The 125,186-nt window shown below is 48.1% G+C and overlaps 4 protein-coding genes and 1 long non-coding RNA gene across 9 annotated transcripts; 1 reads left to right on the top strand and 4 right to left on the bottom strand.

Moving 5' to 3' along the window:
• Positions 1 to 5,220: 5,220 nt before the first annotated feature.
• LOC123953967 lies at positions 5,221 to 16,082 on the bottom strand. Of its 2 annotated transcripts, XR_006821002.1 has the most exons (7): positions 15,150 to 16,082; positions 10,891 to 11,059; positions 9,023 to 9,258; positions 8,606 to 8,756; positions 7,672 to 7,809; positions 6,570 to 6,656; positions 5,221 to 5,839 (listed from the first exon to the last, which is right to left on the bottom strand). It is a non-coding gene; the product is annotated as an uncharacterized LOC123953967 (long non-coding RNA). The 2 variants fall into 2 exon arrangements; XR_006821001.1 differs by lacking the exon at positions 10,891 to 11,059 and having other exon boundaries at positions 15,150 to 16,078.
• On the top strand, positions 12,839 to 33,264 carry HNF1A (HNF1 homeobox A). Of its 2 annotated transcripts, none has more exons than XM_046024446.1 (10): positions 12,839 to 14,622; positions 21,510 to 21,709; positions 25,547 to 25,733; positions 26,186 to 26,427; positions 27,275 to 27,426; positions 27,567 to 27,768; positions 28,492 to 28,683; positions 29,875 to 29,996; positions 30,083 to 30,227; positions 31,936 to 33,264. In XM_046024446.1, exons 1-10 carry the CDS (start codon positions 14,297 to 14,299, stop codon positions 32,061 to 32,063), a joined length of 1,896 nt encoding a protein of 631 aa, XP_045880402.1. In that variant the 5' UTR covers positions 12,839 to 14,296; the 3' UTR covers positions 32,064 to 33,264. The 2 variants fall into 2 exon arrangements, with proteins under 2 accessions (XP_045880402.1, XP_045880401.1); XM_046024445.1 differs by having other exon boundaries at positions 30,083 to 30,266.
• A 374-nt stretch (positions 33,265 to 33,638) lies between these two features.
• Positions 33,639 to 44,168, bottom strand: C12H12orf43 (chromosome 12 C12orf43 homolog). Of its 2 annotated transcripts, none has more exons than XM_046024447.1 (6): positions 44,015 to 44,168; positions 38,677 to 38,719; positions 38,387 to 38,485; positions 35,772 to 35,845; positions 35,092 to 35,182; positions 33,639 to 34,606 (listed from the first exon to the last, which is right to left on the bottom strand). In XM_046024447.1, exons 1-6 carry the CDS (start codon positions 44,166 to 44,168, stop codon positions 34,252 to 34,254), a joined length of 816 nt encoding a protein of 271 aa, XP_045880403.1. In that variant the 3' UTR covers positions 33,639 to 34,251. The 2 variants fall into 2 exon arrangements, with proteins under 2 accessions (XP_045880403.1, XP_045880404.1); XM_046024448.1 differs by having other exon boundaries at positions 33,639 to 34,603.
• A 1,041-nt stretch (positions 44,169 to 45,209) lies between these two features.
• Positions 45,210 to 58,717, bottom strand: LOC123953779 (2'-5'-oligoadenylate synthase-like protein). Of its 2 annotated transcripts, XM_046024136.1 has the most exons (6): positions 58,274 to 58,717; positions 54,727 to 55,009; positions 53,462 to 53,637; positions 50,837 to 51,078; positions 48,248 to 48,395; positions 45,210 to 46,448 (listed from the first exon to the last, which is right to left on the bottom strand). In XM_046024136.1, the coding sequence occupies exons 1-6, from the start codon at positions 58,469 to 58,471 to the stop codon at positions 45,948 to 45,950; spliced, it is 1,548 nt and encodes a 515-aa protein (XP_045880092.1). In that variant the 5' UTR covers positions 58,472 to 58,717; the 3' UTR covers positions 45,210 to 45,947. The 2 variants fall into 2 exon arrangements, with proteins under 2 accessions (XP_045880092.1, XP_045880093.1); XM_046024137.1 differs by lacking the exons at positions 45,210 to 46,448; positions 50,837 to 51,078 and having other exon boundaries at positions 48,285 to 48,395.
• A 4,751-nt stretch (positions 58,718 to 63,468) lies between these two features.
• Positions 63,469 to 79,663, bottom strand: LOC123954483 (2'-5'-oligoadenylate synthase-like protein 2). The gene is made up of 6 exons (XM_046025697.1): positions 79,255 to 79,663; positions 71,306 to 71,594; positions 69,620 to 69,795; positions 66,900 to 67,141; positions 66,275 to 66,416; positions 63,469 to 64,371 (listed from the first exon to the last, which is right to left on the bottom strand). Exons 1-6 carry the CDS (start codon positions 79,450 to 79,452, stop codon positions 63,898 to 63,900), a joined length of 1,521 nt encoding a protein of 506 aa, XP_045881653.1. The 5' UTR covers positions 79,453 to 79,663; the 3' UTR covers positions 63,469 to 63,897.
• Positions 79,664 to 125,186: the final 45,523 nt, after the last annotated feature.

Below are 125,186 nucleotides of genomic sequence, written 5' to 3'. Positions count from 1 at the left end.
GCTGTGTATAACTGTGTAGCCTTGACTTTTCTGAGCCTCAATTTCATCATGGCTACAATGGAAATTTTATAACATCTCGTAAAGGACCATTGTGAGATCCAATGACGATGGATGTGTAGATGCTTGTTCTGTCCAGTGGGTTGATCCCGTTCCTTTGGGGGTCGTAGCAGAAGAGACCTCAGTCTTATTGTCTCTTTGCTGCAGATGGGGACTCCTGGGCCCACATCGTCCCTGTCATCTCATTATCCACAGCCGGATTTGCAGTGCCCATTGGGGAGGGTGTTCTTTCCCTCACGGCCCTCCTGCCAACTCACCTACCTTTCCTCAACGTCACCCTCACACCTGGACCTTGAAGGTGGTTTACGAAGACGTTTACTTAAGGCAGTGGTTCTCCAATCAGAGCAGGAATCAGAATCCCCCGCAGGGCTTAGCAAACACTGGCTCCCTGGGTCTGATGAAGATTTGTATTTTTTTTTTTCCCAGAGAGAGAGAGCACAAGCAGGGGAGAAGGAGAAGCAGACTCCCCGCTGAGCAGGGGCCCCCCCGACGTGGGGGTCCATCCCAGGATCCTGGGATCATGACCTAAGCCTAAGGCAGATGCTTAACCGACTGAGCCACAAGGTGCCCTCGGGTTTTCCTTTCTAACATGTTCTCAGGGGAGGCAGATGTTGCTGGTCCTGGGACTGCACTTCTGAGAGAATCACCACCAGACTAAATCAAGTGTGGTAATTCCTTCTTCTTTTGCCCCTGGTTGATTCATATCTGGCTAGACTACTGCATGTAAGAAGCTCTCCCCTCTGCTTCTTCCCCTAGGAAGCCAAGATGCCTCAGTGAGCGGTGGCAGCCACTTTTTGACCACAAGGGGAGTCACAACTCAGTCAAGCTGATGTTGTGGACTGCTGAGAAGGAAGATGAAAAGAACCCGGACTCCTAATGATGCCACGGAGTTGTCCTTAACTGACTAGGGGAAGGCTGTGGGTGCATAAGGTTTCTGGGGAGAAGATGGGAGAATTTTAATCAAGGCTTAATAGCTTTCATTTTGTTTCTCTTGTTTCAAGGACTACACTTTTGATCAGTCTTGACCCTTTCTTTTTTTTCCATTCCCCAACTCATTCCCAAAATATAAAAAGGGAAAAGTGAGGGTGGCCTGGGGACCCCCCAATCTTGCAGTTGGTGTCTGAGGTGAGGTGAGGGCGGTCTTGTGGAAGCTCATGTCCTTCTCCTCCAGTTTTGCCGACTCATTGCAGAAGGGTCTGGCCATCTGCGTAAAATAACACCATTTCCTTGCAGGTTGCAGCAGGGCGGGGTGGGGGGATATGAATTTCCACCACAGATACTAGGGAACAGTACTTTATGTATCTGAAATCCAACTACTCCTGACCCAAGGCTTCCGCGTGTTCAGGGAGGGTGGCTGGCATTCATGTTCGGTCATAACTCAGCTTCTTATTTTTAGTCTTGTACAAAGGTCATGGGACTCCTCTCCAGGAAAACATGTTTGAGGGGGGCCTTCTGGCCTTTCATCTACGCCCTCGGTCCAAGCGTGTGGAACCGCCCCCAAGGCTGGCAAGACCACCATTTCTGTGCCAGGCTTCAGTGCGGGTGTCTTGGTTCAGACTGGCAGTTCCACACCCAGGATCCAGCCTCTCTGGGTTTTGCCCGCATCACTGATCCTCAGGAACCCCAAGCCATGTCTCCAGTCTTGGGACAGCTTCATTTCCCAGGGCATGGGCACTGCAGCCACGTCCCCTTCTCGAGCTTCTTCCTCCACCAACCCTCCCAGAAGGTCGAATGTCGTCTCCTTCCTACAGGCCCTTTAGAAACAGTGCTGGCCTCTCTTCTCTGTGGGTGGGTGTGACCCTCGTGCAAAATGGCAGCCCTGTGATGTTCCCTTCCTCTCTGCACCACCTACTTCTCTCTCCTACCTTTGCATGCCTCATGCCCTCCCTTCCTTCTGCCACTCCAGCCATCACCCATCTCTGTAAAAAGGTCAGAGTCCCCACCGAAGCCCCTTTTTGTAAATTGCTAAGTACACAGTTCCCAGAGTCTGCTGACTAGCAAAAGCCTTTCTTCTCCGGAGTTTCTGCTGACTCACAGAGGGGAACAGAGGGACTTTGGTCTCACCATTTGTTGACTCTTCTGGGGGCAGGAGCGGGAGGCTGGGGTTGGCTGGAACAGTGGGGGGTTTCCATGCCAGACAGCGGCTGGTCTCCTATCAGTGTATATAAAATCAAACGTTATCTCCAGCCACCAAGATTAATTTCCTTCTGAAAACATTCCCCCCTATCTGCATGGGAAATTAATATTTCTCCAAGTCACAGCGTTTTGACTGAATTTCATGAGAACCAGTAACCCTGACCTTATTATGCTAAGGGAACATTAAGGGAACATGACCCCTCCCTGCTTGGGATCACATTACAAAGACTTCTCACATGGGCGGCTCACACATGGGCGGCTCACAGTGAAGGGGCAAATGGCGTTTGTGTGTGTGTGTGTGTGTGTGTGTGTGTCCCTGGCTACGGAAGGGGCAGCGGTCAACCTGTTTGGCCACAGATACACTGTACCGGCGCATAGTAAGGGCCTAACGACCGAGATGCTACGATTATTTGTAGCTAATTACACATCTAACAGACATTCTTCCCAGTTTTCCTTAGAACAGAATCTTGATCTTGTCTAGAATAAAGATATTTCCTCATTTCTCTTGCAACTAGGGGTGGCCATGTGACTGCAGTTTGTTCCATGAACGGTAGGTAGAAATACTGTACAGGCCTCTAGGAGCCTAGGAAGCCTGCATCAGGTAAGCATCCCACTCTTGATTTCCGCTCATGTCCTGGTCTCAGGGCCCTGGGATGGAGCCCTGCAGTGGGGAGCGTGCTCATCTCTTACTCACGCTCTCTTGCTCTAATACGTAAATAAATCTTTAAAAAAAGAAAAAAAAAAAGACTCAGCTTTTAGCTCAGTTCTGACACTAACTACCCGGGCTTATTGCAGACCCCGTAGGTTAAGGGCTTAGTCCCTCAAGACGGCCCCCATCTCAGATGCCACTCACAGGTATTGGGGCCCCAGGGTACCCACACTTCTGTCCGACTTGGCTTCACATTGGAAGCTCCCATGCATGACCCCATCCTCAGTTTCGATAATCTGTCATGATAGCTCCCAGGATTCAGGGACACAATTTATTATTACTGTTTTATTAGAAATTATATGATAAACGATGCAAATGACCAGTCAGAGGAAGAGATACCTAGGGTGGGATTCGAAAGGGTCCCTACCACAGGAGGGCACCTGGGTGGCTCAGTGGTTAAAGCCTCTGTCTTCGACTCAGGTCATGATCCCAGAGTCCGGAATTGAGCCTCGAATCAGGCTCTCTGCTCGGCAGGAAGCCTGCTTCCTCCTCTTTCTCTTGCCTGCTTCTCTGCCTACTTACTTGTGATCTCTGTCTATCAAATAAATAAATAAATAAAATCTTATTAAAAAAAATAAGAAAGGTCCCTACCACAGGAGCTTCTGTCCCCGTGGAGCAGGGGGGCCCCACTCTCCCAGTACAAGCATGTGTTCACCAACCTGCAAGCTCTCCCAACTCTCTCATTTAGGATCTTAAGGGAGGTTTTGTGATGTAGGCGGAGTTGATTAAAATCACGGCCATTGATTAACTCTGTCGGCAGCCCCTCCCCCGTCCTTAGAGGTCAGGGGTGGGTGGGAGGGCCTGAAATTTCTTTCTTTCTTTCTTTTTTTTTAAGATTTTATTTACTTATTTGCTGAGCAGGGACCCTGATGCAAGGATGGATCCCAGAACCCTGGAGTCATGACCTGAGTTGAAGGAAGACACTTAAACCCCAGGCCTGAAATTTCTAATCCTCTAATCTGGTTCTGGTCTTATGGGTGGTGAGCCCCCACGGTGCCCCCCCCCACCAGCCATCAGCCATCTCATTAACATACAAAAAGACAATTTCATCCCTGGAAGATTCCCAAGATCTTGGAAGGTCTTAAATCTAGAACAGGGACTAAGTTCAAATACTGGAGCAAAAGATGCTCCTATCACCCCGTCATCCATTTTACAAGGGTTCAGGTGCTCTGTGCCAAGGTCCAGGGACGAAGTCCAAATATACACCCCTTAGCTCATCAGTATCATGGAAACCTCCACAGTGTGGTGGTCAGGTCTGCCCTGCAGGGGTGCTCTTCTGTCTGTACCATGCCCCGTGCCCCGGGAGTCTGCCTGGTAGTTGCCTTCGGTAAGCGGAGAGACCAGCCAGAGATAGGAGAGTGGTGGGGGTGGAGCATTTACTACCTCCGGCCTCCTGATTGGAGTCACGTGGTTCTGGCCCCTCAGGACAGCCCTCTCCAAAGCACTGGAGGCGGTTCCCACCGCTCACCAGTCCGAGTCTGCTGACCAGCCCCAGCCTCTGCCCCAGTACTCCATCCCTTGCGTTTTCCTACATCTGCTCCCACTTAGGTAAAGAGCCCCTTTATGGAAAGCCTCCCCCACATCATGTCACCCAAGAATGCCTGCTGTATCCTGCCAGGACCCTGTACAATGAAGTAGCACAAAAGAGAAGCCTTCATCCCGCTCTGTCCTCCGGTCTCCGGATTGCCCTCCTCCCCCCAGAAACCATCAGTGCTCCCAGGCTCATTTGTATCTATCCATCCAGAAACATGATCACATGGTTCCTGCTTGCCGATCTGTTCTGGACTGTCAATGATCCAAGAATCTCGAGGCCCACGGACGCCTGTGAATGGACGTGACCCCAATGCTAGGTCCCGAGGACCCCCAGTTCAGCTTGATTTCCCTCTTGTCCCTTCGTTTCCTCGAAAAGGCCCTGTCTCAGGGCCAGGGGTGGGGGGGCAGACACGACACTCAGGAAGCCATGCTTTCTGGAGTGGTTAATGTCTTAGACAGAGGCTGTCACTGCTAGGCATTTGTCCCTCAGTGTGACAGCTCCCTGGCCTCTGACTCCAGTTCTGACACTCCCTAGCTGGGACACCTGGGGCAAGCTGCTTAACCTCTCTTTGCCTGTTTCCTCATCTGTGAAACGGGGATAATACCACCACCTACCTCTTAGGATTATTGTGAGGGTTTTAGGAGCCAAGAGAGTTAATGTGGAGCTCGGCACATAGTATGTGTTCAAAAAACCAGGTATTTTTATTTTTTTTTAAAAAGATTTTATTTGTTTATTTGACAGACACAGATCACAAGTAGGCAGAGAGGCAGGTGGGGGTGGGGGTGGGTACAAGCTCCCCAGCGAGCAGACAGCCTGATGTGGGACTCGATCCCAGGACCCTGGGATCATGACCTGAGCTGAAGGCAGAAGCTTTAACCCACTGAGCCACCCAGGCGCCCCCAAACACCAGGTATTTTTATATTAGGCTGAAAACTAACATTCCATTGATGTCTGCTTGTTGCAGAGACACAACAGCGGTGTATCTCATGAAGGATCACAACCACCCGGTGAGGACAGCAAATGCTTCTGGGACTTGCCAGGTGCGCGGCTCGTGCATAACAGAGCTGGCAAGTTCGGTCTGTGGGCAGCAGCACAGCCTCGCTCTGGGACTGACCCATTAAGTCCAGGCTAACATATTTATCTGTTCTCTTTGATTCCTGGTCCTTGTATTATAAGAAGTCTCCCCGGGCTCTGGCTTTTGCTTCTTAACGCACGGAAGCCACATCGAACACATCCAAGGAGCTGTGTGAGATCCTTTCTGCAATTTGCTTGATCCTGAGAAAACTGCCCAAGGTCTTGTTCAAAGAAGAGATTCTCTGTCAATTTCTGCCCTTCTGATTCCGGAACAATGAGGGCGGGGCCTTGGAATCCTAAAGTTTTTCAGCGCTGTGACCCGGGAGTTCCTACGATGAAGCAAAGGTAGAAAAAATTTTTTTGCATGGAAACAGAGCGCCCTCTGCTGTCCAGGAAGAGGATGACATCAAAGCACAGGAACGCGCGGGGTCTGGTCCCTCTCTCTTCCATCGGTACTTTTCTGCCTCTTGTCCTTGTTCATTGGGTCACTATGCGCCCGTAACAGAACTGGGCAGGGGTAAGGAGAATGAAAAGAAGGCAGGGTCCTCCTGCTCTCACGGAGTTTACAATCTAGTTTTACTGACAACAAGAAAATCGTTAAGAAACAGGTTCAGAAAGCATGGATTGGGCTCCATCCTACAAGTATTTCCTGGGCATGTGCTGTGTACAGACTCCAGGAGCATAGGATCAGCATTTACAAACTCCATGTGCCCAGGAATAGACATACCGTGGGTTCCGCCACCAGGTGGGGGTCCAGAGATGAACACTTGAGATGGGGAGCAGACGGTAGGGGCTAGCATAGCCTGGGGAGCCTGGCTCTTGGGGAGGGGGGCAGGGAGCAGTTACCACTCAAAAATAATTTTATCTTAGAGGGTCTGGCCGGCTTAGTCAGTAGAGCATGCGGCTTTTGATCTGGGGTGTCCTGAGTTCGAGCCCCACGTTGGACGTAGAGATTACTTTAAAAAAAAAACAACAACCTCATTTTGACATAAAAATTAAGTATTCAAGTTAAACTATTCCAATCATATAGAAAAGAATAAGCACGAAAGTAAAAATTACCTGAAATCCCACTATTTCAAGGTAACTGCGGATATCTCTTTTGAGACCATCTCTCCATCTGGCTCACTGTGGTTTATCCCGACATACCTACAGACACCAAGTCACTTCATTATACACGCAGTGTCTTTCAGAGACTCCTTTTCTTTTTAATTTTTTAAAAAAGGTTTTATTTATTGGGGCACCTGGGTGGCTCAGGTCATGATCCCGAAGTCCCTGGATCCAGTCCTGCGTGGGGGCTCTCTGCTCAGCAGGGAGTCTGCTTCTCCCTCTGACACTCTCCCCTCTGATGCCCTCTCCTCTCATGCTCTCTCAAATAAAAAAATATTTAATAGTAACAATTTTATTAATTTGAGAGAGAGAAAGAGAGCAGAAGTGAGAGACCACAAGTAGGGGGAATGGCAGACGGAGAGGGAGGAGGCGGCTCCCCGCTGAGCAAGGAGACCCACAGGACCAGATCCCAGGACCCTGACATCATGACCTGAGCCAAAGGCAGACACTTAACCGAGACTGAGCCAGTCAGGAGTCTCCCTCCTCCTTTTGACCCCCTCCTCCCTCCCTCCCTCCTTCTTCTTTTTTTTTTTTTATTAAAAGCTTTCCTGAAATATTTTCACATACCATACCATATAATATTTTCATACACTCATCCATTTAAAGTATCAATTTAATAGTTTTAAGATACTGCAACAAAGTTGTGCAACCGTCCCTACAATTTACTTCCCACCCCCAGTTCTGTAGAGCTGTAACTGAAATGAAACATTGTACTCGTTTAAGGCATACAACATAATGATTTAGCACAGGCATGTATTGCAGAATGATCACCACAGTCATTTTAGCTAACATCCATCACCTCACATAGTTATGATTTCTTTTTTGAGTTTTCTTTTCTTTCCCTAACTCTACTGTCGGTTTGTTTGTGGACACCTTTCCAGCCCAGGTAACTGGGGCCGACAGCTTAGGGCGTGTCCTTCCACATCTTTCTCAAACACTCTTATGCAGAGAATACCAGAGTTCTGTGCCCTTTGATGGAAAAGAGCTCGCATATTTGGAAAGATCCTCACTCGGGATCTACGAAATCAAACCCTCTGAGTGTGGAGACACGAACCTGTGTTTCTAACCCTCAGTCTGGGGCTTCCTGCTGCTGCTGGTCCTGCTCCGGGGAGGCAGGTGAAGGCTCCCATGGCTGCAGACAGTAGACAAGGTCAGGAGGAGACCATGGAGGAACTTCGGCACAGGCGAACAGCTGGAAGTGTTCAGGCAGAGAAAAGAACTTGTGCAAAAGCATGGGTGTGGGGGAGTTCCAGGTGTGCTCTCTGGAGATGGCTCACAGCGGGGCTGGGAAGGGGGTGGGCCTGAGGTCCTGATGGCCTTGAATGCCAGAATCAGGGCCTATGAGTCAAATGGGATGGGTGGCAGGGACTTTTATGGGAGGAACTTTTGCAGAAGGAGAGAACTCAGCCTGGCCAAGGGGAGTGGGACGCTCATGTTAATAACCACGTAATGACAATCATTCAGTGCTGGGCTGTGCTTACAGTATGCCAGACACAGTGTGTGTGTGTGGTTACCTCATCAGTCCCCCTAACAACTCATGGGGCAGATAGTATTTTCAGGCCCATTCCAGCAAAGAGGAAACCGAGGCACAGAGATGTTAAGTAAGTTGCCCAAGGTCACACAGCTGGTGAGTGGTTGAGCCAGGTGCAAACTCAGGCAGTCACCGCTAAAGTCTATGCTCCTGACCTTTTTTGTTGTTGTCCCTGGGCATCGTAGTCTCTTAAATCTACAAAGCCAGCTCAAAAGTGACAAGACTGATGCAGAATTACCCAGAAGAACCACCATCAAAGTGATAGTAACAAGTATTTAGAGAGCGCGAACTGCCTCAAAAAAAAGAGGAAGCATGGAATAGTGCTCAGGGCTTTGATTCTGCCATCAGAGGAATTTGGGTTCAAATCCTGGCTTTGCTATGCACTAGCTGGGCTGCTTATATATATCCTCTTAGAGCCTCAGTTTTCTCAGCTGTAAAATGGAATAAAAGTACCTACCTCAGGGTGCCTGGGTGGCTCTGTCCATTATGCCTCTACCCTCGGCCCAGGTCGTAGTCATCAGAGTCCCGGGAACGAGTTCCGCATGGGTTCCCGGCTCAGCGGGGAGCCTGCTTCTGTCCCTCCACCATTCCCTCCACTCGGGCTCTCTCTGCCGAATAAATAACATCTTTAAAAAAGTACCTGGGTGCTCAACGTGAGGCTGCTGAGGAGTTAAATGAGAAAACGGATGAACAACGCATATACCAGCCACGTAAGTGAAAGGGGAGTGGGACTGGGAGGAAGAACGGTCCGAGTTTGAAATAGACTTGGGACTGGGGTAGCAGCTGAATTCCGAGCGCGCGAACGCTGAGACTGGCTCTAAAGGCATCCCTCCTGTGCTGTCTCCGATGGCCAACGGGGAAGCCTATGTCTTACCTGAACTCTGCCTTTGCAAATCGCTGCTCGCCCAGGGGAGAATAGCAATGACGCTCACAGCCACCACGTACGGAATTATCTACAGTCCCCGTTGCGCGAGGATTCGGGCTGCAGAGCATTTTTTGAGCGGTCCACAGCGACACCTGCCGGACACAGAGCGAAACTGCTGGCTCAAGGGAGTTCGCAGTTTGAACGTTGGAGCTTCGTTCCTTTGGAGGATGTGGTTTATGGCAGTTCTGATAAAAAGTCAAGTATCATACGAAAATTATTGTGGAACAGGAAATGAGGTTGATAATGCCCAATCTAACCCCAAGGGTTAGAGTCCAGCAGAGTCCAGCAAGCTCTCATTCCATTATTATGTAGTTATGATTATTCAAGAACAAACTAAAATACTTCTTTCTTTCCATTTATGTGTAGTTTTTCAAGGGGCCTCTAAGCTGTTAGGACGTAAATATTTAGGAGTTGTTCTTATCTAAATACCTACTAAACCTGTTGGGTTTTATTGGGGGGACTGTTGTTTATTGCGCAGGTGGGAGCACGAGGCGCTTTGGAGACACTGGGTGCCTTGGACCAAGTAAGTTTGGGATCTGCATCATGCTTGTTACAGAAAGTTGTCTTCAGCAACCCTACCTCTGTTTTATAGATGAGTCAAGAAAAACTAGCTCACGTGCCTGAGGCCCCCCAGGGGTGGGGCTGGGGGTGGCGTATGGGGACCGTGACATTCAAACTAGGTCTGGGTCATTCTCTAGAAGGCAAACGGCTCCTGTTTAGATTTGTCTCCTGACTGGGGAAAGCGCAGCCTCTTCTGTTTGCGGAGAAGCAGGGTCACGTTCTTGATGTGTCCCTTCTTACTCATATCCTAGGGAAGCCCCCTACTCAGGGGACCCAGGACAGCAGCCTCTGAGCGTAGTGGGAGCAGAAGCTTCCGGTGGGCTCTGCCCCTAACCCCGAGGCAAATGCACCTTCAGTCTGGGGTGCCAGGTCAGCCACGGGGCTGCGGGAGGGCTCAGCAGTTAGATTTCAAACGCAGGCAGCAGAAGAATCCAGGCCCCTCCCTTTTCCCCTCCCTCGGGTTCCCTTTCCTAGGTGAAAAGTCACCGCGGAGAGCTCAGGGCAGCAGGCAGCCTCCTAGCAGCGGATAGCAGGTAATAGACCAGTGAGACCGTGAAGGGACCGCCAGTGAGCTGCCTGCTCCTCAGAGCAACTTGCATCGGAGGAAAAGCACTGGGGGAGAGAGGCAGACTATTGGCTCTCGGGGACTCTGGGGAAGTCATTTAACCTCTTGGAGCCTCTGTTCCCACCTACCCACTCCCGACAGATGGGCACAGCAGTACCTACTAGGTGGAGTTGTTCTGAGAACTTAATACATCACTAACGCTTATACTTAGTGAATGGCGAAGTATGCATGGTCTGTTTGCCGTGAAATTTAGCTGTTCATTTTCAACAAGTAATTATTGGCCACCCCCTATGTCTATAGGAGGCAATATTCTAACCCCTGGGAATACAGCAGTGAACAGGACAGAGGAAAAACCCCTGCCCGTCAGGGGGCTTATACACTGTAGCAGAGGGAGACTGACCCTAGGTAACACACAGAACACAGAAGTCAATTACAGAGCAGCGGTCAGACAGAAATAGGAGCCGTCACACGTGTAATTTACAATTTCCCAGCAGTACTGGTACAAAGGTAAAAAGAAACTGGGGAGATGATTTTTCTAATTTTTCATTTAGAAAATTTTAGATTGTGTTTTTAAAAAGTTTGCTCTCTCCCAATACACCCAAAATATGGTTTCACCCAGAGGCATTAGCCACATTTTAAGTACTCAGTAGCCACATACTGTGGACTGTTAGAAGGTAGAAGGAAGGGGCACCTGGGTGCCTCAGCCGGTTGAACGGACTCTCAGAGTCTCAATTTTCGCTCAGATCAGGATCTCTGGGTCGTGAGATCGAGCCCCATGTGCCGCTCTGCGCTCAGTGGGAAATCGGCTTCAGTTTCTCTCCCTCTGCACCCTCACCTCTAAAATCAATCAATCAATCAATCTAAAAAAAAAAAAAAGGGCAAAAAGGGGAGTAGAACGATAAAGGCATAATCCAGGGAAAGGGGAGGGGGGACAGCAGACAACAGACAGGGGAAGCAGTTACGGCAGTTAAGCAGCGCCCCTTGGTCTGTGCTGGCCTGGCCTGGCTCCGCAGCGAGCGTTTTCTGGCCAAGGGCACGTTTTCCTCTTCTGCTGCCAAGTCATGACCCGAGTTCTGCAGAGCCCTGAGGTGCACCCCCCCACGACCCCCCTGCTTACTCCCGGAAATGGTGGCACTCCTCCTTCTGGGCACTGAGGGCCGTCCCAGGGGACAAATTTCAGGAATTTTGTCAAGGATCTGACTGGAACAGGGAATAGGTGTGTGTGTGTGTGTGTGTGTGTGTGTGTGTGTGTGTGTGTGTGTGTGAGGGTGTCTGTGGGAGGAGTTCTTGAACAGGGCTGGATTAGGGGCGAGGCGAGTGAGGGTCGCAGCCTGTCCTTATTTTAAAATTGTGGTATTTTGTGAAATCCTGCCATTTGCAATGGGTGTGCGTGAAGTCAGTAAGAGAAAGACAATTGTCATATGATCTCACTCATATGTGGAATCTTAAAGACAAGAGGATCATGGGGAAGGGAGGGAAAAACGGAACAAGAGGACAAGAGAGGGAGACAAACCATAAGAGACTCTTAAATCTCAGTAAACAGACTGAGGGTTGCTGGGGAGTTGGGGGGAGGGATGGGGTGGCTGGGTGATGGGCATTGGGGAGGGTATGTGCTATGCTGAGTGCTGTGAATTGTGCAAGACTGATGAATCACAGCCCTGTACCCCTGAAACAATTACTACATTATATGTTAATGAAAAAAAAAGTCAATTGCCCCTAAAATTACTCGGACTGTATGCATATATCAAATGATCACATTGTACACTTCAAATATATTGCAGTTTTATCTATCAGTTATACCTCAATAAAGCCAAAGCTATGTCAAAAAAAAATTGTGGTATTTTAGGGGCACTTGGCTGGCTCAGTTGATGGAGCGTGGAACTCTGGGTCGTACGGAGTCAGGGGTTCAAGCCCCATGTTAGGCATAGAGCATTAAAAAAATAAAATTGTAGTATTTTGTTCATCAGAGACTTTTTAAAGATTTTATTTATTTATTTGACAGAGATCACAAGTAGGCAGAGAGACAGGCAGAGAGAAAGGAAGGGAAGCAGGCTCCCTGCTGAGCACAGAGCCCAACGAAGCAGGCTCCCTGCTGAGCACAGAGCCCAATGCGGGGCTTGATTCCAGGACCCTGGGATCATGACCTGAGCCGAAGGCAGAGGCTTTAACCCACTGAGCCACCTAGGCGCCCCATCAGAGGCTTTAACCCACTGAGCCACCTAGGCGCCCCATCAGAGACTTTAAAAAAAAAAAATTATATATTTATTTGCCAGAGAGATGGAGGGAGGGCACAAGCAGGGAGAGCGGCAAGCAGAGGGAGAAGCAGGCTCCCTGCTGAACAAGGAGCTGGATAAGGGACTCGATCCCAGGACCCGGGAACCAAAAGCTGCAAAAGGCAGCTGCTCAACTGACTGGGCCACCCAGGCGTCCCTGTAAGATATTTTTGCCTGATTTTAAAAATCATATTCTACTGACTCTTGTATTATAAAATCCACCCTTGTAAAGTGCTGAATTCATTGGTTTTTAGTTATTTTCACATCACCTAGTCAATTCTAGAATGTTTTCATCATCCCAACAGAAATCCCGATCCCCATGAAGCAGTCCCTCCCCCTCCCCAACAATGCCCCACCCCACCTCCAACCAGTCACTGACTTTGTCATAGATTTGCCGCTTCTGGACATTTCCTAGAAATGGAATCATATGCGGCCTTTTGCAACAGGCTTCTTTCACTGCACACAATACTTTCAGGGACCACTTATGCTGTAGCGAGTATCTGCCTTTCCTTCCTTTTTATGGCCAAATAACAGACCATAACATACGACGGATACACTGTATCTTACTCATGCAATTGTCCATTGATAGATATTTATGTTTTCTCCCCATTCTGGTTATTGTGAGTAATGCCACTATGAACATTCACATACAGGCTCTTATGTGGGTATGTTTTTAATTCTTTTTTGAGGTTTGCATTAATTTTGGTTTTTACTATATTGTATAAAAATAGTTTTTCTCAATTACTGAGCTTTTTTTTTTTTTTTTTAAAGATTTTATTTGACAGAGAGAGTGATCACAAGTAGGCAGAGAGAGAGAGGCGGAAGCAGGCTTCCCGGTGGGCAGAGAGCCCAGTGTGGGGCTCGATCCCAGGATCGTGGGATCATGACCTGAGCCGAAGGCAGAGGCTTTAACCCACTGAAGCCACCCAGGCACTCCATTAATTACTGAGTTTTTTGATGACCCCTTAAAATTTACACGAGTCAAGTGCCTGCCCAGCCTCGCCTTGTTCCCACCTTCCAAGTTTGGTCCCTTGCTAGCTCTGAGGCTTTCACCTCTCAGAGCCTTTGGTTTTCTGGTCTGTAAAATGGGGATAATCCCTGTACCTACTCACAGCTCTTAGGGGGATACAATGAGGCAATGTCGTATTTTATAGATGAGCACAGACTTAGGTCAACATGTCTTTCTTACGGGGAGGCCTGGAGGTGAATCCCACACCCAAAATGGATGTGACCTAGCCCTGACCTTGAGGAGAGCTGGCCCATCTGCCTAGAACCCTTTCAGGCTTTAGTTCCCAAGGGAAACCTGCTCTTTTCGCTGTCCTGTCTCAGCCTGAGCACCCTACAAAGTCCTCAGGGGCAGGACCCAAAGCTGTTCACCTAAAGGCCTCTGTGCCCCCCCCAGCTTCTTCCATTCTGGCTGCCCTCTCCCCCACCTCCTGCCTCCCCCACCCTCCCCTCTGCCCACTCCCGTTGAAGGCCTCGGCTCCCCTGTCCCTCTGCACTGCCATGAGGCCCGCACTTTGCAGGGCTGAAGTCCAAAGTTCAGTCCCTTCGCTAAGCACACGGATAAATATGAACCTTGGAGAATTTCCCCAGCTCCAATGTAAACAGAGCGGGCAGGGGCCCTGATTCACTGGCCGCTGGGGCCAGGGTTGGGGGTTGGGGGTGCCCACAGGGCTTGGTTTGTGGGGTTTGGGGGGGCAGTAGGTGCAAGGAGCCTGGTTTGTGCCTATCTGCTGGTCGGCCAGCAAGGAGACGGCCCACTCGGTGGGAAGGCTGCTGGCTTGGTGGCCCTAGGCCTCGTGGCCCAGTGGTGGCGGAGCCATGGTTTCTAAACTGAGCCAGCTGCAGACGGAGCTCCTGGTGGCCCTGCTTGAGTCCGGCCTGAGCAAGGAGGCCCTGATCCAGGCGTTGGGTGAGCCGGGGCCCTGCCTGCTGGCTGGAGATGGCTCCCTGGACAAGGGGGAGTCCTGCAGCGGCAGTCGGGGGGAACTGGCTGAGCTGCCCAATGGGCTGGGGGAAGCGAGGGGCTCCGAGGACGAGACGGACGACGATGGGGAAGACTTCACGCCGCCCATCCTCAAAGAGCTGGAGAACCTCAGCCCTGAGGAAGCAGCCCACCAGAAAGCCGTGGTGGAGACCTTGCTGCAGTAAGGACCCCTCCCCTGTCCCCAGCATCCAAGGAGCCCAGGGAGGACTCCCACCCCCGCCCCAGCTCCTGACTAGCCTTTCTTCCGAGTCCAGAGTTCCCCAAGCTGCAGGTTTGAGCCTGGCTGTTGGGGATGGGGCCCACGAGAGCTCAGGGGAATCCCTGCTCCCAGCCTGGAGCCTCTCAGCCCCCCAGCCTGGCCCTCTGCGAAGTCCCAAGACCCCAGGAGCCAAGGCTTTCAGCCCGGGGCTGGGGAAGTAAGGGCATTCCCCAGGGGAGCTCTGAGATGGGGGAAAAGCAGGCATGCCTAGAATTTATGTGCCTGGAGAACTGGAGGGTGGGTGGGAATTGTTAGCCACCATGGCCCTTTCCATTCCCCAAACCCTAACCTCCCCGCTAAGCACTCAGATTGCAGGCTCCGGGGCCAGGAAGCATGGTTAGTGAGGAGGAGGGCCGAGGCTGGGGTTTTAGGGGCTCCCTCTGCCACCCAGGGACCCAAGCATTAAGCCAGGAAAGCCCAGATCTTACCTGAGGGAGATGGAGCCTTGGGGCAGGACCTGTTCCCCTTTCCTACACAGCCTCAGGCCCCCCCAACCTCACTGGCACACACCATGAGAGGTCTCCCCACTGTGCACCCCCATCCACTGACTGGCTCCCTAACTCCCCTCCCGGAGAACTGGGTGGGTCTGAGCCCGCTGCCTCCCCTCTCCTCAGCAAAGCTGACCTGGTTACTAATTACCCACGAGCTTTATTATTTCTCTTTTGTTTTATAAATTTATAAACGGTAAAAGGCTCTGATAAGGCCTGTGATCATTAACTTGTTAAGATGGTGACCTGGGGAGGCCTGGGCCAACCAACCTCTTACCCAGCAGGGGTGGGAGGGGTAGGGGTCTAGGGGCTGCAGGGACCGCCCTCCCCAAAGGCTCCTAAGCTGGAATTCTAACAGTCTGACCCCTGTGCTGGGGTTTCACATGCAAATGGTCTGAGAATGTCAAGATGAATGCTGGAAAGAAGCTGGTGATAACTGCCTCAGATGAGGAAACTGAGGCCCAGAGAGGGGAGGTAGCTTGACTAAGGCCACCCAGCTGGGATCCAAAGCCATGCTGTTTGGTCTCTCAATTGCCGTGACTGGGCAGTGGGAGGAAGAGCCCCAAAGAGGCTCTCTACAGGACCATCTCTTTTCTGTCCAAGGTCCTGATCCCAGCTTGGGGTCGGGGGAGGCCTCAGGGTCTGCCTGGACTTGTGAGGGCCAGGGCAGGGGAGCAGCCAGGGCCCCCTGACTTGGCAGGAAGAAGAGGGCAAAGGGCCCTACTGGGCTGCAGGGGAGGGGCAGAGAGTCAGGTCTTGCCAGACCCAGAGCCAGGACGACCAGGACAGGGTGGGGCTGGGCCAGACCTGCTCTGGGCCCCAGATGGGACTGGGGGCTTTCTGGTGGGAGTGGGGGCAGGGGGTACCAAGGGCCTTTCTTACCTGGCTGGGTGGGGCCTCTGGATCAGCAGCCCCTTTGGTGGAACGGTGGGTTGGGGGTGAGGCTTCATCCACAGCACCTGAGGGGGGAGCAGAGGTCAAAGTGCTCCCTGGGGACCAGCAGAGACCTGGAAGCTGAGGGAGAGCAAGGAGCCACGGAGGGAGAGAGAGAGAGAGGGGCATGGGGGGAGATGGAGAGCCTGGAGGGCAGAGGGGCTCCCTCCCAGCTGGGAGAAGGGGCAGGGGAGAGAGTGAGGCACCCCAAGCTGCAGTAAGGCTAGAGTGCTTCCCGCCTGCCCCGATTGGGTTTTCTTTAATGCTAACAGCATGCTATTTACTTTCCATTTAAATTTGAGATGTTGCTATAAATTATCAACCAGCTCCTTGTTCCTGCGGAGTTTATAACTAACTACCTGGGTTACTTATTGTTCAGGTAACAAAAGGGATCTGAAAACGCCCCTAGGGGAAAAAAAAACGGGGCTCTCCCTCGGGGCACAGGAGGGAGTCAGGGGTGGGCACCCCTGATGAAGGCCTGGACAGCCCTGGGTTGGAGAGGTTAAGGCTGGAAAGGATGGTGCAGGGGCAGGGTTTCCCGCAGACGCCATTTCTTTGGAGAAGACAGTGGGAAGAAGCTGGTGGGTCCTGCGGGCCTCCCCAGTGGGGTGCTTCATGCCTGAGGTCACAGCGGGAACCGAGCTCTTCCCTCAGACCTCCACTCTTCGTTCAGTGTGTGACCTTGGGCAAGTCTCTTCTCCTGCCTTAGTTTCCCTAGCTGGCCAATGACTAAAACTCAAATTCCCTGCCCTGGCTCCCTGATCTCTTCCTGCAGGCCCTCTGCCCCTTACTCACTTTCCTCTAGTTACATGGAATTTGCTGATTCCCACCACAGGGCCTTTGCGTGTGCTACTCCATCTGCCTGGACACTTCTTTCTAGATCTTCCCATGACCGATTCCCTCTCCTCCTTTTGTTCAAATATTACCTCCTCAGGGAGGCCCTCCCTCACTCCCGGCATGTAAATATAGTTCCCACTACACTCCCTCTTCCACTATCTTCTGTTACTTTCTTTTGTTCCTTAACGGTACTTAAGATTACCTGTTTTCGCCTGTTTTCTATCTCCTGCCAAGACATCAGTTTTTCAAAGGGAAGGCCAGTGTGTCCTTGTTCACCAATCTTACCCCTGATATCCAGCCCAGTGGCTAAAACACAGCATGAATTAATCAGTGGCTAGGATTCCCTGAAGCCCTAGGGACATCTGCTCTTATGGCCGAGGGAGCATCCTGTACCCAGGGCTCCTTCCTTGGTGTCCTCCTGGGTCCTCCCTTCCTCCCGAGCAGCTCTAACCTCAACTTGAGGGACTCTGATCCTCTCTAACAGGCAGCACCAGGGCATCGAGACCCAGGAAGACAGTGGACAAGGTGGGACAGTCTAACATCCGTGACTGAGGCCAACCTCCCTGGGTTCAAATCCCAACTCAGCCCCACCCTAATTTCACATCTTTGAGCCCTTGTTTCATCTGCAAGGCAGAGATGATATAACACCCACAGGGTTAAATAGCATGTAAGTGCGGTAAACGGTTGCTATGAGCAATAGTCCCATTTTGCAGATAAGCAAACTAAGGCTTAGAGAGGCAAAGTGACTTGCCCAAGGTAATTTACAAAGTGGTAAGGCGGGAACTTGGATCCAGGTCCTCCTAGTCCCATACTCTGCAGCATCCTTGAGGCTGTCTGCCATCCTTGATAGATTTATTTCCCTTTTTATCCTCTGGAGTCATTCTCCCTGTTAATCTCACAGCCACTTCCTTCCATGTGGTGCTCTAGAGCTCATGGGACTGCTTAAAAATGCACTAAACTTGTTTTCTCTCCCTGGCAACCTATGAAATTTTTTTAGCCCTGTATCACAGTTGGGGAAACTGAGGCACACAGAGGTGAAGCAATTTGCCAAGGCCCTATCCGCATGGATAGTGAGTGGCGGAGCTCCAATTCAACCCGAGATGGGAAGCTTTTCTGCACCATGCCCCCTCCCAGCACTGAGAACTCCACTGTCTCTCCAGATGTGTGGCCCTTCTGGCTGGTCTTCGAGCTCCATAGCCTTGGACCCTCTGAAACCCCAGGGGCCAGCAAGCCAAAGGCCCAAAGTCTTGAAGCTCTGCCTGACCCCTCCCAGAACCCGTAGGAGGTGGGAAGAGGAGATGTGGGCCGATCTTCACCTCTTCTGGGCCCTCTTCCCTCTGCGGCAGGGCTGGGGGGGTCCCATGGCCACATCATCCGTGATGGTGATGGTGGTGACAAATTGTTGTATTTACTGAGCACTTACTATGTCCCGGGCCCTGCTCTATGTGGTTCACTCCTAACTGAAACTCAGTCGGTCCTCCCACGGCCCCATGAGGCAGGCGTGGGCTTACCGCCGTTAGGGAGGGCGCGGGGCACACACTCAGGATATGCTAGGGCGCCATGCTGGGATGGGAAGCCAGGTTGGCTAGACTCTTAGACCCATTAGAGGGAAAGCAGGAGCTACCTGGAGACGTGGCCTGTTAGTTCTGGGTTGGGGAAACTGTCCTGGAAAGGCAGGTCCCTGGAGACTGAGGGTGACTGAGTGAGTGAGTGTGTCTGGTGGGGAGTGGGTGGGAGGAAGGGACAGAGAGCGAACAGCAGAGATATACACACAGACAGGAGAGACAGAGCGGGAGAGAGCCAGGCAGAGAAAAAGTCGGACAGAGAGACACACACACGGTGTCAAACGGACAGTGACGAGACAGTAAGTCTTCAGTTTGAGCCAGGGAGGCCTGGCTGAGAGGGAGACTGAGCTCATTCTCTCTCTAGGGGGACGGGGGGGGGGGGGGGGGGGGGGAGGGGAGGGAGGGAGGGTTGCTCAGGAGGGTGATGCCTGCGGCTGGGGGGAGGAGGGAGGCCATCGGGCAGTCAGTCGGGCTCCAGAATCAGATAAACATGTTTGCCTGGAAGCACAAGGCTGGACTTTGTACTGCCCTTCCCTCCAGGCTCTGACTGGCACCCGGGGAGCAGGGGAGGGGTGGAGAAAGAGGATCCTAGGAGCCCCTGAATGCAGGGAGGAAGAAGAGCTCAGGGAGAGCTGGGGCGGGGGGGGGGGGGGTGGGGGGGGTGGGCGAGGATCTGGGCAAAGCAAAAGATTCTGGAGTCCCAGCTAGGTCCCTTTGGACAAGTGATCGCCTTTCTGAGGCTCAGTTTTCCCATCTATGAAACAGGCAGGCACACAAGTAGTACCTACTTCCCAGGTTATGGTGAGATTTACAGGACCAGCCCTTAGCACAATGCCTGGTTCGTGGGAAATACTCAAGAAACACGGATTCTCACATCTATCGTTTCTACACAATTGGGATTTTGCCATACCTATCGCTGACCAATTCAGATCCACCCTCCCCGCCTCCCTTTCCTACCCACGTGTACGGGAAATGCTGATAAAAAAGAGGGAGTCACGGGGCAGAGCTGCTGAAAGGCGCTGGGCTCTCCCACCTGTGAAGGGCAGTGTCAAGGGGGCCAGGCCAGGCTGGCGGCTTGGGATGGAGAGAAGGGGAGAAGGCGGTACAGGGTGGGCTTCAGAGTGCTGGGGGTTTGTTTGCGTTCTGTTTTTTTCGCAGTTGAGTTTTAAATGTTCTATATGCATGGATCGCCTATTGTCTAACATTATATCACATTATTTGAAAAGCACAGAAAAGCAGCAGAGGACATGGTCCCTCTGCCCCTGTCCCCAGCACCTCATTTCTGTCTGGAGTCAGTCGATGCCGCTAGTCTCTTCTGTGTTCTGGGATCTCACGCAGACCCAAGCAAACACGCCGGGCTCTTTTGTGCCATTTCAGATTGTACAGCAACTGCATAGCAGAGCCAGGCTCTGTCCCATCTGGGGGGGCCGGCAGGGCTTCCTCAGGGCGTGTTTGTGGGCGCATCCACTTGAAGCACGGCCGGCAGTACCCTTTCTGCTGGACATTCAGCTCATTTCCGCTATTTTGCTGTGGCAACGAGCGAGCGGCCCCCTATGTGGGCCACTTGTCACACGTGCAGGTGTTGGAAAGCTCAAATTCTTAGAGGCGAAGTGCTCAGAGGGGAGAGGACCTCAGGCTTTGGAGCCACACAGAGCTGGGGTCAAACCCCAGCTCTGCCCGTTTCCAGCACTGCGGCACCCGGCTGCTTTTCTTTGTAACACGAGCTCCGGAGAGGAGGCTCAGACACCCCACCCCCATTTCCCACAGGGGCAGGGACGGGAACATGAATCATGGATGGTCGCAGGCCCCTTGAGTCTCTTGAGTCTCTTGGTGAGAGAGTCTTAGCCCACAGACTGAGATTCAGGGCAAACACACACAATATTATGTATTTTTTGCAGGGAGGCTCTGAATACCAACCCGTAACTCCTTCATCAGGAACTCCACCCCCCGCCCCCCCCCATGCTGTAGGGAAACTAGCCAGGGCACAGTCTACAAAAACCACCCTTATCAGAAGGTGGTTTTTGTTTGTTTTGTTTTTTAAAGATTTTATTTATTTATTTGACACACAGAGAGAGATCACAAGTAGGCAGAGAGGCAGGCAGAGAGAAGGGGGGAAGCAGGCTCCCTGCTGAGCAGAGAGCCCGATGTGGGGCTCCATCCCAGGACCCTGGGATCATGACCTGAGCTGAAGGCAGAGGCTCAGCCCACGGAGCCACCCAGACGCCCCTCAGAAGGTGTTTTGACTTTCTGTGATTTTTACCTGACAGGCTGACTTAGAACGGAATCCCTTCAGGCGGGAGGGGACTCTGCCGGGCTGGCTCTGTGACCTTGGGCAAAAGATACAACACAACGCAAGCACTCTCAGCCTCAGTGGCCCTAGCTGTAAAGTGAGAGAATCATGTTTCTCTCCTTGTTTTCAGACCCATTTTTTTCCCCAGGAGGTCTCCTTCAACCATCTGTATGTCCACCCGCCTAATAACCTACCTATCTACCTTCCCGTTCACTCGCCCCCGCCATCCCATTTACCCGACCGCCACCCACGCACCCGCATTCACTCCTGCATTCACCACGGCGCACATTCTGCCAGGCCTGGTTTTGGGGGCTGAGAACCGGATGGCTCCTGCCCTCACAGCGTGCACAGCTCTCTCACAGTGGACAAGACATAACCACAAGTAACATTTCCAGGTAGGATGGGGGGAGGATCTTTAAAGGAGGCACAAAGGTGAGGGCCTTCCCTCTCTGGCTTGTACAGCTTCCGGTGGGAGTCTGTTCGCATCTCTGCCTCTGTCCCTATGACCGGGCACGAGTGCCCTTACCTTGCTGTCCTGGAGTCTGAGTGTAGGTCTGGGGCTCCACACCTGCTTCCATCCACAATCCCCACTGTCAGGGCTGACAGAACCCCCAGCCCTGCCTGCACCCCCTGCACCCCCATACTGAGCAGGCTCTGTCCTTGCCCTCCTCCTAGGGAGGACCCATGGCGCGTGGCCAAGATGGTCAAGTCCTACCTGCAGCAGCACAACATCCCACAGAGGGAGGTGGTCGACACCACCGGCCTCAACCAGTCGCACCTGTCCCAGCACCTGAACAAGGGCACCCCCATGAAGACGCAGAAGCGAGCCGCCTTGTACACCTGGTACGTCCGCAAGCAGCGAGAGGTGGCCCAGCGTAAGTAATGAGCACAGCCCCGTCCTCCCTGGCAGGGCCCGGGGCTCTTTACCCCTCGGGGGTGGGGGCCGGGAGCTTCTCCCCCGTGTTACCGGGACTGGGCAGCTGAGAGGAAGTCAGCAGGATTCAATGGGCACATATGACTTATTCTGCACAAGGTGCTCTGGGGGGAGGGGGTAGACTGGTCCCGGGCATCTGAGGACGGATGAATTGGGTCCCTGCCTTCTAGGAGCTCTGTGTAGGAGACTAGATCGTTACGATGCAACGAGACATGTTTTACAATACGATAAAAACAACGTAACACTGAGGGTTTATGGAGCGATCACCATACGCCAGGCCCAGGGGGCATAGTACTACATCAAGTTTTTCAGGATATTAAGCTGACAGAGGACGAGAGAGTAATCTGTTCTTCCACAGGGAGGCAAGGGCATCAGAAGGACCACACCAGGAGAACTTTCAGACTAAGTCTTGAAGTCTGAGTGGGATGTTGGCCCGCAGAGACACAGGGAAAGGTGTTTTGGGCAGAAGGAGTGGCCCGAGTAAAGGCTCAGAGACAAGGTGTATGCTCGGGGAATCTTTCCCTGCAATCCCTGGGAGATCGGCCACACTGTTGTTCAGGGAATGCTGCATTTCCTTACTCAGACATCACACCCCACAAAAGCCCCAGTGCACTCACACTTTTGAGCCTATGTGTAAAAAATTTTTTTTTAAGATTTTACTTATTTATTTGTCAGAGAGAGAGAGCGAGAGCACACAAGCAAGGGGAGTGGCAGGCAGAGGGAGAGGGAGAAGCAGGCTCCCCAAGGAGCAGAGAGCCCGATGTGGGACTCGATCCCAAGACCCTGGGATCATGACCTGAGCTGAAGGCAGACGTTTAACCAACTGAGCCACCCAGGTGTCCCTAAAAAAAAATTTTTTTTAAATTTCTTTTATTAATTACCCACATTAAAAAAAAAAGGTACTACATATTAGTTTAAAAAAATAGGGGAAAATAAAGAGTTTACAATTAAAATTAGGTGTCCTCCTAATGGACATTCTTGGTCTCATTCATCCTTCCAGAGATATTTTACGTATATACTACACAATATATAATATATAATAATATATAATACATACATACATATATATATGTTTCTTCTTTTTCCCCCGTGCTCTTTGAAGAGCTACTGGCTATTGTTATTTGGAGGCACTGTTGTTTGTTTAACTGGCTCCCTACCAAAGACTTTTGGACTTTTAGGGTTTTTCCAATGTGCTGCTATAACCAACTGCTTCAAAGAAGACGTGCTCACACAAGACTCTGTCTGTAAAGTAATTCCTAGGAGTGGGATTCTGGGTCAGGGAGTATGTACTTGAAAATCTTTGATAGATATTCCCGTAGCTCGTTATGAAGACATGGTGACAATTTGCGTGTCTGGTAATTAAAAAAATAAACTATTTGCTCCCGTGCTTCCTAAACATTTATTAAAATGTTAAAGTCCTCACATTCACGTATTGATTTGCTCACTCATTTAATATTCGCTTATTTATTTGCTTATTTATCTATTTTTCACAAGGTGAAAAGTTGTTTTTTCAAGCTGGAAAGTTTATTAAAGTGAAAAGTACACTCCCAAGATAGGAGAGCAGGTGAGCTCAAGAGAGAGAGAGCAAGCTATACCTCATTTAATATTTATTTATTTGTTTGTTTATTTATCCTTTACAAATTTTTTTAAAAAAGATTTTATTTATGTATGTATTTATTTATTATTGATCACAAGTAGGCAGAGAGGCAGGCAGAGAGAGAGGAGGAAGCAGGCCCCCCGCTGAGCAGAGAGCCCGATGTGGGACTCGATCCTAGGACTCTGGGATCACGACCTGAGCCAAAGGCAGAGGCTTTAACCCACTGAGCCACCCAGGTGCCCCTTATTTGTCCTTTTTAAAAGATTTTATTTTTAAGTCCTCTCCATACCCAACGTGGGGCTCGAACTCACAATCCTGAGATCAAGAGTTGCACATTCTACTGACCGAGCCAGCCAGGTGTCCCACCTCAGTTTATATTTATTGAGTATCTACTATTTACTATTTTTGTTGAACAAAAAACCCTACAACTTTTTAAAGCTGTGATGATCATTTATATAACTTATTTTTTAAAACGATGATATTGGTAGGGGCACCTGGGTGGTTCAGGCAGTTAAGCATCTGACTCTTGACTTTGGCTCAGGTCATGATCTAGAGGTCATGAGATTGAGCCCCTTGTCGGGCTCCGCACTGGGCGTGGGACTTACTTAACATCCTTTTTTTCTCCCTATGCCCAACCCCCCCACCAAACTATGATATTGGTTTTATCAAGGGGCTGATTAAAACATTAAGTTAATTGGGGTGCCAGGGTGGCTCAGTCGGTTAAGTGTCCGAGTCATGTTTTCAGCTCAGGTCCTGATCTCAGGGTCCTGGGATCCAGCCCCAGTGAGAAGTCTGCTTGGGATTTCCCCGAGCCCCTCCCCCTGCTTGCACACGTTCTCTCCCTCTCTCTCTAAAATAAATAAATGAATAAAATCTTAAACTGAAAATACCAAAAAGTTAGTTAATTAGGTTAAGTAACATTAGGTTACTTTACATTAGGTTATTGAACATTTACTGAGCAACCACTATGGTAAAATTTTAATATTTCCTTACAAAGATGATCACTGATTGCTTATTCGTGCAGGAATAGCAACACATACCGATGCCCTAGGACCCAGTGTTCTTGCCACCTGTACCCGACAGGGGCATCCTTTGGGTCTCAGGTGGCTGGAATTGTATATGACGTACTTTGAAGGCACTATCACTAAGTGTTTTTAGAAAACTAGCATGGCTTTAATCTACCCTTCCTAGCAGGTAAAAGCAGGCTTCCCACCGAGCAGGGAGCCTGATGCAGGGCTCGAACCCAGGACCCTGGGATCATGACCTGAGCCGAAGGCAGACAGATGCTTAACGACTGAGCCCCAGGCCCCCACACATAACAAACTCTTAATTTTATGACAGGTGTCGACCTTCTGGGCAGGTAGTACGGAGGAATCTAGTTTACCCCAGACCCAGTTTTCCCCATTATTAACACGAGTAGGGGACATTTGGGACGATTAACAAACCAGCACTGTCACACTCTCGTTAAGTCCGTGCTTACCGTATTGTTCAGAGTGCCTCAGCTCTCCCCTAATGTCCTTCTCCCGGTCCAGGGTCCCATCCACTCGGATGGTGAAGGCACAGCGTCTGCCCTCCCTGACTCACTCTCCCTGCATCCCCTCCCGCAAAGATGGTTTTGCATTTATCCGTTCTAGTCTCTCGGTTCCTTGCTCAGGGAGAATCTAAGAGTTTCCATTAAGGTGGAACCAGCTGACGAGGGCTGGCTGGGTCTCCCCTCTCCTGGCTAACACTTGCATGTTAAGTGTGATTTCCAGATCTGAGGAGTTTAAAATAGCTCTGAATCTACTCAAGAGATGTGGTTCAAGTTTCTATTCTACTGTGCAGCCCTGGAAAGACATTCAGCCTCTCTGAGCTCAGCTTCCTCGTCTGTAAAATAGGAGAGCAAATGTGTTAAATCTGAACAAATACCAATGCTTTCCTGGCCTTGTATTGAGAAGGATCACGAGCTTCCATCTGGGCCCAGTGGAAAACTGTGCAGGGGTTGATTAGCGATGTCTGCGTGGGGCACGGGTTGAGACAGGTGGCACACTGCTGTGTGTTTGTTATCACTGGATTAGATTTCTGCGTTCCGTGGGCTCAATACCTTGGGAATGAGAAAGAATCAGAAGCGTGGTGGGAGGCACTGAGATGGCCAGGTGGGAGTGGCCAGCGCCCTGCTTACGGCTGTGTGTGTGCCTACAGAGTTCACCCACGCAGGGCAGGGTGGGCTGATCGAAGAGCCCACAGGTGATGAGCTGCCAACCAAGAAGGGGCGGAGGAACCGTTTCAAGTGGGGCCCGGCCTCCCAGCAGATCCTGTTCCAGGCCTACGAGAGGCAGAAGAACCCTAGCAAGGAGGAGAGGGAGGCCTTGGTGGAGGAGTGCAACAGGTAGGATGTCTGCTGGGTCGGCAGGGCTAGCTGGGTTTGGGCTGGGGCAGGGCGGGGGAGAAGCTGGGGGAGGGTGGCTCTGGGTTCTGAGGCTCCCCAGTCCTTGAGCGCTCTTGCTGTTGGCCCAGGAGCACTCAGATCCCGCTCAGTGTCTGGAACCTAGCTCCATTCCTGGCACCCACTCCCCACCCAACCCAGCAGTCCTTGAGGGGCCGCTCATTTCATTCACCCTCATTATGACCCTATGGCTATTTTGCTCACTTATGAATGGAGATACTAAGAGAGGTTAAGACCCTTGCTCAGGGTCACAGAGCAGCACTGGGTTTAGAACCCAGATCTGCCAGCTCTCAATACTAAGGGAGAAGCCTACCTCTTGGGACTCTTTACCTCCAGCCCCAGGAGAGGGTTCCTCTGAGCCTGGCCTGGAGGCTCATGAGTGGCCATTTCTGCAGGGCGGAGTGCATCCAGAGGGGCGTGTCCCCATCGCAGGCCCAGGGACTGGGCTCCAACCTCGTCACGGAGGTGCGCGTCTACAACTGGTTTGCCAATCGGCGCAAGGAAGAAGCTTTCCGTCACAAGCTGGCCATGGACACATACAGCGGGCCACCACCAGGGCCAGGCCCGGGCCCCACACTGCCTGCCCACAGCTCCCCGGGCTTGCCCCCACCTGCCCTCTCCCCCAGTAAGGTCCACGGTGAGTGCTTTGTGTGTGGGGGGATGAAATAGTGGGTAGAGGGGACAGATGGCAGGCTGGTGGGCTAGGGAGCACCGCGCCAGCGGCCATAACCACCCAAACCCCTTCGCACTTCAACTTGGTTCCTTATCACCCCCCTCTACTCGTTACCCTCCTCCATTCTCTATCTGTCCCCTCCTCTCCACCCCAGTGACCATGCCATGCCATTCGATCTGGCTGAACTTGACTTGGGTCACGTTCATTCAGGTCATTCATTTAAGATCAACTCAACTCAATGCCCTTCAGTTCAGTTCAATCCAATTCAATTCCGTTCTATTCAACTCACTATAATCCAGCTGAGTTCCGTTCCGTTCCGCCCCGTCCAGCTAAATATAATCCAAGGAAATTAAGTTAATTTTGTACAACTCAGTTCAGTTCAATCCAATTTGATTTGATCTGATTCCGTGCAACTCCAACATGCTCAATCTACTTCAGTTCATTTTGGGTTCAATTCAACCAGATTCCAGTTCATTGAACTAATTCCAGTTCCTTCATTTCAACTCCATTCACTGCAGTTTCAGTTCATCAGTTCCCGTTCATTTTGACCCAAATGTCTTTCATTGCACATCTCCCGCCTATCACGCATAGCTCCGGCCAGCGGGGGCCATAGAGCTAGTGAGATGCAGGTCTTGCCTTCGGGGAGTTGGAAGCAGCCAGCCCAGGACCTGGCAGGGGGACATTCAAGTGAGGTTTGTTGGCCATACACAGAAAGATGGGGCGAGTGAGCTAACTAGGGCAGTTTGGAGCGATGAGGGCCACGGAGGGCAGGGAGGTGGGGTGTTGAGGTTGGCCGCGGCTCCCGTTCCAGGTGTGCGTTATGGACAGCCAGCAACCAGCGAGGGGGCAGAAGTGCCCTCGAGCAGCGGTGGTCCCTTGGTGACAGTGTCTGCTTCCCTGCACCAAGTGTCCCCCACGGGCCTGGAGCCCAGCCACAGCCTGCTGAGCACCGATGCCAAGCTGGTGAGTGTCCCCACACCCCACAGGGGAGGAAGACCCGTCCAGCCCCATCTTCCACCTTCCCTTGGCTGAGAGATTCTGGAGTGGTCCCCAGGGAGACAGTGTGGGGCCTCGCCCGGGCTCAGCTTGGTTTCCCCTCTAAGGTCTCAGCAGCTGGGGGCCCCCTGCCCCCTGTCAGCACACTGACAGCCCTGCACAGCTTGGAGCAGACCTCCCCAGGCCTCAACCAACAGCCCCAGAATCTCATCATGGCGTCACTTCCTGGGGTCATGGCCATTGGGCCTGGTGAGCCCGCCTCCCTGGCCCCCACGTTCACCAACACAGGTGCCTCCACCCTGGTTATTGGTAAGTCGGTGGGCGTGGGGGGACACCCGGGGGGGAGGGCTCCCAGGGACCCCACAGGATCCGGAAGCCGGAGGAGCCACTGGGACTCGGTCATTCATTCATAGACTTCCTGAGTGCGTGCACTGTGCCAGGCACCATGCCGCCTCAGTGACACACAAGGGAGGCAAACAGACCCAAATCTCAATGAGTCCGTGGGGGGAGGCAGACAGCACACACATTACAGACACTATATCGTGTCTCAGAAGCAAAACGTCTACGGGAAGACCGGGCGCGGAAAAGGAGATCAAAATCTTGTAGGTTTTTGGGTGGTTTTTGTTTGTTTAGTTTTCTTAAGCCCAGAAAGACTTTCTTTGCAAGAACCATTATGCAGAGGCTAAATATATTTGACAGATAGGGAGCTACCAGGAGAGGGGGACAGAGTTAAGCCCCGTGGCCTATGCACGGCTGTGGAAGCCCAGGTCTCCAGGGAACCTAACTGGACACACCCCCTGCCCATAAAATGAATTAGAGGCTCAGAGAGGGGGAGTGGCTTGCCAAGACCATGTAAGTTAGCGCCAGGTCCTAGTGCAAAGGAGTCTCCTGGTCGCCCTTCCCCTTCCTCCCCCGCCCCACCGGCTCTGAGAGGGAGGGACAGTGTCCGGGGGTCAGTGCTGGGCCAGTGAAGGCAGTGAAGACAATGGAGGCGGAAGGAGGCCAGGCTGACTCGTGTTCCTCCCGCTGCAGGACTGGCCTCCACTCAGGCACAGAGCGTACCAGTCATCAACAGCATGGGCAGCAGCCTCACCACCCTGCAGCCCGTCCAGTTCTCCCAGCCGCTGCACCCATCGTACCAGCAGCCACTCATGCCCCCCATGCAGAGCCATGTGGCCCAGAGCCCCTTCATGGCCACCATGGCCCAGCTGCAGAGCCCCCACGGTAAGCACCCCGAGCCCCACGCGGGGAAGGGGTGGGAGAGGCCGGGTGTCTATGAGCAGATGAGGCGACTGGGCGGCTTAGTGTGTGTGTGTGTGTGTGTGTGTGTGTGTGTTGGGGGGCACATGTTTCGGTGTGTGCGTTTTGGTGACGAGGCGGTCTGCAGGGGCTCAGATGCGTGTCTGGGGGCCTGAATATGTGTCGGGGTGTGAATGTGCGTGGTCATGTGTGCACACGAGTTTCTGTGAGTGGGTGTGCATGTGGGTGTCCACCGGTGTTTGTGGGTGCACACGTGAGGGAGGAAGGTCCGAGTCCTCTCTCTGAAATGCGCAGGGCCACGTGTATCTCAGAACTCAGTACTTCTCCGACTTTAGAAGGGAGACACGGGGCGTCCACCATACATACCACCACACTCCCGGGAGGCCTTGCCGCAGTGTCCTGTCATCTAAGCCCTGTGACTTCTGCAGAAGGGAGAAAGCCACGAGTGGGTTCACAAAGACTTATAGAACCTCCCGTTGGGTTCAGGTCAGAGTTTGCCACCAGATGAGCTCAACTGATGGCTTTACAAAAACCCGTTGGTTTTCATTTCTGGAATTTGGAACTGGGCATAAGGGCCCGTGGGCCTGTGTCTCTGTGTGGGTTTCGTTGAGGGCCCATACTCGGGTGCGTTTGGTTTCGTCTGAGTCAATGTGAGAATATGCACTGCACGTGCTTTTCTGCTGGTGTCTTGCACGTTGTCATGGGGACCTGCTGTTGGTGGAACTCTGGGTTACATTTTGGAGAGGTGTCCTGGAGGTGGAGTGATGCTGCCCCCCGCTCTGCTGACCCCCTCAGGGGGCTGCCAGCCTTCCCCGCCATGGCCTGTACTTAGTACAGCTGCACCGTGCCTCCCACTGCCCTTCACACTTGTCCCTGGGTGGTGGGGGTGGGTTGAGGGTTCTGGGCCTCCCCAGCCTTCCACCAAGCCAGTCTCGCAGGGACTTGTAGTTGGGGAAAGGGTCTAACCCCTCGATCTGGAGCTCCCAGTTTTGGAAATCTGTCCTGAGTCCTTAACCACTGCTCCATCGGGCTGTTTACCAGGTCCCATGCCCCACTTCCCCCAGAGCTCCCAGCTCTGAGGCCCCCTTCAGAGGGGTCCAGCGTGGCCCAGGGTGCCGTGTCTTTATCCTCCTCTCTCTCCTCCCTCCTGGCCAGCACTCTACAGCCACAAGCCTGAGGTGGCCCAGTACACCCACACAGGCCTGCTTCCGCAGACCATGCTCATCACCGACACCACCAACCTGAGCGCCCTGGCCAGCCTCACACCCACCAAGCAGGTAAGGCCCAGGCCCCCTAGCCCCTTGCTCAGGCCCCTCCCAGAGGGCACCTCTGTGGGGCTCAGGAGGCTGCTGTGTTCCCCCAGGTCTTCGCCTCGGACACCGAGGCCTCCAGTGAGTCCGGGCTGCATACGCCAGCGTCTCAGACCACCACCATCCACATCCCCAGCCAGGACCCTGCTGGCATCCAGCACCTGCAGCCAGCCCACCGGCTCAGTGCCAGCCCCACCGGTGAGCAGCCTTTTCCTGCTCCCTCAGCTGGGGAGGAAGGTGTGTGCAGCAAAGGGGAGGGCACCCTGTGCTCCCCCGAAGTGAGCCAAGAGGGGTACGAAACCACAGGAAAATGGGCGTATCTTACGTGACTATCATACTGACTCAGTTGAGGAAAGAGATTAATTGCAAGAGACAGTAGAGGGTACTAAGGAGCAGAATGCTGGGCGTGCCGTGGACCAGAAGCAGCTCATGGGCGTGCTGCTTGGGCTCAGGGCTTGGCAATGTTTGAGTATGTTGCCCACTTTTTAAAAATTAGCTTTCACAAAGAAATCGTGGTTTCTGGCTTTTCTTGGAAAATTGGGAGACTCATGTTCCCACGGAGCAACAGAGCCGACAGAGTATGGGCTCTCCAGGTCCCCCTTGACCCACTCATTTCTATCCCCGCTGCCCAACGTCTGCAATAATGAACAGTGGGAGTCAGGCTGCTGGGCTCTGGGGCCATGGGTCATCACTTGCTAAGTGCGTGACTGTGGGCGGCTGCTCCCCCTCTGGGGGCCTCAGGTTCCCCCATCCAGCCCTCGTGGCTCCACTGACAGGTACTCAGGGCTCCATGCTTTATCCACCGGGCATGAGTCGTCATCCTCATTTTGCAAACGAGAAGCAGACGCTCAGGAGGTGAAGCACTGGGCCTTGCCTCTGACACTGCCTAGGTGGCAGGGCCAGGATTTGCATCCGGGTCCAGAATCAAAGCCCATTCTCTTAGCCACCGGAGCAGTCAGGGTTCTGGTGAGACACAGAACCAACAGGAATACAGCTGGGCCCTGAACGACCCGGGGTTTGAACGGCACGGGTCCACTTATACGCCAGTTTTTTCCAATATAGCACAGGACGGTAAATGTCCTTTCTCTTCCTTACAATGTTCTCGATAACTTTTTCTTTTCTCTGGTTTACTTTGTTGTAAGAATACGGTATATAATATCAAGATATGTGCTGATGGTTCAGGTTATTGGTACAGCTCTGGGTCAACAGTAGGCTGTCAGTAATTCAGTTTCGGGGGAGCCAAAAGTTAGATGCACATCTGTGACTCTGCAGGCGGTCAGCAGCCCTAGCTCCCCCCACACTATTCGAGGGTCAACGACATATGTACACGTATATTTAAGGAACTGGTTCCCATGCCTGTGGGGCTGGCAGTCAGAAAGCTGTAGGGTGGGCCAGCGGGCTGGCAAGAAAGACAGGAGTCTGCGCTGCAGTCTTGAGGCAGGATTCCTTTTTCCTCTAGGAAACCTCAGCTTTGCCTCCTAAAGCTTTCAACTGATTAGATGAGACCCACTCATGTCATCAAGAGAAATCTCCGTTACTTCCACGCAATGGATTATAGGTGTTAGCCACAGTTACAAAACATCACCGCTGCAACACTTCAATGCTTGGCTCGGTGACTATACTGTAGCCTAGCAACTAACCACACCATCTCACCAGGGCTTCTCAAATGTTTCCACTAAAATGTCCTGAGGTGGCCACTCCCTGGGGGGCCCCAGAGCCTGGCTGGGGGGTTGATGAGACCCAAGCACAGAGGTTTGGTTTTGGGGTCTGGTTATCTGCAGCAGTTCGGGAGGTGGTGAGGCCCCGTGTCCTCTGTGCCAAGTGTCCCTTGGGATGGGGAATGGGTGGGCGAGGTGGGTTCAGGAAGGGCTTGGCCGGCAGCCAGCTGTCTCACTTGCCCCTGCAGTGTCCTCCAGCAGCCTGGTGCTGTACCAGAGCTCCGACTCCAACAATGGCCACAGCCACCTGCTGCCATCCAACCACAGTGTCATCGAGACCTTCATTTCCACGCAGATGGCTTCATCCTCCCAGTAACCATGGCGACCGCCTCCCAGGGGCTGGGCCCTGCCTGGAGCCTGCATGGCCTGCTTGGGGGGTGACTGGGACCTCTGCGCCTGTGAAACTTTCACTGCCACAGGACAGCAGTCTGCTCTGGAAAACTGTGCCTTGGTCCCTACTCTGCTCTTTCAGCGTCAGAAGGGGGTTCCAGGGTTCCCTGACCTCAGGAGGGCTGATTCCATGCACAAGAGGGGACTGTGGAGAGCTGGGAAGCAGAGCAAGACACAGGAGGGGCTGTTCCTGATGCTCAGGGTCAAATCTGTCACTTGGAACAGAAGGGGGCAGCCTTTGGACTCCGGTGCCCCTAGCCTGTACCTGTGGAGAGCCCCGGAACTCCCAAGGGAACCACACTTCTCAGGACATGAGGCTGTGTAGCTGTGACTCACTGAGCTCCGAGAAGCCCAGGGTCGATGTGGCCCCACTCTGTCCTCTGTGTCCCGATCAGTCCCCTCACCCTGCTCCCCTTCCAGCTGTAGGCTCCCATGCCCATTTGTACCAACCGCAGCCCCCAATCACGTGAGCTTTCCCCAAGTGGCTGCTCTGATGCCCACCGCCGGGAGAGCTCAAGCTAGCAGTGAAAGCAAGCACAGCTCTCCAGCTTCTCCTGTCCTGGACCTTCCCTCTCCCCGGCCTCCAAGATGGCCAGTTTTCTTGGCTGTTCTTTCTCTTGGGGATCACACCTTCTAATGCCAGCCTGGCATCTTGCCTCTATGGGAAAGTCCCCCTCAGGGTTAGGAAGTCATCCCTGCCCCATGGGAGCCTTGGGATTGCGCCTGGTGCTGTCAGGATTCTGGGCAACAGTGCTTCTGGCCTGTGGGGCCCTGCAGCACCTCCCTGGTTTGGGGCAGAAGCCGCTAAGCTCAGAAGGCACCAAGGCCTGAGCACGTGGCAGAGCTGAGGTGCCCAGAGGGAGGAGGGGAAGGTCTAGGCAGTTCACAGCCACACCCAGGAGCCTGAGGTCCCGAGTGCCAGCAGGAGAGGCAGGGCAGCTGTATAAACCCAGGGCCCCATGACCTCCTCTCCCTGGGGCTGCCGAGATCACCTGGCCTTGCAGACGCTCCCACCCTGGGACTGAGGACAGGGCCGGGGAAGAACCAGCGCCCCCCTGCAGCTGGCAGCTAGCTAAGGGCGAACCTGTACATTTATTTAACTTTTAGTAAAGGAAATGAGGAACGGAGTAGAGGAAAGGAGTACTGGAAACTTCTTGCTTGTCCACACATTGCCCAGATGGGGTTGGGCGGGCAGAGGGAGGTAGAGGTGGGCCAGGGGCCTGAGGGGAGACGGTCAGCGCACACACTCTCATGTCCCACCTCTGTCTTTCTGGCTCTGCGGAACCTTGAAGGCAAGGCCAGGAAGCCAGAATTTCACCTTAATCCTGAGCTTCTCCTCCTCCCGTGGAACACTCCTGGTGTGTGAAATCCCGCTCGCGAGCGCTGTGATACTTCCCCAAATCTGGAGGCTGGGGTGCGCGGACACACCTGGGTGTAGGCAGGAGGCTTCCACCTGAGTGATGTTTACTGAAACTGTCTCATCGAGATTCAGCACGGATACAGAGGCAGAACCCCGATTATTTTGTTAAGTTTGGGGTCTCTCAACAATTTATTTTCAATAATCTGGTTGGCTCAGACATATGATCATGCATGGTATATTCACAAACGGGGAGGAAAACAAATTCTGGAAACCTAGTGGGGGGATAATCTCTCAGACAATGTTGTATCGAGTCTGTGTGGCCTGGAGGCAGAAAAAACTCCTTCTGGGCCGAGCCGCCCTTCTGTCAGTTTCTTACAGTTTTCTGCCACACCAGGTTGAGAAGGTGGAGGGAAAGGAAAAGCTCTCCCTTCACTCACTCTCCTCAGACAGTCCAGGGAAGACAAGCTTTACCACCTGGTCACCAGTCTTGAATAGGTGGATGGCTCCTTTTTCCTGAGGTATCACGGGTCTGCCCCAGCCCCCAGGGGGAGCTCTGATGGGTAGGCCTTAATTAGGCTTCTCACTCTATAGCTGTCTTTGTCCCGACCCTTGGGCAAGCCCCAATCATGGGCCAGGTATGGACTTCCTAGCCAAGTCCTCGAACTTGGAAAGGGAGGTGGGGCTTGGAAGCGACTTGTCCCCAAAGGACACCTTGTCCTCCAGGCTAGCTGAGCCTTGGGCCCATATGCCAAGGTCAGTTTGCAGGCGTGGCCACTGTACCCTTTGTTGGTGGGAATGGGGAAGCCTCACTGGTCTTCTTGGCTTTTTTCTTCCTTCTCTTCTTTTTGGTCCCAAGTGACGCCTGGTTTCCATTGAGCTTGGGTGACTGCTTTTCCTGCTTCCTAACTGCAGTTCCGCTTGTGACGGCGGCGGCAGCGTCCAAGCTGGCACTGGCCTCCTTCTTGGCTTTCTTTTTAAACTTCTTTTTCTTCTTCTTTGCCTCTCCGTCCACTCTTACAGGGCCATGGATAGCAGATTCCTGGAGGATGTCGGAGGCCGACACGGCTGCCTCCCGGCACCGCCGCCATTCCTCCTCGCTGTCCTCGCTGCTACAAGGGGAGGGCACAGAGTGGGCACAGGGCCTGCAGCCGCCTCTTACCGCCCTCCATTTCAGTCACAGGGAAGGTCACAGTGGGAGGGGGGTAGAGAGCTCCGGCCTGGGAGTTAGGCTGGCCTATGTTCCAGCCCTGGCTTTTCTGCCTCCCAGCTGTGTGACCTCAATAAGTGACTTCACCTCTCTGACCCTCAGTGTCTTCATCTACAAAATGGGGATCTTACCAGAGCCAGGCCTCACAGGGATGCCCCAGGAGTGAGGTGTCTGGCAGTAGATGGTGCCCAAGAAGCAGCAAAAATCCAAAGCCAATGCTCCACAGAACCTCTTCCCCCTCCCCCTGATGGCACCATTTCTCGAGCTACCTGACAGGGTCATTCTTGGCCTGGATCTGATCAGATTCTGCTTGGCTATTCCAGGGACTGGCAAACACAGACAATGGGCAGAAAGGAGGGAACATGAGGAGAGGGTATGAGACCTTACCTGGAGCCGGAACGTAATCGTTTTTGGCCAGGGTGGGGAGCAGCTTTCTTCTCGGAGCCTCCCGGGATGGATGTGAAGAAGAGGCGGAAGCCTAAAATCCAAAGGGGTGGGTTCAGCACTGCCAGGAGCCCTCCTCCCAGGGGCCAACGCTGCCTTGCCCCGGCCCTCAGAGAGCTCCGAGTCCAGAGGCAGAGACCCAGGAATCAGTGTTGGCTGGTGACAAAAAGATGTCTTGTGTGTTGAGAGGCATGTGTGATGCCTGCCGAAGTCAGGGGACGGGGTGCCTGAGGGGACACCAGCTGCCCCAACAGGTGAGCAAGCCCTAAGAGGAACCAGAAGCCGGCAGGTGAACCTTCTGCCTCAGGTGAACCTTCTGCCGGCTGGGCATGGGACAGACAGACTCGGCCAGGGGCAGCTGGGGAGTGTGTTGGTAAGAGGCCCCCGCTCGGGCTCCGACGCCTTCACCTCTCAGAGCCTCAGCTTCCCCTGGAAACAGGGAGAGCATCAACGAGCCTGTCTCAGAGAGGGCTGTGTGGATCACACAGTGTATGGAACTGTGTGGAAGTGTATGGATCCACTCTGTGTGGATCACAGAGTGTATGGAAACGGTTTGCCAGCCGGGACACACATCGGGGGTGTGTAAGGAAACAACACCGGGCATTAACAGTATGACTGCTCACCATCGTCCTCTGCGGGGACTTGCTGCACCTCAGCCTTTGCTGGTTCCTCCACTACTTCTGAGATGGTAATCGAACTATGGAAGGAAGAAATGGTTGATTTAGGATGAGGCTTGGGGTAATAGGAAAAAAATTAAAAAAAAAAAATTAAAACGATTTTTTTTTTTTTTAAGTGGAAGGGACAGGGGAATGTGATGTTAAATGCTAGAGCACAAGCATGCGGGCCTGATTAAGGACGGTAACACCTATAGCCGTAACATGATGAACGCTCCCTCTTGGGGCAAACGGCAGCCCTTCCTTTGCTTGAACCCCACTTTATTCCAGAAAGTGCTGAAGATGTTTTAAAGATACCCACAGTATAACAAAATTCAATTTCAAATAGAACAAAGCAAAAACGGGCCAGGAGGGACAGACAATGCTGGAGAGAGGGGGCATTGTTTGCTTTGAGCTTCCTGGCAGCAAGCATGAAAAGGGAAATAAGACCAATCTGGAGAATGGTTCAGAGGTCAGCCTCTAGAGCAGGGCAGCCTGTTTTTGTTTCTTTTCTTAATTTTCAATTTTTTAAAAAAATTTGAGTTAATCATGGGTTGACATACAGCTGTTAAGAAATAAAACAGAGATCCCGTATACCCTTCCCTTTCCTCCCTGTGGTAACATGTGCATAACTAGAGTACAGGATTCCAACCAGGAAACGGACACTGACACAACCCACTGACTCTATTTACACTTCAGAGACCTGGCTTTGAATCCTGGCTTCATTGCTTTCTTGTGGTGTCCCCTCCGGCAACTGACTTCATCTCTCTGAGCCTCTGTTACTTACCTGCACATGAAGAATAGTAACCCTATGTCTTAGAGTTGTTGTGGGATGAAATAATAGTGGATATCAAGCACTTAGCATGGAGCTTGGCCACAAGGAGATGCTCAGTAAATGGTAGCTCTGATGATGATGAAGATGGTCACTGCCATCAAGATGAGCAGGAAGAAGTACTGAGATCAGGAAGCATCGCTCTGGTGAATGCTGATGACGTCACCACGCACGGCAGAGAACAATGCTCGCACAATGTCTTGGCGGCGAACAGAGCAACACACTGGGTACATTCTCCTGACCGTTTCTTCCCTATGTGCCAAAGGCATCCCTTGGAGTGCTGTACAGGAAAGCAGGGAGCAGGCACAGAGCCGCTGCTGCCCAGGTGCCTAACTCTGACCCAAGCATCTGACACAGCGGTTCAATGTCGGTCTGCAGGGGATACGAGGCAATGTCTGGAGACATTTTTGGTGGCAGTAGCGGCTGGGGGCAGGAGAATGCTATTAGGACGTAGTAGGTCAAGGCCAGGGATGCTGCTCACTGCTCTATGAGGCACAGGGTGGCTCCCCACAGGCAAGAAAGATCCAGTCCAGGAGTCCAAAATGTCAGAGGAGTGCCAAGGCTGAGGAACCTCGATCTAACACAAGGAACCAACTAGAGTATCATTTAAGTCTCTTTTCAGAGAGACGCAGAAACACCACATGGAACATACTGACTGTGGTCGACCTGTATCCTGCATGGTTTCCACCTGGGGAAACATCCGATGAGAATCACCGCAATGCCAGCCAGGCCTTGTTCACCCCCAAGCCAAAGGGTCATGAAAAAAACTGCTCCCACGTGTTGAAATGCCACTGGACCTCCTGATGCATGTTCACCACATTCTCGAGTTGGGGGACTGGTACTGAGGCTGCGGTGGTCTGGCCCCACATTCTGTCGGTCTCAGAAGAGCAGCTGGTTTATACCTTGGGAGGACACATTCGTCTTTTTGATAAACTGAAGCACGATTGCCTGAACATCTTCATCTCCCTTTCAAAAATCTGGTGGGGCTCTGCCAATCAGGAACGGATGTAGACCAGCGAATCCGGAAATGTGTTCCATGCTACACTTATCACTCTTCCCTGAAACAAAGTCACTGTGGCCAGATGAGTTTGGAAACTGCCAGGCCAAGCAAAACCACGCAAGTCTCTTGACTGCAGGATTCTCAAAGCCTTGAATATACTATTATGAATCTTAAGTCTCCAAGGGCATAAGGAGGTACACAATGGCAGTGTTTCCCAACTTCTTTGCTGTTGGGCCCCTTCTTTTGAGAGCCATGCTTTGGACCTGGGCACTGACTTGAGGAACCCTGACTGGGATCTGTACAGATCATATTCTCAAATGCAAGACAGAGAACCAGCACGGCACAGGGCATAAAGAAAGTACTCCCAAAAGAGTAGTTTTGGCTGTCTCTACCCTCTTGTGGTGAGAATGTGCTCTCGCTTCTTGCGTTCCTCTGACTTTCATGGTGGCAGGATGATGCAGTGCTTAAGAGTATGGCCTTTAGGGCCAAACACACTTGGGTTTGAGTCCCAGCCTGGGCCTTACACCCTGTGGCTTCAAGCAAATGCTCCTTCTCCCAGAGAGCCTGTTTCCTCATCTACAGAATAAGGACAATGATAGGACCTGTACAATGGGCTGGTTACGAATGTCACGAGGGGACATATGCCGCATGCTTGCCCAGCGCCTGCTTGCACACCCCGAGCTCCTCGCCGATGTAAGCCATCCCTGTTTGTATTAAAGGAGGCAGGAGAAGAGAAGGGCCATCTTTGGTTACCTGTCCAGTAGGGCTCCCAGTTTCTTGGCTACGTGGGCTCGGAATTCGGGGGTGGTCTGAAGTTCATTGCCATCTTGTTCGTGGTCGTCCACTCTATGCCTACAACACACACGAAAGGACCTCATTTCCCGCCAGCTCAGCAGCTGCCCCCTCCACCCCCAACGAGGGCAGAGACTCCATGGGTCTCGTTCACCCTGACATCCCAGGGTCTAACCTCACGTCTGGCACGTGGCAGGGGACCACTATTTGTTAAAAGCGTGGATTAAATTTGAACCCAATGTGCATAGTACCTGAGGCTCGGCTGGGTGGCTGGCCCCTGATTATTTCCAGCACCTACAGAAATAAGGAAAATTGAGGCATTTATAGAGAAAAGGACAATAATACCCACTGGGAATTGGGCACAACTTACATGTATAACACACTGAATGCTCCCAACAACCTTGTTAAAGGAGTTATTATCCATTTGGCAGAGGACGAAGCAGAGGCAAGGAGATGTAAACTAACTTGGCCAGTCAGGCAGCTAGTAAGCAACAGAGTTGGGGCAAGACCCAGGTCATCTGGCTCCAGAGCCCCCTCTGAACCACCATGCTGAACAAGAAAGTCTAAGTGTGTTTGATTCCAGTGTTTACTGCACACCTACTGTGGGTCTGGCTGTGTGCTAAGTGCTGTGGAGGAGAGAGAAGGTGGCTCGGGTACATAGGCTGCGTTTTTCAAGCCAAGATGCTGGGGATGCCTGGCCTGGTGGTCGTTCGCTCAACCAGATCCTGGGGCTCTAATATCACGCAGGTGGTGATGCAGTTGATGAACAATTTCGACACAGACCCCAGCCCTCATGGAACTTCCATTCTAGTTGGTGGATACGGATGACAAAAACCACACAATTAAAATATGAAATTAGATAATGATAAATCTAGGGGAAAAGACAAAGCAGGGGAAGGATATGGGGGAGGGACAAGGTGGGGATCATTTTGTAAAGGTGGTCAGGGAGGACCTCACTGATAGGTGACATACGAACAGAGTTTTCAGAGACATGAGGGAGTGAGTCAAGTGCATACCTGGGGAAGCGTCTTCCAGGTAGAGGGAAGAGCACCTGCAAAGGCCCTGAGGCAAGTTTAGAACCAGCCAAGAAGCTGGTGTGTCTGCAACCCAGTGAGTTGGTAGAGCAGAACGGGGACCTTGTGGGGGTCAGAGCAGGAAGGGCCTGGTGGGCCAGTGTGAGGACCTGGGCTTTGAGGGAGGTAAGGAGCCACTGGAGGATTCTGCACAGAGGGGCATAAACGGACTTGGAATTTTCCAGCACGTCTCTGGCTGTGGTGTGGACACAGACCATCGTGGGGCGAGGGCAGGAGGGGGCCGCGGCAATCAGGGAGAAGGGTTAGGGCTCTGGGTGCATGTATTTTGAAGAAGTCAGCAGGATTTTGCTGATAGACTAGATGGATGGTGTGAGAGACAAATGAAAGATGGTTCTCAGGTCTCTGAGTTGAGTAATGGGACAAAATGTGCTTGTGTCTTTAGGAAGCCAATTGGACAAAATGATCACTTGGTAATTCTGGGCCCCGAGCAGGGCCTCATGGTCTTAAATCAATCCAGGGCATGCAGTTCACGTGTGGTCTGTGTCAAACATGTTCTAGAGAACAGCCCAGAATGCAGGGTGCCCGATGCTCCTGCAGCTCGGGAACCTGGAAGCCTGGGATGGACCCAGTCCTGCCTTCTGGGCACACACTCACAAGGAGGAGGAGTACTTCCTCCGGCGTGACTACAGAGCAAGGGCAGTGACGGCTAATGTCCTGGAATAGCAACAGTATGAGGCCCCAGGCCCCAGAAGACAGGGTTCCGTTCTGGTTCTTCCACTGTGACTCCGGACATGTCGCTTTATTTCCCCGAGCCTTTGTTTTTGTTATCTATAAAATGGGGAGAAGACCACCAATTTCCCAGAGTTAGTGTGAGGACGTAGTGAAGTTTTTACACTGGTTCAGACACTTTTTTTTTTTTTTTAAAGATTTTATTTATTTATTTGACAGACAGATCATAAGTAGGCAGAGAGGTAGGCAGAGAGAGAGAGAGGAGGAAGCAGGCTCCCCGCTGAGCGGAGAGCCCAATGCGGAACTCCATCCCAGGACCCTGGGATCCTCATGACCTCATGACCTGAGCCGAAAGCAGAGCTTTAACCCACTGAGACACCCAGGCACCCCTCGGACTCTTTGTTTGCATGTCTATCTCCTCCCTGGATTTGTAAGCTACTGGAGCACATGGTCTGCCTCTTGTTATCTTTACATCTCCAGCTCTGGGTGTAGTGCCTTGGTGTGAAAGATAGGTTGCATAAAGTAATCAAAGTGTATGCTGCCCCAAATGTAAGTGGTTTGAGGTATGGGTGATCATTACCGGATTAAAGAGCTCATTACAGGATTAAAAAGCTGTATTAGCGGTTACATTAACAATATAGTCACTTTGGGGTGCCTGGGTAGCTCAGTCAGTTAAGTGTCCAACTCTATTTCTGCTCATCACAATCTCAATGTTGTGGAATTGAGCCTGTTGTCAGGCTCTGGGCTGGGCATAGAGCCCGCTTAAGATTCTCTCTCCTCCTCTATCTCCCCAACAACTTGTGTGCACACGCTCTCTCTTTCTCTTTCCAAAAAAAAAAATCTTAATACTATAGTGACCTACATTTCCACACGGTCACGGACCAAAGGGTGGGAGTTTTGCCCACAATAGGCACTTGTCTGTGGCAGGGAGTGACAAGAACAGCAGTTAATAGCATGGGCTTAGAGTCAGAAAGACTCTGCCACCTACAAGCTGGATGACCTTTCTGAGCATTCACTTTCTCATCTGTAAAATGGGGCTAATAATTGCTAGAATGGATTGCTGGAAGAATTAAACTAGACAATGAACATGAAGTGTTTAGAACAGGGCACATGGGGCACCTGGGTGGCTCAGTCGGTTAAGTGTTCAACTCTTGATTTTGGCTCAGGTCATCATCTCAGGGTTGTGAGATGTTGGCTTAGTGCGGAGTCTTGCTTGAGTTTCTCTATTCCTCTGCTCCTTCCCTCCCCCGCCCTCACACAAGCGCCCTCCTTCCCGCTCTCTCTCAAGTAAATAAAATCTTTAAAAATAAAAATAAAAAAAGAACCAGGCACACAGTAAACTCTCAACTCATGGTGGCTATTATTAGAATGGCCCAAGAATGTATGTTAAGTGGTCAGTATTCTACCTGGCACACAGAAGGTGCTCAGTAAGTAACAGCGCTTATCATCAGCAGCTGCATCTACTTTGGTTAGCGGAAGGTTTACGATTTCACAAAAACAGTGAGTCGTAAAGCAGATATCTTAGATGTCACTTTTCCCATGTACACCTCCTCGTTAGCTGGTCAAAGCTGTTCATGTTTGAGACTCCCAACAATCCTAGGACTTAGGCATTTTATAGATGAGGAAACTGTGGCTCTCAGAAATTATTTTACTTGTCTGGGGCCAGCTTCAGAGCTCCACAGAGACATCCATTCTGTCAATGCAGAAACAACTGGACTGGAAGTCTGGTTGGATCTCAGTCCCTCACTCATCAGAGAAGTGCCTCTCTGGCAAGTTCATTCATGTAAGAACTATTTTCCTGAACACCGTACTAAGCCCTGGGGATACCACGGTGAAGGGACAGGCCAGATCCCAGCCTCGGTTAAGTTCACATCACATAACCTCTCACTAAAATATTTGTGGAGCAAGTCAGGCCAGGGTTAACTCACCCACAAATGCTAGGGATGCAGGGATGGAAGGAAAAAGAGGTAAGTGGCAAGAGTAGGGGAAAAGGAAGCACCATTTATGAAGGGAATCCCACAAGGTTTGATGGTGACGCTGTGAAGACATATAACTAGCTTTTCTGAAGAGGTGATTATCTCAGCTGTATCACAGGGTAAGCAGGAGTTAAGCAGGAGAGAGAAAGCGGTCCATGTAGAGAGAGCAATCACAAAACTGCTACCACTTACTGGGTCTTTAGTATGTGCCAAGCATTGTAGAGGTATCATCTCCTTGGGGAGGGGAGGGACCACCATTACCCTTACAAGTGCCTTGCCCAAATTCTCATTGCTGGTGAATGATGGAGTTGGCAAGGCAGACCTGTGTGCAGAGCTGAAGAGAAAAGTGCTGAGTTATGGTGTCCAGAGATGAGAGGATATAACATGGTTTGCAGTCTACCTATGGGAAATGCAATGTGGCAGGGAGAGGCAGGCAGGGAATGGATTGAAGATTACCAAAGGGCTTGTAAGTCCTTTTAAACAAATGTGGGGGTTCTTAACTGTGCTTTGCTATGGCCTGCTTTGGCAGTCTGGTAAAGCCTTCATCCTCCTCAGAATACTGTTTGAAATGCATAAAACACAACACATATGGTTACAAAGAAAACCAACGATACAGAAATCCAGTTACCATTATTCGTTTAAAAAAATGGCACATTATGGAGTAAGGGACAGGTGAGGCTAGGTAGGGAGAGACAGGTAGGGGGCTATGTAAACAGGCTCACAGAAATCCTAGAAGTGGAGAAATGTTATAGATAAGATATTAACCAGAGAGCAGGGAACAAAACAAATTCACCTTGTTTGTTCTAAATATAGACAAGTTATTTTCATAATATTTACAAATCCATCTTGTTTGCCTTATATGTTCTAGACAAAATACTTACCAATAAAAGCCCTCAGTGGCAACCCATTCCAGATCCCTCTCACTCTAGAAAGCTTTCCCCTCTGTTCTCACCTTCCCTTAATAATCCTTCACTTCATTTCACCCTTTTTCTGCCAGATCCATTTTTTGACTTTGGAGAAATGAACCCGGCAACATTACTACATGTGGTTCTTTTTTTTTTTTTCATGTGGTTCTTTATTAATGCATTGTCTTTATTAAGGCATTAAGTAAGATCTACCAATGGGTCTAAAAATGACTGCAATTTAAAAGCAGGGACGAGTGTAAATTATCTTTCCCTAATACTTTCTCGTGAATACAATGGTGTTTTGATACATCTGCAGACTGCAATGGGACATGAAAATCTGTGCTTTTGTCAGGACAACGTAACAGGTGTTGCCCAAACGACTGTAGTTGTTTTGCTCACATGCATGACAGAAAGGGATGCTAAATTTCACATGCAGGTTAATGAAAGTAAAGGTAAAATATTTTTCCAATTCCAAAGTCACGGATCTTCTAGATTCTACCCATGACTAGGAATCCCTATGTTGAAGGGCTTTGGATTTATTCTCAGGGTTGTAGTCGCGGTCAGACACGGGTAGTACTACGCTCGCTGGCAGCGCCAAGGTCTGAGAATGAGCTGGACGCGGGGTTAAGCCTGGAGACCGGTATACAGAAAGGGGGCTGCTGCAGTCATCTTGGAAGAGGTGGCGGGCTGCCAGACTGCGGCAGTGACGATGGGCCAAAGGAAACAGAGTCAAGAGACAGTCAGGGGCCTCAGTTTCCCTGACTGGGATAATGGAACAACCCTCCCTCTTGCTGCCCGCTCTTTGAATAGGGGTTCCACCCAGTCCCTGAAGCTTTCTCAGGGAGAGAATGGAGTCCGGATAATACCCTCCTCACCATCTACCCTCTGAGACCCCGGGATAAATCCCACGCCTTTCCGCCAGACTCCCAGAACACAGTGTCCTACCGGCTCTTGACTTCTCCGGCCCTCTCTGGCGCTGCTCCAAACCCCAGGCCGGCATCGCCGCCTCCCGGCACCGTGCCAGCTCCTCCGCATCGCTGCCGCTGCTGCTGCTGTTGCTGCTCTCCAAATCGCTCAGGTTGGCACGGGGCGCCGCCATCTTGAACTACCGCAAAGGATTGTGGGGAGCGCTCCTACTGGCCAACCTTCTCTGCACCCGCGGGGGGGGGGGGCGGGGAACGCAAGGTTTTGTGGGGTTTGTAGTTCTTGGACGCTGGCCGCCTGGGACAGGAACTACTCTGAGAGTTTTCTCAAACGTGAGAGCTAGAAGGGCTTAACAGGTGAACTTCTCCATCCTTTATTTATTTATTTGTTTGTTTGTTTGTTTGTTTGTTTGACAGATAGAGATCACAAGTAGGCAGAGAGGCAGGCAGAGAGAGAGAGGAGGAAGCAGGCTCCCTGCTGAGCAGAGAGCCCAATGCGGGACTCCATCCCAGGACGCTGGGATCATGACCTGAGCGGAAGGCAGAGGCTTTAACCCACTGAACCACCCAGGCGCCCTTCCATCCTTTTCTTGATGAGGAAAATGAGATCCACAGAGAAGGAATTGCCCAAGGTCCTACGGGGAGTTAATTACAAAACCAGCATTGGTTCTGAGGCTTTGATCCAATGTAGTTTCAATATTATCCATTTATTCCAGTAATTCCCACATTCTTGTGGGCATCAGAAACACCATAGGGAACTTAGTAAACAAAAATTAATCAAAGGAGGGCGCCTGGATGGCTCATTCAGTTAAGCATCTGCCTTTGGCTCCGGTCATGATCCCTGGGTCCTGGGATCGAGTCCCGCATTGGGCCCTCTGCCCAGCAGGGGCCTGCTTCCTCCTCTCTCTCTCTGCCTGCCTCTCTGCCTACTTGTGATCTCTATCTGTCAAACAAACAAACAAATCCCTGGGTTCTGGGATGGTGGGCATCTGGCTCCCTGCCCCCCAGAGATCCTGCTTCTCCCTCTCCCTCTGCTCTTACCCCTGCTTGTGCTCTCTCTCTCTCTAATAAATAAATAAAATCTTAAAAAAATATATTAAGAAACAAAAAAGGAACCAGGGCAAAGGGGAGAGGGGAAATGAAACTTTTAATTGGGTGATTGGAGTAAACCTGATCACATGAAGTTCTCTGATGATAGAGATACTGTTCTCTTCCAAAAGCCTTTGGACTATTACATATCATTTGTGTGTGTGCATCAGGAGTTGAGAGAGTTGTTTTACACTTCATCATACTCGCTGTCCCAGACGTTGCCTCCCTCCTCAGTTTCCCAGCAATCTTCACCTCCCAGAGTTAGGAGGCTCAAATGATTCAGCGAGAATCACCAGGACAGCATTAGCCTGTGTGGAAAGAGATAAAGAACACCCAAAAGAGAATAAACAAAGGTTATTTATTCCCAGTTTCCTGTTACAAGGGAGCCAGCCACCGTTCCCTGCAAATTGGCAGAGACTCCAAGACAGAGAAAGCTTTATAGTGGAAAAAAGAGAAGGTTTCTCTTCACTTCCTGATTGAAGCTGTTGGCATGGGGAAGCAGGAGGTGGCTAACTAGAAGCAGGCTGTCCTCCGTGATTGGTTAGGGAACTTATTTGCCTTTTTCTGGTTGGCTCTACGTTGGAAGTGCGGTGGAATTACGCAGTTAGTGACCAAGTCCTGATGACTGGGGGTGTGTTGCTGCGAAGGTGGTGGTTTGGCTTCCTGGGCTGGGGACTGCAGAGGTTGTGTGGGTCAGAATCTTATCGTCATATGTGGTCTGGCCATTGTCCATTGTATACCAAGTGTCTCACATCCCTCCTCATTCCCCCACTTGCAGGGCTAAGCTAACTATTTACAAAGCTGGTGAAGACATGGCGCCTCCCCGGTGAGAGCTGGAGGAAGTGGCTGATATGCTGAGTCCCGGATTAGCAGGGCGGAAATGGAAAGCTTTCAGCTTTCTTCTTGGAGAGGATAAGGGTGTCACCGTCCTGGATCCTATAGCTGCACAAAGACGACCAATCCTGCAGGACTTGACCTTGGAACTCCAGCTGCTGCTTTTTTCTAGGCAGCCCCAGCTGGTCTTCAATCTGCTGCTTCAGGCCTAGGATGAAGCTTTTGGGGTTAATGCCATAGGCATGGCTCCCCCCATCGGGATTCTTCACAAATACCTGGATCTCGTGGGAGGTGGTCTCCACCAGAGAGAGGCGAATGTTGGAGAAGATGCCGTAATAGGCCAAGGAGCACTGGCTACTGAGGAGTTGTTTCTTGCCACCGGGCTCCTGGAAGGACAGATGCTTTAGGGCCAAGGACCCCTGGCTCTCCCAGATCTTCTCTTGGACCTTCTTTATAGGCTCATAAGGGTTCACCGTAAGAATCAAATCTGAGTAACCCCACTGTCCCACTGTCACTCGGATGTCTCGTGCCCTCTGGAAGGGAGAGAAGAGGGAGAGGGGGTTAATTCCACACTCCTCTGCCTGACATGCAGCAGTTCCCCTCACCTGTCCCTAAGTTTCCAACAGCAGCAGCAGTAGCAACACACTTGGGCTGTGCCAACCACCTTCTAGGCCCTGTGCTGGGCGCCCGCACTCTTCTGAATGCATTTTACTCTCACAGTGATAAGGGAAATCTGTGTCCTAACGTGGCCAACCAATCCAGCAGGAGATCCCAGTCCCAATCCCAGGGCCATTCCGGGTTTTCCCCCTGCCCCACTGGCAGCGGCTGTGAGAGTGGCAGGGGTAGGGAAGTAAAAGTGTATAAAGTGCCCCCTTTCTGCTCCGGGCTCAGACCTTGAGAGATTACTCTCCTCTGAGCCCACCGGCATTAAATAAACCTTGGATCCTCCAAGGTCTCCAAGTGCCGCTGGGTTCTTTGGCCAGGATCCAGTCCGGGTCCCTTACAACAGCAGGCTCATGAGGTTGGTTCCTATCATCCCCTGGTACAGATGAGGAAACTGTGGTTGAGCAGGGTTAAGTGACTTAGCGACCATCACAGAGGTAGTGAGGAGCATAGCATATTTCAACCAAGGTCAGACTTCAAAGTTTGTTCTTCACCACCACCGGAGGTCATGCTCAAGGTTCTGAGAGTCCCTGGTGGCTGGAGAACAGCACCTGGCAGGCGCTGGGTGGGGCTGGACCCCTAGCTGATCTTTTCAAGAAGGAATATAGGCCCAGAATCCCCACGTCCTCTGATTTTCAAGATTAAACATCTTTGCACAATGGTTTTTATACTCAGGAAAAATCCAGAGGCATATATATTTCAGTCTGTCTGTGGGCCTCACTTGGCTGGTGGCACCCACAAAGACCTGGGCATAAATCCTGGCTCTCTCCTAGCAGTGTGATGTTGGTTAATTCACTTAACCTCTCTGAGTCTCAGTTTCTTCATCTGTAAAATGGGGATAACAATGTTTGAGATAGTGATAATAATATTCGACCTCTCTATTTGAAAGACTTGTCCCGGGACAAGTACTTGGCAAATTATTAAGTACAAGAGGAATAGAATCAAAGTGATTATTATGATCTTTGCCTGTACAGCAGGTTTGCCATTGCATAATAATATTACTTGGCATATTTTTCTCCCTGAGTAACTTCCCTCGTAGTTCTTTTCTTTCTAGCAGTTTTGTGCAAGGTTGTTTTCATGGGCTTGCTTCCCACCCAAATCCAGTGAGCTCTTTGAGAGTAGGAGCCATGTTTGATTTCTACCCCACCGTTGTCCCCACCAGCCCCAAGTGCTGGCATGAAACAGCTGCTGAATTCACTCGCGTGGCCTCGATTCCTGCCCACAGTGATCGGGAGCATGACAGCTCTCTCTTCCGGTTATGGCGAAGAGAAAGAAAAAGAGAACATGAATTTAAAAGGAAGCAATCTGGGGCGCCTGGGTGGCTCAGTGGGTTAAGCCGCTGCCTTTGGCTCAGGTCATGATCCCAGGGTCCTTGAATCGAGTCCCGCATCGGGCTCTCTGCTCAGCAGGGAGCCTGCTTCCCTCTCTCTCTCTCTCTCTGCCTGCCTCTCTATCTACTTGTGATCTCTCTCTGTCAAATAAATTAAGAAAAAAAAAATAAAAGGAAGCAATCTGAGGCTCAGAGGGTTGAAAAATGTTCCCAAGTTCACAGAGCTGCTGGGTGCCAGACCTGTCTGGTTCTAAAGCCTTGTTGGTGCCATCGACACAGAAGGTAAGTAAATAAGTAAATTCTGCACAGCCCCTGACAGCCCCACAGAGGAGTCATTACCTTCACATTCCAGCTGGGGACTGGGTTCTCCTTGTTGTCATAGCAACAGTTCTGTTTCAGGCACTGGGAGGCCCTCTCCGCGACTATGTCCCATCTGTATCCTTCTGCCACATTGTGGGTGGGGTCGGCTGGATCCAGGATGATGGGCCTGCAGGACAGGGAGAGGGTTCCCAGGCTCTTTCTGGTCTGGAGGCCAGAAAGAAGCCTGTTCAAGGAATCATCTAATCAAAACCACTGAGCATGCGCTGGGTGCGGAGCCTGGGGGGTGGCCATTGGTCCCGGAGGGTCCGGGATCATTGCTGGAGAGGAACAGATCGGGGTTTATTATATTTCCAAGAAGTCCTTTTTGGGGTGTGGAGTGTTGAGATCCCCAGAGGCATGCTGTAGAAAGAACAGAGGCCCGCTCGGGCAGGTAGGCCTCTTAAATTCAGAGCTTTTGTTTTGCTGAGCACACTTACTACATAGGTAAGTTTGAGGCTAGGGCTGCTGAATTGCTTTGGATAATAGAAACACCGTCAGCACTAACTACTGAGAGTTACTGAGGCACTGGGTCAAGCCCTATGGGAATTAACCTATTTGAATCCTTATAACAGTTCTAGGAGGGAAAGACTATTAGACTATTGGTTTCTTTCTTTCCTTCTTTTTCCTTAAGATTTATTTACTTAAGAGAGAGAGAGAGAGAGAGAGAGAGAGAGAGTACGCACGAGTGCATGAGCCGGGGGAGGGGCAGAGGGAGAGGGAGACAAGTAGACTCCCGCTGAGTGGGGAGGCCTGGTGTGGGGCTCCATCGCAGGACTTTGAGATCATGACCCGAGCTGAAATCAAGAGTCGGCCGCTTACCTAACTGAGGCCCCCTGGGGTGCCCCGGGGAGAGACTGTTGTTATTGCTGTTATTGTAGTCCCCATTTCACAGATGGGAAAACTGAGGCACAGACTTCTCTAAGTTCTTACTGTCTGCAGATGGGTGTTCCTATCCCTCTGCTCTGCTTAACAGAGAAGAGGTTGGGCTGCCCCCAAGCATCTCTCTTCTGTATAAATGGTGAATGAATACTTAGAGAATATTGGCTCAAAGAGGGTCTAACAGTCTCCTTAGGTTGCTTGGGGTGAGCACATGGGTCAGATGCCAAGCCCATGATTAAGTCCTGGCTCTTGCCCTCCAGCAGCTTTTGGCTTAGATGGGAGCTGTGACTTCATCTATGACAGAATGTGACAGTGTGCTATGGGAGGGTGCTGGACACCACAGGCTCTATGCCCCCAACATCCCTGCACCCCAAAACAGCCCTGCCTGAACTAGGGAGCAGTGCCAGGCTTCCCTACAGGGTCAGATCATCCGACCCAAAGTGACCCAGCAGGTGACCTGACATGTAGGGCCTGGGCCCAATGAATAGACTGGTTCCTTCTGGGGTTTGGACCAAGGATAAGGGGCGGTCCCTCATCAAATGGAAGTAAGAGGGGAGCAGGGCAGATGTGGGGAGAGAAGCAGAGGCTATCAGAGGAAGAGAAGGCATGTGGACCATGAGAGGGAGTGGCAGAGAAAGAGGGTGTCTATAGGTTTGCCTCAGGTCCTGATGGTTTCCTAACCTCAAATTTCTGGGCATCCTTAGGATGAATCCTCTTTTCATCAGGAGACTGGGTTTTTCTTCCTTGTTTAAGAAGAAAAAAAAAGGACCCAACATTCACATAAGGGAACAATAAACATTCTTGGGATATTGCTTGCACTGACCTAGAGCTTCTAATATAAAGAGTTGTCTCAGGCTGGGTTTCTCCAAAAGCAGATCCCAAGAGAAGGATGTGAGTGCCAATGATTGATTCAGAAGGACAGGCCAGGAAGCCCCAGTCAGGGAGTGGGAGAGTGAGACAGGAAGGGAAGGACACCGATGAAGGGTTTGTACTGAGGTGATTCCCACTGTGGGCAACCGGAGGTTAGTCCCAGGGCAGGGACTCTGGGAAACAATGTAGCACACGTGACCCAGAGAGAGTCCTTCCATCTGGGATGGGAGGGACCTGGGGTGTTTATCCACCAGCCTCCATTGGCCACTGGGGGAGGCTGAAAGCCCCAGGCAAAGGCTGGAGGCTGAGCCAGCCTTCACATAAACTGTGACAATCCCGGGGTTGGGGACGGGTGCTGGTGCTTCGTAGAGCTACGTGCGCCATGAGAGTGAACACTTCTCTGGCATCTACCGCAGACCAGACAGCATGGGCCCTCTACGTATTTGCCCGAGACTTACAACAGCCTGCGTTGTAGAAGCCGCTTACTCCTGCTTTACGGAGGAGGAACTGAGGCTCACAGGGGTGAGAAAAAGCCAGAGCTTCATCCCAGCTCTCCGCGATTCTTTCCACATTTCCATGCCGTTGCTAGAATGCCCTGAAATGGTCTTTTGGAAGCAAGAGAGCTAGGTAGGGTGGGGTTCCTTGAGGCACAAGGAGAAGGCTTACAGCCCCTCTGCCCACGGGGGATTTTGAAAGGTTTGAGATGTCAGTGTGATTTTAGTGCTTGATAAAGCAGCCCTCCCATCCAATGCTACACTGCCTTTGGCTCTCTTCTTTCTGTTCTCTGTGAGATGTGGCAGACACGCAGGGGCCCAGTACCTGTCTCTTTTGAGCTGTTTTCTGACACAATCCTTGATGACTGGGTTCTGGAATGTGTAGTACTTGGTCCAGTAGATGCAGAGGAACTTAAACTCCTGGAGCAGTTCCATCACTGAAGTGAAGCCTTCATCCAGCCTGAAATTCTCATCTTCCTGAGTACCCATCTCCCAGGCGTAGATGGTCAGCAGCTCGAGGGCATAGTTAGGGGGCAGCGCGGCCCTGGGGCACTTGGCTTTCACGTACTGTTGAAAGAGACAGGAGAGACCCCAAGATCTTGGGTCAGGATCGCTCTGGATGGAGCAGAAACTGGCAACTCCAGCCTCTTGTCTCAGCTCTGCCACTTACTGGCTGTGTAATCTTGGCCAGTCGCTGTCCCACTCTGGCGCTAAATGGTTTCCGTGTTTCAGAATTAAGGGGCTCAGTTGGTCCAGTGGATTTCAAACTATTCCTGGGTGGCTCAGTGGGTTAGAGCCTCTGTCTTCAGCTCAGGTCATGATCTCAGGGTCCTGGGATCGAGCCCTGCATCGGGCTCTCTGCTCAACAGGGAGCCTGCTTCTCTCTCTCTCTCTCTCTCTCTCTCTGCCTCTCTGTCTACTTGTGATCTCTCTCTGTCAATAAATAAATAAAATCTTTAAAAAAAAACAAAAAAAAAAACAAAAAAAAAAAAGAAAAGTCTTCTTTGCTGATAGAGAAAGAGGGGTGGGAGGTTTCTATAGAACTTGGCAATTGCCGAGATTCTGTGGGGGAACACAGAAGTCTCTAGGAAGCATTTCTTTCTTCTCCATTGTATAGTACCAGTGCTGTTTGGATGGGATTACCACTCCCCTCCAAGCCAGGGTGAATCCTGCTTTGAGCTGATAATTGTCCTTATTGTTTAAGTCAGTTGTTTTTTTTTTTTTTTTTTTGAGATTTTATTTATTTGACAGAGAGATCACAAGTAGGCAGAGAGGCAGGCAGAGAGAGAGGGGGAAGCAGGCTCCCTGCTCAGCAGAGAGCCCAATTTGGGGCTCGATCCTAGGACCCTGAGATCATGACCTGAGCCGAAGGCAGAGGCTTAACCCACTGAGCCAACCAGGTGCCCCTGTTTAAGTCAGTTTAAGTTGCTTTTTCTCCTCCTTGCAAAAGAAAGCATCTTACCTGATACCAGTGACTTCCTATCTAAAGAATCTTTCTGGGGCATCTGTGTAGGTCAGTCAGTTCAGTGGCCGACTCTTGATTTTTGGCTCAGGTTGTGACCTCAGGGTCCAGGCTGAGCTCTACAGGGGGCTCTGCACTCAGCAGGGAGTCTGTTTGAGATTCTTTCCCTCTGCACTCCCCCCCACCACATGCATGCACTCTCTCTCTCTCAAATAAATGAATCCTTTTAAAAAAGAGAGAGAAACCATATCCGATCAAATCCTTGTTTTAAGGAGGAGGCTCGAGCAAAAACAAGGGAGGCTTCTAGAAGCAAAGCTGATATACTGTCCTGTGGACATTACCAGAGAAAGGGCATATCATATGTAGGAAGAAAGCACTTGGCATTCTTAGACAGCAAGCAAATGAATCATTCTGCAGAGTTCTAGTTCTCCAAAGCCACAAAACCTTGCGTTTCCTGTAAGTGACTGACTAACCACCAAACCAGCTTTGTTCTTGGCTTGGGGCATTCCGATGACGGAAGATGTACCACAACCTTGGTTGACTTGATAATCGTGTAAGAAGAAAATGGCTGTTTCCCTCCACCCCCCACCCCCCACCCCCAATAAACAGAGTAACTGTAAACTTACTAACCTTGGAAATTTTCTGATTCTGTTTTTTAAAGATTTATTTATTTATTTTAGAGAGACAGAAAGTGAGTGAGTGGGGGGAGGAGCAGAGGGAGAGCGTGAGAGAGAAAATCCTCAAGCAGACTCCCCACTGAGTGTGGGGCTCTATGTGGGGCTTGACCCCAGGACCCTGAATGATTGAGCTACCCAGGGGTGTGTGTGTATGTGTGTGTGTGTTTGCGTGTGTGTATTTTAGTATATATAAGAAAGCATCTTTCTTCCCCCCTTTCTAACTTTGAGTTTGTTTCTGAGTCTTCCTTTCGTAAGTTTAGTTGACTTTGTTCATGGAGATATTTTGAAATATACCTGGTACCATGCAAGCCATCATCTGTGAAATCTAAAAATTGGCTGTTGCAGATACATTCACTCGGTCATGACCATGACAGGAACACGGGTATTTATGGGGGAAACTGGTGTGGGTGCAATTAATGGACACTTTCCTTCTGCTAGTCCTTAACTAGCTGAGATTAACTAACATCTGGAGGACTCCATGTAGTCAGTGCTAGCCAGTATCGACTGAAACTGGGGTGTCACCAACACTTGTGTCCTGGAAAATATTGTATGTTCCTTGCTTTTCTCCTTCCTTCTGTTCCTCCTCCTCCTCCACCTTCACCACTGTTTCAATTTACAGTTTAAAAGATTAGCATTTCCGCCCCTTCCCCACTACCATCGCGCCCCCCTCCCCCCCCCCCCCCCCCCGCCTTGATGGGGGGGCGGGGGGATGGTAGTGGGGAAGGGGCGGAAACGCTAATCTTTTAAACTCCTCTTCCCTGCCCTCTTCCCCAATTCCCCCCTCGTGCCCCCATCCTGGCAGCCCCCTCACCTGCAGGTACCAGTGCTTTACTAGCCGGAGGAGGCTCTTCAGCTTGGTTGGCCGATATTTCACGAAGTTTCTCTGAAGCTCGCTGAAGGATGGGGAGAAATATCCAGGGTAACCCTGGGCCTCAATCAGACTCACATAGACCTCAGGATGTGGTTGAGTGTTGGAAACAGAAGGCCCTGGGGTGGGAGGGAGCAAAGGTAGAGAGCGGGGATTTAGGAAACCCCAGGTCCTTAAGTGGGGAGGAGGGGGCGGAGCCTGCTAATTTCACTGGAGTGTCTCCCCAGGGAAACAGGACTCCTCAGGGCCTAAGAGAATTAAGGTTTGCCTTGCTTGATTGTCCTTCTGGAGAACCAAAAGTGGGCCTGCCATTCTTCAGGCCACTCAGAGACTGTTATTCTCTCTCGAGGTCCCCTTGATGTCTGCTTGGGATTTCTTTCTCAGTGACTGATTCCAACCTCCTGACACCAGAAGTGAGAACCAGGGTCAGATAAGAGAGCCGGCGGCCTCAAGGGCATTTGCAGAAGGGTTTGCTTCCACGGCAGCCATCACTAATGCATCCCGGCACTCTTCTTCTTACCCAGGTGGGACCCCGTTTCTGACACCGTCCCTACAAAGTGGATCCTAGCAGCCACCCATCTGGATGAAACCTGATTCACCTGGGCTTGTAGCTGATACTGTTTACTCCAAACCCCAGGACTCTTTGCCTGAGGACAAACTCAGACAAGGGCAAAGGTAAGTTGCGGAATAAACATCCCACGCTGTATTTGGTTGAGGGGTACTCTGCACTGTCCCCTAGAGTTCTCCAGGGGCACGAAGCCAGAGGCTCGGTGTTGGTGACTTTGTGATGCTTCCTCCCTTCCCTATCCCTCTCCCCTACTTTCCTCTCAGCCTTTCCCAGGACTGCTTCTCCTCACACTCTTGTCTTAGGGTCTGCTTCTGGAAAAGCCCAAACAAGGACAAGCCCTGGCATCCGTGATAAATGCTACAGGAGGACCCCAGTTTCTGCTTCTAACACTTTCCCCTCTGCCGCTCTCATCTCCTCTTGGAATCATGTATTTATCCACATGATTCTTTGGTAATTGTTTCCCAAGTTGATCAACACAATGGCCCGAGTTGGGCCAGCCCCAACTGAGCCCCCAGCTCAGGATGTAGGTTGAGCAGATGAATGCAGGTGTCTGCAGGTGGCTGTGAATGAGAGGTGTGGGAGTTCAGGTCTCCCTGAGATGGCAGGTGTGTGCAACTGATGGGCTTCCCCTCCCCCTTACCCAGGGCCCTGTAGGCAGGCATGATGGTGACGGTGATGGGCTCCGCCGTCCCCCTGGTCTCGATGGTGAAGACAAGAGCATCGGGGTCTCCCTGGATGATTTCCGCGTCCTTGAGCCCAAGGGCCAGCAGATCCTGGCAACACCACAGCTTCTTCCATATCAGACTCAGAATGGCTCGGTGGTGCTTGGCCTCTTGCTGGAAGCTGTGGAAACAGCTCAGGAACGCCACCAGTTCTACCTCCAAGATGTTCCTGACTGCTGTGCCATTGCCGAAGGAGCCTACCTGCGGGACACAGAACCCCGTCACCTCCACTGCCTGTGCCAGGCAGTCCCTGTGCTCCTTACGGGAATTATCCCGTATCCGAGGCTCCCCACAGCCCAGAAGGGTGGGCGGGTGGGACCAACATCCCCTCTTACAGGCGAGGAAACTGAGATTTCAAGAGGAGAAGTCACTCGCTCGGGGTCACACACAGTACACAGCAGAGCCTGGGTTTGAACCCAGGCAGCCTGACTCCAGAGCCCAGACATGGTATTGCCGCTGAGCTGGGGTGTTCTAAGCTGCAGAGTGGTGCCTCCTCCAAGAGACCACTGAGGCATACTCCCCAGGGTATTCTGAGCATTTGGGCATCTGAGTCTTTCATGACATCAAAAAGTGGGGAGCAGGATTGCCTGGTGGGTAAGAGCCATGGGGCAGCCTGGCTTTGACCTTGACTGCTGCACTTGTTTCTCATCCCTGGTCCCTAAATGTGAACCCTAATTCCTTGTCTGCAAAATGAGAGTAACTGTGGAACACGAGTCATTGGGTTCTTGGGAGGATTAGATAAGAGAAGGTGTGCAGGGGGCTTGCCATGGGCCCGGCATGCAGGAAGTCAGCCATATAGCTCTCATCCTCTTCTTTGTCTCATTGACTCAGATCATCCCTTCTCTGCCTGGGATTCAGTTTCCCCATCTGGATGGAAGGAGCCTGAGCCGAATGACTTGGAAGCAGTCTATTTGATGTTCTGAGAGTCTAGACCCGCTCTCCAGCCCCTCCTGCTTCTGGTATACAAAGCCCTACAAATATCTGGCTTCCTGTCTTTCTCACCCCAGGCTGGGAGATCCCTCAGACCTCAGGGTGGTTACCTCTTCCCACAAGTGGAATCACGACAGATTGATTATAATGCAGCCGTCATGGGTTGACCCTCACGGTGTCTGGCACTATGGAAGGTCCTTGATGCCCATATGGTATCTTTTACTTAATCTTAACTCCCACGGACTGGGGTGGGGACTAGTCCCCCCAGTAATTGTCCCCAGTGTACAGACGAGAAAGCTGAGACAGTGGATTCATGGCCAGGAGTCATGGTCATGGTCAGGTGAAGGGTCAGAAGACAAGGTGTTCTGACAAGGTGTTCTTCTACTTCTTTCTTCCCTGTGCCCCAAGTCTCTGAGCCAGGCCCTAGTTCTGAGGAGAAGTCTGCCATCTTTTCTTCCTCCTTTTTGCATTCTCTTTCTGCACCTTCATTGAGATCCAACATTTCCGCCCCATTTGGCAGGGCTGGGGATGGAGCCCTGTGTGCGGATGAAGGGCACATTCCCTTGAAAGCTATGCCCAGACTTCCTGCCTTTTTCAATGAAGACCCAGGCGGAGACTAAAGGACATTCTTGAACAAGCTTCATGACTTGCTCCAGTCCAAATCTTTTTAAACCCAACTCATTCAAGCATTCATTCATGTGAACCAGCCAAGCTCCGGATTTTTGTGGGGGTGCGAAGAGGGTTTAGAACCTGAATAAAGCATTATTTCTCCTCTACCATGGCTTTGGGGGTATCTCTCTTATTTTATGGTTTCAGTGGCTCTGGTCTCCAGGGAGAATTTGAGGGCTGGGTAAATTCCACTTCATGTCATCAAAACTCATTCAGTTGGTAGCACCCTCTGGTCTGCAGACTACCCCCCTTCCATCCACTTCACCCGTAGGATTGTCAAGGGTGGGGCAGGCTGAGGGGGTGGTTTCTGCCTGACTCAGAGCAAGAATTTATAATGGTGCTTTTGTTTTGGTGCATTTACCATGTGCTAATCTCTTAGCTTACATTGACGAGGCTTTTTCTGGACAAGGAGGAAACTGATGATGATGATGATGAGACAGAGGGTGTGAGAGATAAGAGGAGTCTAAGATCACACAGCTGAGAAGGAAAGAAGCCCAGAGTCAAACCATGGTCTGTCTAAATCCTGTGGCCTCAGGCTCTAGGTGCTGGAGGTGGGTGTAAGGAAGGGCTGGGGACCGGAGATTTCTAAATCCTTCTCTGAGGTGAGAACTAGAGCCCTAGACTGGGAGTCAGGCACCCTAATTCTAGTCCTGCCTTTGCCTCTAGCTCACTGTGTGAACCTGAGACATCTCTCACCATCCCTGTGCTTCAGTTTCCTTAATGTTTAAATGAAGGGTTGGCTGAGATTGATTCTCCAGGGCCTTTCCAGCTTTGACCCCCTTGAATTTTGATTCTAGCTAGGATAAGAAGCAGCTGAAGGAGGGGCATGGGGGGAAAAAATCAGTGGGGGTGGCCTAGAGCACCGGCTGTGGAATAGATAGATCCTGGTTCAAATCCCAGCTCCCCCATGAGCTGTGTGACCTTGAACAAGTCACCTTACCTCTCTGAGCTCCCGCTAAAGAAAACTTCTAATCAAAACCTTAAAACAGAAAAGTAGGAAGAGACTCCAATGAGCACTCACACATCCAGCCAGTTAGTTTCAGCAAGTCTAAACTCCTTGCCACGTTTGCTGCTTCAAAACCTTGTTAAAGCAATTACAAATACCAAGGAACTTTGTCTCTGAATACTTTAGCATTTTAAAAAAAGATTTTATTTATTCATTTGAGTGAAAGAGAGAGAGAGAGCACACGCAGGGGTAGAGGCAGAAGCAGACTCTCCACTGAGCAGGGAGCCCGAAGGAGGGCTCAAATCCCAGGACCCTGAGATCATGACCTGAGCTTTTAAAGGCAGATGCTTAACCATCTGAGCCACCCAGGCACTCCAGCTTTAGCATTTGTATCCAACCAAAGAGAGCACTTCCTCCTGGCCCATAACCATGAAAGGATTATACCTAAACAATCAACAATGCCCTCTATTATCTAATATCTAGGCCATATTAAAATTTCCCTACTTGCCCCAAACTGTATTTTATGGATGGTCTATTCACACCAGGATCCAATCAGAGACCTTGCACTGCAGTTAGTCATTACGAATCTTAAGGGTCCGAACCTCCATTTTGCTCATCTGTAAAATGGGAAAAGAATCGTGCGTACCTCAAAGGGTGCATGAATTAGAGCTTGTGTATGTTAAGGGGTTAGGCTAGTGCATCCCAGAAAAGTGAACTATTGTCATGAGTTTCCTTACCAGACTTGTTCCGCTCAAGACAGAAGCAGGGTAGGGTGCAGGCAGCTCAGTGGGGTGCCCTGACATGTCAGCAGCGTGGGCTAAGGATAACGAGGCAAGAAGCTCCCAGCATCCTCTGGGACGAGGACCCTCATGCTGCCTTTGCCCGGCCCTGGCTTTATAGATGGAGGGGACCCATCTCACCTTGACCACCTTCAGCACCCGCACTTTCTCATCCAGTCCGCAGTCCCCCTCAAAGTGCTCTTCCCTCAGGAATTGTTGCACGGTCTGCACAGCCTCCAGAACCTCCACTTTCTGCTCCCGGTGGGGCTGCAGCCATTGAGCCACGAAGGAGTCCAGCCTGGAGGCAGGGGTGGCATACAGCTCCCTGGTCAGTGCCATGTCTGAGCCGGAGGACCACCGCCGCACAGATATACAGCCACACAGCTACCCGGCTCCCTGCACGCCCACTTCTTTAAGGCGGCTCCTCCTCAGTTGACCGCCAGCACCCTGGGGGGGGTAAAGGAGACAGAGTGGAGAGGAAATCAGGAGATGACTGGGCTGACCTGGGTTCCTCTTCTTGGAGACCCTTTGTCGCAGCAGGGGCCCGCCCACTGGGAGTTCTGGGGCCACCTTAACAAGCTTGACTTCCAGCCTAATCTTTTTGCCTTCAGTTTCGATTCTCAGCTGCTTTGGTTTCCCTTTGATGACATTTGGAAACTGAAATTGGCTGCGTTTAGTCCTGGAGGAGCCAATGCTCCCAGTAGGTCAGAGTGGGATGCTCTCTATCAGTCCAGTACCCCACGTTGTCATAGGAACCTGAGGCTCAGAAAGATGGGGACTTGCTCATGGCTGGTCAGGGTGAGCTGGGGGAAGCCCAAAGGTCCAGAGCCTGGCAGAACAGACTTTCAGTTCCCGTCTGCCCTTTGCCACACTCTTTACTTCTCTGACCCTCCCATAATTGACCCATAAAAATGGGGTTAGTAATGATACCCTCCTCCATAGGTTGTTGTCCAGATTAAGCCGAGAACGCTGAGCACAGAAAGCGCTCAGTAAATGCAAATATTATTCACTCATTAAGTACCTGTTGAGCACCTGCTAGCTGCCAACGTGTTAAAAAGACAAAATAAGATGTGATTCCTGTCCCCAGGGGCTCTTGAAGCAGTAGGGGAGAGGGGCAAGAGATTCTGAGAGTCCAATGTGACCCTTAAAAGACTACGGATCTGCCAGGAGGAAGAGGAGGGCAGACCACAGGCAAAGTAGAAGTCCGAATGATCCTGGTGTGTGCCGGGGATTGAGTTGTCAAATATGCATTGGCACAGAGGGTAAGGAGGAGAGAGGTGAGAGATGTGCCTGGACAGGTGGGCAGGGGTTGAATAATTGCAATGCCATCATTCATTCATTCAATAAATATTTATTGAGTAGCTACTATGTGCCAAGCAGGTGTGGGGATACAGCAGGGACTAGACAAAAATGCCCGCAGAGGGCTTACATTCTGATGGTGGAGACTGACCATCAACAGGATAAATAAGTCAAATTGTAGTAAATAAGATGACGAGAAGTGCTAAGCAGAAAAAGTAAAGCAGTGCAAGAGGTTAAGATATATGGTGTGTGTGTGTGTGTGTGTGTGTGTGTGTGTGTGTGTAGGATTGTTTAGATGTTCAGCCTCAAATAAGGTGGTTGGAAAGGCCTGAAAAGGAGATATTTGAGCAAAGACATGAAGGAGGCAGAGTGAGCCATGTGTATGCCAGAGGGAAGAGGATGATTCATGGCAGAGAGCAGCAAGTGCAAAGGTCCTGTGGCACCAGTGTGCCTGGTGGGTTTGAGGAATAACAGCATGACTAGAATGGGATGACCAAAGGGAGAGACTGTGAGGAGATGAGGTTTAAGTGGTAAAATGTTCGGGTGTAAATAGTGTAGGATCTTGAAGACCATTCATTAAGGCTGACTTTTACCCTGAATGAAATGGGGAGCCATTGGAAAGTTTCAAGCAGAGGAGTGAAATGGTCTGACTTTCATATTAATGAGATCACACTGGCTGCTAGGGGAAGTTTAGATTAAAAGCAGAGGGTAGCTGTGGAGGTGAGAGGGGAAGCAGGGGCTCAGTTAAGAAGCTACTGTGATAGTCCCAATAGGAGGGCACCTGGGTGCTTCAGTCTGTTAAGTGTCTGCCTTCCACTCAGGTCATGATTTCGGATCCTAAGATCGAACCCCATGTCGGGCTCGCTGCTCAGTGAGGGGAATCTGCTTCTCCTCTGCTCCTCCCCCTCCTTGTCTCCTCATGATCGCTCTCTCTCAAATAAATAAATCAAAATCTTAAACAACAACAAAAAAAGTCCCAACAGGGGATCTGGCAGCTTGGGTCAGAATGGTAGTGGTGAAGGTAGGGAGAAGTTGTATGATTTAATTTTTTTAAAAAGATTTTATTTATTTGAGAGCGAGAGAGCAGAGAGAGAGAGAAAGAGCATGAGCTGCGGGGAGGGGCAGTGGTAGAAGGAGAAGCAGACTCCCCGCTGAGTAGGACTTGATCCCAGGACCCTGGGATCATGACCAGAGAGGAAGGCAGACACCTAACTGACTGAGCCACCCAGGTGCCCCTGATTTAATTTTTTTATTATGGAAAATTTCAAACATAAACAAAAGTGGAATAACAAAAGAAACCTCTGTGAACCATCATTCAGCTTCCACAATGATCGAACTGAGGAAGGAAAGGGTTAAGGTGTAGGGAGGGAGGGATAGGGAGCCCCTGACTAGGCTCTGAAACTATTCCTGGCAGGCAGAAGCTCTAAGAGGGGCTGGATAAGAGATAAGGGAACAGATCAGACCACTGGCCCCGGATGTTAGGGAGACATTTTCTTTGGTGGCTACAGTGTAATCACAGAAAAATTACCAGACCTCAAAGAAATGAGTCATTAACGGTGTTACCAATAATACTTGCTCAAACCAAGACGGCACGAGAATATCAAGGTCACAAGCTTCCTGGTCGAGTTTTCAATAAAAGACCCATCCTGAAAACTTTCAGTGGAAACCCATGAGGGACCCCTCTCACTCTAGAGAGCTTTTTTCTTGCCTTTCTCCTCTCACCTTCACTTAATAAACTTTCACTTCCCTTGACCCTTTTGTGTCTGGCAAGATCCATTCTTCAACCCGGTGAGACAAGACCCCTCTGATCCTGCAACAACATGGCATCCGGTGATTCTCGCATCCATGTGTCCTCTCCTGTGTTATTTAAGCACGAACCCTAGATGTCGCATCATTTTCCTGCATCTATTTTGAATATAAACAGATCTTGTTAATGGATAGAATATGATGGGAGACAAAGACTGGCCCTAAGGACCATTCCGAGGCTTTGGTTTGACAACTGGAAGGATGGAATTGTCCTTAAGTGAGACGGGAAAGACTGGGAAGGGCCAGCGTAGAACACCTCTAAACCTCAGTATTCCTATCTGTAAAAAGGGAGAGAAGGTATTATGCGTACTCCTCCACCTAAGTTTCTGGGCAGCTGTGAGGACAGGAATCTAATGACATCATGTTGGTAAAGACTCTTGGTGTCAGAGCCAGGCAGAGGCACGGAATTATTAAGTTACTAAGGAATAGAAAACAAATAATTTTATTGAGCTGCGGAAGCAGATCTTAGTCAAGGCTTTGGGGGCGAAAAAGATACCCTACCTACTCACATACACTCAATGAGTAGGAGTTCATTCAATTTAGGTTAATGATGGGGGTTAATTGATTTTTTTTTTTTAAACAGGCTGGTCTAACAGCACCCTGAAGCGTCTCTCCCTGGGGCTGTGAGTGCTTTTGATTCTCTCTTGCTATGCATGGCTCCATTCTTTGTGCAGAAGGAAGACTTTTTACTCATACGTAGACTTGACCGTGGGCTGTTCTGCTCTGACTGCATTTCTGCTTAGACATTCATGCTCATTTAGCTATACCAGGAACTGCTGTATGCTGTACTTGGTCCCAACCCCCAGGGCTCAAAATCAGGCTAAGTAGAACCAACAGATGGGAGTCTATGCTAGGTCAGCTGATCACTCTGGGTCCAATTAGGTTTGGGCAGATGAGCGAAGCCATTGTGTTGGAGCTTGGCATGGTCTACACTATGGCATGGACCACATATGGATGAGTGGGCTATTTCAAAGAATGAGACAGCAGTTACCATGTGGTCTCTAAAATAGCATTGGGCTGAGACCCTCAGGAAGATAAGAAGGAAGAATTCAAAGTCATTCTTTGGTTCATTCGTTTATTGAGCAAGCACGTGCTGAACAGGTATGCCAGGTAGACAGCATTCTAGACCATGGGGACACAGGAATAAGGCCCTTGTCAAGTCTCATTAGATCAGGGAGACTGATGATCCAACAACGGAACACAACGATCGTCCCAAGTGTTTTCATGGAATTCTGAATTGGATGTAGGGGCAGGAAGTGACCCAGTTGGCTGTGTGAGGCTTCCAGCCATGGTTCTCAAACTTAAGCATGCACCAGAATTACTTGGAAGGCTTGTTTAGATACAGACCGCTGAACCCCACCACCAGAGGACCTGACTCAGGTAAATCTGGGATAGCTGCTGAGAATTTTCATTTCTAAGACATTCCCAGGTGGTGTGCTGATTCTGCTGGTCTGGGGTCCATACTTGGAGAATGACGACTTAGAGCTTTGAGTGTTGACAGAAACACGAGGGAAAAGGGATAGTTGATTCGGTCACAGTGTCATGATCCAGAATTCGGAGCTCTGGAGCTGCAAGAGTTTGGGCACACCTGGTGTGTTTTGAGAGTGACGAGGAGAGAGAGAGAAGTCAGCAAGCACTTAATTGTCAAAGACCTTGAATGCTGAGACAAAGAACTTAAACTTTATTCAATAGGTAATAGGAGCTATTGGGAGACTTCCTGCAGGGAAGGGTACATTCATATTTATGCTTCTGCAAATCACAGCGGTCTGGGTTGAAAGGAGTGGGTGAGGGAACAGAACCATAGAAGTCTACATCATGTACAGCCTGACCGTGGGCACTCCTGGGGACCCGTGGCTTTGAATGAGGAGCTAGGTTCTTGTCTCACCAAGTCGAAGAATGACTCTCACCAACAAAGGAGGGTGAGTAAAGCAATAGAGTTTTATTAGCAAGGGTATATTAAAAGCTCTCAGGAGTGAGGGATCCCATGTGGTTGCCACTGAGGGCTTGTGGTCTGTCCTTTTTTTTTAATATATAATTTTAAAAATTTTTAAATAAACATATAATGTATTATTAGCCCCAGGGGTACAGGTCTGTGAATCGCCAGGTTTACACACTTCATAGCACTCACCATAGCCCATACCCTCCCCAATGTCCATAACCCCAACCCCCTCTCCCTACCGGCCTCCCCCCGTCCACCCTCAGTTTGTTTTGTGAGATTAAGAGACTTATGGTTTGTCTCCCTCCAGATCCCATCTTGTTTCATATATTCTTTTCCTACCCCCAAGCCCCCCACCTTGCATCTCCACTTCCTCATATCAGGGAGGTCATATGATAGTTGTCTTTCTCTGATTTGTAGTCTGTCCTTTTATTGAGAAATGACTGGGTGACTTATAGCCTTGAGTTTCTGGTGCCATCTGGGCTTTGAGCATGGACTATTGATAACACCTTTAATGACTTACTTATTTGAGGTTTGGTCATTTTCTATGACACACTGTAGCCACCAAAGAAAAATACTGCCGACCATCGGCCATCCGAGGCCAGGGGGCTGTTCCCTTATCTCTTGTTCACTCTGTCTTAGTGCTTCTGCCTGCCAGGAATAGTCTCAGAGTCTAGCCCGGGACCCCCATCTCTCCCTGCCTATACTTGAATCCTGTCTTCACTCAGGTTCTCCTCGTGAGTTGGATGGTGTCACAGTCTTTAATCTGCAGGTCTGAGAGGCTGCGGTGATTCCGCAGTGTCCGATTCTGGAATTTTAGTATCTGATCCACCACAGAAAGTCCCCCAGCTTCCTCAATCTTCTCTTTCAAGTCACGGATGGAGTCCTCAGGGTGGATAGCGTAGGGTTTGCTGTGGCCGTTAGAGTCCTTCACGAAGACCTGAATCTCAGGAGGGAAGGTCTCCAGTACCCGGATGCTCACTTTAGAGAAGATCCCATAATATGCTAGCGTCTTCCGGCTGCTGAGCATTCTTCTCTCCCCACCCGGCTCCTGGAAGGAGAGACGCTGCTGCCCGTCAAAGCCCCACATCCTCCTGATCTCCGCTTTCATCTTCCAGATGGGACTGTAGGGGTTCACTGAGAATGTCCAGGCCTCCTCTCCTGCCTTTTTCACCGTCACCTGGACATCCCTTGCTGGCTGGAAGGGAAGGAGGACCAGATAAGGACATCTCACGGTCATGGCTGTTGTCTCCAAATCCTCCCCTTCCTGCCCACTGACAATATGATTTGATTGCCTACGAAGATACTTGCGGTAGGAGAAAGTGCTACTGGAAATTTTCTCAGCCAACAGGTATACACTGGAACTGTCCCAGGCAGAGCAGAACACTTGATCATCCTAGGCTTACCGGACCGTTGAGTCGCCTGACTTGCCTTCTGACTCACCCTGATCAGAGTAACAACCGGCAGCAGTTCTTGAAGTAACCATTCCTCCTCTGCGGAACTGTTCAGAGTCCCTTCTGTCCCATGGGGATAACATTAACACCTACACAGGTCCCTCATAGGGCTATTCTAGGCTAAATCATTTAACAGATAGAGGCACAGGGACGTGTGGTCAAGGATATTCACTGTAATAGAAAAAGTCTGGAAGCAGCCTAAAAACCTTTCAGTGGGGCAGTGGTCACAAAAGAGAAGATACTTTCCTCCATTGGATCATGATATAGCTGTTAATCCAGGGGACTCGAAGTCTAGTCCAAGTGTGTGTCCCTTGTCCCGGCATAATTAGCATCACCCCATTTCATGCTCAAAAATACCCTGCTTTGGACTTTGTGTTACATGGTCAAGCCCTTTTAGGTCTACAGGTGTGGATATGGAATTGCCTTTCTGATAATTTAATTGAGTAACATAAATAGCCGAATCGTCTAAGTAAATGAAAGCAAAAAGGCAAAGAAGTTAGATTATGGTCAGACAGGAACGTGCTAGTGTGTCGGCGGCGTATCTATCCACGGAAGGAGATGCGGGACATCGATAAATGGATGTTGGGGAGAAGGCTGTACGGAGAGCGTGGGGATCAGGATGGGAAGGCAACTTACTTTAGTTGTATGTTCTTTTCCACAGTGAGATTTTGAAATTCTTTGCTAAACGTGTGTGTTACTTTTTCACAAAACAATAATATTAAAAAAGGTGATGGGGAGGGTTCTTAGCAAGAGCTGGAGGACAGTCCCGTGAATCTTGCCTCACGGGAGCCTCCTGGTCCACTGGACATGCCCGTCAATGGGCCAGGGCTGGGTGACAGGTCCTTCTCAGGCATAAGGAACTGCTGCTGATCTGCCTTTGAGGCCAGCCACAGGATTCCTCTGCAGGCTACGAGTTGTGGGACTGGCAATGAGATCTCTAGGGGAGTAGCAGGTTAGGGAAATGAGGTCTCTCTCAGTTGAGCCAATAGCCACATCCTGGTCTTTGAACCCTGGATTCCTACATAGTCTTCAGACCCAGGACTGCCACGGTCATGTGGGGGAAACCCGTGAATGGGGAAGGGGGGTGGCCCACTAGGGATGTTGCTGTGCAGTGGAATCCAGTGCTCCTAACTGATCGTTTCTGGGTACATCTCTGAAATCTCTCTCTTTTTTAAAATAAAATTTATTTTTAAATATTTTTAGTAATCTCTACACCCAACATGGGGCTCAAACCCACAACCCTGAGATCAAGAGTTGCATGCTTTTTGACTGAGCCAGCGAGGTGTCCTTAAATCTTTTTTGACAGCAAGAAGTTGAGCTTTCAACAACACATAATAGGGAAAATGTTACCCCACAGGGGGTATGTATTTGATAAAGTCTTTGATTATATCTTTCCAGTGGCTACAGAGCAGGGAAGAAACTGCCCATTTTACAGATGAAAGAACTGAGGCCAGATACTTAGAGCAGAAGGGGAAGACTTCCACATCTGGTTGCCTGGGACATCTCCATGGTGCGGGGGCGGGGGGGGTGTTACCTGTCCTGGGGTCTTAGAGGTGCTGTGACCAGAAGCTGAGGGGGTTCACTGGGGGGAGGGTGCTGAAGTGAGGTCAGCACTGGGTCATGACTGAGGCATGGGGATGATCGTACCTGTATGTACCAGGCCTGGTTGGGGTCTTCAGTCTTGAAGCAGACCTGTTCCAGTTCGTGAACAGCCTCTCTGGCCACCAGGTCCCATCTCTTTTTGTTTCCCAGGTTGTTGGTAGGATCAGCTGGGTCCAGGATGACTGGCCTGGGAGAGAGAAAGGGAAGTAGATCTCCATCACACGTAGGACTCTGGCCTCTGTCACTGAAGTCTGTAGGACGTGCAAGACCTCTGTGTAGGGAGGCCTCCCTGCAAGCTAAACTTTGTTTGTGATTAAAGGTGTAACCTCAGTTGGTCTGGTCAGAGTGAATCTCGGGGATTCTGCTTAGAATGCTAGGGCAAAGGCACTCTCTCGTAGTGAAAGGGATGAGTGCAGATGAGGAGACTGGAACTGATGTAATCATATTCGCCTGAATTCAAAGGCAAAACACAGGGAAGGGTAGGGCTGAGCAATTTCACAGACTGCAACCCTGATGAAACAGCAAACATCTGGATCACACCATACCTGAAGCTTCATTTATCCTTGGGCTTCTCAGTTACAAAAGCCAATAAATTCCCCTTATTTAACAAAGCGTGGGAGTTGGGTTTCCTGTTCCTTGAAGTTGAAAATAATGCCACCCATATACTCACCTGCGTTCCTTCAAACGTTGTTTGACATAGATTCTGACAGTCTCATTTTGGAAATCATAGTACTTGGTCCAATATATGCAGATGTTTTGATAATTGATGAGGAGTTCCATCACAGCTCTATACCCTTCATCCAGGTTGAAGTTGTCGCTTTGGTTTGTGCCTATTTCCCAGGCATAGATGGTCAATAGTTCCAGTGCATATTTTGGGGGCAATGCTGCATTTCGATATTTAGGTTTCAATTTCTGTGGGTTTGGGGGGAAAGAGAGACAGAGAGAGAGAGAGAGAAAATAAATATGAGATGCTACCCTGGGAATTGAGAATTTCCAGTTCTCTCTGTTTCTAGATCCCAGTAATATTTTGTCAACTTCAGGAATGCCTGGCTGGCTCAATAGACAGAACATGGTACTCTTGATATCAGGGTTGTGAGTTCAAGACCCCGTCATGTACAGAGCTTGCTTAAAAATAAATAAATAAAAATAATAAAAGAACTACTATGTCAACTCCATTTTATATCTGGACTATGTAGCAAGTCCATGAAATCTGAAGTGGGTCTAGAAGCTTGGTCTCTAGAAGAATTACGTCCCGTGGCCAGCAAAATTTCCATGAAAGGGGAAAGTGAAGCCTCTCATGGACATGTTAGGCCCCATCAGTCTATGTTCTTGAGTTGGAATGGGGGAGACAATGCAGTGGTGAATATAGGGTCTAATTAAAGAAAACAAAAGCACACAGACATACTGAGAACAACACAAAAACCAGAACAAATGGAAAGACGGAAAGAGTTGAGTGTGAAATTTTCAGTTCCTCAAAAATTCATTTAGAAATTTATTGCAATTACAATATGAATCCACCAGTTTTTTAGTGGGAGAAAAATGATCTTAAGATTCAAATATAGGAATAAATGCTTAGGAAATCCAAGAAAATTGTGAGAAAGAAAAAGAGAGAGGTTGGGATTTGTTTTCTCAGATATGTCTTATAAAAAGTATGTTTTTGGTGTCAGAATAAGCAATAGCCAAGTGTAACAGAATGGATAGCCCAGAACTAGTTCCCAGTAGATTAAAAAAACTTAACAAAGACGGACAAGGGTGATGGAAGATGGGCAAAAATGCACAGCCCAACAAATGATGCTGGCACAATTTGTCCACCATCTGGAAGAAAATAAAGATGATCCCACTGTGGCAACAAATACCAAAATAGTTTACAAATGGAGTGAAAGAATATGTGAAACGTAGTAGAAGAAAATTAGAAGACTACCTACACACTGTGGGCAAGACAGAAAACCTATAACCCAGAAAAGTCAGACGTATTTGTGTGCCTGTTTTTAAGTAATCTCTACAATCATGTGTGGCTTGTACCCATGACCCCAAGATCAAGGGTCGCACACTCCAACTGAGCCAACCAGGCATCCTTCTTTCTGTATTTTATTTTATTTAACGATTTCTTTATTCATTTTAGAAAGAGAGATTGCCTGAGCATGGGGAGGAGTAGCGGTGGGGGTGGGGGGACAGAATCCTCCAGCAGACTCCCCGCTGAGCCTGGAGTCCCACTGGGGGCTGGACCCCAGGAGCCAAGACCATGACATGAGCTGAAATCAGGAGTCTGCCCTTCAACTGACTGAGCCACCCAGGTGCCCCCCCCCCACTTTGTGTATTTTAAACATTAGAAAAATTATATTGTCAGAGATACTTTAATTAAGGTCCACAGAGGAGTGATCTATTGGTGAAAACATTGTAATCCATGAGAAATAGCAGTAAATATCAACATAATTTACAAAAAGCTCTCACAACTGATATAAAAAAAACCCACAAAAACCAAAACACCCAATGGAAAAAGATGCAAAATACATTAACAGGTTAACTCCCCAAAGTTCAACTCCAAATGTCAGTAAGCAAATGCATTTTTGCAAAGGGTGGACTACAGAAGAGTAAGGCATCATGGAGTCCACTTATGTAAGCTCTGGGCATGAGCAGTGTGAACAAAGAGAGAGGAATGAAGGCACAGTCTCCAAAAACGTTTTTGGTGTCATTTCAGGCATTTCATCTGAATTTTACCTTCCTTTTTATACTTCTTTTTGTGCATTACTTGAATTTTTCACAAGCCCAATGTAATGTTCAAATAATCAGAAAAAGTGATTATTATTATGAAAACTATTATGATCATGAAATGTTATTATTATCAAAACCAGCCTTGTTGATTAATAGCACAGTCAGGCACCTTGGTGTTTAAATCTCAGCCCAACATTAGCCCTTGAGCCTCAGTTTCCTCATCCCTGAAATGGGGCTAATGTAGAATGCCTATATGACAGGGTTGCTGGAAAGACAGAAAAAATATGCAGAGCACTCGGAAGACAGTTAATGCTCCGTAAACAGCAGCTTTCTTCCCATTGCTGTTATATGAAATGCCTGAGGTCCGAAGTCTGTGGAAAATCACATTGATGGAGCACCTGGGTGGCTCAGTCAGTTGAACCTCTGCCTTCAGCTCAGGTCATGATCCTGGAGTCCCAGGATTGAGCCCAAGTCAGGCTCCGTGCTCAGTGGGGAGTCTGCTTCTCCCTCTGCCCTTCACCCTGCTCTCTCTCTCCACCTCCCCCAATAAATAAACACATCTTGAAAAAAAAAGCCCTCCCTCTTGTCCCTGCATCTCCCAGTCTAGCACCTCCGAGTCCCGCGCCGCCCAGCCCTGGCACCCAACCCCCACACCGAGCCCCGCTCTGAGCCCTGTACCTGCTGGTGCCAGTACTTCACCATCCGCAGGAGGTTCTTTAGTTTAACAGGGCGACCTTTCACAAAGTGCCGCTGCAACTCTGTGAAGCTTGGCGAGAACTCCCCAGGGGGGGCACCACTGGTTATTAGGTCTTCATAGATTTCCGGTGATGGTTTAGAGTCCCGGCAAAAATTTTCTGGGAAAGAAAAGGACCTGGTTTAAGAAAATCCACCATCTGAGGACAGGAAGATGGGAAAAAACTGCCAGGTAGAGAGGGCTCATAAATGATCTCACACAATCCTCACTCCTGTATTCTTTCCCCCATTTTACATCAAAACAGGTAGAGGCTTACCCTCAAAAGGTAGCCCCCTCAAAAGTCAGAGATTTTAAATGACTCGCAATGGCCAAAGACTTTACCCTGTGTCGGGCACTGGGCTAAGCTCACAGAATCCTTAGAACAGCTCCATGAAGTAGGTAAAATTAAGTGGAACCATAAGGAGCGCCATCTTTGTGGATCAAACATGGTCAAATATTGTCAATTTCCTACGGTTCAACCGGACACTATCCCATTTAACAGGTTGGTACATTGAGTCTTACAGGTGTTAGATACCTTGCCCAAGATCACAGTTAGTAAGTCTTAAAGCTAAAATTAAAAGACATTAAGAGTTCGGGTTTTTTGCACTACTGGGTATTTACCCTAAGGATACAAACATAGTGATCCGAAGGGGCACGTGTACCCGAATGTTTATAGCAGCAATGTCTACAATAGCCAGACTATGGAAAGAACCTAGATGTCCATCAACAGATGAATGGATAAAGAAGATGTGGTATATATACACAATGGAATACTATGCAGCCATCAAAAGAAATGAAATCTTGCCATTTGCGACGACGTGGATGGAGCTAGAGTGTATCATGCTTAGTGAAATAAGTCAATCGGAGAAAGACAACTATCATATGATCTCCCTGGTATGAGGACATGGAGAAGCAACATGGGGGGGTAGGGGGATAGGAGAAGAATAAATGAAACAAGATGGGATTGGGAGGGAGACAAACCATAAATGACTCTTAATCTCACAAAACAAACTGGGGGTTCCTGGGGGGAGGTGGGATTGGGAGAGGGGGAGTGGGCTATGGACATTGGGGAGGGGAGGCGAACCATAAGAGACTATGGACTCTGAAAAACAACCTGAGGGTTTTGAAGGGTCAGGGGTGGGAGGTTGGGGCAACCTGAGGGTTTTGAAGGGTCAAGGGTGGGAGGTTGGGGGAACAGGTGGTGGGTAATGGGGAGGGCACGTTTTGCATGGAGCACTGGGTGTTGTGCAAAAAGAATGAATACTGTTACGCTGAAAAAATAAATAAAATGGAAAAAAAAAAAGAGTTCGGTTTTTAAAATGATTCCAATCTAATCCTAACTCCAAAGACCTTGAAGTGCTTTCCTGTCCTGGTGTTTCCCAGAGGGTCACAGAGGAGTCTTTCCTTGGGCTGGGTGGGAAAAGTCCCCTCTCTCCCCAGCATGGGACATGGTAGCACATACCTTTATGGAATGACTTAACTTCAAGATACAGCTCTAGTTGCAGCCCCCACAGATAAAAGTGAACTCTACTCTCTCTCCCCTGGTTTCCACTTTCCTAAACCTCCCCCAAGGCCAGGTTGGTGAAGGCCCCCTACTGGTTTCTCTGGCCCCAAACCATTATTGTCTTTACTCAGAGCATCATAGGCTGGGAGCACATCCACTCCGATGGCTTTACTGTCCTTCCTGAGCTGGACCTGGAAGGACAGGGAGCGGGGGGCCCTGGTGGTCTCTTTCCGCGGGACCATGGTGATGCTGTAGGCCAGGCTCCTGCTGTACTTGGTCAGTCTCTTCTTGATGAAGTTGATGACAAATTCGCGGTGGTCTGCCTGGTCTTGGAAGTTGGAGAAGCAGCTCAAGAACAAGACCAAGTCCACATCAGAGCTGTAGTTCAACGTCGTCCCCTTCCCAGAGGAGCCACCCTGGGGAGGAAATTAATGTTGAAGCTTCACCTATCTTGGAGCCTGAAGCTTTGAGGTCATGGTGAAGCCAGAGGCACCCATGTCAGGCTGTTTACATAGGTGCCAAAAGGAGACCTTGGTCTCTTCCATACGTGGTGGACTTTGCTGACCACATCTCTTTGTTGATTTAGACAAATTAAGTGCATGATTAACTATTCAAAGGATATAAATGAAAGGTAAAACTCCACTGCACCTCAGGCCCTAAGCTCCTTCTGCAGAGGAACCCATAGTTATCAGCTTCTTCTGTATCATTCCAGAGATGCTTGATGCCTAAACCCATGCTGTCCAATATGGTAGCCAAGAGCCACATGTGGTTAATTACATTTGAATGACACGAAATTTATAAATACGGTCTTTCAGCCATACTAGCTTCTGTCCAAGTGCTCAACAGCCACCCACAGAGAGTGATGGGCAGTGCATGTAGAGAACTCTTCCAACACTAGGAAAGTCCTATTGGACATCTCTGGCCTAGACAGACAGACTTTAACATATATATTTTGTACATACATTTTGTGCGTGTAGGCACAAACATATTTTTTGACATCGTGTGTGCATGTGTGTATATGAAGGATGCTGGAAACCCTATGCATTGGTAGCATACGTGTTCACAGAATGAGGCCCAGCTGTAGCCTTGAAAGGTACATCATAAATCTTTCCTCTTGGGTAAGAAAAAAGCTGGAAAAGGAATTTAGATGTCACGGACAAGCATCCAAATTCACGGACAAGGTGATGATGGAGTTTCCCCATTAGAGGGGGACTGAGGATGATGTAAAGTCCTGCCTGCCTTTATTTACTTCACTTGCAAATGACCTTCTTCTTGCCTGGTCCTTTTCCCCACTTACTGCTGATGCACTTGCAGAGAATGAACTAGAAAACTACATGTTCCTAATATTTGGTCAAAAGAAATCTCAACAAGAAAAGCAGAAATTGTTTCCTCTTTCTCAAAAGTGTAGAAAATGCAGCCACTGTCCTGAGACCCGATTTGTGACCCAGGATGTGATCTACTCTGGAGAATGTTCCATATGCATTTGAGAAGAATGTGTATTCTGTTGCTTTAAGGTGGAATGTTCTGGATATATCTGTGAAGTCTATCAGGTCCAGTGTGTCACTCAAGGTCCTTGTTTCCTGGTTGATCTTCTGCTTGGATGATCTGTCCATTTCAGTGGGGGGGGTGTGTGTTAAACTCCCCTATTATTACTGTATCATCAATGTGTTTCTTTGTTATGAATTTATTTATATACCAGTCTGCTCCCAGGTTAGGGGCATAGATATTTACAATTGTTAGATCTTCTTGTAGGGTGGACCCTTTAATTATGTTATAGGGTCTTTCTCATCTCTTACTATAGTCTTTGGTTTAAAATCTAATCTGTCTGATATAAGGATTGCCACCCCAGCTTTCTTTTGATGTCCATTAGCATGGTAAATGGTTTTCCACCTCCTCACTCTATGTCTGAAGTATCTTTTGGTCTAAAATGAGTCTGTTGAGGTACTTGGGTGGCTCAGTTGGTTAAGTGTCTGCCTTTGGCTCAGGTCATGATCCCAGAGCCCTGGGATTGTGCCCTGGGTTGGGCTCCCTGCTCTGCAGGGAGTCTGCTTCCCTCTCCCTCTGCCTGCTGCTCCCCCTTGTGCTGTCAAAGAAATAAATAAAACCCTTTAAAAACAATAAAATGTCTCTTTTGCAGACAGCATATCAATGGGTCTTACTTCTTTATCCAATCTGATACCCTGTGTCTTTTGGTTGGGTTATTTGGCCTATTTATATTCAGAGTAACTATTGAAAGATGTGAATTTAGGGCCATTGTATTAGCTGTAAAGTTACTGTTTCTTTTTGGTCTATGTTACTTTGGGGCTCTCTCCTCACTTAAAAGATCCCTTTTAATATTTCCTGTAGGGCTGGTTTGGTGATCACAAATTCTTTAGTTTCTGTTTATCCTGGAAGCTTTTGATCTCTCCTTCCACTCTGAATGACATCCTAGCTGGAAAAAGGATTCCTGGCTGCATTTTTTTTTTTTCCTCTCAATTAGCATTCTGAATGTATCATGCCAGTTCTTTCTGGCCTGTCAGATCTTTGTGGATGGGTCTGCTGCCCATTTTTAAACATTTCATGAAATCTTTAATAAAATTAAGGAGGGATCACTGTTATATTAAAAAAAGACAAACTGGGATGGCCTGGCTGGCTCAGTCAGTGGAGCATGCAATTCTTGTTCTTGGGGTTGTGAGTTTGAGCCCCACACTGGGTGTGGAGGTGACTTAAAAACGAAATCTTAAAAAAAAGAGAGTAAAAAAGCACAAAAAAGTGCATACTCTATGATTGCATTTATACAAAATTCAAGAATAGTTGAGACTAATCTATGTTGTTAAAACTTGGGCTATGATCAGTTGCCTCTGGCAAGAAAGAGAAGAGAACATTCATTTTTTGATCTGCATGCTGGTTACACTTGGGAATTCATTATGAAAATTCATCAGGCTGTAACTTTATGATTTGTACACATTTTTCGTATGTTAAACTTTATTAGGAGAGTATTCAAGAAGGGTACAAAATTATTTTTAGGTAATCCCTAAGCAAAATAAATACTTTTTTGAAGATTTTATTTATTTATTTAACAGAGAGAGTGAAAGAGGGAACACAAGCAGGGGGAGTGGAAGAGGAAGAAGCAAGCTTCCTGCCGGGCAGGGAGCCATCATGATGTGGGGCTCGATCCTAGCAACCTGGGATCATGACCCAAGCCAAAGGCATACTCTTAAGGACCGAGCCACCCAGGCACCCTAACCCTTTTAAGTAGGCTCCATACTCAGTGTGGAGCCCAATGCAGGACTGGAACTCACAACCCTGAGTTGAAGACCTGTGCTGAGATCAAGAGTCAGATACTCAACCGAGCCACCCAGGCGCCCTTAGCACAGTGCTTTTGACATCCATCCATGCTGTTCCATATATTACCAGTTTGCTCAACTATCATCCCCATTGTTATAGGTTGTTTCTTGAGTTTTGACTTCCATCCCCCATCTGTCTGCTTATTGTTTACTGTACAGAGTTCTCAAATACTTTTTGATGTCTGTCCAGTGTTTCAGCTATCATTTGTGAGACAGTTTGTAAGAACCTTACTTCCTCTTGGCTGGCACCAGAAATTACTAGTGTAATTTTCAAAAATCGTGAGGCAGTTTGGACCCCAGATTCCTATGTAATCTTAACTTTGGTACCAGGTTCCTTGACCTGGGGAAAAACAATAGTAGAAAAAGAAAGCATATAGATGTCAGTGGGGTGGCAGTGATCAGACATAGCCAGATGTCTTTGCAAAAGTTACTTCTGGTCCTAGAAGACTCTCCAGGCCACTCATGGTAGGAAATCTAGTGACATCAGTACATCGAACTCAAGAATTAATTGCACAACTCTCACTGCAATAGAGATAAATGAAACCAGGGAAACTAGATGCAACTTAGAAAATCTAGCGCTTAACAAGTTCCAGAAAGGCAGAGAGAAAGAACTGTTGAGTTATGTACAACGCACAATGTAATCTCTTCCTTCCTCCTCATACAGAAACAGAAACATTCATTACAAATGTGTGTCCTTTATGCTACTGCTGGTTTACCAATGTTTATCCAAATGCGGTGTTTAAATATTTGGCTCGGGGCACTTGTGTGGCTCAGTTGGTTGGGCAGCTGCCTTTGGCTCAGGTCATGGCCCTGGAGTCTTGGGATCGAGCCCTGCATCAGGCTCCCTGCTCCACAGGGAGTCTGCTTCTCCCTCTGACCCTCTCCCCTCTCATGTTCTCTCGTACTCTCTCAAATAAATAAACGAAATCTAAAAAAATAATTAAAATAAATAAATATTTGGCTCTAGGCATTTTTGATCTTGCTTATAATAGTTGCACATAGCTACTGCAGGAGTATTTAAGCTTCTAGAAATAAAGATCATCGAGAGAACAAGAGAAAAGGGGAAGTGATTTTTTTTTTCTTCTTCTTCTCCAAATAGTCTTCACTTGACATGGCTAGTATTACCCATAAAGGAGAGAAAGGGAATTTCAAGTCATGGGTATTTGAAGTAACAAAAATGGCAGGTCTCCAATGGAAACACAGCACTTTTCAATCCATAGAATACATTTAACATACGTTCCTTTTTTGGTGTTAGGTCCTGAAATCAAAGAAGCTCAAGGAGGCCTACAGCAGAAAGCATGCATCACAATCACTCCAGGAAGTTCTGATATTCGGAAGAATCAGAGCCCAGAGGTGCAAAGTTTGTATCTTTTTAAGCAACTACAGTCGCCTCTATTTCTTGAAATTCCATTTGGAAGCTCATGCTTTGCTGATGGCACTCCCGAATCTTTGGCTTCAACTCTTTATTTAAAGATTCTTTGGGGGGGGCCTGGGTGACTTGGTCAGTTGGGCAACTGACTGTTGATTTTGGCTCAGGTCATCTCAGGGTCATGGGATCGAGCCCTGCTGCTCTCTCTAAACAACAAACAACAACAACAAGACACTCTAAAGATTCTTTAAGGCTGCACATCCTTCTTTTGGCAGCCAGTGTTAGAGGACTTTTGTCCCCTTAGTCCCGCGGATCTTGGTCCTGCTGCTTGGGAGAACGAGGAGGTAGACGTGATAGAGTGGTGGGCAGCAAAGCAAGGTTTATTGAGCGATAGAATAAAGCTCCTGGCAATGGAGGGGACCGCAGAGGGTTGCCATTTTGTCTTTCCCATCCAGGGGTTTTTATTAGCTCTTTTGCAGGACCATCTTGAACATCCGGAGTGTGGGCCCCCTGTGGATTGGCTATGGAGGTGTGCCAGTCCAAGCTTTGATCATGCCCCCGTCTACCTATCGGGTTATTGTTCCCGTGTTGCTGCTCGTTTGGGCTGACATTTGGAGAACCAACTGTCTCAACTTGTGATAGTGACCCATGTTTTGTGGTTAATTGTTTTGTTTCAGGATATTCTGTAAGAGTCACTCCTACAGAGGCTGCTAGACAGGATGCCATCGTGGTCTTGTCTATGCTGTGAAACAGGATGCTGGCGGGGTTTTGTCTTAGCTGTCCCCGCTCCCTGTTTTCTTGTTGGGGACCTGGCCCTGACTACCTAAGTGTCCATTCAGCTCCTCCTAACAATACCCCAATACCCCCCCCCCCCGTGAAGCTTGATTTACTTAAGTAATTAGATTCATGGGACGCCTGGGTGGCTCAGTTGGTTGGGTGTCTGCCTTCAACTTGGGTCATGATTCCGGGGTCTGGGAATTGAGTCCTGCATAGGGCTCCCTGCTCTGCAGGGAGCCTGCTTCTCCCTCTGCCTGCTGTTCCCCCTGCTTGTATGTGCTCTCTGACAAATAAATGAACAAAATATTTTTTAATCCACTGAGCCACCCAGGCGCCCCACAAAATATTTTTTAAAAAAGTAATTAGATACATGAAAATTAAGGGAAGCCTCACAAAACGGAGTCTGAGGCCAGAGGGGGAGGCCACCAGGGGGAAGAGTACCAATGCCAATTATCGGAATTATCCATGCAGACCACAACAGAACTGTAAACAGGAAAGAAACATCAATTGCAGGCCCCAACAGGAAATCATGTACATTGCATTTTCTATAAGAAATTTACCCTGCAACTCAGCCAATGAGAAAGTCTCATTACTCTGACTGGACTTCCCTTCAAAACAACCCCTGCACCTTTCTCTTCCTTCTCCCTAAATTCCTCTCCTTTGTGTATTGGACTTGCCTATGGTCTTGCCCTAGGGGGCTTGTGTTGAGTTGCCATTCTTTGTTATAAAGTAACTGGCTGTTAAATTTTTTTTGTAGGTTAACAGGTATCTTTCACCTAGCAAAATTAGCAAAACCTAGAAGATGATCAAAGCAATTTTGATTTAGGGTGATGTTGGATTGTGGCTCCGGGAATGCAGGAGGAACAATAGAAATGACTGCCTCCTACTTCCTTAACCCTTGACTCTCCCCCCAAAAGGATGTATGCCCAGGTCACATCTCCACAGGTAACCCAATACCTATGCAGGAAACAGGAGTATCAGGAGCCCCCACCTGGTACCCTCTGATCACCAAATACCTTACCATACATGGATGTGAGCCCATGCCCTGCCTTGGCCCCATAAAAGACCGCCACCGACTCCCTAACCAGTGCGACTTCCCCTTTCCGGAGTGGAACCTCGCGGGACGGTGCCCATCTCCTCCCGGCGTGACTTTCCTGGCTCCCCTTCTCCTGAGCTCTGAAACTTCGCGGGAGAGTGCCTTTAATAAATCTTGCCTTGTGCCTACCTCGCCTGACATTGTGTTTACCTCGCCTGCGAAATTTTACAGGTGAATATGTTAAAAGTTGAATTATGTGTCTGATAGCCATTTGTATGTCTTCATTGGAGAAGTGTCTGTTCATATCTTCTGCCTATTTTTTGATATGATTATCTGTTTTGTGTGTGTTGAGTTTGAGAAGTTATTTATAGATCCTGGACATAAACCTTTTGTCTGTACTGTCATTTGCAAGTATCTTCTCCCACTTTGGAGAACAGTGTGGAGATTCCTCAAGAAATTAAGAATAGAGCTTCCCTATGACCCTGCAATTGCACTGCTGGGTATTTACCCCAAAGATACAGATGTAGTGAAAAGAAGAGCCATTGTTTAAACCCAATGTTTATTGCAGCAATGGCCACGGTCGCCAAACTGTGGAAAGAACCAAGATGCCCTGCAACGGGTGAATGGATAAGGAAGATGTGGTACATATACACAATGGAGTATTATGCCTCCATCAGAAAGGATGAATACCCAACTTTTGTAGCAACATGGACGGGACTGGAAGAGATTATGCTGAGTGAAATAAGTCAAGCAGAGAGAGTCAAGTATCATATGGTCTCATTTGTGGAGCATAACAAAGAACACGGAGGACATGGGGAGATGGAGAGGAGAAGGGAGTTGAGGGAAACTGGAAGGGGATGTGAACCATGAGAGACTATGGACTCTGAAAAACAACCAGAGGGTTTTGAAGGGGGGGGGTGGGAGGTTGGGGAACCAGGTGGCGGGTAATAGGGAGGGCACGTATTGCATGGAGCACTGGGTGTGGTGCAAAAACAATGAATACTGTTACGCTGAAAATAAACAAACAAAAAAAAAGTTGAATTATGTGGTCAGCTCCTAAAAATCCCTTTTAACTCATGAAGTACTCACAATTGCTAGGTAGATTCAAACATAACTATGTAGATAAAGTGCCATTTTAGGAGAAAAGTACAAATTATAACTTGGAGGGTACAGTAGGTTTAAATAAAGAAGATTTTATTTTAGAGCAAGAGCGAGAGAGCAGCAGAGGGAAAGCAGGAGGGGTCGGCGGGAGGGGGGAGGAAGGGGGAGGAAGGGAGAGGGAGGATTCCACACTGAGAGTGGGTTCCGGGTGGGGCTCTATCTCCCCATCTCCCCTTCCTGAGATCATGACCTGGGCAGACACATAATCTTCCTCCTCTGATCCTCCTCCTCCGTCAGACTAGTTAGGGTTCAAAGGCACTTTCCCACAGTTTATCACGTCTCCTCCCTGTAACAAATCCGATCCAAGAGGGGGCAGCCCAGAGCCGAAACGACCCCTCCCCCAAGGTCACAGGGTCTCCAGGTCACGCGGGCTGGGAGCCAAAGTCAATCTTAAGTCCCGAGCTCACCTTCACCACCTTCAGCACCCTGACTTCCTGGTCTAGAACCAGCTCGTCCCGGAAGCAGCGTTCCCGAAAGAAACGCTCTATCCTCTGCCAGGCGTCCTTCAGGTCCTCCTTCCAGTCCGGGTCGGGCTGAAGGTTCTGCTCCACGAAGGCAGACAGCGTGTCTGCAGGGGGGTAATACGGGACCTCGAAGAACTCCATCTCCACCAGCCCAGGCGGCCGCCCGGCTGGATTCTCTGGGCTTCTCTAGCCTTTCCCCAGAGGCTGAAGGGCTGGGGCGCTCCTGCTTCCCCTCCGCAGGCGTTGGGCCGCCCACAAGGCTGTTCCTTCCCGCTCCTTCCTGCTCAGATCTTTGGGAAATCGAAACTCAAAACCGAAAGTGAATTCCTGAGACTGCAATTTTCTGGTCTCTCGAGGCTGTCCGGGAAAAGGGCTGAGTGTGGGGCCAAGCGCCCTCTGCAGGTCACCCGCAGAGTCTCGGTGTGAGCGTTTCTCCCCACCCCGTGCCCCATTTCCGGCTGCTTGCAGAGGAGACCCCCACCCCTACAGGAGCTGGATCCTGTGGACCCCTGGTGGGCTGAGCCAGGCCCAGAACCAACGGAGCTTTCTTTTCTAAGAGCAAGGGGAAACACACCTTCGGTTTGCTACTTTGTTCCTAAGATCTGGGTGAAGTTCCCCTTATCCCCAGGATGGTGCAAAAGAATAGCAGAACTCCGGTTAGGAATTCAAAGCGGCCCTCCTCCCAACTCCGTCAACAAAATGCCAGAAAGATGTTTTCTTCTCGTTTTTGTTAATGGCAAAAATAAGATTTTTGCCCCTCGTTGAAATCATAGGTATGGAGCAAGTGTGGGGAACCCACGACTGTGGGGAGGAGACTGGGTTTTGGAAATATGGACATGAAAGTTTTGCTGAGAGGGCAGGAGGCCCTGATGGCTGGCTGCACAGGCCAATCCAGGTTTGGTGGGAGGGATAAAATCAGCAGATTTGCATAAACTACCAAGTCCAGAGTCTGTAACGCAGGGGCTGATGTGGGGCCCCTGGGTGGCTCAGTGGGATAAGCACCTGCCTTCAGCTCAGGTCCTGGCATGGAGTCCTACATTGGGCTCCTTGCTCAGCCTGCTTCTCCCTCTCCCTGCTGCTCTCCCTTCTTGTGCTCTCTCTGACAAATAAAATCTTTAAAAAAGACGAAAATCATAAGGAGGAGAAAATACACTTACAGTACTATATACAGTATTTAAACAAATCCGCATATAGGTGGGCCCTCACAGGTCAAACCCATATTGTTCAAGGGTCAGCTGTGTTGACAGCTGTGGTCACCAGGCTGTACATCAGATCCCCAGAGTTCAATCATCTTTTTTTTTTTTTTTTAAGATTTTATTTATTTGACACAGAGAGAGAGAGATCACAAGTAGGCAGAGAGGCAGGCAGAGAAAGCGGGGAAGCAGGCTCCCCGATGAGCAGAGAGCCTGAAGTGGGGCTCGATCCCGGGACCTGGGATCATGACCTGAGCCGAAGGCAGAGGCTTAACCCACTGAGCCACCCAGGTGCCCCTGGAATTCATTCATCATATAACCCAAAGTTTGTGCTCTTTGATTACCTTCACGCATTGCTTCCCCCCCCCCTACCTCCTAACCCCGGCAACCACCAATCTACCCTGTTTCTGGGAGTTCTTTTCATTTCGTTTCATTTATTTGTTATTCCACATGTAAATGAGCTCATACAGTGTCTTTCTCTGTCTTATTCGACATCACATAATGGCTTTGAGCTTGATGCTTGTTATCACAAATGCAGGACTTCCTTTTCTCATATAGCTGAATAATATTCCATTTTATTCTTTAAAGATTTATTTATTTGAGAGAGAGAGAGAGCAGGAGTGAAGGGAGGGCCAGAAGGACAATCAGACTCCCTGCTGAGCGCAGAGCCCAACATGGGGCTTCATCCCAGGACCCTGAGATCATGACCTGAACCAAAAGCAGACGCTTAAATGACTGAGCCACCCAGGTGCCCCAGTCTTACTTTTTATAGATCACGTTTTCCTTACTTGTTCCTCTTCACTCATTGTAGATTCCAGATGAGGGACCACATCTCTCTTACTGCTGGGTCCCCAGTCCCAACACCGTCACAGTGCTCTCAAGAAAGATTCTTTATTTTTATTTTCTTTGAAATAAACTGTTGTGAAATAATTTGAAGGGCGCCTGGGTGCTTCAGTCATTGGGCATCTGCCTTCAGCTAGGTCATAATCCTGGGGTCCTGGGATTGAGCCCCATATCGGGCTCCCTGCTCAGCGGGAAGCCTGCTTCTCCCTCTCCCATCCCCCTTGTTGTGTTCCCTCTCTCACTGTCTCTTTCCGTCAAATGAATAAAATCTTTTTTAAAAAATGCAGAGGAGTTGCGGAGGTGGCACAGGGAGCTCGTGTAGCCCCACTTCCTAGCTTCCCCTATTGTTACCACCTCCCATGACCCTGGGACACTGGCCACAATGAAGAAAACAGTGTTGGTTTAGTTCCAGGAACTAAACTCCAGACTTGATTTTGCCAACTTCCCCTTTCATGTCCTTTCCTGGTGCAGGAGCGAACCCAGCACACCACGCTGCGTTTAGCTGTCCCACTGGCCCAATGTCTTCTGGGCTGGGACAGTTTCTCACTCCCGTTTTTTACGACCTTGACAGGTTTGTTGATGGGTGCTTCCTGGCCAGCCATTCTGTAGAATGAGCCCAGTTAGGGTTTGTCTGATGTTCTTCTCATGGGGAGTCTGGAGTATGGATTTTGGAAAGAATACCACCAAGGTGAAGTGCTTCTGTGCCTTCTCATCCCATGAGAGCCAGGGCTGCGCTAGAGTCCCATGACATTACTGCTGACTTTTGTCACTCAGTCAAGGTTGTGGGTGCCAGTCTGCTGCACTAAGTCACTGTTCCCCTCTGTTATTTGGAAGCATGTTCTAAACCCAGCCCACCCTTGAGGTAGAGGGTGGGAAAGATGCAACTTCACCTTCTGAAGTGGGGAGTCTGTGTTCTGGACTTCTTTTCTTTTCTTTTTAAAAAGATTTTATTTATTTATTTGACAGAGAGATCACAAGTAGGCAGAGAAGCAGGCAGAGAGAGGGAGGGAGAAGCAGGCTCCACGCTGAGCAGAGAGCCTGATGCGGGGTTCGATCCCAGGACCCTGGGATCATGACCTGAGCCGAAAGCAGAGGCTTTAACCTACTGAGCCACCCAGGCGCCCCTTTATTTTTTTTTAAAAAAGATTTCATTTATGTATTTGACAGACAGAGATCACAAGTAGGCAGAGAGGCAGGCAGAGAGAGAGGGGGGGAAGCAGGCTCCCCGCCAAGCAGAGAGCCCAATGTGGGGCTCGATCCCAGGACCCCAGGATCATGACCCGAGCCGAAGGCAGAGGCTTTAACCCACCAAGCCACCCAGGCACCTCTCTGGAATTCTTTTAAAGGAAAATTGCCTCTTCTCCTGCCATTTGTATGTTTGTTCATTATTTATATCAATATAAACTCATGTACATTTATTTCAAACTTTGGTTATAATCCAATGCCATGTTATTAAGAAATATTTTGGAAGGGGTACCTGGGCCCACTTTACACATGAGGAAACTGAGTCCTAATGTCAAAATAGTAGAGGCAAGATTTGAATCTGTCTGGGTCAAGCAGAAATTGCCCTAGCTCAGTTGCAGGAATTTCTTTCTGCTGGGGTGACAAATAAGCACTTTCCTCTCTCCAGACTTTGGAGGATGCAAAGGCGTCCAGGCTTCCCATTCTTAATTATCTTCTTTCCTATCCCTTACACCCCAGTTTTGCTCTATTAATTCATTTGTCCTTTTATAAAGCCTCTCTCACCAGAATACAGACAAAAATCACATCTACCATTTTTGTATACCAGTTATTTCTATCGTATAAGTTCCCTCCCTGTCTTAACCTCGTGGCATCCATTGTTTTATACTCTCTTAGGTCATGTGGGCACAGAACTTTACAGTTTATAAAGTTTATACAGTTTATATGATGCTTTCACACATCATCTAATCCTCATGATGACCTTGTGAGGTAAGCATTACAACCAATGTGTTTCCCATTCCATATGTGAGATAGTTGAGGTCAACGAGCCTGAGAAACTTGCCCAGGACCTATTGTTGTGAAGTGGCAGACCCTGTGGAGTGACTCAAAGATGACAACCAGTCTGGGACATTTGGGCCAGTGCCCACTGTTCATTATAGAGTATTAGTGTGTAACATGTTGGTGCCTATTTACTTTCTCTATTCCTTTTTTTTTTTTTAAGATTGTATTTATTTGACGGACAGAGAGATCACAAGTAGGCAGAGAGGCAGGCAGAGAGAGAGAGAGAGGAGGAAGCAGGGTCCCTGCTGAGCAGAGAGCCCGATGCGGGGCTCGATCCCAGGATGCTGAGATCATGACCTGAGCTGAAGGCGGAGGCTTAACCCACTGAGCCACCCAGGCGCCCCATTTCTATTCCTTTTGATTTATCCTTGGTAGGTTGTATGCTTCTAGAGACTTATCTATTTCTTTGAGGTTATCCAATTTGGCGGCATGTAGTTGTTGATAGGCCGTATTTTCCGATCGCGTGCATTTCTGTAGTGTCAGTTGTAATGTCTCATCTTTCATTTCTAATTTTATTTATTGAAATCTTTTTTCTGGTTCAGCGTAGCTAAAGGTTTGCCAGTTTTGCCTTATCTTTTAAAAATATATATACATTTTAAAGATTTGTTTTTAGAGAGAGAGCATAAATGGGAGGGGCAGAGGGAGGAGAGAGAATCTCAAGCAGACTCTATGCTGAGCTCAGCCTGGCACAGAGCCCGACACAGGGCTTGATCTGACCACCCTGAGATCACGATCTGAGCTGAAAACCAAGAGTTGGATGCTTAACTGACTGTGCCACCCAGGTCTCCATATATATGTGTGTGTGTATATATGGGACCACATCTGTCTCACGGCTGGGTGAACAGTGATGATATATATAGTGAGATACACACACACACATTATATTTAAGTTTGTCTATATATGTAATCTCTACACATATAGCTCGAACTCAGCACCCCAAGATCATTAGTCACATGCTTTACGACTGAGCCAGCCAGGTGTCCCTGTTTTATCTTTTTGACAAACCAGCTCTTAGTTTCATTGATCCTTTTTATTGTTCTTCTGGTCTCTATTTCTTTTATTTCCATTCTGATCTTTATTCTTTCTTTCCTTCTGCTAACTTTGGGCTTGATTCACTTGAGATAATAAAGTTAGGTTGTTTGAAATCTATTTTGTGTGCTTAGGTTTTTATTTATTTATTCGTTTTTTAAAAAGATTTTATTTATTTATTTTGACAGACAGAGATCACAAGTAGGCAGAGAAGGAGGCAGAGAGAAAGGGAAGCAGGCCCCCACCGAGCAGAGAGCCCCATGTGGGGCTCGGTCCCAGGACCTGAGACCACGAACCCGATCCGAAGGCAGAGGCTTTAACCCACTGAAGCCACCCAGGTGCCCCTTATTTATTCGTTTTAAACAATCTCTACACCCAAGGCAGGGCTCAAACTGATGATCCTGGGATCAAGAACCTCTTGCTCTTCAGACTGAGCCAGCCAGGCACCCCTTGCTTTCTTCTTTGACCCATTGATTGTTCAGGAGTGTGTTGTTATAGTTCTGCACATTTGCAGATTTCCCTTGCTTTCTTCTTGTTGGTTTCTAGTTTTGCATTATTGTGGTCAGAAAGGATACTTGGTATGATTTTGGTCTGAAGACTTGTTTTGTATCTTATTCCATAATCTTTCTAGGATAATGCTCTGTGTCCACTTGGGAAGAATGTGTATTGGGCTTCTGTTGGGATGGAATATTCTATAAATTGATGCTAGTAAAGTATGTTCAAGTCCAGTTTTTCCTTGTTGATTCTTTTGTCTGGATATCTATCCATCGCTGAAATTTTTTTTATTGTCTATTTCTCCCTTCATATCTGTTAATATTTGCTTCATATATTTAGGTGCTCTGATGTTGGATGTGTGTATATTTAGAACTATTATATCTTCTCTATAAATTGACTCTTATTCATTGTATAATGTCTCTCTTTGTCTCTTGTTAACATTTTTGGCTTCAAGTTTGTTTTGTCTATTGCTTCTCAGCCTTTTGGCTCTGAATATAGTGTAGTGTCTGTTCTCATCAGTTTAAAGCCTATTTTGTCTGGTAAATATATATTCTCCCCACTGTTTTTGGTTTCCACTTCCATGGACTATCTTTTTCCATCCCTTCATTTAAGACTGTGTGTATCTTTAAAGCTGGAGTGTCTCTCGTCGGGCAGCATATGGTTGCATCTTGGTTTTTAAATCCTTCCATCCACTCTGTGCCTTTGGATCAGTGAATTCAATCCAGGTTGAAAATAAAAGGATGAAAAATGATACTCTATGCAAATAATGAGAGTGGGAATGTCTATGCTGGAATCAGACCAAATAAACTTTAGATCAAAAATAGACCAAAGACTTACATGTAAGAGCTAAACTGTGTAAATCTCCAAAGAAAAGAATTAAATAAATAAATCTTCATGGGGATAAAATCCTCATGGTCTTAGATTTGGCTGTGAATTCTTACATATGGTGCCCAAAGCACAAGCCACAAAAGGAAAAATAATAGGACTTTATCAAAATTAAATTCTTTCATGCTTCAAAGAACACCATCAAGAAAGGTCTAATACAGCCTACAGAATGGAAGGAAATATTTGCAAATCATGTATCTGATAAGGCCTATTACCCAGAATATATAAAGAACATTGGCAACTCAACAATAAAATGTCAAATAACCAGATTTTTTAAATGAACGAAAGATTTGGGTATTGCTTCAAATGGGAGCCATTCTCGATAAGGACGTAAAAACGCATGAGCTACCATGCCTCACTAATATGGATATAATTACAACCAACCAACCAAACAAACAAATTTTGGCAATGATGTGGAAAATCGAAACCTTTGCAAATATAAAAAGGAAAATGGTTTGCAAGTTTCTCAAAGAGTTAAACACAGAGTTACTATATGACCCAGAAGGCGTGTGCACACGGGAGAAACAAGAGAACTTGTACATGAGCGTTACGGCAGCACTACTCATAATAGCCAAAATGTGGAAACAACCCAACTGCCCATCAGCTGATGAGTGGAAATGGAAGTATTCTATCCATACCATGGATATCATTTAGCCATTTCAAGGGTGAAGCAGGGGTATATGCTACAACTTGGATGAAACTTGAATATATTTTGCTTACTGAAAAAAGACGCAAAAGGCAACACATCATAGGACATTTATATAAAATGTCCGAAATAGGAAAATCCACAGCCAGTGCTGGGGGGTGTGTGGGGCAATATGAATGATCAGAATGATATTGACTGATAATAGGCATGGGGTTCCCTTTCGGAGTGACAGAAATGTACTGGGCTTAGACATGATTGCAAAACCCAAAGATACGAAATACCCACCAAACTGTACACTTTAAAAAAGATCAAATTATGAGATGTGAGTTGTATTTGGATAAAAAAGAATGGGACTTAGCATTTTTCTAGTTTTTTTTTTTTAACATTTGTATAGTTTGTCTCTTAACATGATTCATCAATAAACTGCAGTTGACCCTTAAACAACACAGGTTTGAACTGTGAGGGTCTATTTATTCACGGTTTTCTTTTTTTGTTTCGTTTTTGTTTTTTGAGCACAAGCGGGGGGGGGGGGGGCAGAGAGAGAGAGGGAGAAGCAGGGTCCCCACCGAGCAGAGAGCCCAATGTGGGGCTGCATCTCAGTACCCTGGAATATGACCTGAGCCAAAGGCAGAGGCTTCACCCACTTAGCCACCCAGGTGCCCCTGTTTTGTTTTGTTTTGATACAGTACAGTACTGTAAATATATTTGCTCCTCTATTTTTCTCAAGAACATTTTCTTTTCTCTAGCTTACTTTATTGTAAGAATACGGTATATAATACAAATAACATGCAGAATAGGTCTTAGTTGACTGTGTATGTCAATGATAAGGCTTCTGGGCAACAGTAGTAGGATATTAGTAGTTAGGTTTTGGGAGAGTCAAAAGTTACACTTGGATTGTCGACTGCACGGGAGCTTGGCATCCCTAACCCTTACGTCGTTCAATGGCCAACCACACAATAATTTTTCTTGGGTCAGCTTAATGATGGAATTCCCACAGTGAAGTCAATGGGGGTAGCTTGTAAGGGACCCTGTGTGGCCAGAGAGCCCTTTTGCCTACAGGGGCCTGCAGGTATTTTCTTCACTGAAGATCACTCCCCACATGTATCTTTTGTTTGAATTCATTATCTTTTTGTATTCCTGAAGCAAGGTACTGGGAAAGCAAGGGACGGCATGCACAGTAGGGCTGGTTATTTATGTCCTCCCGGCGGAAGTATTCATACCATATTCCCAGATCACAGTTTGGCTCTCCTTATCACTAGCTGCCCGGGGAGCCCCCTGAATCCAAGTAGGTCTCAGGAAGATGGAGCTTGCCATTTGGTGTGAACCTAAAATACCCCCAAGACTGACTCTACATGGGAATAATAACTTTCTTTAGATGAGGCAAGTAGAAAGCCAGCACAATACAGTGACTGAGAGCATGGGTGTGGGTGCTTGATGTCCTGAAGTCAAATCCCATTTGAAAAACACGTGTGTCTGGGGAGGCTTATTAGCTTTTTTTGTTTGTTTCTCAGTTTCCTGCTCTGGAATATGGAACTGTTAATAGGGTCTGCTTATTGGTATTATGTTATGAAGCTAAAAATAAGGAAATACAAAGCCTGGAGAAAAAAGATCAATGCTTTTTAAGTTCTACCTACATAAGTGTTCAAATAGGAGATGTCTGGAAGAATAAAAAATGTAGTACTGGTCGCCTCTAGAGAGGGCACCTGGAAGGCTGCAAGACAGTAGGATGGAAACTACATGGACATGTTTTAGTGCTCATGGGAAAAAGTCTGTGACTTCTTGTGATGCTCACGTCTGCACTGTGGGGTGGGCAGAGTAGGGACTTGTGATCTATATTTAGTGGCTCAGTGCATGACATTTAGAGAAATGAAGTGACTCGCTCAGAGTCACAGCACTGACGAGGGATGGCTCTGAGGCAGGGGATACAGGTGCCTCCCTGGGGATAGAGATCTCTGATCACTGGGGTATGAGATCCATGAACACCGGGGTATGAGATCGTGCCCAAACCCTTTCCCTTACTCCCTTGCCCACATCCTTCTGCCCCAAGGTTGCTATGAGGAGACAGCTGGCACCCTAAAGAGGTGCTGGTCTGAGAGAATGGCTCAAAACCTGACCCAACTCCTGGCTCTATGTTTCAATCCCTGACCCCATGATGGACAGGGTGGGGGGGGGGTGATTCAAACACGTCTCCATCTCCCCCTCCGTCAGCCCCCAGCACTCGATGCTACCAGTTGCCTTGCTGGTGGTCAGGTGACCACCCGGAATGACCACTGGTTTGCTTGACTCCCAACTGCCTCAGAACCCAGGACATTCTAAACCAACTGCCCACTTTGACAGTTGCTCCAAGAATTCATCTTCAACTGAGCAAACCTGGGCGATGAGCAGTTCATTTTAGCTGAGAGAGGGGTCTGCCAGGCTGGTGCTCTGGTGGCTTTAATGGATGAAGTCTACAAGACCCCAGTACCTTGGTGACCAAGGATCAGACCCATCATCTGAGCATCCAGAACTAAGGCGTGGCTGTGAGCAGGCAGGGGCTCCCTGGTTCTGAGCGAGCACCTTCCTGCTCCTTCCTTCCTCCCCAACATCCAGTCTCTGCCATACAAACTACAGTCTCTACAACCTACTTACTGATTTTATACCCACAGTACCTTTAATGGAGGGGTCAGTGGGGGTGATATTTGTAGCTCTACCCTGTTGTTTGGCCAGAAGCCCATTTTGATGCTGCTGGGGCACTGCTGGGGACGGCCACTAGATTTTCTTGGGCACAGATGATTTCCTTGTGAATTCTGTGTTTGAATCCCTTATGATCTTCTTTTTTTGTAACCTGAGCCACGATCCTGGAAAGTTCACTAACCATGGAGAGACTAGTTGATACGTGGCTGGGAGAAGACCATGGGAGTGCATCCATTCATTCCTAGGTCACACTCCCATTTTTGATCACCTGTTCCTGGGGACCTGACTGAGTCCAAGCTGGGCTCAGATAGTGGGGATGGTGGTGCGGCGAATGCATACCACCCCCAGCAGACTGATGTGTGGGTCACGACTTTATTGAGATGAGACGGTATAGAAAAGACAATATAGACTAGGACAGTGACTGGGAGCATGGGAGCTGGTGTCTGATGCCTGGTATCTGATCACACTAGAAGCCACATATGCCTGGGAAAATTTCTTAACCCTTCTGTCCTCGGTTCCCTGTTCTGTGATATGGGGTCTGCTTACTAGTATTAGTAACTAGTAAAAATAACTAGTAATTAGAAATACTAGTATTTCTAGTATTAGAAAGCTTAGTATAAGAAAATCCAGATGAGGGCGCCTGGGTGGCTCAGTGGGTTAAGCCTCTGCCTTCAGCTCAGGTCATGATCTCAGGGTCCTGGGATCGAGTCCCACATGGGGCTCTCTGCTCGGCAGGGAGCCTGCTTCCTCCCCTCTCTCTCTCTCTCTCTGCCTGCCTCTCTGCCTACTTGTGATCTCTCTCTGTCAAATAAATAAATAAAAATCTTTTTTTAAAAAAAAAAAAGAAAATCCAGATGATGCCAAAAGACAATGACTGGTACCTTGGAAGGGCTACGTGACTGATCAGATAGAGATAGAACAGGTCTAGAAGAATAAGCAAGAAATGCGGGAGTGGCTGCCTCCAGCGAGGAGCATGGATGGCTAGGGGACAGGGGAGGGTGGAAGGTGACCTTTCAGCCATCACATGGGCACGATGCTTTACCGCTCTGCCACCATCTCCTGTGAGCCCCCCCCCCATGGGGTACACAGGGCAGGTGCAAATACACCCGTATTTCCTAGTTCATGGCACTGAAGTTCATAGATTTTAAGTAACTTGTCCAGAGTCATAACTGATGGCCGATAGATCTGGGACAGGCACGCAGGTGGTTCCCTGGGGACAGAGATCCCCATGTCCCCCCTCAAATCCTTTAGATCCTGTCCTGGACTCCAGACCAAGGGCTACCCTCCCTCCATACCCCAAACTCTTCCTGCTGCGGGGACACAGGAGGTGCCTGTGACAAAGAAGGGCACATGTCTGGTTCGGCCTCCTCCCATAGATTTCAATCCTTGACTCAAAAGCTATGACGTTTTCCTGAAAGCCCTTGAAGGGTCGGGGGGTTTCAATCTGTGTCCCTCCTCCCTCAGCATCTTCACATATCAGCTGCCCAAAGAGAGTCTGCTTGGCCCCCACATGGCTCAGAGTCCACGAATTTCCAAGCCAACTGCCCACATGGCAGGTCTCTAGTAAATTAGCTTGGCCTTTACCCTCCAACCGTGGATGAACAGTTAGTGCTGATTAATGAGGACAGTGACCCATAGCGCTCGTGTTTGGTGGTTTAATGGAGGAAGCTGGCATGTCCCCTTTTGTCTACGGACTTGAACAACTATGTGAGCCTGGCCTAAGGTCTGGTTGAAGGTGGACAGTGCAGCCCTGTCCAGCCTCTGAGTAGGTGCCTTTCCTAACCCCTAATATGACAAAGTCTCCACAGACTCCTCGTCCCTCTCTAGATCCTGTATGGCAGGAGAGAGTGCCATGCTGATATAGAGGGTTTCCATCGTAGCTATAGCCTGTGACATCCACCCCAGGACTCTCCCAGAGAGTCACCCAGACCCTTCTTCCCTCTGTCACCAAATGCTCATTTCACCAACCCGATGGCCCTGTCCCTTCTCAACCGCTCCTCCCGGCAACCCCCAAACGGCCAGTGACCCTGTCCACATCCATCCATGGAAATCCCACTGTGAGATCCCAGGGTCATTTCGAAATCTCCAGATTTACACGGCTCACGTGGGGTTTGGGATTTTGCCATCCACATCCGGAAGAGCTGACCCGTGCTCTCCCCTTTTCCTGCCACATCCATGCTGGGACGGCATCAAGAGTCTCCTGATATAATGAAAGCAATGTGGGCGTGTGCCCTCTGTGTCTCTTCTCTGGGAGACGGTGGAGGAGACTGGCATCCTTTCCAACTTCAATATTTGGTTGAAATCAGAGAAAACACCCTGGGGCTTGAAGTTTGCTTCCCGTGAAGATTATTTTTTGTATTTCCTGTTTTGAACTGCTGCTTACTCCATATACCGTACAGCACACCGTCTTTAGTGTACAGCTTTACGGTTTCCCATAAACATGCCTGCTGCCACCCCCCAGTCCACCATGCTGACCGGCCCCAGCCCCCTGACAGCCTCCTGTAGAAGGACGTCACGGTGGTCACTTCATACACACCTCTGTCTCGGGTCCCACAAGCCCGACCCAGGAACTCCCCTGCTCAGGTCTCAACACACGAATTCAAACACAGACAAGGCTTTGCTGCTTGGCAGAGGCAGAGCAGGAAAGAGCAGGTCTGGGGAAAGATACAATCTTCGCCAGCAAAGCACACTGAAACCCACCCACAAAATGTCTCCTACTATTATGTCATTGATATATGAAGAAAGCAGGCCAAGCCATCACACATATTTTATTTCTTCTCTCTGATTTCACAGCCCCCTCCCTCCCCTCAGTCTCCAAAGCAGCAGGTGAACCTGACTGCTCCCGGAACCCTTTTCTATTGATTCCTACCTGAGTGTAGTTCCCTACCTGGCGAGTCTTCCTCCTCTGAGCTGACCTCGTATATGGTCTCCAGGCTTCATTCTATAGAGACACAAGCATGAGCAGCGGGTTGTTAGAGAGAGGGGCTCCCTTGCGCCTGCTGCTCCAGCCGAGCATCACCTGTTCTTCCTCCAGATCCAGACCTGCCCTGGGCTCCCTGGAGTCAGAGCCCTTCAAGGAGACCTTGAGCAGCCTCACTGCTCTTATGGAAGAGAATCTTAAGTATCAAATAAGAAAAGAGGATTACAAACAGAGCACCTTCAAAGCCCAGAGGCAGACTACTTCTTACTATTTCAAAAGAACCTACCGTTACAGGAAAAGAACAAAACAGGGACTGAGTCAGGGTGGCTCAGTCGTTTCAATATCTGCCTTCAGCTGGGCTCCTGATCCCTGGGAGCAGGCCTGCATTAGGGTCCTGGCTCAGCCTGGAGTCACCTTCTCCCTCTCCCATGGCCCCTCCCCGGCAATCCTTCACTCTCTCTAAAAAATAAAATCTCTCCAAGGCTGAAAAACAGAAAGAAATCCTCTAATACATATACTTCATCTTTCTGATTTCCTACCTCCCACTCTCGGTCTACAAAGCAGCTACTGTAACCTGCCTGTTCCCAGGTACCCTCTCCCATTGGTTTCTACCTGAGTGTCGTTCCCTACCTGTCGAGTCTTCCTCCTCTGAACTGACTTCATAGATGGTCTCCAGGCTTTATTCTATAGAGACACAAGCATGAGCCCCAGGTTATTAGAGAGAGAGGCTCCCTTGTGCCTGCTGCTCCAGCAGAGGCCAGGCTGGCTCCCTGGCATCACCTGCTTTTCCTGCAGATCCTCAGACCTGCCCTGGGCTCCCTGGAGTCAGAGACCTTCAACAAGACCTTGAGCACAGCTGCTAACCTTCAGCAAGAGGAAGGATGCCGCTTTCCCATGGCACTTCCCTGTCTCCGCAGGATCACAATAGCTCTCACCTGCACACGGATCAACCTGAGATCCCAGCTGCGGTGGAAACAGTCTGGGTTAGATGGGGTCCGTGAGCAGCCCCTCTGCCAGGCTCCGAACAGGTGCCCAGGGGAGCTGCCTGTGAGGATGGAAATGTTCTGTGTTGTAGGCATGCACTACGGGGCCCTGAAATGGGACTGGTGTGATGAGGGATGGGAATATTCAACTTCATTTAATTTAAACGTGAGCAGGCACGTCTGGCTAGCGGCTGCGCCCTGGATAGCGCAGCTCCAGGATCCAAATATGAGGAAGATGTGACCTCCATGGTCTGGGGGTTCCTGCAGAGGACTTTGCTGGCCTGATCTGATCGTTCATTTGCAGGTTCTCCCTGGGCTCCTGCTCCCATGCCAGGCATGACATGAGGCCCTGGGGACACTCACATAGGAAGGTCAATACCGGGGTCCTAGAGGAATCCCAGCAGGTGCTGGCTTGTAAGCAGAGCCGAGGAGCAGGACCCCATGCATTGGTGCTGCCTATAATGAGAGCAGCAGAGCAGAGGGGGCCTCCTAGCTGTCCTTAGGAGCCCGTCTTTCCATTCCTGATCCAGGCTAGAGTCTGGGAAGGCACCGAGCTTGGCGGGGGGTGGGAGGTGTGGGGGTGGGGTGGGGTGGGGGAGTGGTGAGGCAATAGGCCCAGACAAGCTGATGAGGGAACTTTCCAGCTCTGATCGGGACCCCAGCCCGGGAATGTTACAAGAGGAGCTGCTCTGGGCTAAGCACTGGGGGGAGGAGGAATGAGGGAGATGCTGTTGGTGCCCTTGCAGTGGCTACCAAGGGCCAGGGCTCCTGTCCCCATGAGTGGGAGGACACAGAGTTTGGGTGTCAGAATTCTCAGGTCATTTCAGAGAAACCCTCAAACTGATGTCCTCTGGGCCATAAGAGTGAGCAGCAAGGAGCACCCCAACCGTGGGATCAGCTCCCATCACTCTGCTAAGCTCACCGTGCCTGGAATCCATGCTCCTCTCACCTCCTGTGCAACTAGAATGTTCTTTAGCTTCCCTGACCACATGGTGTGAGATCTCTTCAGTGTAAATGTGTCTGAAGGACAGACAACCCTTGGCTGACAACGTGTAGACAAGGGCTGGTTGTCAGGTGACTCCCAGAAGGAGGTGAAAAGTAAAAATAGATCGTTCCTTCCCGATCACAGGTATCAGGATTGGGAACCTTCTTGTCTCAGGCCTGACCACATGGTTCATCCCTCTGACCCACATTTTGGCCAATCCCAGCGAGGACCCAGAATCCGGGTGGCTCTCCATGCGAAAGCCAGCATAGTTTTTCCTAAGTGAGTGAGTCCAGATTACGTCCCACTTTCCCTTGCTCCAGGGGCCATTTGCAATTACAGAAAACGCTTCGAGGGGCGGATCTCCATGTGTACTGGTCACACAGGTCTTTGGTTCTCTTGATGACCTTAGGAAACCAGGCGGGCAACCATGGTTGGTTCAGAGGCCTCGAAAGCACATGCAGAGGACACCTGTGGGAAAGGCACGAGCTTTTCCTGGAGGATGTGTCTTCTTCCGGGTTGGAACGACAAAATTCTTAATCCCAAGAGGAAAGCAGCTGTGGAGCAAAAGCCCCCACTCTTCAGCTTAAGCTGTCCTTGGTAAGTGGCCTCTTGGCTCAGGTCACTTGGCCAAGGGCTCTCACTCAACACTTTCCCCGCCATGGAAATTGTACATACCCCGGACATGTATGCACACCCTCATATACATAGTCAGATTTTCATACGTGAATCAGATTATAAAGGAAAGAAACCAAGAAGGTGGGAAAGCAACCTTACTTCGGGGACCAAAGGGGTTTCTTTCCCTGCTGTCTGCTCCCCCGCCAGGCCCTCAGGGGGATCAAGGAGGACACAGATGGACTGTCAGTCATTTTCAGGGCCGTTCAGGACTAACTCAGGGTGCTTCGCTTGATGGGAGCATGGGCCAGAGCATGTGGACGTGGGTGGGTAACAAGCATGGACTGAGCTCCTGTTGGGCCACTCTCCTTGGTGGTTGAAAGAAGGCAAAGCGGAGGAGATGGAAAGAAATGAGAAACAGAGTCCTTGGCTTTGTAACTGAAGGCAGCCTCAAGCCAGGTGCATCAGTCTACCCAGAGGACCAAACTATGCCCCATGTTGATGGTCCCTTCCCCGCGCTCCTCCTGCCCAATATCTGCAGCTCCTTTCAGTGGTCTCCACCTCCTCGACCTCTTCCAAGACCCTTTCAGCCTCTGTGGAGGCAAACGGGCTGCTGAGCCCTCTCTGTGTGGGATTTCACGCTCGATTAAAAGCAAACTCGTATCGGTGGAAAAAAGATTGAATCATGGGCCCACACGTTGCACTGTACTCATTCGCCAGTCCTCTGTCACGAAGAGACAGAGCAGAAGATAAGAGAGCATGGAAATCCTGGATTTAACAATAACTGTTATTAATCAGATGGTGTTTTCTTCATCCAATCCTGTGTGCATTCACTGAGGGGAGGGAGCTGTCCTCGTTCTGGTGGCGTGGAGGGAACGGAGCGAGGGCCGACATGCTCAGCCCACTGCACGAGAGCGTTGCGATGAGGGAGATGGGCACAGAGCTACAACAAAGTGGCACTCTGAGTTCTTTCTTGTCATTATCCCCAGGGTGTGCAGCTCGCACGGGATTTCTAGGGTTTTAGGGCTCCGGGTGATGATGCGGCCAGATACACTACAGTCACGCGTGCATTCTTACTGGTTTTGTGCCAGCTGCTGGGGGGTGACCCAGACCTGTCAGAAGGTGACCCAGTCGTCCTATGTAGAGCTTTCAGTGCTCAGGGTCCGTGAGCTGACTCAGGAGCATGTGGTCTTTCTATGCCCCTTTCACATGCATGAGGACACCCATGTCTGTGTAACGCACATACCTAGAGCTACTGTTGGAGAAGCAGACATGGTGAGACCTGAGGCCTCAGGGATTGCCCCGTCGGTGCCCCGGGACTGGAGCGTTCCCCTGGACGGAGGCCGTGTGCATAGCTCTCCCTTGGCCCTAGACTCTTCCTCCATCTTCGGAGAACCTTTCCCCTGTCCTGGGTCCCCCAGATTTTCCTTGTGTTGAAGCATGTGGTCATATGGTACCTGGTCAGTTTCATCAGTTACACATGGCCCCCACAGGAAGAGAACAGACTCGCACCTGTGGCGTGGGTGGGGCGCGCACAGTCCACCACCCTGTGATGGCCTTTGGGGGAGGGACCCATGGGCTGTTAGGACACCAGTGCACGCTCCAGACCCTGATCTTGCTGTGTTGTTTTCCTTCCTGTGAATGCAGTGTGTTCGAACCCATGCCACGTGTATTGAGCCTCCTTGGCAACTCTGAACCCGTAGCAGTCCAGGGGGCTGAGGTGTGTGGGTTCCTGCTTCTGGGGGTTGGCATCATCAGCGTCTTTGCCGTCCTGCGCGCACTGGCACTGGCTGCTGGGCCCTCCTGCTTGAAAGCTGCTTTTGTTCCTGGGACCCATCGAGGCCAGCTTTTAATGAGGACTGTATTTGGGATCTCTGTGGGCTCGGGGACTTGTAGGCACACACGCAGATGCTGGAACTTCTGGCAGGGGGACCGACGGTTCCGTTGATGAGTGACGGGTGCCGTTCAGTAGTCCAGACCATCAGCCCTGGGGACACACACCGGGTTCACATTTTGTTTCTTCCACTTAAGAGCTTGGGACTTGGACACATTCATATCTGCGCCGCACTTTCTCCATCTGAGGCATGGGGATATCGGACCAACCTCCATGTACTGGCACGGAGAGTGTTGAATGAATTAATGTATGTAAGGTGTGCAGCGGTGATCTCTGGCCTCCCCCTCTCCTTCCCTCCTTCCTATCTGAGCAAGTTAACATCACAACGTGACATATAAGTGAGATGTATCTCTTGGTGTACACGCACGCACACCACCCAGACCCACCACACGTACACACTATCCACACCACTGAAAGGGAACGCAGCTGTTTCCAGGACTGTAAAATAAGGTGACAGTTCTTTATCTGGAATGGAAATTTCTTTCACCACACTCAAGTCCTCTTGGTCCCCAAGAAGCTGGAATCAGGATGGCTCGCCAGACCGAAGCCAGTGAAAAATAAAAAAGCTCTGCCCTTCTCATTCCCTAGATGTTTCTTCCTTTAGTAACTGGGTGACTCCAGAGTATGTCCCATGTCATGGCTTTTGAGGCTGCCCGCAGTGACAGAAGCCTCACCCTCACTTTACCATAGCTGTAGCCTAAAGAAATGGCTTTGGAAAAGAGCGTGACTGAGGTTGGAAGATGAGAGGCGGGTGGGCAGAACTTACCACACTGTTGATGACCTAGGTAGGCACAGGTTGGGTGAAACAGGCTGGGGGAGACGTCTGGAAAGACACCCTTACAGTAGCGATCACAGCACACCGTCATTCCAGTTCCAGAAACTACCCCGGGGTCTCTCTTTTGTTGTGTTCAAATTTGTCTTCTGCTTTACGTTCGTTTTTTTATGCTGTTAACGTTTAGTGGATGAGACAATCGGTTGGATCCATTCGGCACGTTGATTTCAGGAAATGAACTACGTCAGACGTATGGTTTCACTTGTAGGTGGAATCTAAAAAACAAAACAAGCAAAGAAACCAAAAAAGCAGAAGCAGACCCGTAAACACAGAAAATGAACTGGTGGTTGTTGGGGGGGGGAGGGGAGGAGAGGGGTAGGGGAAGGGGAGGGGTGGGTAGGGGGAGGGGAAGGGGTAAGCCAAATGAGTGAAGGGGAGGGGGAGGTATAGGCTTCTAGTTAAGGAATGAAGGAACGAATAAGTCGCAGGGATGAAAGGTACAGCGTGGGGAATAGTCCTTGATGGCACGTGGTGATGTTTGGTGACAGCCGGAACGCACCAGAACGCACAGAGCTGTCGAATCACTGTGTCGTATACCTGAAACTCATGGAACACTAACGGAACATCGTGTGTCTGCTGCACTTCAATTAAAAAAAACAAAACCCTAAATGGAAAAAAAAAATGTTTCTTTCAATCATCAACTCAGCACTGCCTAAGGGAACTCAGGAGCAAACCAAACAAGTAAAAATTGCAGAAGTTTAATTTGAAAATTGAGGAAGAGGTCCAGGAAAGAAAAAAAAACTAACCAAAGTCTCAAAGAGTAGGTCTATTGCCATATGTACTACCGAGCACATAACGTTGAAATTAGCTTTTGACTATGAAAATTTCGATCTAGGATCCCAAGGGAATCAGTTTTTTTTTCTCGTCTCCATTTTACAGTGCATGAAAACAAGAGAAATCTCATTCACCACAGGACACATTCTTTTCCCCATGTGTTCTTTTTTTTTTTTTTTTAATTATTTTTAGCACAAATAGTTCTCTCTGCTCCCTGGAATTTCTCGGAAAAACTGCTGTTGTAGATGCTTCAGTGTAAAGACAGTCAGTGATCCTTGGTCAGCATCCAATGAATCTCAAAAGAAAAGAAAAGAAAGAATAAAATGCAGTGGCTCCAAAGTGGGTATTTTGCTAACATTGAAAAAGGAACAACTTCCAATTCCTAGGTGGGATCCGAGGTCCATCCGTGCACAGGGCAGCTCCAGGTCTTGGGCTGGGAAAGCAGTGCTTTTCTGTTCATCGAAGTCGAGGTCCTTCAGCCAGGTTCGGCAGACAGACTGACCTTCCTCGGTCAGTGAACAGATTCTCTGCAGAATCTGTTCAGAACAGCCAGCCCAGATTCCATTCTTTGCATGTTCCTACTTCTCAGTAATGACGGACCGAGGTGAACCTGGGGGCGCTCCAGGACCCAAATCCAGTAGTCGATTCTCTCTCTGATTCTGTTTGAAATGCCGGCATTGGACACTCTTCAGGTCGCCAGAAATCTTCAGGTTGTTGGTGAATGTGTCCAGGTCTGTGGTCACAGCCACGGTGGAGAGAAAAATAAACTAGCGAATGTGCAGAATATATGGTCCAGTCATACAAAGACCCACATGCTCCTTCTGCATTTAAGTTGGTTTATTTCTGCCCTCTACACTGTGGATACAACTTTCGTACACAAATCTTTCCTGAACTTCCAAATAGGGAATCGGTGGAAGACTGGTGTTACAATAGATCCTGTCTTAAAACTAGTCAATCAATAAACATGCAACAAAGTCGTGAAAGATGGAAATAAGCAAGATAAGACATGCGGCACTGTAATTTTTGAAACACCTTTCTTTTTTTTTTTTATTGTACTTTCCCAAATCAGACAGATACCCCATTAGTATTGCAATTTTTCCCTCCCCAAATTTAAGAAAAATGGCTGTTTTATGTGGAGTATCTTGTGCAGAAATCGAGAACAGAGGCAGGCACTTTCCTTGTCTAAAAGAGATTCAACTTCAGGCCTGGGCTTGTTGGGGAGATGCTGGGCTTTGGCAGTGACTTAGAGCCCAGAGAAGGTCGTGGGGGGTGGGGCAGCGTGAGAGCACTGGACGGGAAGAGCTTCATGAGTTTGGTCACCTTTCCAAATAACAGGTGCCTCAGCGGAAACCCACCTGCCCTGGTGACCTACTCTGCCAGGTGGCTCGCCTATGCCCAGAGTGGGACTTGGGTGTGCGCCTATATCCGTGGTCTGCTTTGCACTCACAGGTGAGGACCACGGGTGCGGGAAGGGCACAGGGGGGTAAAATGCCACAATTCAGATAATTCCCACTTTTCATAAGGAGAACGAACTGCCGTGTCAATTACGTCTGAGTCCTTAGCGTCAAAGTCTCTTTCTCTGAAAATTCAGCACCCATGGGTTCATCAGGAGAACCTCTCTCAGCTGGGACTCTGGTCCTTGCCATGAACAATCAACCTGCCCGTGGCTGCCACCTGGGTCCAATGCCATTCTTCTGAGAGACCCCCAAAGTGAATAGGCACGATGTAGGACGGATCCCCCAATCTGTCTCACTCTGGGGTCCTGGAGTTTAGGATTTCAGCAGATGATTTGGGAGGGTGGTGGGGCCACAATTCGGTTTAAATTTAGAATTTAAACTGCTATAACTTTGAATAGTCTTGTGAGCCGCAGCTGGTGAAGATCACCCCTAGTTATCAAGAGACAGCGACATTTACTAAACTGAGCAGTTGCGGGGTCAGATGTGTCCTTGCCCTCTGGTGGGCATTTCAGCTAGTGGAATGGAGGAGGAGGAAAGCCAGGATGGGAAGAGGGAAGAGCTTGCACAGTCTGTGACACGGCGCCACCTAGTGGTCAGCTGCGTTTACGACCGCTCCATTCACCCAAAGTTCCACGTGTCTGCCACCGTCACTCAAGAACTAAAATCCACCAGGACTTTCTCTATTTGAGGAATAAAGGCCAAAATGAGTGAGGCACAACAACAAAATCCCTTCAAACCTCACCGAGGGTTCGCTAATAAGAATATTTAAAGTAGGTATAGTTTAATGAAGTGTTGTTACGGCCTTCCCATCTTTTCGACTTAAAAACATTTGAAATAGTGCTGGCTTTGGCAGTACGTAAAATAAAATTGGGACAATCCTGGGAGGATTAGCGTGGTCCCCTTCCCCGTGCGAGGATGACACACGGATTCTGGAAGCATTCCATATTTTAAAATATATCTGTGTATTGAAATAAGCTTCATGGTTTTTGCTACAGTTTCATTTTTATCCTTTAATGCATGGCAAAACAAGATGGCAGTTTGAGATTTCTTCTTTCTAGTCATTGGTTGGTAATAAAAATCAAAGTGAAGAATCTGTCTCCTGGGATGAGACCTCTTCCCATCTGTCCTAACTCTGGCTCCCCATGGCTCTAGAGCAATTAGGCTGTGTGTCCATTAACTTGGCCTCACAGAAATAGCTGAGCTGAAGTGAGGGAAAATTTATACTCGTTATTGGTGAAGGGGGAATTTTAATTAATGAAGTTGAAGGGTTTAATCTTTTAAAAGTGTAAGTCAAAATGGGAATTTTAGTCACCATTGGGTGGCTTGCCACCCAATCAGCATCAGATACAAACATACAGAAATATTAATGAAATTGTTTTTAATTAACTAAAAGTGTTCTTCCTTTTGGCATTTTGGTGCCATAAAAACGCTGCATAAAAACGCTGGTAGTGAACTCTCCTTAGTAAATCTCATTTCTCCCAGAATTAAGCCAAAATAGAATCAGATTAAAGCGGGGCGTCCAGGTGTGGTAGGGTGGGAAGAGAAACCTTTAACAGAATGAGCCCCTGGTGCATCAGTCTCACTCCAGAACTGGGCCACCGTTGGGAGGAGCTAAGGCCAGAGAAGAATCTAGTAGAGGAGAGGTGAGTCCAATCTTACATGATTCCTTTGTTACTTTTCGGGTTTCTGCAGAAGGTAAATAGGACAGAGTGACGTCCGGGAACGGAGTACTTTATTCATACAGACAGTGTTGTTGAGGTCAGCTCAAGTTCAGATACAGCATACACTTGGGCTCTCTGCTCTAGGAGTTGTGGGCAGGGCTAGATTTTCAAGATTCAGGCTGGAGAGATGCCATAGTCTTCCTTTCTCTTAGTCAGACCACGGCTTGCACTGTTCTAGGGGATGGTGCCTGGAGGTTCCCCCATTGGCTTATTCCACCCCTCAGGGGCTGCTGTGAAGGGGCTGAAGTTTCAAAGTGAGAACCTGCCCCCGCCACCTCCTTCCTCATCGATAAGGGCTCGGGGTGAGGCTGGACCAGCTGGGGAGCTGGAGAGTGTCTGAGTCTAGGCTGATGAGGTCCAGGAGAAATACAGCGTGATGAAAATGAAAATGTGATTGTACATTTTCTGGGAGTCCCATTAAATACAGTAAAAGGAACCAAGTCAAAATAATCTTAATGGGCAAAATGTTATTTTGAAAAGGGTTATCATTATTGAAAAGAGCTTAAAATGAGATAGTGCTCATTCTCATGTTAAGCGCTCGATTGTGGGGGGGGGAGGGGGTGGTGGGGGGATGGTGGGGGCTGGTGGTGGTAGCAGGGGGGGGTTGGCGGCTAAAATACCAGACAGCTTAGGTGCCTTTCAGGGGTTTCGCTGGTTGTGGATAAGGGAATCCTCTCCCTCCACCACATTAGCAACGGAGCCCATATATTGACATGCGCTAAATATTTCTGCTGTAGAGTCACTGCTCCCATTTTTTTTGCTCCTGTAAATCCAATGAATGGTGTTCAGGGAAGGTTTTTGGGCACCGCCGATTTTCCCGAGCAATGCTGATAGGTCTTTGGCCACAGAAATCTTGAAAGACCCTCATTATGTGCTCACAGCTAAAATAATTTCTGCTTGGTACACACACACACGCGCGACAGAGTTGGGGACCCTTTTGTGTATGATGCACATGAACAGGTAGATAAACTAAGAGATATTACATTTCCAATATTGAGTCTAATGGTCAGAGTTGTCTTCATTGGGTTTTATGTGTCTATTTCTGTCCTGAAAAACCATGTTGTATTCTTTTGGGATCGACTTGCAAATGTTTTCCTTTTTCTGCAAGACCCATCGGCCAAAGAGTGTATCAAGGGGGCAGCTCAGAGCTGACCATCTGGGGGAGGAGGAATGAGGGAGATGCTGTTGGTGTCCTTGCAGTGACTACCGGGGCCCAGGGCACCCACCCCCATAAGTGGGAGGACACAGATAGAGTTTGGGTCTGAGAATTCTCAGACCATTTCAGAGAATCTCTCAAACTGATGTCTTCTGGTCCATACAAGGGAACAGCAAGGAGCATCTTGACTCTGGGATCAGCTTCCACCCCTTTGCTAAACTCACGGTGCCCTGGAGTCTGTGTCCCTCTCACCTCCTGTGCAATTAGAATGTTCTACAGCTGCTGTGGCCACATGGTGTGAGAGCTTTTCAGTATAAAGATGTCTGCAGGCCAGATAAGCCTTGGCCAACAATGTGTAGACAAGGACTGGTCGTCAGGTGACTCCCAGAAGAAGGTAAAAAGTAAAAATTCGTCCCTCCTTGCCCTGGGTGGTTCAGGCTGGGAACCTCTGTGTGTCTGGCCTGGTCCTGGTTCCATCCCCACTGATGTGTCTCGGGTTGGGGAACGGGAGACCTGGTTTGTCACACAGGTGACTGGAAAAGGGGATGGAATGGGAAGCAAGCGCCTTCCCCAGGCATTTAGGAAGACGTCCATGCAGTGCTCACACCAGCCGTGAGAGTGTGACCTGCCTCATCCCTGCTCAGGAGGAGCCCGAATGGCATCCTCAGTGTGGGCAAGGCTGGGCCCAGGTGGTGATGCTCGACTGATTCACCTAATCTTGCAATCTTGACATCCCCTCCCTCCATTACATGGCCTGGGTGTCCTTCATGCTGTCCCTATGGCCCCCACCCACCATCCCCTCTACAGCTTCCCTCTGAAGATCTAGTCCAAGCCTCTGGGTTGTGCCCTCACCCTTCAATGCAGAAGGATCTGACGGACTCAGGACTCCTTAGAGCCTAACTGCTGCTCTCACTTCCGCGTTGGGTTGCGCCTGGCAGGCATTCCCTTCCACAGTACCGCAAGACCATGATTTAGAGACAAAGGATTTCCTGAACCTGGAGCCTCCCACTTCTCAGAGTCCCTTCGGAACAGGGCGTGGCACTCATCTGCCTTTGAGGCCACCTGCCCCAGCTCTCCCGCTAGGAGGGGGAGCATTCCTTCTCAGGCTCCTTTCATCAGAAGGGTGTGGGAACAGAGGAGGGGCAGAAGGGAATAATCCATTGTGGAATTATCCTTTTAATGCTATAATATCTGACAGAGTAAGGACCCTGGGATCACTGTAGTCTTGGGTCTGGCGAGCACCGTACAGGAGGAGGATCGGGAACAAGGCGTAAAAGTATTACTGTTGGGTCCATGGTCAAAGGAGCGAGACTGATAAAAAGCGAAGGTCAAGTAAAGCTTTATTTTGTGCCAAGCATTGAGAGTCAAACTGACTGGTCAGGGCCATCTCTTACAAAGAGGCGACCTCTCCCTGCCTTACTGACTAACTTTTAAAGGGCAAGGGCCATGTGGTTGGGCCTGGCCAGGCACAGGTGGCCAATGAGATTGTAACACACAGAGAAAGCTGCACAGTCATGCTAGGTCACACACGGGTGGCGAATTGAATTACAATTTACCCTAGTAGATATTTGAACTAGCCTATCACCTTGGTCAGAATTGGCGCCCAAAAGGCACCCAAAGGGCGGGGCCCATACTCCTTGGTAGCTGGGGAGACAGTATGTGCCCCCACTGATTGGGTACCTCCACCTGGCCTGACCCACTCTTGTATTTGGGCTTTGTTGCCTGGGACTGGTTTCCGGGACTTGTTTTTAACTAAGTCCCCTGGGGGGATGGGGAGGCAGGGACAGTTTAAGTTTTACTGCACAAACAAAAAAATCACTGTTTAACCGGATGGCATCGCTCTGGCTAAATAGGCCCTTACATTACTGATACCAAACTCAGTGTAGAAATGTAGGGTCTTCCCCTGGAAATGGAAAGGTGGGAAACGGTTCATGAGATTTGGGGTTAAAGGGCCTCACCTCAGTGCCGGGCTCCCCAAACACAGCCACTGTGACCACACTGTCATTCAGCACCCTCTGCAGCCTCCCTTTTCTCTGAGGCCAACTGAATACCACAGGAGTCCTTCTCTTTAGTCATGATCGACCCCACTCTCTGCTCAGAGGTGAGACCCATCATTAACTGAAGTCATCCTGACAGACTCACAGGGAATCTGAAAACGTATTTTCCTCTCAGGACCCTGGGAACATTTTCCTGTGTGGTAATGGGATTTTTTCAGATGAAAAGAGGTCTATTTGGCATACGATACACTACACAGATATTTAACTCTTACAATGCTGTAAGTTCTGACCTACATACACACCCATGAGGCAAGGGGATGGGATTTTCTTTTTCTTTTCCTAAGTGGTAGTTCACATCAGTAACTGTGCTATTTAGGGAGACATAAATTCTGGGAAACACACACACACGTAGACACACACAAAACCACATGCCCACTCAGAATCACACCTCGTCAGTTCACACAGAGACACAGCCCACCTCCACACACACAAACTCACTACCTAAACGCTACACAGCCACTTACAAAGACATGACCACGGTTCTCCATGTGGAAAACCCATTGTTTCACCACACCTCTGATGCCCATTCCAATGGGAACCTAGGATCTGATGATCCCCCTGACTAAAGACAGCAAGAGACTGATTCCAGGATACATACCTCTTTTGCTCATTCTGGGCGGCACCTGCAGGTACAGAAAAGAGGACATGATGAGCCTCAGGTCATGTTGTACACTGTCTGTCTGCATAATCTTTAGTTCTCTCAGTCACATTAGGAAGCCAGAGGGAACCCTGTGGTTGGCCCACACAGTAAGCGAACAGGATGCCTGTAGGAAATTATTTTTCCTGGGGATGTGTCTGCCCAGTCCACTCAGGATGGCGACTACAAAATTCTCATCCAAGCAGGAGAAACTTGCTGAGGGAAAGGATCCTACCACAGCGATTATAACCAGGTTTGCTGTTGCCAATGGTAAATGTCCTCTCGAATCAGATGATGGTTGGCAAGAGACAACCACTCAGCACTCTCCCCAAGAGGGAAATTATACATATGTCCTCTCAAATGTGTGTGTATGTATATATCAATATATATTTATATGTATTGAAATATATATACACATAACACATATATATTGATATATACATACACACATGCACACACACACATATATGCACACACATACATTCACACACATGTTCACACGCTCATAGAGTTTAAACATTTTATTTCCATATACAAGCAATTTACATTAGGAAAATGAATTTTTATGTTCAATTCACCAACATGTAGTATGTTATCTGATTTTCAACTGCATTTGATGAAAGAAACCAAGAAAGCAATACTTGTTGCTTGGGTAAAGACAGGCAAGCTCACCTTGGCAATATGCCGGTCCTTCTGGTCTTCAATGGTCTGGTGAAACCTCGCCCAGATCGAGCTATTGTCCACATCTAGACGGACATCAGGAATGTACCCATCAGCACATGGTGGTGCTGCTCAGGAATAATTTGGGGAGCGGCGCCTAGATGGCTCAGTCCTTTCAGCATCAGACTTCTGCTCAGGTCTGATCTCAGGGTCGTGAGATCGAGTCCCACGTGGGGAGGTCCCTGCTCAGCGAGAGTCTGCTTTTCTCTTTCCCTCTGCTGCTCCCACCTGACTATGCTCTCTCTGTCTCTCTCTCTCTCTCAGATAAATAAAATCCTTAAAAAAAAAAATGAATAGCTCGGAGAGTATTGCTTGATATGAGCGGGGGTTAGATCGTTGGGTCATGTGGTTGGCTGGCAGGGGCTGAACTGCGCCTGTGCGGCCTCCCGCGGTCAGAGGGCTAGAACATGTGCCGTGATGGTTTTTTTCTTTTCTCTGAGAATGTTGACATTGGCCATTGTGCAGTGGCAGTGGGATCTATCTCCTGCAGAAATATACACTCTCTCTCTTGCTCTTTCCGTCCTCCCTCTCCCTCTCTGTCTCTCTGTCTCTGTGTCTGTATGTCTTTCTGTCTCCGTCTCTCCCTGTCTCCCACACAAAAGCACCCACTCACAATCACACTACATGGAGCCACAAAAGACACCCCATCCAAAACCCCATGGACACAAACTCACACTACACACAAGGAACACACTGGCTTCCTAGTCCTGCAGACACAAGAGCGTACTTTGTCACCTGGGACATATGCCTGTCCCCAAACCCCCAAGAGTCCTGCCAGGAACCCCCAACCAGGGAGGCTCTCCAGACTGAAGACTGCAAGGGGGCCCCACCTGCCTTACCAGCTAGTTTTTTCCCAGGAAGAGACTGAGTCCAGAATACGTACCACCTCCCTCTGTTTCTGGTGTTTCTGGAGGCTACAGGTACAGAAAAGAGGACACCATGGGGCTCTGGTCATGCTGTATACTTGTCTCCTGCACTGCTCTGTAGTTCTCTGAGTGACTTTAGGAAACCAGATGGAACACAGTGGTTGAGTCCAAGGCCCCAAGTATGGGACCTGGATGCCTGTAGGAAGTTGTTTTTCCTGGGGGATGTGTCTGCCCAGTCCACTCAGGATGGCGACTACAAAATTCTTCTTTCAAGCAGGAGAAACTCTTGCGGATGGAAAGGATCCTACCACAGCATTTCTAACCAGGTTTGCTGTTGCCAATGGTAAATGTCCTCTCGAATCAGCTAGTGGTTTGCAAGAGAATCAGCATGCTCCACAATAGGGAAATCATAGGATATATATCTATATATAGATATAGATATCTATTTTATATATATATCAACTCAAATGTACATTGTCCCATTGTCATCTGTATTTGATTGTAAAGAAAATAGGAAAGCAACATTTGTTCCTCGGACAAAGAATGTCAAGCTTACTCTTAGAATGGATAGATCTTTGGTAATGATGTTATCACCCAGAGCTGTTCTTAGGAAGTCCTCCGAGAGATCTAGCACACAGAGTACTTGTCAGCACACTGGTGGTATTGCTCAAGAGTAACGTGGGGTGTGTTGCTTGATATGGACACGAGCCTAGAGTGTATGGTGTGAGTTGGGTACCAAGCATGGACTGAAGTGCCAATGTTGGGCCACACACAGCAGTAAGGTTGTAAAGTGTGCAGTGTGATATTTTTTTCTTAGAAAGTTGATCTCATGTGGTATCTGACAGTATCTCCTGGAGAAACACATTTAGCTCTCTCTGTCTTTATCACTTCTCTCTATCTCTGTCTCTGCAGGAGAGCACTTGATGGAATGACCACTGGCTGTTACATGCAACACATGAATCACTCAATTCTACCTCTGAAACCAATACTACAGTATCTGTAACCTAATCTGAATTTAAACTTTAAAAACTAGCATGCAGGTGGCTCTTGGTGAACCACCCTTCTTCATGGAAGGAAATGCAAGGCAGAGGAGCAGAAAAGAAGGGAGAAACAAGAGTCTTGGCTCTGCCATTGAAGACAAGGTAGGCCTGAAGCTAATGGGATATTGTGTGTCAACTCAGCCTCCATTAAAGAACAATGAGGGAAAATAAAGACACCGTAAAGAAAGAAGAGTGTTCAAAAATGTAAAAATATGAAATACAAGTAACCATCATTAATCCCATGGTATCTTTCCATCCAGTCTGTGTCTCATCTCTGTATTCACTGAGTTGGGTGGCTCTCCAAGTGAGCAGTAGTCATCCACAAATGGAATGGTTCTTTACAGTGGGAGGCCTGGGTTCCTCCCGATGTTCTCTAACCCAGCTCTGTAAGAGAGTTGCAAGGAAAAGAGTGGACACAAGGGTTCATAGCCAAAGGTGACTTTGAGTTCTTGTTTGTCCTTGTTGCTTGGCTGTGTAGTTTCCAGCATTTGAGGCTTTCTGGGGCTCAGCAGTCAAAGAGTACTAACTTTCTCCCCATTCCTGTTTGCGGCTGGCTGCTGAGAGGTAACCCAACACTGAGATCGACTTACCAGGTTTCTCAATGTTAAGCCTCCCAATCTCAAAATCTGTGAGCTGGCCAGACAGTTTAGACCTTTTCTGTGCTTGTCATGCTAATGGTGATGCTGACATTGGTCCTCCATGGGACCACTGAGGTCACCTTATGATGATAGATAGTGGTTGGGATTTCTGTAGACTCCTGCAGTTTAGAAATCCATACAGGCCTTGGAAAGACCTTCCATGGTTTCTATTGAACCCATGGCTCAGAGCTACCCTTGTCAGGTGCAATTCAGTATCTCAGAGGATCAGCATGGGGTCCCACATCTGGGTTCACATTTTGGCATTTCCACTTAAGAGCTTGTGTGCCTAGGCACATTCATCTCTGTGCCTCAGTTTCTCCATCTGAAGAGTGCCTTTAGCAAGCAAACCACTACGTTGGTGGTGAGGGTTGAATGGTTTGTGTAAGTAAAGCATGCCATGTAAATGCTCAGGAAGGTTACTTAGAGGTGAGATGTCTTGTCTGAGATCCTATAACTTCACAAAACTCAGAGCTGCATTCAGACCCTGGCATCCAAGCTCCCAGGGCAGTGCTTTTTCCATGACCCACAGATGCATTGTCTAAAAATGACCACTTTATCTTAAGCCAGACCCGGTGTTGAAGGAGTCAGACAAAGGTCTCAGAAATCTTTTGGTGACTGCCTAAGTATACACTAAGTGGCCATTTCCCAAAATAATGTGCGTGATGCTCCCAGAATATGTTAGTTGCCTGACCCAACACCTATGTGGTCAAATACAATGAACACCAGTTTGCTAGGGAGAGAGGGATTACCTACATAACATATGGGTGTTCCAAAATGTGTGAAATGGAATCATCTCGTGTGATTTATTCCTCCTCAAAGTGAGCACGTCAAACTAAGACCTGTTGCCAAGTCATGCAAATGACCATAGCTTTGCCTTCGGAAAGAGCTCTGGGTGAAGACTCATGGGGCCTGAGTTGTGCATTATATCAAAAGAACATCAGTAGAAACTTGTCCTCTTTAAAGCTGGTGCTCTATATGCAAAAGTATGCAATGATCTACATGCATAATTTTTTATTTCTCTTTTCATCTCAAAACTTTACCTTTCATTTTTTTGCTATGGTACTAATGCCCTATGGACTTGCTTTTCTATCCATCTCTGTCAGTGGATTTCTTTGTCTATCATTGTGTGTAAAAGGCTGGATACTCAATGGGTATCTATCTATCTATCTATCTATATATCTATCTTTTCTATTTTCACCAGTCCATACCTCTGGGGTGGGTAACAGGTTGAGTGAAAGCATGTTGCTTATACTTCTTTACACTTATAATTTGGGATAACAACCAAAAGATAATGTGTGTTTTAGTACAGAAGCTTACAAGTAGACACATTCTTCTCAGCTGTTTTGGAAAAGTAGTTCTATGAATGAAAGCCCCATGTGCCCAAATATATTGAACTCAAGACACGTGCCAGGAGAAGGGAGGTTGAAGGCACATAAAGACAAAAGGAGAGGCTTCTACATGCAAGGAGCATGGAAATCACCTCTTCATGCTAAGGACAAGAGAAAGCCTGAAGACACTGAAAAAATCAACCACTCCTCTGGGATCCATTGGAGAGGGGAGGACACAGGGCAAACCATGGCCCTCAGGAGACAGAAAAGGGAACAGAGGGAATCAAGCTTCTCTGGAGCACTGGAGCAGAGACTCTCTAGCAGAACACAGCATTTTCTCAAGCTCACGTGGAACATTCAGCAAAAGAGACCACATTTGGGCCATAAAACACACACCAACACATTTAATAGAGTAGAAGTAATACAACAGCTACTCTCAGACTCTATGAAATTAGAGATCAACAACAGGAAGAAATCTTGTAGAATCTCCAAAGAGCTGGAGACTTAAAAATACACTTCTGAATAACACAGTGGTCAAAGAAGTTGATCAAGAGAAACTTTAAAATATTTTGAACTAAATGAGATGCAAATATACCTTGACCAATATTTATGGAAAGGTAGGGCTTGTGGGAATTGATAGTACTGAAAGTTGTGTGTCAGAAAATCAGAGAGATGTAACGTGACTAGGCTTCCTTAGAAGAAAAGGCAACAGTGTAGTGTCATATAATGCAAGCAAGAGAAAAAAATAACATTATTTCAGATACCAATGAAATGGAACACAGAAAATTCTTAGACCAAATCCACAAAACCAAGACACAAGCTCATTCCTTGTAAATATCAGTGAAATGAGTAAAGCTCTAGTCTGGAGAAAAATGAAAGAAAAAGAGATGTACATTAACATTGGACACAAGAGGAGTCGTGACTACAGAACCTATGGAGGTTGAAAGGATTCAAAAGTAATACTGGGTATTTACCCCCAAATACACAGATGTAGTGAAAAGAAGGGCCATCTGTACCCCAACATTCATAGCAGCAATGGCCCCAATTGCCCAACTGTGGAAATAGTCAAGATGTTCTTCAACAGACGAATGGATAAAGAAGATATGGTCCATATATACAATGGAATATTATGCCGCTATCAGAAAGGATGAATACCCAACTTTTGTATCAATATGGACAGGACTGGAGGAGATTATGCTGAATGAAATAAGTCAGAGAGAGTAAATTATCATACCAGGGAGATGGGAGTGATTGGCTGCTTTTCTCTGAGGGTGCATTGAGAAATGGGGCCCGAGCTCTCAGCTCTTCTGGGCTGGAGATTGGGAGGCCGCCATTTTCATTCCCATCCTCCAAAGCTCTACAGAAAGCATTCAGGAAACAAAACTCCTGAGAGCGAACCCAAGTAGATTACTTAGCCCAGCCCCTGGCAAGGTTGGTGCAATTCTGCCTTGAGAATCATTGCAACAGGCCCCTCCCGCAGATCAGCAAGAACAGCAGCCAAGACCAAGCTCTCTGACCAAGGAGAACAATGGAACTCTAGAGCTAGGGGAAAGGAATGCATGGAATTCATAGCTTTCCCCTCATGATTCTTTAGTCTTACAAAGTTAAATATTTTTTAATTTTATTTTTTTCTTATTGTATTTGTAAACTTCTTTCCTCTTTTAAGGCTTTTTAAACTATCATCACAATGGCTCTCAAAAAATTCTTTTTGGGGTGCCTGGGTGGCTCAGTCATTAAGCATCTGCCTTTGACTCAGGTCATGATCCTGGGATCCCAGGAGTGAGTCCCACATCAGGCTCCCGGCTTGGTGGGGAGTCTGTTTCTCCTCTCACTCTCTCCCTGCTTATGTTCCCTTTCTCACTGTGTCTCTGTCAAATAAAATCTCTAAAAAGAAAAATCTTTTTACACCTTCATTGTTATAGTCATATTTTATCCCTTCATTGTGTTTAACCTTATTTTTTGTATACATATAGGTTTTTTTCCCTAAAAAATTTTGGGATACAATTTCTTCTAATAGATCAAAATATACCCTAATCTAGCACATGGCTTCATTCTAGTCTCGAGTCAGAGCACTTTCCCTCCTCTTTTTTTTTTCTTTTTCCAATGAACTTATCAATTCCATTTTTAGGATTTTAAAAAAATTTTCATCTTTACTTGTATTCTATCCCTTCATTGTGTTTACCCTTATTTTTGTATATATATAAGTTTCTCTTTCTTTATAATTTTGGGAGGTAATTTCTTCTAAGAGACAAAATACACCCAAAATCAAGTGGGTGGCTCTGTTCTATTCACCAGTCTAATATATACATATGTAAATTATATATATATATATATATTTATACAATAAAATATAATATGTATATATTTTAATTCCTTTATTCCCCCACTGTTCTCCCCCTAGTTTTGGATGTCTTCTGATTAGGTTAGTGTACATTGATCTGGGGTCCTTGCCGCCCTTTTATTATCTTATTCTCTCTTTCATATATTCTTATCTGGATAAAATGACAAAGCAGAAAAACTCACAACAACAAAAAAAAGAACAAGAGGTAGTACCTATGGCTAGGGACCTAATCAATACGGACTTTGGTAATATATCAGAACTAGAGTTTAGAACGACAATTCTCAAGGTGCGAACTGGGCTTGAAAAAGGCATGGAAGATATTAGAGAATTAAAGATATTAGAATAAAAGATAAATAAATATTTAATGAAGATATTAGAATAAAAGATATTAGAGAATCCCTTTCTGGAGAAAGAAAATAACTAAAATCTAACCAAGTTGAAATAAAAAAAGCGATTAATGAAGTGCAATAAAAAATGGAGGCTTTTACTGCTAGGGTAAATGAGGCAGAAGAGAGAATTAGTGATATAGAACAACTGACATAGAATTAAGAAGCTGAGCAAAAGAGAGACAAATAACTACTGGACCACGAGGGGAGAATTTGAGAGATAACTGATACCATTAGACAAAACAATATTAGAATAATTGGGATCCCAGAAGAAGAAGAAAGAGAGTGGGGGCAGAAGGTACATTGGGGTAAATTAGACAATTTCCCTAATATGACAAAGGGAACAAGCATCAAAATCCAGGAGGCATAGAAAACACCCCTCAAAATCAATAAAAATAGGTCCACACCCTATCATATAATAGTAAAACTTACAAGTCATATTGACAAAGAGAAAATCCTGAAAGCAGTTCAGGACAAGAAATCTATAACATAAAATGGTAGAAATATTAGATTGGCAGCACATTTATCCACAGAGACCTGGCAGGTCACAAAGGACTGGCATGATATATTCAGAGCACTAAAGGAGAAAAATATGCAGCCAAGAATATTATATCCGGCTAGGCTACCACTGAAAATAGAAGGAGAGAAAAAAAGCTTCCAGAAAACAAAACAAAACAAAACAAAACAAAACGCTAAAAGAATTTGCAAACACCAAACCAGCCCTACAGGAAATATTGAAAGGGGTCCTCTAAGCAAACAGAGAGCCTAAAAGTCATAGATCAGAAAGGAACAGAGACAATATACAATAACAGTCACCTTACAGGTAATACAATGGCACTCAATACATATCTTTCAATAGTTACCCTGAATGTAAATGGGTTAAATGCCCCAATGAAAAGATACAGGGTATCGGAATGGATAAAAAACAAAACCCATCAATATGCTGTCTACAGAAACTCACTTTAGACCGAAAGACATCTCCAGATTTAAAGTGAGGAGGTGGAAAACAATGCTAATGGACATCAAATGAAAGTTGGGGTGGCAATCCTTCTATCAGATAAATTAGATTTTAAGCCAAAGACTTTAATAAGAGATGAGGAAGGACCCTATATCATACTTCAAGGGTCTGTCCAATAAGAAGATCTAAATTTTAAATATCTAGCCCCTAACATGGAAACTGTCAACTATATAAACCAATTAATAACAAAATCTAAGAAACACATAGACAATAATACAATAATAGTAGGGGACTTTAACACGCCCCTCACTGAAATGTACAGATTATCCAAGCAAAAGATCAACAAGGAAAAAGGACTTAAATGACACACTGGACCAGATGGACATCACAGTCCAATAGTCACAATATTCAGAACATTCCATCCCAAAGCAACAGAATAGGACATTCTTCTTCAGTGCACAGGGAACATTCTCCAGAATAGATCACATCCTAGGTCACAAATCAGGTCTCAACTGGTACCAAAAGATTGGGATCATTCCCTGCATATTTTCAGACCACAATGCTCTGAAGTTAGAACTCAATCACAAGAGGAATGTTGGAAAGAACTCAAATACACAGAGGCTAAAGAACATCCTACTAAAGAATGAATGGGTCAACCAGGAAATTAAAGAAGAATTGAAAAAATTCGTGGCAACAAATGAAAATGAAAGCACAACTGGTCAAAATCTTTGGGGCACAGCAAAGGCAGTCCTGAGAGGAAAATACATAGTGATACAAGCCTTTCTCAAGGAATCAAGAAAGGTCTCAAGTACACAACCTAACCCTACACTTAAAAGAGCTGGAGAAAGAACAGCAAAGAAAGCCTAAACCCAGCAGGAGAAGAGAAATCATAAAGATCAGAGCAGAAATCAATGAAATAGAAACCAAAAGAACAGTAGAACAAATCCACAAAACTAGGAGCTGGTTCTTTGAAAGAATTAATAAGATTGATGAACCCCTGGCCAGACTTATCAAAGAAAAGAGAAAGGATCCAAATCAATAAAATCATGAATAAAAGAGATCACAACCAACACCAAAGAAATACAGACAAGTATAAGAACATATTATGAGCAGCTATATGCCAGCAAATTTGACAATCTGGAGGAAATGGATGCATTCCTAGAGATGTATAAACTACCACAACTGAACCAGGAAGAAATAGAAAACCTGAACAGACCCATAACCAGTAAGACATTGAAGCAGTCATCAAAACCTCCTGACAAAAAAGAGCCCAGGGCCAGAGGGCTTTCCAGGGGAATGCTACCAAACATTTAAAGAAGAATTAATAGCTATTCTCCTGAAACTTCCAAAATATAGAAATGAAAGAAGAACTTCCAAACTCATTTTATGAGGCCAGCATGACCTTGATCCAAAAGCAAAGACTCCTTCAAAAAGGAGAATTACAGACCAATATCTTTGATGAACACGGATGTAAAAATTCTTACCAAAATATTAGGCAATAGGATCCAACAGTACATGAAAAGGATTATTCACCACGACCAAGGGGGATTTATTCTTGGGCTGCAAGTTCGGTTCAACATCCACAAATCAATCATTGTGATACAATACATTAATAAAAGAAAGAACAAGAACCATACGATACTCTCAATAGATGCTAAAAAAGCATTTGACAAAGTACAGCACCCTTTCTTGATCAAAACTTTTCAAAGTGTAGGGATAGAGGGTACATACCTCAATATCATCAAAGCCATCTATGAAAAACGCACAGCAAATATCATTCTCAATGGGGAAAAATTGAGAGCTTTTTCCCTAAGGTCAGGAACATGACAGGGATGTCCACTATCGCCACTGCTAGTCAACATAGTACTAGAAGTCTTAGCCTCAGCAATCAGACCACAAAAAGAAAAGGCATAAGGAAGAAGTCAAACTCTCATTCTTTGCAGATGATTTGATACTTTCTGTGGCAAACCCAAAAGACTCCACCCCAAATCTGCTAGAACTCATACAGGAATTCAGTAAAGTGTCAGGATATAAAATCAATGCACAGAAATCAGTTACATTTCTATACGCAAACAGCAAGACAGAAGAAAGAGAAATTAAGGAGTTGATCCCAATTGCACCCAAAGCCATAAGATACCTAGGAATAAACCTAATCAAAGAATCTGTACTCAGAAAACTATAAAGTACTCATAAAAGAAATTGAGGAAGAGACAAAGAAATGGAAAATTCTTCCATGCTCCTGGATTGGAAGAAGAAATATTGTGAAAATGTCCATGCTACCTAAAGCAATCTATGCATTTAATGTAATCCCTATCAATAAACAATCAAAATTTTTCAAAGAAATGGAACAAATAATCCTAAAATTTATATGGAACCAGAAATGATCCTGAATACCCAGAGAATGTTGAAAAAGAAAGCCAAAGTTGGTGGCATCCCAATTCCAGACTTCAAGCTTTATTACAAAGCTGTCATCATCAAGACAGCATGGTACTGGCACAAAAACAGACACACATAGATCAATGGAACAGAAAAGAGAGCCCAGAAGTAGACCCTCAACTCTATGGTGTACTTGTCTTTGACAAAGCAGGAAAAAATGTCCAGCGGAAAAAAGACAGTCTCTTCAACAAATGGTGTTGATCAAATTGGATAGCCACATGCAGAAGAATGAAACTAGACAATTTCCTTACACCACACACAAAAATAGGCTCAAAATGGATGGCAGATCTCAATGTGAGACAGGAATCCATCAAAATCCTTGTGGAGAACACAGGCAGAAACTTCTTCTTTGGCCTCAACCACAGCAAATTCTTCCTAAAAGCATTGCCAAAGACAAGGTAGACAAGGGCAAAAATGAGCTATTGGGATTTCATTGAGATCAAAAGCTTTTGTACAGCAAAGGAAACAGTCAACAAAACCAAAAGACAACTGACAGAATGGGAGAAGATATTCAGAAACGACATATCAGATAAAGGGCTAGTATCCCAAATCTTTAAAGAACTTGTCAAAATCAACACCCAAAGAACAAATAATCCAATCAAGGAATGGGCAGAGGACATGAACAGACATTTCTGCAAAGAAGACATCTAGATGGCTGACAGACCCATGAAAAAGTGCTCCATATTACTCGGTATCAGGGGAGTACAAATCAAAACCACAGTGAGATACCGCCTCACACCAATTGGAATGGCTAAAATTAACAAGTCAGGACACGACAGATGTTGGAGAGGATTCGGAGAAAGGGGAACCCTCCTACACTGTTGGTGGGAGTGCAAGCTGGTGCAGCCACTCTGGAAAACAGTATGGAGTTTCCTCAAAAAGTTGAAAATGGAGCTACCCTATGACCCAGCAATCACACTACTGAGTATTTACCCTAAAGATACAAATGTAGTGATCTGAAGGGGGCATGTGCACCTGAATGTTTATAGCGGCAATTGTCCACAATAGCCAAACTATGGAAAGAACCTAGATGTCCCTCAACAGATGAATGGATAATGAAGAAGTGATATATATATCTTCATTATCTATATATAAGATATATATATCTTCATTATCTATGTGTGTGTGTATGTGTGTATATATATATATATATATAATATATGTGTATATATATATATATAATATATCACTTCATTATATATGTGTGTGTATGTATGTGTATATATATATCATTTCTTCATTATATATGTGTGTGTGTATATATATACACACACATATACAATGGAATACTATGCAGCCATCAAAAGAAATAAAATCTTGAAATTTGCAGCAACGTGGATGGAACTAGATGGTATTATGTAGAGGGAAATAAGTCAATCAGAGAAAGACAATTATCTTATGATCTCCCTGATATGGGGAATTTGAGAGGCAGAGTAGTGGGTTTGGGGGATAGGAAAGGAAAAAATGAAGCAAGATGGGATCAGGAGGGAGACAAACCATAAGAGGCTCTTAATTTCACAAAACAAACTGAGGGTGGGTGGGGGGGAGCAGGATGTGGAGAGGGTGGTTGGGTTATGGACATTGGGGAGGGTACATGTTATGCTGAGTGGTGTGAAATGTGTAAGCCTGACGATTCACAGACCTGTACCCCTGGGGCAAGTAACACATTATATGTTAATAAAAATACTTAATAAAAAAAAAGAAAATCTATACAGTACCAATGTCCATTGTTGCTGATTCCATGCAAGGCACATTCACAGTTTTGGGTTTTCTAAGAAGCACACTGGAAAGAAGAAAAATGAAAATCGTGAGGGAAATGTGAACGATATTTTGGGTTTTGTTTTTTGTTTTGTTTTGTTTTTTTTAGGGAGGCTCCTGCCCAGTGTGGAGCCCAAGGCAGAGCTTGAACTCACAACTGTGAGATCAATACCTGGGCTGATATCAAGACATGGTCTTTTAACCAACTGAGTCACCCAGGCTTCCCTAAATTCATGTGTTTTTAATTCAGTATCCTCCACATGTTAGGATTTTTCACATGTGACACATGAAAGGTGGCCACATTTCAGGAGCTCAAGAGCCACCCAGACCTGCTTGCTGCCATACTGGACGGTGCAGCTGGAGATCATTTACATCAGGGAATGCTACTGGACAGTGCTTCTCAGGATATCCCGGACTATACTGCATTTTGATTTATGAACATCCTGAAATAAGCCACTTCTTCAGACTGAGTACTGAAATCACTTCTGTGCCTGGGATTCCCAACCCCAGTGAGTCAGTGTGTGAGGAAATTCCATACATGTTGCCAGGCATGTATGGTAGTGGCTCAGTAGTGGTTTACTCAACAATATCTAAATTCTTCATCTTGCTCTCTCTTTGGCCACCCTCTTGAGAATGTGAGAAACCAATGAACGGAATGAATGATTATCAATCATTTTAATTAATTAAAATAAATTAATTTAGGGCTCTCCTCTCCTCCCCTTGTAACTTGGCCCCCAGGTGTCTCTTTCTAGCCCTGTATTCACACCCTGTCAATGCCTCTTTAGTCTGATAGTATTTTTGCTCAATTAAAGTACATAATAGAATATTGTACCCAGAGAGAATAGCTTCCCTGTTCTCTGGGACACATTCCATTGGCTTCCAGTGGTCCCCAAGCAGGGAGGATTTTGGACCCAGGGGACACTTGGCAATGACTTAGTCCATGGGAGGTTGCCAACTGTGGGGATGGGTGCTACTGGCATTTGGTGGGTAGAGACCAGAGATGCTACTCAGCATTCTACAAGGCACCCTGAAGCTCCCCACAAGAGTTGCCTTGTCCCAAAGGACAACCCAGAGGTTGAGAAGCCCTGTCTTAAGCCATGTCTGTAAGTCCCTTTAAGAAAAATGGGGATACCTAGGGACGCCTGGGTGGCACAGTCAGTTGGGCATCTGACTCTTGGTTTCAGCTCAGGTCATGGTCATGGAGTCCCGGGATTGAGTCCCTGTTTGAGATCCTCTCTCCCTCTCCCTCTTCCCCTCCCACTTATGCACTCTCTCTCTCTAAAATATACATGTAAATCATTTCTTTTAAAAAAGAAAGAAAAATGGGGATTCCTACTGACGTCTTTTAACCCAATATTAAAGGGTTGATATCTAACTATATGGAATTAGTCATAGACCCCACCGATGCAAGAAGATATACACATATTCTTCTATTTCAATTTTTTTAAGTAGCAAATACTGCTTTGAGAAGTGTTCTCTCAAAGCTCACTCTGTGGACCCAGTCATTTCTCCCCAAATATTTTTCTCCATGATTGCAAAGATTTCCAAGCATTGTTAGACAAACTGGAACATGCCCCAAAACACCTGAAATTGGGCAATAGCCTTTCATTTTTGAAAAATTTGCAAGAGAGTATAATAGAAATGAGACATCGAAAGTTGCAGTAGAACATCCTGCATCTTTTATCCAAACTAAAATTCATATTCACAGAAACATTAGCACTGATCAGCCATTTCCCACAATTTTTCACCTCTTGCTAATGCTAATAAAGTGTATGATTTTTGATTCTGGGGGTGGCTGACAAAAGCGTGAACCCACAGCCTTTACAGCCTGCTAGAAGGGTGTGTACCTTGAAGTCAAATACAACCACCATTTCCTCATATTGCATCTGATGAGCTTCATATTTGCTTTCTTTTGTTCACCACAAGTTTGGAAATGTTTGAAACTGTACAAGAATAACGAGAATTGTAGACTTTACTTCTGAGATGGGAAATTATGAATAATTTTTATATCATCTTCTCATTTCCCCATCTTGATGTTGGACCACAACTCAAGTAAATGGCCTTTGTTTAATTCTTTGCATAAGGTACACTCAAGTTTTCTCCCTTCAATTATGTTATATTGTTTTATAATACTCCTAGATAAGCAGGAGAGTGTAGGGAGCATGAAAATCAGGAGATAATAAAAGGTAAATCTGATTGACTTCAAGATATAAAAGTAAATTATACATCAATCCAATAGTAACTATTCATTATCTACTTTTTGCTGAATATGCCTTGTAGTTGACAACCAAAATCAAGACCATAGACCCAGCTCTCTCTTAAGTTTGTCTCATTCAAAATAACTTAAGACCACACCCATTCAAAAACATAGTAACTGATTCTATGAAGTGCTTATAAGTTGGGTCACTTGGGTGGCTCATTTGGTTGAGGGTTGGATTCTTGGTTTTAGCTCAGGTCATGATCTCAGAGTCCTGGGATGCAGCCCTCTGTAGCTCCACACTCGGCAAGGAGTCTGCTCCTCTCTCTCTTTTCTCTCCTTCTCTTCCTCTGCTCCTCTCCTGCTTGTGCATTCTCTCATTCTAAAACAAACAAACAAACAAACAAATAAATAAATAAATAAAATCTTTTTAAAAGGGGGGGGCACCTGGGTAGCTCAGTGGGTTAAGCCCTCTGCCTTCGGCTTGGGTCATGATCCCTGGATCCTGGGATCGAGCCCCCCATTGGGCTCTCTGCTTGGTCGAGAGACTGCTTCCCTTCCTCTCTCTCCGTCTGTCTCTCTGCCTACTTGTGATCTCTGTCTGTCAAATAAATAAATGAAATCTTAAAAAAACCCCAAAACTGAAATTGGAAGTCTAGCACTATCCGTAGTTCTATGTATTAGTTATATGGAAGTAGTGAAACGGAGGGACTATGGGAATGTCTGAATATAGAGCTAGTCTGTCAGAAAAATGCAGGTAGCCTAGGGATCCCCAAATTGCATCTGGTGCCTGATATGAGGACAGTCTTCTGAGGGACCTTCCCTTCTCTTGGGGGATCTTGTGCCAACTCAGTGATCAGCAACTGAATTCTATTGGAGTATGGCAAGTTGGGGGGCAACAGAATACTTGAGTGTCAGAAATGGGGTATTCCTGAGAAGGACTGACTCACCGACACATATGGTTTAGAAAGAGAAGGGATGAGAGTGCGGGTATTAGCGTCCTTTGAGTCCTACGTGATCAGAAGGCCACCCACAGTACCGACCAGCATCTGTGCCTCAGTCATTTCTCTAAATTGAACATTACAGAGAAAAGCTGAGTAACAGAATTTGGACATGATGGACCCAATGCCCAGGGAGCTGACCCACTAGAAATGTAAAGCAAATGTAAAATAAGAACAAGGTAAGGTGGCAATCCCTTGGCCATGGTTATCACTAATAGCTCAAAGGAAAAGGACACAGAGTGGTGGGTCGGATTTGAGGGCAGACCATGCTCAGATTTCATTCAGACTCAAGGATTCCCCCAAAGGAAATATTAGGCTTGGACAGCACAGTGCATCCCTAAGATCCCTGGTCGCCAAAAAGGTAATGCAGCTGGGGGAGGGGGCGAGAAAACCAAGAAATTACTGAAGTCAGGAGGTAGAGTGTGAAGAAGTTGCCTGATTTATGGATGGGCATCACGAGCTCCCCAATAAACCTTTACTGAAATGGGATGTGAGAGTGACTCATTTGGGGGCTGTGTCTTTCATTTTGAAGGCTACACAGTGGGAGGGCATGTTTGGGTCCAATGAAGATCCATGTCTCACTATGGAACAATCGCAGTGGCTGTGTGTGGTCCGGACAGACTGTCTTATTCCTGAGACAACCAGCAAGCCCAGAGGCTGGATAAAAGGCACTGTATGGTTTGTTAATACTGCTGATGGCTAGATTTGGTTCTCTGGGCAGGGAGGAGAGGGGCAAGTGGATTGCACTGCACCAACATCGTACACCCTAATGGAACAAGCACTGACTCTGATCGAGTGTCTGTACCAGGGGGGTTTACCAGTAGGCCCTCAGGAGGAGCGAGGACTCAGAGAATCTGTCTGGAGATTGGAAGTGCTGCTCAGGTATTACTTGGGGTGCTTTGCTTGGTGTGGACATGGGGCAAGAACATATGCATGTCATTGGTTAATCAGCAAGGACTGAGGAGCTGCTGGACCATCTTCCTCAGTGGATGAAGGCAGGCAACAGGAAGGAAATGAGAAACAGAGGCTTTGTCTTTCTAGCTAAGGGGAACTTAATCCATGTGACATGGTCCATCTAAAAAAGGCAAACACTAAAATGCATGTTGTATCAATGACAGAGCCTCATGACTCCTTCCCATTTTAGAGTCCAGCAAAATCTCATTTGTTCAAATGTTCCAAGACCATTTCAGCTTCCATGTTTCTTATATGCAGCTACTCTATTCATCACACATACACACATAACATGTATCTGTTCATCACTGTACAACTCAGTGGCCTTAATGACTTTCACACACTGTCCACTCATCACTCCCATCTACATCCAAGTTGGACTTCTGGAACTTTTGCAGTTGGGGGTGCACTTAGAACACCTGGCAGATAGGTCCTGTGGGCACATACCTTCATTTGACGGAGGCATTGTAGAAATGCAGCAACAGGCAGTATGCATGACTAATGGCCTGGGTTCCAACTCCATTTAGAAACCAGAAGTATGCAGAATGTTACATAGACCCCTCTGTGTCTCATGTCCCTGAGATGTTGAAATGTGAATATGGCCTACTTATCAGTATGGTATTATGAGGCTAAACATAATTAAACACAAGGAAAGCCTTAAGGAAAAATAGATGACTGGTGTTTCCTAATTGCCCTAGTGTTCAATCCCTGAGTGAGTGCAAGAAGAAGGTAGACACTTGGTAGTGGTTGAATCCAGAGAGGGGATTTGGGTGGCTCCACAGCAGAGAGGAAGGAAGCTCCCTCTTAGCTTTTACATGGGAATGATGTTTCACAGCTCATGGACGATATCTGTTACCATCTCCTCTAATCCCCAAGTGGGCTCTTTTGAGGTGTGGGGTAGGGGGCAGTGAGAGGCTGTGAGCCATATTCTGCAGTGAAAGGCCCTGAAATGTACAGAGATGAACTGACATGCCAGGAGTTACCATACAGATGAGTATGGGTCCAGGGCAGGAATAGAGTTGGTTCCCTGGGGAGAGAGATCCCTGAACATGAGAGACCTGCCTGGGGCACCTGAGATCATGCGCTGTCACCCAGAACCAAGTCTCTTTCTTGGACGCTCCTGCTGGAGGAGGTGCCTGAGCCAAACAGAAAAGTCCAAGTGCTCACTCAGCTTCCCACCTCTAAGTTTCAACCGCTGACCCAAAACACAAGACAGTTACTCCCAAGGGAAGCCAATGGAAGACCCACTGTGGCCATTCTTCCCCAGTGTTCACAACTATGTACCCCAGTGTACCAACTATGTCACATGGAGCCTTCCCAGGGACCAGCTGACCATGCTTAGTGGCCAGTGAGTGGTCTGCTCAACTGCTCAACTACTGAGAACATGAGACACTTCCAACCAACTGTCATGGGATGGCTCTGCCAAGAATTAGATTCCTTTTACTGACCAACCCTACTGACCAGTTACTGTGAATGAATTGGGATAGTGGCCACCTGCGTTGGTGCTTTGGTGGCTTAATAAATTAAACCTGTGACCTTCAGTGACTCACTGCTTGTTGATCTAAGTGTGCAAATAACCTGGACTAAGGCCTGGCTGAGAGTGAACAGGGGCTGCACTGGCTCTGAGTGGGCAAATTTCCTGCTCCTTCCTTCCAATGAATCTACCCAGATCATGTCTCTAGACTTTCTCCTTTGTTATTTCCTTACGGGGCAGGGAACTTGTTCTGGCTCCTCTTTGAGGGCCCCCTCCATACCCACAACCTGCAGACCCCCTTCCCAGGACTCACAACAAGGGTCCCCAGACATACTTTCCTATTTTCTCTTTCACTCAGTAAAACTCTATGCTGATCAGTTCCAATCTTTCTGACCTAGCATGGCCTCACTTCAAATCTAAAATTTTGCCCACACCATGCCCCAGACGTCCAGAATATTATTCAGCAATTCCACACAGTTGTCTTATGCCTCAGTCTTCATATTTTCAAAGCTGAAGACAAAGACAAGAGAACTTCTGGAACCAGACCCCTGCTGGAGCAATCCCGAGAGTGGAAATGGACAGGCAAATTGTGCATGTCCAGCACCACCCAAATCAGAAAAACACCAGTGTGGGGAGTACCTGGGCCAGAAGCAGACTTCACAGGGTTTCCTTCTAGCAGGGCATTCCTGACTCAGCCCAGCTCCTTGCCTGGACCATTCAGGGTTTCTTGACACTATTCAGTGGTGCTGTGGATATAAATGAAAACCAACCACATGACAACAAGTAAAGGGGATTTATTCAGAACTTGCTAGAGCATGGGAGTCAGCCACTATCACTTGCATTTGGGCAGAGATTCAAAGGCAGCAGAGGAGTAGGGAAAGTTTGTAGGGCCAGAAGGAAAGCCTTCAGAGATGCTCTAATTAGAGCCTCTTGACATAAGGAAGCTACAGTCAGTGGTCTAGAAGCAGGACATCCCATGTCTTTGTCAGGGCTATTGTATCTGTGGGGTGTCAGGTGGAAATAGTGAGAAAAACCAGGCACAGTCTCAGTTACAAATCATGTCCTCGTCCTTCGGGGCCAATTGCTACAGAGGTTATTGGTTAGCTTTCTGGGCTGGATGCCCCAGATAGTGGTCTGATGCCTTCCAAGGCAAAAACTGTAGGTAATGGGTTGGTTTCCTGGGCTGCACACTTCAGGCCAGAGTCCTATTTTTCTATATGGTCAGGGCACTGCCTGTTTGTGTCTTCCATGCATCTGTCCCCTACATTGGTCCTTATATCACTTGAGAGAGGTTGACCCATTCAGAGAAGACCAGAGATCCCACACTTCACTGCTGGACATGGTCTATTCATCTTCATAGGCAACTGTATTGGAAGATCTTCTTGACCATGCATGTGATGAGAGAACATCTGTATAGATGCTTGTAAGACTCTGGCTAGAACGCAGAAGATCAGCACTATGACCACTATGAAGACAAACAAAACAAACAAGAATGTGTTTAGTATATATAGGTTGCTTCCAAACCAGGAACCCCTATTGCCCAACCCAGGCCAAGAGAACAAATCCCCTAAGCCATGAGGATCAACCTTAATGCCAAACAGCTTCTCCTTAAGGCATTTCAGAAATTGTTCTACCTGTCCTACTTTATGGGGCCAAGCATGAAAGGTGTAAACAGTAACACAAATACCCCTACATCCTGCCAACAAGAAATCTATGGCAATGGCACAAAAATCACTATGCCACCAATAGGCTGAAGACTGATCCATATTCCATCTGGGACATCAATTGTATTATCAGTAAATTTCCCCAAAATTAGAGATAGGTTTCTTACAGGCTTTCTTATTTATGCAGTTTCCAATAAAGGGAACATTGTTCTAATTTGTGGCATAAATAGTAAATCCTCCAAGTCATGTGCCTGAATAATCAAAAGTTGCCTCATTTTGGAGCTCACACAGGAGTTGGAATT

Source organism: Meles meles, chromosome 12 (genome assembly GCF_922984935.1).
Source record: "Meles meles chromosome 12, mMelMel3.1 paternal haplotype, whole genome shotgun sequence".
Classification (NCBI taxonomy): Eukaryota; Metazoa; Chordata; class Mammalia; order Carnivora; family Mustelidae; genus Meles; species Meles meles.
This window is presented reverse-complemented; position numbering and strand designations above follow the sequence as displayed.

Excerpts from the sequence above, each read along its gene's own strand:
- HNF1A (XM_046024445.1), top strand. The coding sequence starts at position 14,297 with ATGGTTTCTAAACTGAGCCAGCTGCAGACGGAGCTCCTGGTGGCCCTG. Across the intron at positions 25,734-26,185 it reads TTGGTGGAGGAGTGCAACAG|GGCGGAGTGCATCCAGAGGG; the intron begins GTAGGATGTCTG and ends CCATTTCTGCAG. Across the intron at positions 27,427-27,566 it reads TGAGCACCGATGCCAAGCTG|GTCTCAGCAGCTGGGGGCCC; the intron begins GTGAGTGTCCCC and ends TTCCCCTCTAAG.
- C12H12orf43 (XM_046024447.1), bottom strand. The coding sequence starts at position 44,168 with ATGGCGGCGCCCCGTGCCAACCTGAGCGATTTGGAGAGCAGCAACAGC. Across the intron at positions 35,183-35,771 it reads AGTCCCCGCAGAGGACGATG|GCTTCCGCCTCTTCTTCACA; the intron begins GTGAGCAGTCAT and ends TTTGGATTTTAG. Across the intron at positions 34,607-35,091 it reads CGATTACGTTCCGGCTCCAG|CAGCGAGGACAGCGAGGAGG; the intron begins GTAAGGTCTCAT and ends CTCCCCTTGTAG.
- LOC123953779 (XM_046024136.1), bottom strand. The coding sequence starts at position 58,471 with ATGGCACTGACCAGGGAGCTGTATGCCACCCCTGCCTCCAGGCTGGAC. Across the intron at positions 48,396-50,836 it reads AAACAGCTCAAAAGAGACAG|GCCCATCATCCTGGATCCAG; the intron begins GTACTGGGCCCC and ends CCTGTCCTGCAG. Across the intron at positions 46,449-48,247 it reads TCCCCAGCTGGAATGTGAAG|AGGGCACGAGACATCCGAGT; the intron begins GTAATGACTCCT and ends TCTCCCTTCCAG.
- LOC123954483 (XM_046025697.1), bottom strand. The coding sequence starts at position 79,452 with ATGGAGTTCTTCGAGGTCCCGTATTACCCCCCTGCAGACACGCTGTCT. Across the intron at positions 69,796-71,305 it reads CCCAGCCTATGATGCTCTGA|AAAATTTTTGCCGGGACTCT; the intron begins GTAAAGACAATA and ends TTTCTTTCCCAG. Across the intron at positions 67,142-69,619 it reads TGAAGTACTGGCACCAGCAG|AAATTGAAACCTAAATATCG; the intron begins GTACAGGGCTCA and ends CCAAACCCACAG.